This window comes from Gastrolobium bilobum, unplaced genomic scaffold (assembly GCF_033153095.1).
Source record: "Gastrolobium bilobum isolate Gb01-03AN ecotype WA unplaced genomic scaffold, APGP_CSIRO_Gbil_v1 utg5188, whole genome shotgun sequence".
In the NCBI taxonomy this organism is placed as follows: Eukaryota; Viridiplantae; Streptophyta; class Magnoliopsida; order Fabales; family Fabaceae; genus Gastrolobium; species Gastrolobium bilobum.
This window is the reverse complement of record NW_026899969.1, coordinates 287,365-416,044: the sequence shown is the minus strand read 5'-3', so window position 1 is coordinate 416,044 and position 128,680 is coordinate 287,365. Positions and strand designations below refer to the sequence as shown.

The 128,680-nt window shown below is 33.8% G+C and overlaps 15 protein-coding genes across 21 annotated transcripts; 6 read left to right on the top strand and 9 right to left on the bottom strand.

The window, feature by feature from the left end:
- Positions 1–8,431: 8,431 nt before the first annotated feature.
- LOC133294464 (uncharacterized) lies at positions 8,432–14,323 on the bottom strand. Its single transcript, XM_061493136.1, has 13 exons — positions 14,062–14,323; positions 13,196–13,379; positions 12,958–13,026; positions 12,760–12,858; positions 12,564–12,643; positions 11,644–12,472; positions 10,628–11,322; positions 9,763–9,847; positions 9,625–9,676; positions 9,473–9,522; positions 9,142–9,189; positions 8,854–9,039; positions 8,432–8,742 (listed from the first exon to the last, which is right to left on the bottom strand). Exons 1-12 carry the CDS (start codon positions 14,316–14,318, stop codon positions 8,863–8,865), a joined length of 2,625 nt encoding a protein of 874 aa, XP_061349120.1. The 5' UTR covers positions 14,319–14,323; the 3' UTR covers positions 8,432–8,742; positions 8,854–8,862.
- A 1,675-nt stretch (positions 14,324–15,998) lies between these two features.
- On the bottom strand, positions 15,999–19,245 carry LOC133294525 (uncharacterized). The gene is made up of 4 exons (XM_061493210.1): positions 17,956–19,245; positions 17,343–17,599; positions 16,784–16,993; positions 15,999–16,586 (listed from the first exon to the last, which is right to left on the bottom strand). The coding sequence occupies exons 1-4, from the start codon at positions 19,187–19,189 to the stop codon at positions 16,443–16,445; spliced, it is 1,845 nt and encodes a 614-aa protein (XP_061349194.1). The 5' UTR covers positions 19,190–19,245; the 3' UTR covers positions 15,999–16,442.
- A 680-nt stretch (positions 19,246–19,925) lies between these two features.
- Positions 19,926–22,792, top strand: LOC133294476 (translocase of chloroplast 159, chloroplastic-like). The gene has a single exon (XM_061493156.1). The coding sequence runs from the start codon at positions 19,926–19,928 to the stop codon at positions 22,728–22,730; it is 2,805 nt and encodes a 934-aa protein (XP_061349140.1). The 3' UTR covers positions 22,731–22,792.
- A 1,900-nt stretch (positions 22,793–24,692) lies between these two features.
- On the top strand, positions 24,693–35,220 carry LOC133294500 (isoleucine--tRNA ligase, chloroplastic/mitochondrial-like). Of its 2 annotated transcripts, none has more exons than XM_061493181.1 (22): positions 24,693–24,859; positions 25,580–25,775; positions 25,905–26,059; positions 26,141–26,242; positions 26,399–26,468; positions 27,578–27,690; positions 27,850–27,918; positions 28,249–28,356; positions 28,582–28,729; positions 29,339–29,570; positions 29,738–30,024; positions 30,125–30,261; positions 30,382–30,529; positions 31,144–31,275; positions 31,795–31,923; positions 32,309–32,436; positions 32,554–32,718; positions 32,904–33,029; positions 33,262–33,335; positions 33,513–33,762; positions 34,391–34,570; positions 34,815–35,220. In XM_061493181.1, exons 1-22 carry the CDS (start codon positions 24,755–24,757, stop codon positions 35,055–35,057), a joined length of 3,297 nt encoding a protein of 1,098 aa, XP_061349165.1. In that variant the 5' UTR covers positions 24,693–24,754; the 3' UTR covers positions 35,058–35,220. The 2 variants fall into 2 exon arrangements, with proteins under 2 accessions (XP_061349165.1, XP_061349166.1); XM_061493182.1 differs by lacking the exon at positions 24,693–24,859 and adding an exon at positions 25,221–25,296.
- Positions 35,221–45,412: 10,192 nt separating this feature from the next.
- LOC133294505 (xyloglucan 6-xylosyltransferase 2-like) lies at positions 45,413–47,159 on the bottom strand. Its single transcript, XM_061493188.1, has one exon. It carries the CDS (start codon positions 46,996–46,998, stop codon positions 45,646–45,648), a length of 1,353 nt encoding a protein of 450 aa, XP_061349172.1. The 5' UTR covers positions 46,999–47,159; the 3' UTR covers positions 45,413–45,645.
- Positions 47,160–55,983: 8,824 nt separating this feature from the next.
- LOC133294528 (protein RALF-like 33) lies at positions 55,984–56,659 on the bottom strand. Its single transcript, XM_061493213.1, has one exon. It carries the CDS (start codon positions 56,602–56,604, stop codon positions 56,206–56,208), a length of 399 nt encoding a protein of 132 aa, XP_061349197.1. The 5' UTR covers positions 56,605–56,659; the 3' UTR covers positions 55,984–56,205.
- A 3,768-nt stretch (positions 56,660–60,427) lies between these two features.
- LOC133294519 (small ribosomal subunit protein eS21) lies at positions 60,428–62,651 on the top strand. Its single transcript, XM_061493204.1, has 4 exons — positions 60,428–60,476; positions 60,808–60,900; positions 60,991–61,123; positions 62,133–62,651. The coding sequence occupies exons 2-4, from the start codon at positions 60,851–60,853 to the stop codon at positions 62,196–62,198; spliced, it is 249 nt and encodes an 82-aa protein (XP_061349188.1). The 5' UTR covers positions 60,428–60,476; positions 60,808–60,850; the 3' UTR covers positions 62,199–62,651.
- A 1,431-nt stretch (positions 62,652–64,082) lies between these two features.
- LOC133294453 (putative F-box protein At1g67623) lies at positions 64,083–64,799 on the bottom strand. The gene has a single exon (XM_061493110.1). The coding sequence runs from the start codon at positions 64,797–64,799 to the stop codon at positions 64,083–64,085; it is 717 nt and encodes a 238-aa protein (XP_061349094.1).
- Positions 64,800–68,257: 3,458 nt separating this feature from the next.
- Positions 68,258–77,884, top strand: LOC133294531 (uncharacterized). The gene is made up of 8 exons (XM_061493216.1): positions 68,258–68,602; positions 68,797–68,943; positions 69,042–69,154; positions 75,434–75,526; positions 76,060–76,162; positions 76,230–76,304; positions 76,974–77,069; positions 77,603–77,884. Exons 1-8 carry the CDS (start codon positions 68,507–68,509, stop codon positions 77,663–77,665), a joined length of 786 nt encoding a protein of 261 aa, XP_061349200.1. The 5' UTR covers positions 68,258–68,506; the 3' UTR covers positions 77,666–77,884.
- A 2,435-nt stretch (positions 77,885–80,319) lies between these two features.
- Positions 80,320–85,662, top strand: LOC133294466 (probable protein phosphatase 2C 40). 4 transcript variants are annotated; one of them, XM_061493141.1, is made up of 4 exons: positions 80,320–80,605; positions 83,605–84,795; positions 84,987–85,251; positions 85,354–85,662. In XM_061493141.1, exons 2-4 carry the CDS (start codon positions 83,614–83,616, stop codon positions 85,479–85,481), a joined length of 1,575 nt encoding a protein of 524 aa, XP_061349125.1. In that variant the 5' UTR covers positions 80,320–80,605; positions 83,605–83,613; the 3' UTR covers positions 85,482–85,662. The 4 variants fall into 4 exon arrangements, with proteins under 4 accessions (XP_061349125.1, XP_061349126.1, XP_061349127.1 ...); XM_061493142.1 differs by lacking the exon at positions 80,320–80,605 and adding an exon at positions 80,668–80,868; XM_061493143.1 differs by lacking the exon at positions 80,320–80,605 and having other exon boundaries at positions 83,200–84,286; positions 84,389–84,795.
- A 4,690-nt stretch (positions 85,663–90,352) lies between these two features.
- LOC133294475 (heavy metal-associated isoprenylated plant protein 35-like) lies at positions 90,353–91,643 on the bottom strand. Its single transcript, XM_061493155.1, has 3 exons — positions 91,605–91,643; positions 91,382–91,457; positions 90,353–91,140 (listed from the first exon to the last, which is right to left on the bottom strand). Exons 1-3 carry the CDS (start codon positions 91,641–91,643, stop codon positions 90,353–90,355), a joined length of 903 nt encoding a protein of 300 aa, XP_061349139.1.
- Positions 91,644–98,721: 7,078 nt separating this feature from the next.
- Positions 98,722–99,468, bottom strand: LOC133294474 (putative F-box protein At1g67623). Its single transcript, XM_061493154.1, has one exon. The coding sequence runs from the start codon at positions 99,466–99,468 to the stop codon at positions 98,722–98,724; it is 747 nt and encodes a 248-aa protein (XP_061349138.1).
- Positions 99,469–101,400: 1,932 nt separating this feature from the next.
- On the bottom strand, positions 101,401–103,910 carry LOC133294515 (probable xyloglucan galactosyltransferase GT19). Its single transcript, XM_061493199.1, has 2 exons — positions 102,410–103,910; positions 101,401–101,839 (listed from the first exon to the last, which is right to left on the bottom strand). The coding sequence occupies exons 1-2, from the start codon at positions 103,747–103,749 to the stop codon at positions 101,752–101,754; spliced, it is 1,428 nt and encodes a 475-aa protein (XP_061349183.1). The 5' UTR covers positions 103,750–103,910; the 3' UTR covers positions 101,401–101,751.
- A 4,778-nt stretch (positions 103,911–108,688) lies between these two features.
- LOC133294454 (vesicle-associated membrane protein 724) lies at positions 108,689–112,345 on the top strand. Of its 2 annotated transcripts, none has more exons than XM_061493111.1 (5): positions 108,689–108,961; positions 109,688–109,829; positions 109,944–110,064; positions 111,757–111,819; positions 111,897–112,342. In XM_061493111.1, the coding sequence occupies exons 1-5, from the start codon at positions 108,772–108,774 to the stop codon at positions 112,044–112,046; spliced, it is 666 nt and encodes a 221-aa protein (XP_061349095.1). In that variant the 5' UTR covers positions 108,689–108,771; the 3' UTR covers positions 112,047–112,342. The 2 variants fall into 2 exon arrangements, with proteins under 2 accessions (XP_061349095.1, XP_061349096.1); XM_061493112.1 differs by having other exon boundaries at positions 108,740–108,841; positions 109,682–109,829; positions 111,897–112,345.
- Positions 112,346–123,357: 11,012 nt separating this feature from the next.
- LOC133294509 (flowering-promoting factor 1-like protein 3) lies at positions 123,358–127,890 on the bottom strand. Of its 2 annotated transcripts, XM_061493192.1 has the most exons (3): positions 126,234–126,770; positions 124,752–125,664; positions 123,358–123,607 (listed from the first exon to the last, which is right to left on the bottom strand). In XM_061493192.1, the coding sequence occupies exon 1, from the start codon at positions 126,683–126,685 to the stop codon at positions 126,350–126,352; it is 336 nt and encodes a 111-aa protein (XP_061349176.1). In that variant the 5' UTR covers positions 126,686–126,770; the 3' UTR covers positions 123,358–123,607; positions 124,752–125,664; positions 126,234–126,349. The 2 variants fall into 2 exon arrangements, with proteins under 2 accessions (XP_061349176.1, XP_061349177.1); XM_061493193.1 differs by lacking the exons at positions 123,358–123,607; positions 124,752–125,664 and adding an exon at positions 127,877–127,890 and having other exon boundaries at positions 125,685–126,686.
- Between the last annotated feature and the right edge of the window lie 790 nt (positions 127,891–128,680).

The following is a 128,680-nucleotide window of genomic DNA, read 5'->3' as shown; positions in this document are numbered from 1 at the left end:
ACTTTCATTACTTTTAAATGATTTTGTCTTACTAATTTTTTTTTTTTCCTTTTTCTTCATTTAATTTGAATAAAATAATATATGCTAATCAGATTATATCACGTGACAAAGAATTGAATTCAATTCACCAACTGATGAATCAAAAAATATTGTAACAGTAATAGGTAAAAGTTAGGATAATTGTGATGATATTCTATAACGTGATTGTATTCCATAAAATATCAATGCTGTTTTTCTTTTATTTTTTTCTTATGAAAAATTTAGGGCTATGAGAATAAATTGTATACCTGATAATAGAATTGAAATTTCATTTATAAATAAAAAGTATTGAAAATGCTCACCAAAAAAAAAAGCATTGAAAAAAAGTGTTAAAATCATGTTACTTACATCAAATGGCGATATTCTGATTGATGCATGAGAACTAAGCAGATTAATAAAGTAAGAGCATGTTCGATCCTCCTTATTATTATTTTTTGGAAGAGTTTAAAATTTTAATTTTGGATTCACTCAAATCGGATTAGTACTAAACGATAAACCTTTTTTTTAAAAAAAAACGTGTTACTTACAGAGATGACGAGGGTAAAGTTGGGTTGTGATTATACTCGCCTTTAGGAAGAAAACTTTATGTGCCCAAACATATTCTTGCATCGAAAATAATTTGATTTCCATACTCATATCCAATGTTACTAAACTGTTTGATAGTCAGATATAATGAGTTTCATATTGGTTGTTAACAGATTAAGTAAAGTGGATATAAGTGAATGAATCCATGACGCTAATACATTAAGGTTTTGGGTTGAGATATAGGGTCAGATTCACTTTTTACGATTAGTGTAGCTTAGTCTATAGGTGGCATTACTCACTATGCTTCCTCCAAACCCGCCTAACAATAATATCAGAGTCGGATTGAGCTCGAGTTAGCAAGATGTTTGATTAGGAGGCGAGTTGAGTACTTGGCCCCTGCGGTACTCGATTGAGGGGGGGTGCACACTATCTATATTAAAAACAAAACGACGTCATTTTAGGACAGAAATCAAGATATTTTTATAATTATAAATTATTTTGGGTTATAATAGTCTTTCTCATTATAATTTTTTAATCCAAAACAATGTTGTTTTGGAAGTGAATGTATATAACTTATCTACATTCACTGTGAAAATATTAAAACCTTTTAAAAATCAAGTGGGACCTGCATTGTTTGTGTCAGCTGCAATTTGTGTTGTTCTCTCGCCGCAAAAGAAATATAAATCCCTTTATTCATTTGTCTAAAAACAGTAAAATAGTGGTTTAAATTTGCAAGTGTGACTTCTCGTAAAATTCTTATGCTACTCTTCATTTTAAAATAGGGTTGCTTTTTTCTAAAGTTATTTTAGATAATCTTTTTTAATATTCATCGAATATTATTTTAAGACAGAAATTGTGGTGTATTTGTAATTTTAATTTATTTTAAGTTTATAATAATTTTTATCATTCTAATTTTTCAATCTCAAAATAACATTGTTTCAGTGAACATAGAACAAAATTATATAAACCAACATTAGATATTTTTTCCCATTATACTTAAATTACTCATAATTCATTTTAAAAGGTTCCCCTTTTTTCTTATAAAAAAAATAATTATACTAGAGACGTTAATTTATCACTTGAGATAAAAAAAGATGTTATAAACAATCTTCTTTGACTTTCAATTTTGTAAATTAGTCTTGAACATTTAGATATCACACTTTTAAAGAGATTTTGTTGGTTATAACTCTACATAGTTACAAAACAGCGATATTAAGGCCTATTTGGTGTGATGTATAAGCTTATACTATACGTTATGACATTTTCAGTTATTTGGTGTGACCATCGTATAGTATAAGCTTATACAGCAGGACTCCTTTATACATCAAAATAATATATAACTTAATCCGGCCTAGAAGTGGTGGATTATGTCCCGTGCCCCACTAGCGCGTACCTATGCTTTGCAGTTTTTTTTATTATAATTGTCATTATTATATTATTAATTTGATGTCAATTTTTTTTTATTTCAATTTCATAATGACACTTTATAATTACAAAAACAATATAACCATGCATATAGAGATTTTGTCAAAAGCAGCAAACATTTTTATTAGTTTAAAATAAAAGGTTACATTATAGCCGTTTGTTTGGGGTAAGAAAATAAAAACACAACGGTAAAGATATGTCATAGAAAGATTTTTTTTTTTATATTAATTAATTGTTGCCTCATGATAAAGGATGAATAATATTAATTACTTAAATATTATAAAAGTTAACAACATTGGCTGAAAGTGAACCAAAACAAAACAGAAAATTAAATCAAAGGGATGACTTATTTTGATCCTTGCAGTCAATCTTCTTTTGCAGTATATGTTGCCATATGTTTTGCAGCACTTCAAGTGGAAGATGTTTAATTAAATAGTCACATGCACCATGCATCACACCTTTCATCACTTGCTTCTTATCTCTGTTTCCTTCCTGACAACACTAAGAGCCCGTTTAGATGAGCTTTTTTTTCTTCAAAAGCTGCTTTTTTTAAGAAAAAAAAGCACTTCTCGAAAAAAGTCTGTTTGGATGTCTGCTTTTAAAAAAAGCAGAAGTCATAAAAAAAGCCAAAAACTTACTTTTTTCAGAAGCTAAAAATTTTAGCTTCTCAAAAAAGCAGAAGTCAAAAGTCAAATATTTTTTTCAAAAATCAAATATTTTTTTAAAAATCTAAATAGCTGTAACTTTTATAAAAAGTACTTTTAAAATAAGGAAGTGATAAAAAAGACTTTTAAAAAAAGTGAATACAAACGGGCCCTAAATCTCGACAGAAAAAGCAATAACTTAAGTTGACATAAAATTCATTGCATAATTGTTAGGGAACACATTTCTATCAAGCTCGATTTATCTCTAGCATTGGGATAGAAAAATTAAAACAAATTGAATTTGAAATTTGAAAAAAATTATCAATTAAAATATTAATAATCTCATAATAAAGAGAAGTAAATCTCAAGTTGAATAAATGCTAAGAAAGAGTGTTTCAGCTTAGCTTACTAATGACAGGCAGGTCCATTTTGAGTCCTGCAATCTCAAGAAGCTTAAATCCATCCATGTGTATCATATTTACATCACTAATAACAAGATCAAACTTGTTTTTGCTTTCCCTCAACATTTCTAGTGTCTTAAGTGACTCAGTAGTTGGAGTAACTACAAAAATCATGAATCAGATGAGATTAAAGACCTCTTCAAATATCAAAGTAGATAAACTCACACAAATAACAAAAACTTAATCAGAATGGTGGAATTTATAGTTTTGACAGTACCATAACAATCTAGGAAAATAAATTTTAAAAAATGTTTCAGTTTTTGGAGAATTATGAAACACTTGTCTTGCGTAGAAAGCAAGTCAATGTTAAAAATAAAGAAAATTATAAACCGATGCATATATAAGTGACCAAACAAAGTATCCATGAACAAATCCTTGGATCAACTCACACAAATAACAAAAGCTTAATCAGAATGGTGGAATTTATAGTTTTTACAATAATGTAACAACCCACTAAAATAAATGTAAAAAAAAAAAATTAAATTATAAAAAAGTTTCAACTTTTGCAAAAAGTAAGAAACACCTGTTTTGTGTAGAAAGCAAATCAAGATTAAAAATAAAAATAAAAAGTTATAAACTTATATATATATATATATATATATATATATATATATATATATATATATATATATATAGTGACCAAACAAAGTATACATGAACAAAGCCTCTAAAACTAGAAAGAGGCTACAAAATATATATTTAGTCCATCACAATTGAAAACATGTTTTAATTCATGACCCCAAGACAATTAGCAATGCATATTCTGATTAAGCAAATAAAAGGTGACAAATCATGATAGTGGCATGTGCGAAGTATCTTCTCTTGAGAAATACTTCATTGTCATTAACTACCAGAATATGCATTCCCACTAAGAAATGGTCTTCTATCTGAACAATATTTTTGTGGTCCGGGTGAAAAAAAAAATTGATGAGACAGAGATAAGAGAAAGAGAGAAAAAGTTGAGGAGAGAGAAGGGAGGACATTTTTTTTGTTCAAGTATCAATTTTTAGTGAAAAGACCATGGTAGTCTTGGAATATATTAAAAAATTTCCTTCTGCCTCTTTTTTATCTACCAAATGATTCTCCATGGTCATCTAGAGTCAAAACCAAATAACTGTATGAGAAAACAATCAATGAAGTTAACATTTTTACAAATGCAACACAAGTTGAAATCAGAAATCATAGAGCAAAATGCATAATACAAATCTTTGGTACTGGAGAGAAAGTCTCTACCTCTTTCTTAACACTCCAACACAACAGTAATACCAATTACAATAGTAATTTTACCCTTTTTATATTGTGGTAGGGGATCAAGACCTTGGTTCTTGGTCCTCCTAGGAGATTGATCGACAAGGTATCAGTTATTTGCACAAATGAGATTTGACGAACTTTTATCTGGAAAGATTTTTGATGGACTTCAATTTTTCTTAAATTGCAGATAATTTAAATTTTTTTTTTCATAAATGGTTATAGTCAACTTCAAGAGAAATTCCATTTATTTGTTTAAATTAATGTACTTTCCATAATTAAATTCACGGATTTATGTCTAAAAACTTAGCCAACATAATTTTTTCAAAAAAAATTAGCCCATGATTCTTGTTAGCTAAATATAGATACTAACATTGTATTGTCTCCTCAAACCAATCAAAAAAATGAAAACTTCCAAAGCAACTAATCATATGTACATTCCTATTCCTATGCCCTATTATACTGTTTTGCAAATTTCAAATACCAATAATGATGTTGAATTTAATCGCCCCTGTTAATTAACGGTAAGTAAGTGACTACCAATTTGAATTTTTTTAATTACCTATTAATTAGTACATTATCTGTGCGTTGTACGGAGAAAAAAAAATAGTTATGGAGCGGGTTACATTGCCACATAACTTGTTGGAATTATTATGGTCCTTTGTTTCAAAAATATTTTCATCAATATCATCTTACTCCATATAAATTGTATTTAAGTGATAATAATATTTTATCATTAAATTCAAAATTCATATTAAATTTAAATGACCCAAATAATAATTAACAAAAAATAATTCTTCTTTGTATGGTAATTTTTCAAAATCTCTGTAAATTAAAAGTCATTAAATTTATTTTCAATAATGATAATTCGATGATTATTTTTCTTTTTGTTTCCTATTTTAATGAAAAAGTATCAACATGTAAATAATTATTTTCAAAAATTGACATTAAATTAGCATTATCATTTTGACTTAAATTAAAAATTAAACATATATTAAATTTATTGAGTCAAATAATAATTAATAATATAAGTAATTTTCATTTATTTGATGATTTTTCAAAATCTCGCTAATTCAAAAACTTCAAATATATGGTCAATAACATTAATTTAATAATTGATTTTAGTTGTAATTGTCAAAAATTAAACACAAGATATATCCTTTTAGTTATAAAGCATTGCATATGAAAACAATCTCTAAATCATTGATTTTATTTTAGGATAGGCATCATGTTACTAAATTTTAGTGATAGGCAATTGTTTTCACATATAAACCTAAAAAGTGAGTGCATGTCTTATAATGGGTTGATTGTTTTGATAAAAAAAATCTCTCATTAGGTTCGAAGGCTTGGGGAAAGAAGAATTTGTTGGCCCAGACTAATTGTTGTTAGTTAGCTTTTTTGTTTCCGTTGTTCTTTATTTTATAAAAAAAACATTTATTATTATTTTTTGTAAGCAAAAAAACATTTATTATATTAAAAAAACATTTATTATTTTAAAGTATACAACCGTGTTTAATGCATATTTGTTAATTTTTTATGTTCTTTATCTTTCATAAAATTTCCTTAATCTCATTTCTCTTAATATCTTGGACTATGTAGCACGGATACTGACACGTGACACGACACTCCGACACGTTAATTTTAAAAAAATTTAGATTTCGACACGTTAGGACACGTTTTGATATTAAATAATATTTTTAATTTATGTAGTTTATATTATATTTAATATTCAATAATTTAAAAAAAATAAAACTAAACTTATAATATTCATCAATTTTAAAAAGAAACATAAGATATCCCAAATATTTATATTAAACTCAATAAAATGGTAATCGTAATCCAATGAATCTAATAGTTGGAACTAAAAACTCAACACAACGAAACCTTTGAATCTTTTTTTGAATTTCTATAACACATGTTGAAGTGTCGGGGAGTGTCGGAGTGTCGGAGAGTGTCGGACACGGCACGTTAGAATTTTTGAAGTGTCGTGCTTCGTAGGTTGAGAGTATGAAAATATATAAAAAATTAATAAATATATACCAAAATACGATTGTTTTATTTAAAATAATGTAAATGTCCCATGTTTTTGCATATAAACTATGGGTTTTATAATTCTCATTCAACATGAGAATTCAAATTTTCCTACACACCCTTCGATTTCCGTGCTGACATGGGTCCTACATATAATTTTTTCTAACACATGGGTCCCACATGCTTTTTATCTCTACAACATGAGAATTGAATTCTCATTCAACATGAGAAAATCAAACCCCATAAACTATTGTTTAGATAACTTGACAAAATTAGCATTAATTTTTCATTATTATTTTAACATTAAATTCAAATTTAGTATTAAATTAAAAATTGATATTAGATTTATTATTCAAATAATATTTAACACCACAAATAATTCTAATTATTCTAATGCAATTTCTTACTATCCTTACAAATAAAAATATATATCAAATATATTACTCTAATAGAAAAAAGACAATTGATTTTTTTTTTTTTCATTTTTCGTCCAAAATATCTATTGCTTTAGAGCATTTTCTTATAAAAAAATAGGAAACAAACAAAAATTTGTGACTCCCTCAGATTATTTAATAATAATAATAATAATAATAATAATAATAATAATAATGATAATTTTTTATTTTATTTATTAAAAAAATCCCAAAATGTGTGGTTATAATTTATTTCATATACAATATATAATTTTGTGTTTGTTTAATAGTCATACCTATTATTGATAAACCATTAACAAACAAACTCCAAAAAAAAAAATCACTTGAAAATTATTACAAACTACGCTACATAAAACATAATATAATTGTAAATTGGGTTCGCTTTTTCTGCAGTTACTTCAGATAAGTTATCTGCAGTAAGCCCAATACGACGTCGTTTTGGGGCGAAAATCATGGTGTTTTTATAATTTTAATTTATTTCAGGGTTATAATAGTCTTTATATTTGTAAATTTTTAAGATTTCAATACCAAAACGACGTCGTTTTGGAAATAAATGCAGATAAGTTGTCTGCATTAACTGCAGAAAGTAAATTATTGTAAACAATACTTCAGTAAATATAATACAAATTATAAATTATTACAAACTATACTCCAAAAAACATAATATGATGATAAATTATTATAAACAACACTCCAAGAAATATAATTTTATAATTATTATAAATTATAATTTTATAATACAAATTATAAATTATTAACAATGTAACACCTAGTTTTAACATTCCTTAATAATATTATTATTCTTACTTTATTGGAGTAAATTGATCGTTTATTGACCTTAGCAATTGCTTTCAATATTTCTTTTATAAATTTGTTTTTTCTGTAACTGAATATTAGTTTGGAAACATATTTGCGTCAAAGTTTCTAAAGAACTATTGATTAATTGTTTAAATAAGAGACATTAAACATAATCAAATAAACCTTCACATATATTGATCTTGATCCAAAACTAAACCCCATTACATATATATGGATTCTAATAACCAAATGTCAAATCTATTGAGTTTTTTCTTATAAGATATTGTTTTGTTTTTTCAAGATCCGCCAGAAATAGGATAGAAAATTAGAAAGCATTGCATAAGAAAACAATCAACCCATTATAGTAACAGAATGGTAGTCCATATCACTAAAATTTAAAATAGAAAAAATAAATTTAGAGAGAGATTATGTACCACGTTGCAAATATTTAAATCATGAGAACAAATAATTTAATATTACTTACTCTCAAGTTTTGATCTTGAACATGCACTCACATATTTAAATCAAGCATGTAGCACTTGAACCAATACCGGTTATTTTAATCTACTTTATCATACATTTAGTTAGGAAAGCTTGCAAATTTAAAGCTGAGGGGCCGAGGGAAGTGATTTTCGAAGATCACAAATTCCACCATTCACATGATTCAGATCAATTAATATCAATATGACGAATACGGTTCTTGTTCAAAATAAAAATAAAAAAACATTCCCAATCATCCATTTCGGTTCAGACTACCCATATTTGGAAGAGTTTCAAAGGTTACGTTGACAAAGAGAGTCCTCAATATTCGAGTCAACACTACACAATTATGATTAAACGTAATTATAGAAGCTAATGATACACAATCGCCATGGTTTAGGGTTATTTTTATCTCATACATCATCCCCCAGGTCATAGTCTACAAGTAAAACCATTTCAAAAAGGGAAAAAAAAAAAAAAAAAATTAAAAATGGGACATCTAAAGCGTACATGATGCCTTGCTCATATAATGGAGGAGATGGCAAAGAAAAATGGTTTATAGTAAACTGATCACATGTTTTTTCATAAATTAACATGCAACTTCATGGTTCTCAATTTTTATCATGTACAATGAAGGCTTTAACCATCGTTCATCTCCTGTAAGATTAGACAAGATAGAGGAATTGTATCATTTAGAAAAGGAAAAACTTTTCTTTCTCAAACCATTAGCATTATCAGCTATGGCATGCAATGAACTTGGAATTTTACCTGTATAATTCAAACAAGCTGCACAACAGCAATGACCCTTAGGGCCCCATTTTGGAGAAGATCACCAAGTTCATCAAATAGCAAAGCAGTTCGCCAACCCCATCCTTTAGGAGCTTTAGGTAGAAGAGTGCCTGTTTGTTTAAAGCTTCCAAACACCATCATTTCCCTCTTGGATGGGCAAGTCAACTGAATGTGAAAGGCAAAGCAAACCCAGAATTATTAACCAAAATGAAAGAATATCATGAAACGCAACAAATAATTAACGCAGTAATTCACTACTGATATTACCTGGTAGCGTGCAGTCACCTTTTCACGCGAGTCAACATACATATGTACCTGATAACACATTTCAAAGATATACCATGAGTTCTGGTCTAACATCTAATTGAAGATTTATAGCTACAGTTATTTATTGGCAATCAGCTAGCAAGTATATATGCCATTGCCAGGCCATATAATCATATTTTATAATAACAAATGAAAAAAGGTGCCATACTTACCACTAAAAGCATTACTCTCGGTTATTAATAAAATAAAGCATTTCACATTTAAAAACGTAATCTAGTTCCAAACTATCTTTAGGCCCAGATGATTTAAATACAAAAAAAGTCCTGCTAACCTTTCTATGTATATCAGTTATCTCTGCCTTCCGACGGTGAAGAAACAACCCTGCATCAACATTAAAATAAGATCCCCAAAAGATTTTCTGTATTTAATATTAACATTTATTCACGTCCCAACAGTAAGAATTTTGATGTATTAAAACATTACCAAGGGTACGCCGTCCCTGGGGGTCTTCATCATTAAAAGCCTGTACACTGACCTGAAGATTTAAACAAATAAACTCTTCATACCAGGACATGCAAAATCATCTTAGATGAATATAATGATTAATTGACTTCCATGTACCTTCCATAAAGAACCAGCATAGAAAAATTCTGGAGAATGCTTGACCTGGCCATCACCAAGCCTATGCACATCCTCAAAATGCACACTGCAAAACCAGCAGGAATTTACAGAACATTTAAATAAATTGATGAAGCTTAGTACCCAAGAACTGGGAACCTCAAAGATAAAGAAATACCAACAGAAGCAGCAGGAGTATGACTAAATGTATAGAAGTTATGGGATAAAACAACTGATACAGAAATAACGAAAAAATAAAACAAAATAAAATTGCGAGAAGCCCCGTAAAATCCCAACCAGATTGCAAGACACCTTCCATGCATTCAAGAAATAGCATAGGTCATAAAATATTAGACATGTTAAATCCAATTTAAAAGAAGTATTGATCTAAAAAAGTCAAGAACACCATTCGTACATGGACGGTAGTTGGAGTCGGTGGCTCTCCTAGGGTTTCCTCATCTGGGATATGTATGTCTTCTCCTCATCAAAGCAGGGAGAATGGGAGAGAAGAGGAAGATGATCCACAAACTATATGAGGATATCGATATTTGATGCATATGAGGTTTAAGGAAATCTAAGAAGCCCTCCTAAATAGCATCAAATCAACAACCAAGTTCTGGTAATGAAAATGTCAGCAGATAGCCGTCCCAATGAAAAACAAAAAAGAGAAAGAGAAGAGATGCGAATATGAAAGATACTTATATTGTGAATAATAACTGAGGAGGATTACTAGATCTAATTGACCCAACACAAACTTGTGGCATTGTGAATATGTGAGCCGGGGCACAAAACCAGTCCATATGACAATGATCAACATATACCCTACTAACTTTAACAATTGTCAATAATTGCAAAGAGGTTAACTTACCCAAAGCGAAAAGGAGGAAAATGGTTTAAAGGTGTTTTCAAATCTAGTGATATAGAAGAACTGTTGGCATTCTCCCATTCTATACCAACAGTATGCTCTGGTGTCTCTAACATCTGCATGGGAATGCCACCAGTACTTGCACCGCCAGCAGTAGATCCAGACATGCTGCTTTGCAAGCCCATTTCATATCCTCTTTGTGTTAGCTCTGTATGTATGTTTGTTCCGTTACTCCCTCCTTGACTTAGCCCAACCAAAGCTGTCAACCCATCCCCAGGAAGTTCTCCATTGTGGTCAGCCCGTGTGTCTGAATCATCATTGACTGCAGATTGAGGGTAGTTTCTGTTGCTTACGCCAAATGGTACACGAGAAAAGACAAAACGTGTAGGAGGCAAAGCAGCTGCTGGAACAAACGTAGTTCCACGGCCAATTCCTGCAAGCCCATCAATAGCACCTCTAACATGTACCCGCACAGGTCTGACAGGGCCATTTCTTTCACCAGGAGAAGATTCAGCAACATATATATTTCCCACATTCCCAGCCATATTGTTCTGATTATGTTCTTGCATGTAAGAACCAGTGGTAGAAGCTCCATGTGAAAATGCAAATTGCTTCTGGCAAGTGCAAGCCATACTCATAAGGGAACAAACTTTGCACGTATCAGCAGCAATTTCTTGCACCCTCTGACTAAGAAGCATCTAAAAAAGCCATAAAGTTTAAAACACCAAAACAATAATGTCAATAGCATTTCACAACCAATAATTTCTGTACCAAGAATAGTAATTTCTACACCAAGTTTAATGTCCTATATATTGAATGATTGATCTGTGCAGAGATTGAGGTTGTAATGTATCTAAATACCATCAGGAATATATGCTTTTTGATCAGTATACTGAAAGTTTATATAAACTTAGTCTGTTTTAGAGGCACAATGAAAATGTAACTTGAAATTATGTAAGCATTCTTTGAGATGCCAAATGCAAAAGTAATTTCAATAGACAAATTAATCTCAGTCCAACCTGCAACCAAAGACCATCATTTACAGCTTTGCAAGGGAAACCCAACTCTTCAAGTTGCTTTCTAACAATTACAAGTGCGTCAAAAGACATATTGCAATATAAAAGAGAATCCCCTTCAAATATATTAAGAAATGCATTGTATTCATCTCCATGACCTCCAAAATTTCCTCTGGGATGAGCTTTAAGCTGTCTTCTACCAGCAACCTGGCCTCCCCATGAAAACAAAGGCGTTCCATATCTTCCCCAATCACTGGATGTGAGCCCATTACAAGAATTCGATGAAAAGCAATGACTTGATTGATCCCTAACTAAGCAACTATTGTTATCCAAATTGTAGCAAGATCCTTCAGCAGAAGGCCCTTCAATACCCACTCCAGTGGCTCCCAGACCAGTTGCTCCAGCATCAAGAGGCATCTCAACATAACTTGATGTTCGCATCCCATCTGTATCAGACAATGCATTACCCAATGAAGGCCCTTCCATGTCACAAGGATGGCTTGCATTCAGGTTTGATGAACTGGCAAATGAAGCTTGTTGAACCCGTTGATTGGAAACAGAGACTCCATGGTTGCAGTCTGCCACAGAGTCTGCAAGCTCAACTAAAAGATTAGGAATGCTAGGGTCCTTTAGATCACTTTTAAGACTCATTTTCCGTATATCAGTTTCCAACCCCGTTTTAGGGCAGCTATCAGTTACACTTTTTCCCTTAGTGTTATCAGAATCAGAATGAATACCAGTTGCAGACTCAGAACCAGAAATTCCAAGCACAGGACGTTCGACCTTACAGTGGGCACCTTTTGCCAAGAATGTGTGCAAAGCCAGTTCAAACCTTTTTATGAAGTATTAGAGAAGTGTTAAGCAGTTTACGAAACTTAAGCTGTTAACCACAAAACCAAAATAAAGGCTCAGGAACCACTTACCGTTTCTCTTCACTGGGTATCCAAAGATCGTTAGAAGTCAGTAATACATGCAATGTTTGAGATGAAAGTTTAGGAAGCACCTGCAACAAGAAAATGCTGTTTAATCCAACTTAATCTTTGTATATAAATATATAATCAAGAACCAGAACTACCAAAACCACCAGATGCAAGCATGGGCTTTTATTTTCCTCATTACCTCTTTCAATTCCATGCCACCACTTTGACAGAGGTAGCCCCAACAGGCAGTTCTAACACGCTCCCCATGAATGCCATAGTCTTGGTTCTCCGCAAACACCTAGCTTACAAACATACACCACCAATAACTAACCAAAGAAATTGTACAGTATTATTTAAATTTCACAATGAGGCTATATGAGCATCTAGATTGCTGAACCTGATAAGCCAAGAAGTTTGAAGTCCACAGCTCAGATATAATGAAATCTGTACATATTGCACATAAATCCTGCAGAAATGTACAGATACAACAAATGAAAAATATTGCAAAAACTTAAAAAGCAATTTACCAGGAACTAATAGAATAAATATATAAATGGTTAAGAGAGGTCCAACACAACTTTAATATTTAATGTTATCGTAACTATGGGCTTCAAGTCATTATGTAAATATCATACCTGAAGATCAAGAAAGGAAGCAGCAGCAAGAACACGAAATGCATTATTATCATTAAGCTTAGGATAGTGCCCATATAGATATGCCAAAGCCATTGCAATTGCCTCATCATTAACATTCTTATCATCAACATGCAGAGTCACAATAGGAGCACTGGCTTCTTTCCAAGGCCCATGAAGCATGTTCCTAACAGACACACAACAGAAAATAAATAGTAATGTTGTCAGACAAACAAAATAAATACTTTACTATAAGCCATTATACAGTGTGCGTGCATTCAGTAATGGCTACAAGCCTACAACATAAAGCTACAAGCAAAAGCAAAGAGTTTAGGCATACAAATTACATATTCATAAGCCAGAGCATGAAAAAAGATTGAAAATTTCTTGTATATTTGTTTAAAGTCATACAAGGTAAAATATTTCACTCGTGTCACTAATTCAATAGGGCAACAACTAAGGACGAGAGAATCAATGAAATTATATTTTTTAGGGTGGGAAAAAAAGGACGGGCAACAAAACTAAGTATTAGGAATCAATATTGTCCTCATGGATCTTGAGCTTAAAAGTTTTACATCTGACCTTCATTAATGCTGAACCTATCAGCCATACTCTTTTACCAACCATCATTACCCTTGTCCTAATTCCTCTCCATGAAGATACAGATAACAATTAAATTATTGAAGGGGCAGGTAAAAATGTTTAAGTTGATGGATTTAACCAAATTTCAATAATTTATTTTTTATAAAAAAAATGCAATTTTTAGACCAGAATAGTAACAGAATAGAAGAACCCATTAAAACTTGCTATTCAGAGGAAAAGAAAACAATGATTGGAAGCGGAAATTATAGGTAATTGTAAATGGGTACCTGAAATATGAACTGCGGGAGAGGATAAGACGATGGAGATGATAAGTGGAACCCATTGCATTGATAACGATATCGGAGAAAGAGCCGGAGTTGAAGCCTTCGATTTGGACATGCTCGCAGAGGGAAGCAAGGTTGCAATCGAGAGCACGCAACTCCGTGGTGCTTTGCGATGGTGGAATGGGGATTTTGATGTTGGGAATGGGTGCATCTTCGTGTTCATAGGATGGAGGGTTGTTTGGGTACTGAGCGTCGTCCATGCGCATGTCGTATAGTGGGGGTTAGCCTTTGTCGTTTGATAATGCAGCGCAGCAGGGTAGAGCATATCAAAGACACGGGTCATTATTGTCTTTTTATTTATTTATTTTTGGGTACAAAATTCATTATTGTCTTTGTGTCCATAACAATGACGACGAGATCACTGATGATTCTCCTTTTCATGCATTATAGGTGTGTGATGCACTGAGTAAAAGGATAAAAAAAATTATTGATGGTTAATTTCTAAAAAAAAGCATGTCATGATATATATATATATATATATATATATATATATATATATATATATATATATATATATATATATATATATATATATAGGGGCAGGATATTCTTACACTGGTGTAAGAGTTAGAAGTCTTACACTCAATCTTGACCATTGATCCACTTGTATCCAATGGCTCACATTACTAAAAAATTTGAGCTCTTAGATATAAATGGAATCAGTGGACAAGATTAAGAGTGTAACTTACACTGGTGTAAAATGATCATGACCCATATATATATATATATATATATATATATATATATATATATATATATATATATATTGACGATGCACGAGGGAAAAGAAAATCAGTTTGTCTGTCTCCTAAAAGTTAACGCAAATCGTAAAAGTATATGGCTGCATTTTATACAATTAAGATAATAAATGGTCTTTTCAATTACCATATCTAACTTTAACTATGAAGTGTTTGTTAGATTATTAAATGTATTAACTCAAATATTTGTCAACTCTACATGTATAAAAAGTTGGAGTTAGGTACCATCAAAGTGTTAGTTAGACATTAACAACCCTCCAAATCGAGCCCATTTGTCATCTCTAATTGTTAACATTTTATATCAACATGATTCATTAGACAATAAATATAAAAGGAAAGAAAACGTGTTGGCGGCCTAACACGCCCATTTGACATATATATTAGATGAAGAGTTAAAAAATATTTAAGTTATAACGTTTAATATTCTAACAAACACTTCATGGTTGACGGCCCAAATAGTATTAAAATAATAATATATTGCAAAATATTGAATGGTCATTCCTTTTAATTGAGTAATTAATAAAAATAAATTATTATTTTTTTGCTAGAATTTGTGGCCTTAGTATTTGAAACTTTACAAATTAGTATTTACAAAATTGAAATCAGATTTAAGAATTTAATTTTAAAAGATGAAGAGTAAAATTTTAATTTAATTATAAAAACGTGTTGGCGGGCTAACTCGCCCGTTTGATGGGCTGGCCCTTTAAGTGTATTTGAATTTTCTCTTTTTATATTAATTTTTAATTTATTTTCTTTTATAGCATGAATATGTCATTTCTTATTTTTTATAGCATGTATATTTTTATATTTTTAAATATTTTTTTATTTAATCTATAATTTTATATTAAATTTAAATTTATTATATATATTTTTTCCACGTTCCATTTATATTGGTACCATTGTACTGCTGTGTAGTCATAAGCACAGTTAAGAAAATTAGATTTATGTGTAACCGCAAAAACGCTCATAATTCAGCATGAGATGCAATGTTGGAATACAAATTTCATCCAATTTGTAGCAGTATATTCCATTTATATTGTTGTCAAAAAATTGAGAAATTTAAGACACATTGGTAAAACTTTGTTTTACATACAGGTGTTGGATACAGAAATTTATGCTAAACTAGAGATATTTCGTTTTACATTATTTTTATGAAGTTTGAACTGGACTGTAGATGAACACTAAAATTCTTGCAATTTGAACTGATTTTCAAAATTTCAAAATTTACATTACACCAACAGTATGAATTTCCCGACATATCCCACCACCTCGCCTACTCCCACTATCCCCAAGGACTTCTATAAGATCACCTACCTAGTGGCACCAGCATGGGCACCTTATATCACATACCACCAAGGTTCAGTCAGTAACAAGCATCCTTCACCTCTGCTCAGCTGTCGGCTCCATCATCAACTCCAACTTTTGACTTTGATGGAAAAGACACACTGAATTTCAACAATTGTCCAGAGAGAGCATGACCATTGACTACGGTGAGAATTACTGTTTCTTCACTATGGACATTCTTTGTGGCACTTGTTAAAATAACAGTCATCTCGATGTGATAAATTATATCTCATTTCGATCTTGTTCTATTATAGAGCACAAGGCCATCTCAACATCAGTAAGTGGTTGCCCGGCATAGAGTTGAAGCTGCCTCTTTTTCACAACTACTACTTTCTCGGCATGTGATATTATTTCTTCATTCAGTTCCTGCAAAACATTGGAAATATCCCTTAGGACATGCATATATCAAACATTATTCAACAGCCAACTAGAGGTTTATACAATTGGCCACTAAATGATAGTTTTCAATCTCCATATGCCTGGTTAAGGTGTAACAATGAGGCATGTCAGTTATATGTTAGTGCATATAAGGTTTTATTTGCTGAGTAAGATGAGATTATTACCTGTATTGACATAGGAACTGCATCAGCACTAAAATCACCCAAATCTTTAAAAAAAGATTCCAGTAGAAAACAGAAGTTGTAGGCATCAGCATGATCCTCAAAAGCAACAGTATAGGAATCATCACTTTGGTCCTGTTCCTTAGAAGTGAACTTTAAGCTATAGAGACCTTTTGGTCCTTCTCCGTTGGAACCTCTTTGCATGAAAATGACCTTCACCAATATAGATTGTGACTTCAGGGTCAGATGCAAATGGATACACATAGGGACAAGCATAATATCTAATGATGCTTTAACCAAACTCATGTCTATCTCAAGCACAACCAAAAGAATTCTAAAGTGTATTACATGAAAAGGTCCTACAATGCAGGATATGGACTCGGTCAAAGTTTTTAAGGATTAACCTCAGACAAAATTTTAAAGGGTTCCACAGCTTTAAGAATAACGAGGTTGTGAAGATTAAATAACGGTGTAGTATTAGGTAGATATGGTAGGTCCCTCTACGGTTAAGTACTTAAGCTACTGAAAAACAAGTAAACAAAAAGAATTTTCTTGCACATACTAGAACATAACGGAGGTTCAGCCACCACACATCAGTATTAGCGTTTGCTTGCTTAACTTTGACTCTCTTAGCCGCAGAACTTTTTTTAGCTAATCCATGTCTAGAACTGCCATTTAGACTGTGCACACCATCCTTTTCAAAAATTGGGCCAGTGTCCTGGTTTTCTTCCACAAAACCCTGAGAATTTTGTGTCCTCAATTCTTTTGACTGTATTACTTCAAGTGAAGATATCCCAAAACCAGTCTCCTGGACACCACCTAAACATATAAAAAATAACTCAAATTGTGCTAAATTTATTATAAACCAACCTATGTTTAACTGGTTACTTCTTGTAACAAGTAAACAGTTAAAACCACCAAAAACAAAAAATTGTCTGCATATTTCTTGTTCTGTTTATTCAAATTGAAATTGCAAGTCATACTAAAGTTTTTTACTGCCTTAATAATGAAAGTCGAACAATGATAGCACAAACAAAACTCTGGGGAAAACAAATGGCATTTCAAAATGTTTTACTCATATGAACAATGTAAGAATAACTATAGTCAAGGATTAGGAATTCAAATAAATGATAGATATGAAAAGACATTTAGAAGTTATAGATTGAAAACATTACCATTTTTACTGCTTTTAGTTTTAACTCCAACTTCTGTTTTCGTGTTTGGTGTCTCCATCTTTCCTTCCAAATTCTTCCCATGATTTATAATTGCCACGGATTCGTCATCAACAAATTTTCCTCTCTCCTCCGATGGAACACTAGAACTACTTTCCGGAGTAACAACATTTTGTTGAGTCAGTCGCTTGTCTTCATATAAATTTTGCGCATGATCAGTAGCATCACTTGCATAATTTTGAGCTGTACTTTTACCCCTACCTGCCGAGTCCCTCTTTCTTGCATCAGATGATCTACCATTTCGTGTCCCCGGAAAGCCCTTGGGAGTTTTTTCTACCTTAGCTGAAGGGCTTCTAAATTTAAATTTTTTCTTAAATATTAATGCCTCATTTCCCTGATTCACATTCTTATTGTCATCCCTAGCAACTCCAGCTGCAGAATTTCCAAGAGTATTGATCTTTAACGCTGCTGAACTATCCATATTACTATTTACACTATTCTGCAGCTTCAATAAGCGTGCACCAATCTCTCTCTCAATATCAAGTCTATGACTAGAAACAGTGCTTTCATCATCAATTTCAGGATCCTCATCCTCTTCCTCTTTCTTTTCTAACTCAATTCTCCGAGCTTCCCTTGCCATTAACTTAATTTCCTCGATTTTCTTTTGCATTACAAGTTGGTCCTCCACATCAAAAACATTGCTAGCACCAGTAACTGGCTTAGTTTTCCCATTCCCATTGAACAAAGTGTTCCTCTTTTCCCTTCCATTTATCTCCAAATCCCCATCTTTCTGGTCGGAATTATAATTTCCCAGAATCCAAACGGAATAAATCGACTGAAACACAAAAGCCCCAACCAAATACATACCACCGTATTTGACGATAGTCGTGGCAGAAACGTCGCCAAAAACATCATTGTGTTCGGCAGCGACCTCAGAGACTTGTAATTCTTCCAATTTATCAGGTTCTGCATCAGCAGCGGCTACAGCAATATCTTCGCCGTGCGTCTCGTCAGCGGGAATCTGGACACAGAGGTCGCATTCTTCTTGGGGGAAGAGGATTGGCTGTGGTGGTACAAAAGGAACGATGGGTTTAGTTAGGGTTTTAAGAATTTTGGGTCGCAAATAGTTTTTCCTGTGCCTGAGTTTTGATGAAACTAGTATCACAGAAGGTGTTCGTCTGCTACTCGAAGGTGCAAACAGGGAGAAGACACCGCAATGCGCACTCGCCATTGCCATTGGTGCGTTTTAAATTTTCAATTTTGGATCAATGTCTATGGATAGGTTAGTCTCCAGTCTCCATGGCTGCAATTGTAAGAAGAAGAAGGAGCTTGCGTTCAGTTCAGTTCACGTTAGCTTCTTCCCGGGCCTGGGCCTGGGGGCGTGTCATTTCGGCCCAATTTACTTACCGAGTTTTCTAGACAGGGACAAAATGGGAAAGAGCTGAATTGCATTTTTCTTACCTTTGTTTTGTTTTATTTTATTTTCAAAGGGTTTGTTTTTTCTAAAATTACTTTAGATAACTTTATCTAATGTTCATCGAAAAGACGTCATTTTGTGGCTGAAATCATAGTACTTTTATAATTTTAATTTATTTTAGGGTTATAATAATCTTTATTATTTTTATTTTTTTTATTTTTCAATCTCAAAATAACGTTGTTTCAATGAATATTAGATAAAATTATCTAAAACAACATTAGATACTTTTTCTTATTTTTAAATTAGGTTTACATAAATAGTTATTTATTATCTGGTTTTTTCATATTACATGAGAATTAAATTATCATGTTGATAAATTAGAAGGTCATGAAAATTGAATTAGAAATTCAACATAAGAAAATGTTTTTCCCCGCAATTCTCACGCTTATTGTAAATTTCTATAAAATGAAAAAATAAAAAAGATAATAGTGAATAGTCACAGTGTTGGTCTCGGAGCGCACAACACAGAACAGTGTTTCAGTGTGACAAGCACCGCATGGCGTCAAATCCGAAGACGTTGGTGTCTGTCTCTGTCACTGGTACCGCCGGAGAGTGCCCTCAAAAGCTGTCTCTTTCAGGTTCTGTTCCTATCCGAGCTCCTCCTACACTTGATGATGATGATTCTGAATTTGATGTTTCGAGTAATGTTGCTCTTTCTGATGCTGGCTTTGACTCTGACGATTTCCAAACGGCAAGCCCTTTGGTTACTGACCCAGAATCAGATTATGTTTCTCAAGAAGAAGTTGATTTTGAAGTTGGTGAGCGTGCCCCTCTTGTGCACGTACAACTATCTCCTATGCATGCTGCACCTTCGAGGGTTATGCCCTTTGCCCATTTGTCTTCCTATGATGATGACGACGACGACCACGATGAAATGTTGAGTGTTGTGAGAGTGCAAGACAACGTTGTTGGTGCACCCAGAGAAGAAAATGCTGAGGGTTTGATGTTTATGGACTCGTTACATGTTAGCCAATCGTTGCTTGCAAACGAGTTGACATTTTTCAATGGTATTATTTCGGATAATTTTGTTGAAGCTGAGAATGACATTGCGATTATTAGTACTGACAAGGATTTGGTTGTGGAAGAGCATGGTCTGGACCAAGTTCTGGGAAATAAGGTAGCTTATGATGAATACTCTTTTGTAACCGATATAGATGTTATGTCGCTGAATTCACAAGACAAATTGAATGATGAGCAATTTAGCAAGGTAAGAATGGTATTAAATGAATTGGAGGTGGAGAAGGATGACGTGAAACTATGTGGTGTAGATAGAAATGAGGGAATTATGGTTAAGTTGACTGAGGCTGACACCGTAGTGCAAAGGAAGTTGGAGGTTGCCACCCGCAAGAACACTGACATGGTGGAAGGAACTTCTATTATGGTTGGTGACACCAGCTTATTGAAGTCCAATGCTGAGGATTATAAAGACAGCTTAATGCCCGAACATAATACAAGTGTTAACTATCCACAAGAACAAAATTCCCAAATGCATAGTATGACAAGTGAACCTTTATCAGATGCATTTGCTGAAAATATTGAATATAGTACAACAACTCAATGGACTTCAGCTAATGGAAAGGAAGGTTTTGCTTCTGATCAAGAAAGTGGGTGTGAGAATCTGGTAAGCATAACTAAATCTGTGATGAATTCAAAAACTAAATTGCATGATACTTCTGCAGGTTTTGAATCCAATGATGATGCTTGTGAAGGTAACAAAATTCAGAGAGTTGAGTCTTCTGAACTTTTTAACCCTACACTCCTTCAAGAGTGTACATATTTGGAAAACGGTTTGTCTAAAACCATTTTAGGTGTTAGTCAAGAAGATGAGCTGTTTTGTGACAACCATTCACATGAAAATGTGGAAAGGCTTAACTACGGAGACACTGCAAAAAAAGAAGCTACCGTTGATTTAAACACAGTAAGTCAAGAATCGAACAGAGATAGTTCTACTTCGGATGGAGATGTGGAAGGGTTGATGTCAGTTGGTCTGGAGCAGTTCAGGGAACAAATTTCAGCTCTCTCTATTCTTTTGGGTTCAAAAGGTTCTCGAAAGAACTCTCAAGAAGAACAGATTGTCAGGAGTTCACATGGAAAAATGAACTTACCAAAGGATGATGCGAAAAGTCAATCAATTTATGTTGATACTGCTGGTGAATTAGATGCCAACACAGTTACATTCACCTCTGCTGATGAATCCAGTGTTATCTTTAACAAAGATCCTGCCAGTTTTAGTTCCATACCAGATTGTGATGCTCAAGCTGGATTCAAACACAATATAAGTGAAAAAGAAAAGGAAAAAATACAGAAAGTACAGACCGTAAGTGTGAAATTCTTGAGGCTTGTCCAGCGAATGAATCTATCTCTTGAAGATTCTTTGGTTTCAAAGGTTTTATGCAGGTTGGTTGCTGATATTAGAAGGCGCTCGAATCAGGAATTTGTCATTAAGTCAGCCAACATATTAGCGAAGAGGCTTGAAGAAGATTGTCAAGATGATTTAGACTTCTCTTTGAACATTCTAGTTCTTGGGAGAAGTGGGGTGGGAAAGAGTGCAACCATAAATTCTATTTTTGGTGATATGAAGGTTGTGACAAATGCATTTGAACCAGCCACAACCTCTGTAAAAGAGGTTTTTGGAACTATAGATGGAGTCAAGATCAGAATCCTTGACACACCTGGTCTCAGGTCCCCTTTGAAGGAACAAGCTTTCAACAGAAAGATATTCTCATCTATAAAAAGGTATATGAATAAGTTTCCTCTAGATGTCATTCTCTATGTTGATAGAGTAGATGCCCAAACCAGAGATCTTAATGATTTGCCAATATTAAGGTCCATCACAAATTCTCTCAGTCCATCAATATGGCAACATACAATTCTTACTCTGACCCATGCTGCTTCTGCTCCTTTTGATGGACCATCAGGATCCCCTCTGAGCTATGAAGTATTTGTTGCACAAAAATCCTATCTAGTTCAACAATCAATCACCCAAGCAGTAGGTGATATGTGTCAATTGAGTTCAAGTTTCATGTGTCCAGTGTCCCTTGTCGAGAACCATCCATTATGTGGAAAGAATATATGTGGGGACTGTGTGCTTCCCAATGGACTTAGATGGAGAAGCCAATTATTAGCTTTGTGTTTCTCTTTGAAGATCCTATCTGAAGTGTCTTCTGTTTCAGGACCTCAAACTCTCTTTGATCATTGGAAGCATTTTTTCTTCCAGGACCATTCCCGCCCTATGTGCCATCTGTTTTCTTCTTTGTTACAGTCTCCTCCTCATCTAAAATTCTCTTCCAATTGGAATTGACTTAGATGTTAACTTGGCAAATGAATATGGGAATGAATGTAACCATGATCTTCATCGTCAGACTGTCTGCATTGTAAGAAATCTTACTAGTTATAGAGTAGCTTTGTTGCTCATTTTTCTGTCGAAACCATATATAATGAAGAGAGTTAAATTTTCCTCTTGACATAAACCATAAATTGCAATTAGCATTTTCTACATGTGTAACTACTGAAAAATAATGCCCTTTTTAGTAGTTAATTGAATTTTTGTCATAATTACATAATCAATATTTCATGAAAATATCATCGAGTCATTTATAAGTTGTCTATTTTTAGTTTATTTTGTATTCTTGGAAAACTTTAAAAAATACTTAAAAGGGGAAAATAAATTCACTTTCCTTATTGGTAGAAAAGAGAAATAAAAGATACAGAAATGTGGTTATAATTTATGGTAGAAATTTTTTACGTTATTCGAGTGTAGATGATAATTGTTGGAAATTATTTATGAATTCTTGTTGAGGATAACTTTAATGATTTAACATTCTTCTAATGGAACAAGACCATACAAATCATTATTATTTTAGGTCTTGATTTCTCGATATTTTGTAAACACATTATTTGTCATTAGATATTCATGAGATAAATTGTTTAAAAATTATAAATTAGATATAATTATCATTAAAATTAATATTTATGCATTTTAAATTTTAGTCAATTCATATTTAGTTATTTAAGTTTAATTTTCTTTTAGTTGTTCTAAATTTTATTATTTACGTCCCATATTAATGAAGTTTTTCAATATCTAAGTCGTGTCTGGATTGATGAAAAAAGATGGAATAAAGTCGTATGAAACATATTGACATCGGTTGTCTTTATTTGGATTATTTTTTATTTTTTTTGGTACTAATCTTTATTTGGATTATTAAAAATAAGATGAAATGTAATTGAATATATTTTGCTCATTTCTTTAATCACTACTGTTTTTTTCTTTCCTAATTTGGGAATATTAGATGAAATGAAATCAAATTAACTTGTTGACCACTAATCTCAGTATCATTTTAACCATTTTCGAAACAGTGAAATAAAATTTTTAGTATTTTTCGTCATAAAATATCGTAAACGATTGGTATAATAATATTATTTTATTTCATTCAATCCTATTTCACTTAATCTCGAGTCCTTATTGTAGTGAAAAAATGTTTCTCTTCCCTTAGAGATAAGATTATGGGATTTGTATTTATCATGTAATATGATCACAAAAAATTTCTTACATACACAATATTTTGTGGGGCTCATACTTTTTGAGGCAAAAAAAAAAATTACGGCACGGAAAACGAATCTCTATAACATAACACAATCACTTTTTCTACAACATAACTTTTATAAAACCTTAAAATTATATTCAGCAACTCTAAAATTAAATTATTTTGGGAATTGAGAGAATTAATAAAAAATATTTTAAAAATTTTATTTATTTCTTTGTTATATAAATTTTATCAAAATATTCTTTATTAATTCTCTCATCTCCCAAAACAATATAATTTTCAATTTTGTGGTTGTTAGAGATGATTATGCTAACGATAAACCCCAATTATATATGTAAAATAGCCTAAAACTTAACTACACGATATTATCTTAACTTGTAACTTTTATTTAAAATATTTATTATCTAAAGATATTAATATTTTTAATAGCTTAGTCAATGTGTATTTTTAACATACATGCTTAAAAATAAGAAAACTAACATTTATCATTAATCTTAATTACTTTGAAAACATTAAATATTTTTAATATATGAAATGCTTGTCCAAGTGCCACCCACATAAACAAAAAAAAAAAAAAAAAAAAAAATCATTTTCTAAAATTATCAACACAGAACATTAAATCACTAATAATGATTTTTGAGCGAAATTTACAACATGCAACTAGAAAACTACAAATACTTGTTGCGAAAAATGCAAAGGCAAGAAAAGAAATGGTGAGGCTTAGGTTGGAGTTATCCGAATGATGTTTTTGTTTTTCCCTCCTCGCTGAGCTGAGAAGCTTATGCATATTCCCACCATGTCTGTTCTCAAATCCCTCACTTCAAATTCCTCTGCTTTCAATTTCAAACCAACGCCAACCACCATGGCGCAAAACTCACCTTACAGGGTATGCTATCGTTTCTCAAGTATTGGTTTTCCTTCAGTCTCTAACGGAGCATTGTATTTTTTTATTTTATTTTTTTATCCACTTTGACCCACTAAATCAAGAAGAACACAATCAAATTTGAGCTTGCCTATGCCTTCGATTAACACGTTTGTCATAATGGGTTGCCTTACTTTATATAAAAGTTTTGTACTTGTGCGTTTTGTCACTGAAATCAAATTGCTTTCCTTTGTTTGATCATGCATTGAATGTGTAGGGTGGTCTTTTGCTTTTTTGCTCGCGACAGATGACGTGCTCGATAAATTGTCGAAGACAAATTTGAAATGGTTCTTTGCTTTTACGAAAGTAAAGTGTTCGCGAATCTTTTATGTTCACCGTAAAAATATGGAATATGCTTGTGCTGCTGTTCTAGTTTCACAATTGCAATAAAACTTAAAAAGGTGTCCAGATATATTTGTTGCTCTCGAGACTGTTTTGTAAGTTTTTCAAATTAGTATGGCGGAAGAAAAATTTAAGTATGTGGATTGGTCAATGGATTCTTTGTTCATTGACAGTTGACAGTTAAAGTCAAGTACCAAGTAAGCTTGCGTTTGACTGTAAAAGTCAACTAATTCCTTATTTCTGATGGTTTGGTGGATTAATCTCTCTCTCTCTCGTCTATATTAACCTGAAATACAATAGTATTGTCCAGCTTGCTGTTGATATGCTTTTTAACTTACTCAGGTGCTCTTACGAACAGCTTGTTCCTCCTCCAGAAGAACTAATTCTCCTGGCTTGTTTTATTCCCGGGGAATCTCATCAGTTAGAGTCAAATCACTCTCAAACATATCAAATTACTCTACTCATCCAAGTGACAATGTCTGTTCTTCGAAGCGAAGATCACGAGGGCCTGTGATGGCAGGAAAGAAAGCTGCTGAAGGTAGTATTTGCTATCTCACATTGCTTTTTACTCTCTCTCTCTTTTTTAATATACTACTGCATGTCATGTTAATTATAGAGGGTAGGCATGCATCTCTGAGCTTTGTTACTTCACTTTCTTTAACTTTAGGAATCCAGCAAGAAGATGGCAAATACAAGCACACCATTGATCTTCCCAAGACAACATTTGGTATGAGAGCTAATTCTACGGTAAGGGAGCCAGAAATTCAGAAAATATGGGAGGATAATCAAGTATTCAAAAGAGTTGTTGAGAAAAATAGTGGGGTAAGTTATGGACTTTCCTCTCAGCATTTTTTTCCTCCTAGTTATATGAACTTGTTAACCTACTTTAAATAACTTTATCAGGATAATTTTATTCTTCATGATGGTCCTCCATATGCCAATGGTGATCTTCACATTGGCCATGCGTTAAATAAAATTTTGAAGGATATTATAAATCGTTATAAGGTATGTATATTGTTATCACATGTGAAGCATTTTTTTTTCCAAGTCTATAACACATGCAACCTCTAACAATATATGTTGTATGCTAAAGTGCTGATGCACTTTCAAGTAAGCACTGATCTTTTGCTAATATTTTTATTTGCTTATGCTTGTGTGCAGGTCCTTCAAAACTATAAAGTTAATTTTGTACCTGGATGGGATTGTCATGGCCTACCGATTGAATTAAAAGGCAAGTGTTATTGTTAGTATTGCCAGATGGTGGCTGGTTCTGATTCTGGGTTGAGTTCAAGAAAAGTCTTGCATTAATACTTACTTCACATGTTTGTTGCATATCAAACTTGAAGAATCTACATAGTTCTTATTTTCCAATGATTTCTTGCTTATATATGTTATTGATAATTGACCCCTTTTTCTTAGAATGTCCATTTTCATGCTGAATTGATTTTTTTGCATTACATATAAACCACTCCTTATTAAACCCGACTAGTGAGGGTAGGGGTGAAGCCAATCTGTATATGCAGCCTTATCCTTGCATATTTGCAAAGAGACTGTTTCCCATATTCGAACCCATGACCTTGCAGTCACAAAGAAATAACTTCACAATGCTACATGCTTGCCCTATTTTCCATAAGTATATATTTTTTAAATAGCTCAAGTTTAACAATTCAAAATTTTTGGTTTTAATTTTTTCCATATGCTTTTTTGTCCCTATTTTTTGTTTTTGAAATAAGAGGCAATTTTGTTCTGGCTTATAGTAATGCAAAAAACATCGATCTTCTTTATATTAGACATGTATTGGAGAGGTCTTATGCCATATGATATAAGGGAGGGAATGATATTGTTGGTATGTTACTCAGGCATCACAGTTTATTCAGTGTGCTTGGCTGGTGTTGAAGACAATGGGTTGTATTAAAGTACTCATGTCATCTAATATGCAGCATTTGGGAGTGCTAGAGTTCCATGTGTTTCTCTGAGTTTTGTGATATTGATATCACTTGCCCTATTAACAGTTATAGATTTTAAAAAAATTAGTTTAACTAGACTTTTTCATTAGAAATCCATATTATTTACTCCCCTTACTGTTTTCACTGTGTTTGAAATATAATAGGAAGTGGTATGTTAATTAATGCTTACATAAGAATAGAATGACTTATTCTGTACTGAATAGACATTTTTCACATAAATATGGGACATAATGTGAAAATTGAAAATTCCCGAACATTCCTTTTGCTTTATTTCCTTTATTACTATTGATTTGCATAAACTATAATTTTCACACATATTTTAGTTTAGCTTATATTTCATTACATGCTTTATGATTGTTTTGAATTATTTCAGTTTTGCAGTCACTGGATCAAAAGGCTAGAAATGACCTCACGCCATTGAAGTTAAGAGCAAAGGCTGCTAAATTTGCCAAAGAAACTGTTAAAAATCAGATGTCATCTTTTAAGGTTGCTTCTTTGTTTTGTAGTTTTCTCTGTGATTTTCATGTCTTTATATTGCAGTGGTTTTTGTTCTATTATATACAACTAAGAAAATCACGTTAACTTTTCATTCTCTATTTATTGGGGAAAATTTTGTACCTTAAGCATGTTACTAAATGTTTGCAGCGCTATGGAGTATGGGCAGACTGGAATAATCCCTATCTTACTATGGACCCAGAATATGAAGCTGCCCAGGTAGCTGGTATAGCCTTTCTCATTTACCCTTTAAGATGTGTTAAATCAAACATAGAATTCAGCACGTTAGATGTCCTATTCATTATGCAATATAGTTGTGGAAGTTTATGTTTTGACTTTTGGAGTGAGGAGTGTTGTGCTATCAACACCTAATAGAATGGTCCTCAATGACCAAGCAAGCCAACCAAATAATTTCTGTAGCTAGCCAGATTGCTGTTTCTGCTTTAGTTGTGTAGCTTTCTCGGGTGCTTAACTTCAATTAATTTCATAACCATACTTTTTATTGTTATGGATATAAAGTCCTCATGAGTTGTATTTAAAATTTGCTAGATTGAAGTATTTGGTCAGATGGCCTTGAAAGGCTATATCTATAGAGGCAGAAAACCTGTTCACTGGAGTCCTTCATCACGGACAGCACTTGCTGAGGCCGAGTTGGAGGTAAAATAATATATTATTATGTTGTTCCTCTTGCCTAGAACTATAAATCCTAAAGTCAAATATTGCCAATATGGTGTATAGCATGGGTGAACTTGCATAGTTTTTTTCACAATACAAAGATTTTTTGTGTAGAACTGTGCATGTGTATGATATGTATGCAGTTTTCTCTCTAAAACCTGATTTGGTGGAGCTTAGAATGTTGCTACTTATTTGATTTCTATGTAGTATCCTGAAGGGCATATTTCCAGAAGCATATATGCCATTTTCAGAGTTGTGAGTGCTCCTCTAACACTAAGTTCCCTATTACAAGAATTTCCAAATTTGTGCTTGGCTGTATGGACTACAACTCCCTGGACTGTTCCTGCCAATGCAGGTAGGTTTCATATTTTGTTGCATTTGCCATGTTAACTTATGATTTCTGGATTTTTTTTTTTTACATTGCTTATACTAGTCATTTGGTTTTGATTTTCCCATCCTCTACTTTTCCTTTCACAAATATCTCAGTGGCAAAAAGATATGTCTTGAATTCTGTATCTATTTTTCTTTAATCATGTTTAAACAGAACCATCTGATGTGATAGTTCAGTTTACTACGTAACATACTATAGTTAGCACAGATTTTTGTTGTTTTTTCCAATATATTATATATGTTTAATTCTTGTTAACTATTTGGTACATGAAGATATAGTTCATTATTCTTTACAATTGAGATTTAGCTGACGTAGACTTTAGGCAAGGTGGTATAGCTCCTTTTTCTTCTGAAGTATTATTACTTGTTGTAAACTACCTATGCAAAACACAGAAAAAAGAGAACGAAGTTTTGATTGTATATGGGATGATAATGTAGCAAAATTTATTTTTCAATTGTTGGGCATAATGGCTAAGTGCTCAAAGTTTTGATGTTTTTGGTTACTTAAATTTGTTAAATTCAATCCTCATATGTCATTCTCTTCTTTGTCGGCTTCCTACTGTTCTTTGCTCAGCTGTTGCAGTAAATCCCAAGCTTGAATATGCTGTCGTTGAAATAAAGTCATTACATGAACAAGTCCCTTCATCTGGTGGAACTAAAAAGAAAGGGCTTGGACTTGTTTTGAAGGATGAGAAGAAGCCGTTCCTTATTGTGGCTTCAGAGCTTGTGCCAAAGTTAGAGGCAAAATGGGGTGTGAAGCTTGTTGTCAAGACAAAACAGTTAGGTTCAGACTTGGAAAATTGCAGGTTGTTGGAACTTGGAAGTATGAAATGAAGAATTACTTTCTTATTCTTCTTGATTTTTCTGCTGCTACTTGTTTCCATATTTTTGTGTGTTAATAATATTATTACCTTTTATGATATTGGGAAAAAAAAACTTCGCACTGAAGGTATAATCTAGTATTTTGTCTCAGGTATATCCATCCTATAAATGATAGGGAATGTCCTGTCGTAATCGGGGGAGATTATATTACCACAGAAACAGGAACAGGACTGGTCCATACGGCTCCTGGACACGGTCAGGAGGACTATGTAGTTGGCCAGAAGTATGGGCTATCCATACTTTCTCCAGTAGATGATGATGGAAAGTTCACTGAAGAAGCTGGGCAGTTTAGTGGGCTTGATGTTCTTGGAGAAGGTAACACTTCTGTTGTGAAATATTTGGATGAACATCTGTCACTCATCATGGAAGAATCCTATGGTAAGTTCTTTCTGTCACCCATCATAAGAGTTCTTACATTTCTACCAATAATTACGGACTATATCATCATCATAGGTCATGTCCATCTTTTCTGATACAGAACACAAGTATCCATATGATTGGAGAACAAAAAAACCAACAATATTTAGAGCAACAGAGCAATGGTTTGCATCTGTAGAGGGATTTCGCCTCGCTGCCATGGATGCTATTGGCCATGTAAAATGGGTTCCACCTCAGGTACTATTTTTAAGTTTTGGTTGCTATATAATTACATTTAATTGTAAAATGTATTCTCTTAGATATGTGCCACTTATCATATTTGATGCTGTCTTTTGTGGATACATATGAATTGCTTAGGCAGAAAACAGAATCTCGGCAATGACTTCTAGCCGCTCTGATTGGTGTATATCACGACAAAGGACATGGGGTGTCCCCATTCCAGTTTTTTATCATCTTCAGTCTAGAGAACCTCTTATGAATGAAGAGACAATGGATCATATCAAATGTAAGAGCCCAGTTTTCTTAATTGTTGTTGAGATATATAGTCTCACATTAGTTGTATTGAGTAACTAATGTGAAGTTTATAAGGTCTTGGGCACTCCCACTCTTTGAGCTAGCTTTTGGGGTGGTGTATCCCAAGGTTCTTTACATGGTATCAGAGCCTCGTGTCCCGGGTTCGATCCTAGCCGCCCCCCACTTTCTTTCAAGTGGAATTTCTTTGTTAGCACAGGTAGGCTGGGCCTGTTACATTGTCCACTCTTCAAGCCCAATGGGCTCTTGTGTGAGGGGGCTGTTGAGATATATAGTCCCACATTAGTTGTATTGAGCAACTAATGTGAAGTTTATAAGGCCTTGGGATCTCCCACCCTTTGAGCTAGCTTTTAGGGTGGTGTATCCCAAGGTTCTTTACAATTGTCAAATTAAGTGTATACCTTCTCTCCCTCTCTTTGATAGAAGTGCCATCTCAAATGTTACTGGGAAAAACAATTATTTATTCTCCATATTTGAATTCATGTAGTGGTAAATGTTGTGCTTTTTCAAAAATCAAAACATGTTTATCCTGCAAAATTTATAGATACTGAAATTCATCTATTGTTTTTACCTCTGAGACTTTGTCAGCTATTATTGCCCAAAAGGGTAGTGATGCATGGTGGTACATGACAGTAGAGGATCTTCTCCCAAATAAATATCGTGATAAGGCAGCAGAATATGAAAAGGGAACTGACACAATGGACGTATGGTTTGATTCAGGTACAATATTCTGGTTCCAAATAATTTTTTCACAAATATATGGTTTCTTGAGTTCAAATCTAGGAAACAATCTCTTTGCAATTATGTAAGGTTAAGGTTGGGTACAAGGATTGCCCACACCTCACCCTCGGCAGTCAGGGTTTAATGGGGAGTGATTTTTGATTTGATATGGTTTCATGAGTTCCTCAACCATTCCCTTTTCCATTTTCCTGCTCAGGGGCGGTCAATGATTGCTACTGTTAAATGCATTTGTCGATGATTGCTATTGCACATCATGAATACCAACATCACATTTATCCCAAATTAATTGGGGTCAGAATTATTGCTATTGCACATGTTTAATATAATTGAGATCTTATTAGATCCATGTGCATAATTGGATTATCCATTTGTTTTGTGATATTCCTTTCTTTTGTTACTCTTTGGACTTCAACCTAGGACCTTAATCCCTTACTCCCAACCCCCAGCTGCCTGAGCTAATGCTGCTGGTTCTTCTTGTCTGTTTACTTTTAACTTCAGGTTCCTCCTGGGCTGCAGTCTTGGGAAAAAGAAATTCCCTTAGTTTTCCTGCAGACTTGTATCTTGAAGGAACGGATCAGCATCGAGGGTGGTTTCAGAGTTCATTGTTAACTAGTGTAGCTACAAGAGGTAATAGGCATCTTGACATTTTTATTACCATGATTATCTGTAACTTATTTTATCCCCTTGTGTAATTCTAACAGAAGAAATGTTCTTTATCTCACAAATTAGTGAAGCAAATATTTTTGCCTGATTGATTCACTGGTTCAGTTTTCAAATCAATCCCACTTTCCTTGCTATGTCAGGCAACAGTGAGGATCCAATGCACAAGACAAGACCAGTAGCATATGTGTTTTTTTGAAGTTGTACATTTCCCTTCATATTATATAATTCAACAATGTAAAAGATGTGGATATAGATGCATGCTTGTGTTCAAGGCTGTGTGGATGAGAATGTCCTTGTATGTTTATACCAGTCAGATACTGTAAAATTCAGTCATTCTTGTCTGATACAGGGAAGGCCCCATATTTAAGTGTTTTAACGCATGGATTTGCGTTGGATGAGAAAGGCTTAAAGATGAGCAAATCTTTGGGTAATGTTGTGGATCCACGTATTGTGATTGAAGGAGGTAAAAATCAAAAGGTTAGTAACGTTGATGTATCATCAGATAAATATTAGTTTTGGTATTGTATCAAATTCTATCATTTCCCTTTTATCAAAGCCATGGCTCAAAGGGTTCTTTTCCCACCTTATTGTCAGGAAGCACCTGCATATGGAGCTGATGTCCTCCGACTCTGGGTTTCTAGTGTAGATTATACAGGTGACGTGATGATTGGCCCTCAAATTCTTCGTCAAATGTCTGAGGTTTACAGGAAGTTGCGAGGAACTTTGAGATACCTCTTGGCAAATCTTCATGATTGGAAAGTAAGCTTGAATTCTATGGTTGAAATTAAATCGTTTTTGCTTGATTGATAGCTTCTTTTTCCTTGTCTGCAATTACTGCTTATTGTCACCGGGTTATGTTAAATATTGTCACATTTATCTTTGCCTATCTCTGCATATGTATATTTTCCCGCTACATCATACCTCTATTTATGTCTAATTGACAGGCGGATTGTACTGTTCCATACCATGAACTTCCCAGGATCGATCAGCATGCGCTTTTTCAGCTTGAAAGTGTTGTACAAAGCATTCAAGGGAATTATGAAAATTACCAATTTTTTAAAATATTTCAGGTAATTATTTTAGATCTTAATGAAACATTCTCTATATATGTATTATGTAATGTGTATTTGGGCATATGCTTAAAGTGGGAAAAAGGAATTGTACGGCTCCACTGCTCATAGTCATAGCTATATGCTTGAAAAGTTTGATAGTGTGACATAGGGAGTCTGCATATTAAACTTTTGTTTGCTCAAGCATGATCATTCATTCAAAAGTAACAATTTTTTTCCTCCATTCTCTCAGATTTTGCAGAGGTTTGTCATTGTTGACCTGTCAAATTTCTATTTTGATGTTGCCAAAGATCGACTTTATGTTGGGTAAGTTTCTCTGCTTTACGTTTTCTTACTTCTTGATCCCTTTACCATTCACTGTGCATATGCAATTATGGATTTGAATTTAACATGCGCAATCTTGAATGAAACTTACCAGTTTTGCATTTTCTTAATTGTTTCTGTTTAGTTCCATGAAACATCTGTTTATGCTGATATCTGCAGTGGATCAACAAGTTATACAAGGAAAAGTTGTCAAACAGTTCTTGCAGCTCATCTCCTTTCCATTGTGCGAATAATAGCGCCCATATTGCCACATTTGGCTGAGGATGTGTGGCAGAATCTTCCTTTTCAGTATACAACTCAATATGGTTCTGTTGCTGAATATGTCTTTGAATCAAGATGGCCCACCTTGAATGAAAGATGGCTTGCCCTCCCTGTTGAAGAAATTGAGTTCTGGGAGAATATTCTTGAGGTAGTCTCTATTTCTCAGATTTTAAGATAAGCTGATGTCTATCTGTATCAATGTTTCAATTCGTTCATGACTGAACTATAAAGAGGATAATTCTTCTAGCCATGAAAAAGATGATAGATAAGAGCACTATTAAATGATAAATAAGAGCATCACTACATAACCACTTCAAATCAAAATATGAAGTGTAATGATAAATCATTATCTTTGTTTTACATCATAATATAGAATTAAGCAAGATATGCAGACCACTATATAATCTCTGGTAATATGCTCTGGATTTATAAATAAATAAATTGCATTAGCAATTTCCTTGGTCCAAATCTAGAAGTAATTAATATGAAGTCTGAAAATTATAGTAGTCTTTCACTCTTTCTTAAGTTGGTTTTTTAAGATTTCAACTTCATATGTATAGAAGTGCCGTTTCCTTTCTCACTTTTCTGTTTTCTTTTCCCCCATAATTTTGTTAATGCTGCTTTTACAGATTGGCATGCCGTTACTACTAAAATGGATAGAGAAAAACTATAGAAAATAATTAATTCTCTCTGAAGTTATAATGATGAAATTAATCACATATCAATTATTTGTTTTACGTTACTGCATGTTACTAAATGAGAACAATTTTTGTCAGCTGAGAACAGAAGTGAATAAAGTCTTGGAAGTTGCTCGAACTGGCAAATTGATTGGGGCCAGTTTAGATGCAAAAGTTCATATCTATGCATGTGATGCCAGGCTAGCATCCCAATTATCTGAATTATGTCCAGCCAAAAATGATGCCGATACATTGCACGGTCTATTCATAACTTCTCAGGTATGTTTATAGTCATGTCACTTTCTGTAACTAGTTAACCTAAGGATATAAAAATTGAAAATGCAGTCTTTATGAGAGTGCTGAACTGCTAGTGCCAGCCAAAGCAATTCTCCCTAGCTTAGGATGTTGGGAGTTTCAAAAGCTTTTTTAGGACGTATCAGATTAGGATTCATGTTTTGATGCTTGCATATTAAGGCTTTAGAATAAATATCATGATCTTGTATGTTTGATTGACAATGTGCAGGCTGAGATTCTTCCTTCATTGGAGGACAAACACATTGCAAATATACCATATAGTGGTGAATGCCTAATTCAAGGGAAGAGTAAAGTCTGGATTGGCATATCTCGTGCTGTGGGTTCCAAGTGTGAAAGATGCTGGAATTATTCACAGCAGGTTGGTTCATTTTTGAACCACCCTACCCTCTGCAGCCGCTGCTATGATGTTGTTGCTCTTCAGATGCCCTCTGAAGTAGTAGCTATCAGTTAAGATTTCAGAACAAGCAAATTTTCGGAATTCCAGAATTTATTACTTTTGTGCACAACTCAACCGGTATATGTAACATGATGAACTGGTGGCATTGCAAGTATTTATACTCCTAAGCGCGACTACACAAGTAATTCCATCTAAATTTTAATCCCATTATTTTTTCAAGGTGTTAAGCGCTGCGTGATTAGGTCAATGAAGTGGGAATAGCCCAAAAACTAAACTAAAGAACTTCTAGGGAAAGAGGAATGAGCCATAGCTACCATAAAAAAAAGCCATGACAGCCAATGCTAATAACCGTGTATGACTCCTTTCCATCCAACTGTTTATATATATATATATATATATATATATATATATATATTTTATTATGAATTTTAAAATATATATACACCCCTTTACAAAAATATCTTAATTTACCACTGCCTTTTGTCAGGTGGCATTGTTCCAAATTGCACGTTAGCAAAGGCCTTTTATGTGTTTTACCAAAAAAAAAAAAAAAAGGCCTTTTATGTGTCTTCATGCATTTTCTTTGGTGGTCAGAATGACATTTATACACCAACTGAACGTTAGCTATTAGACTTACAAAACAGGGAATATGGAGGTGGAGCATTTTTCTTTTTCTTTTTATAATATAACTCAGGGTATCTCCCAGCCAATAGCCAAAGGTTACTCCCTTTGAGGTGTAGCATTTTTCTTTTAATACATTATTATTACTTAAAACCTTCATCTTCCAGCATATTTGTAATTTGTCTGCTGCTGGTCACGCAGCTAATATTTAAGCTAGCCAAATCACCAGGCATGACATTTCATTAACCAAGATCAAATAATATAGTCAAGATCATTAAGTATGACATTGCATTATATTGACTAAGATCACCCAACAACTATAATATGGGAAAAATATTTACGAGAAAAATATTTATCATTTTAAACAACATAACATTATATTCTTTTAGGGCATTGTATTTCTTATGTCGCCGGTGATTAACACATTTTCCAGCAGATAGAAACAATTGGATCCCATTAGATTTTTCAAAAAAAAGAAAAGAAAAAATGTTGGGCACATTTTACGAGCTGAGAGTGACAGAAGATGAGCATATTTATACTGAAGGAAATCTTAGATTTATGCGGAAGCGGTTTAGGACCTAGTACATTGGTATGCTGACCGAATCACCCTTGTTTCACAATTACCTCTCGGTGCGCAGGTCTCGTGTAGAATCTTCCCTTGTAGGATTCCTCTTCACGAACAGCTCACCTCAGCGCCGCAGCACGAACAACCTCCTTGAAGCTGGACTGTGGCAGATCTTCCAAACTATCTCTCGAGGAGGATGAGATGGTTGTGTGGGCAACCGTTCAGATGATGAACGTCTGCCTCTTGGGGTTTATTTCTGATGATCTGTTCACCTTGGAGGCACAAGAGGAGAAAACTATGAATATATACGTTTAGGTTTTAGACATAACTCAACCCTAAGCCTCATGGGCTCAAGTTTCACTGAAGCCCAATAGGACTTTAGTGACCAAAAGAGCATATATCCAACAATCTCCCACTTGCTCTTTAAGATACAAACTTGAGTTCGTAAACCCAAGACCATGTAGCCCATAAGCTATCATCATCTGATAATATACCTCATCCCTTGTCTCGAGCTAGCCTGGGGACCTACCATTTGTCATTGATCAAGGCTCCTGATAATCTTTACAAGATTATCTAATTCAGCGCTACTCCACTAAAAGCCTGAACGTGAACTCCAAGATTAATGACCTTTATAACATTAATATGCATTGCCCCTTTATAGAATGTCTATAATTCATTTATTAGTTTTCTGTAACCCAATCAATTATTTATTCCCTTGACTTTGATAATTTCTCTAATGGATTAGATGCACTGGCCAGTGTCTTTAATATCCAAGTACCGAAATATATCAAGGGGACATTTCCTATAAATTCCTTGTTGTTTATCTCATAAATACTGATAATCAAATAATCTCACTCCCAAAATACCGAGTTATTGGCCGTCAAAAGATCGGACCTCGCCCGTTGGTAAATCAAAGAATGAAGACTATTTAATTATTTATTTAAAATAAACACAGGATTAAGGGCAACTACATAACTATAGTTATCTGGAAATTTGATTCCTCATGACAGAAAGAACAACCTTAATCAAATCTCTCCTTGATCCTTTCAATGTGAATGTTAATTCACACCAATATTTTACAATGATTCGGACAAAATCATTTCATAAAATATTGCAGCCTGAATAAAGTGCCCAACTTTATTTAACGGCTGTGACTCCATTCATCAATTGTGAGAACCTATGATCATGTCCTCCATGAACGTATCCATATGATCATATACTCCACAATTTGATCCGGACCTTTATGTTTGTAAATAGTGCGCAAAATAAATAAATAAAACCTTATTTATGAAATTCAGAAAATTATTTTATTGTTTCATCATCTTACTCCAAGAGCGCAATGAAACCAATAACTCCCACTTGCTTAATGCAAGTCTGGGATCCTCCTAAGACCCAAAGAAGTAACATGCCTCTCGAACACAAATTCAGGCAAACTCTTAGTAACTGGGTCTGCAAGATCCACCTCTAATGCTATCTGAGTTTAGTGAAAAACTCATAGCTCGAGGTTGATTTTCTTGAGTTAATATCCACTTGAAATAACTGAATTTTTGAAAACTCAACTTTTCAAAACTCCCACTAGAATATACCAGGATATAATCTCTCGTTCTCCAAAGATACTTGAGTACATGCTTAACAATAATCTAGTATTCCTCTAGGTTCAAAATGGTACTATCTCACTACTCCCACTAGGTGACAGATGTCTGGTTTAACGCCCAACATGATATGCGTGAGTCTACCTTTGCCAAAGCATAAGATATCTTACTCATGCATTCTTCCTTCTTAGAAGTCTTTGGTCACTCCTTAGGAAGATGAATTCCACATCTGAGAATTATAATTCTTCTCTTAGAATTCTCATGTTGAATTTTGGGTTTTGTCAATGTAAGTAGCCTGAGGTGATGCCAACAACTTATTCTTCTGGCCTCATAAGAGTTTTATACCAAGAATATAATTGGTTTCCCCAGTACTTCCATACCAAAACACTAACTTAGCCAACTCTTTATGCTTGATATTACCTCCACATTGTTTCTAATAAGGAGCATATCATCTACATAAAGTACCAGAAAAGCTATTGTCTTCCGTTGTATCCTTTACATACAAATACACATCATTCATCAAGGTTCTCTCAAAATCAAAATTTTCTTAACCTGATCAAAACTGATGTTTCAAGACCTGGATGCTTGCTTAAGTCTATGAAATAGACTTTCACAACTTGCATACCGTGTGTTCCTACTCATTTGCTATAAACCCTTTTGGTTGTTGTATGTAGATATCCTGACATCCAACTCCCAAAATGAAATCTCATAATTGAGACTTATAGCAACTAAGAGAATCTGGATAGACTCAAGCATGGCGTCTGGCAAAAAATGCCTCCAAGCTAGCTTTGAAGGTTTTCACTTTTCTGTCCATGCTCTCTTTGCCTTTTATGTCCACATGTACCTTGTGGGTTTTACCCCTCTTGGTGTCTTTATTAGGACCGAACGGAGTTGAAATACAAGTATTTCATCTCATTGTTCATAGCCTGAGCAACACTTGATCAACAACATCTTCTAGTGCATTATCGTAACTAGTAGGATCAATGTCACTCAACAAGAAACAACTTGAGAGTTAACAAGGTTTTCTCCCACTACGAATGTACTGCACTAGACCTTGTGTATTTATAGGTAAAACAAAGAGTGGGTCAAATTTGGATCTTCAATTTCTTGAGGATTCGCTTATCCTTGATATTGTTCCTTTACATGTGATACTAATATTTCTACTAGTTTCACTTATATATTATCATGTTGAATTTCCAATCATGGTTCTCTTGTTTGTTCACTTAGAGATATATCTATCCCCTCTTGAACAATCAAGGGAACAGAGGATGAAGCTTCTAGAGATTCTGGAAATTCTTGATCTGAGATAAATCTCATCAAGAATAACCTAACTTAAGAGCTTATAATTTCTTATCTAGTACTCCTTTAAGAAAATCATGTGAGTGCTCACTTAGATTATCTTGTCCTTAAGACTAAATAAGAAATCATCCCTAGTTCTCTTAGGGTAGCCAAAAGATATGCACTCTTCCATACAAGATTCCATCTTATTTGACTGATGTTGTAGGACGTGTGCCGTAGCACCCTAAATCCGAATATAGATTGATCTGGGCTTGCACCCCTTCCATAATTCTTTAGGTGTCTTTACAACAAACTTTGACGGAACCAAGTTAAGAAGGTAGATTTCCTTCTCTTAGGCATCTCCCTTGAACAACATTGGCAAAGATGAATAATTGAACATGATCTTCACCAAGTCTAGAAATCAAAATAATTTCCATAACGATTATTTGTCTTGATGTTAATTATCCAAAATTAATTAATTCAATTATTAATCTAGATTTTTAATAAAAATCATAATAATTATTAATTAATTTCTTAGGATGATTTAAAATCAAAATAATCCCATAATAACTATCATACTAGTCGCTGAAGACATAATAGCTATTATGCTCATGCAATCATACAAGTTATGCAACAATATGGCACCACTTATTCTATACGGCATGTTATCGCAATAAAGCATGTTATCAATCATATAATTTATACCAATCAATAAAAGCATTAAATAATAAATCATAATTACTTTAATCCATGGCCTTCCTATTTTAAAGAAAATAAAATAAAATTAAATTAAATAATACAACTTTGGAATTCGACTTTCGCCTAGCCCATAGTATCTGTCTCAAGCCCCTTTAGGGTTTCATGGGCTCAAAAGCCCAAAGACCCAATCCTTCGGCGAGAAAACCTAGGACGCGAAAGAGGAACCCTAGCCGTCAGGTCTGCCGCGTCGTCACCCGAAGTCAAAACAAGCCGAAACTCCAGGGGAAGGACCACCACATAGAGACGAGTGCACCGCCGCCGGAACCACCCAAAAAGGTGGCAGGACGCTCCCTCACTCTCTCTTTCTTTGCCGGAGAGTGGCGGCCACTCTCAGACGCTTGTGGAGGCGCGTGGAGGAGCGTGAAGGCTCAGATGGCGGCGATCCACCCACCGTTGCGTTCGTCTTTCCGTCCTCTTTCCAACCATATATAGATATTCCCATTCTGAGATCGGTAAGTCCTCGAAAAGTCTCCGACAGTGCTGACTGCGCATCTTCCTCGCGATTTCTCGATCTTGAACTTTTACAAAATATTGAAAAATACACAGAAATTCCAAAAATAAACAAAAACAGCAAGGAGGAAACCTAATCATATGGGATTAGCCTCCTTGTTACAAATCGAGAAATACACGAGAGACCCTAACCATGGATTAAAGCATTTTTACCGATTAAAATTTAAACTTTTATGAAATTGAATTATAAAATACACATGCTAGATTCATACCATAATCCTAGAACCCTAGGTGCCACATTTCAAGAAGCAAAACTAATTACATGAATAGTGAAACTAGATTCACATACCAATGTACAGCCAAGGCTCTGATACCAATTGTAGGAAATCTTAGATTTATGCGGAAGCGGTTTAGGACCTAGTACATTGGTATGCTGACCGAATCACCCTTGTTTCACAATTACCTCTCGGTGCGCAGGTCTCGTGTAGAATCTTCCCTTGTAGGATTCCTCTTCACGAACAGCTCACCTCAGCGCCGCAGCACGAACAACCTCCTTGAAGCTGGACTGTGGCAGATCTTCCAAACTATCTCTCGAGGAGGATGAGATGGTTGTGTGGGCAACCGTTCAGATGATGAACGTCTGCCTCTTGGGGTTTGTTTCTGATGATCTGTTCACCTTGGAGGCACAAGAGGAGAAAACTATGAATATATACGTTTAGGTTTTAGACATAACTCAACCCTAAGCCTCATGGGCTCAAGTTTCACTGAAGCCCAATAGGACTTTAGTGACCAAAAGAGCATATATCCAACATATACAACATAAGAATTCATTTTGCCATTCTTTTAAATGAAACTATAGTGTTTCAGTATAATATCTTTTTTTTTATCAAGCAAGCTTACATACTTTGGAAATGAACAGAGCTTTAGGTACATGAATAATAAGCACACTTCATAGGAAGTAAGTCGTAAGAAAAGCCACTTTCAAAACGTGGTTGTTAAACTTAATCATCGATGCTGAAGACTGCAACTTTCAAGTAAAATGTCACAAATAGGTATTTCTTCCTTGACCATCTAATTACAATATTTAGCATTTGAAAAACTTCCATAAAAAATAAAAATAAAAAATCCACAAATTAGGAAAATTTCCTCTGAATGTAAATCAAGATTTTGACTGCTAGCTTGGTAGGAAAAAAATCGTTTAAAGTTCACAATTTAATTTAAAAGGATCATTAAGAAACAAGAACATGAAATATAAAACTTTCAAACCAAAAACACCCTTAAAAATTATTCATATTAATTTTGTAATGCAAAGTTGAAAATATATATATATAAGATTGAAACGTATGGTTTAATCGGGCGTCACCTGAACTCTCCCGTCTGCGACTAGAACGACAAAAGAAAATCCAGTGCTAACAAATTTATCCATAGATTTTCATGACAACACTTTTCTAACAGGGGACAACATAATAAAGTCAAAGAATAATTGTTAATTCAATATTAAATAATTAAGAAAAGTCCTTGAATGCAATTGACTCTACGGTATGTTTGATATAAGAGAAATCTTTTACTATTCGGAATCACAATTACTGAAAATACAATAAAAAACTGAGTTTACTCGAAATGTTACGAAAAAACTATTTGGTTCGCTAAAATATTATGAGAAATATTGGATAAAGAATACTGATTTTATGTTTGGTTTATAATAAAAATATTACTGAAAATATGACATTATATTACAAAAATAATCTCTGAATGTTTTTACTTTCAAGATTACAAAAAGTTGTGTTGGGTATTTTTGTCTCAAATTTTGGTGTGGTGCTTTCCCTTCACGTTGGATTCTGAATTATCATATTTTTTTTGATAATCTGAACGGTAACTTTTCTTTGTAAATCACGTTACTGATAATACAAGAATGTCCGGTAAATTGACTTTGTTTACTTGTACAGTTGTACCAAACATGTTACTGGAGTAAACAAATTTCTAAGCGAAAAATAAAGACACATTAATTCACGTACTGTTAAGATAAATTTATTTTAAATAAACTTTGTCCGAATAATTATACATTTATATCGCATTTTTAGCAAGTTATTAGTGAATGATTTAGATGATAACATTTAAAACATAATATATATATATATATATATATATATTTTAAGAAAATAAAAAATACCTACTGTCCTTACTCTTATTTTAGCAAAACAATCAAAATTTCCATCAGAAGCCACTATTTTATTTTTTTATTTTTTTCCACTGAATTTTCAGCCAATATTATGTTGAAGATAATTAATTCATCACGAACGGGGTTAAAGATGAAACACTATTAAGAGGTTCTTTTCTTGGTTATCTCTCAAGCCGATACTATATGAATAATTAAAGGCATGACATAATCTGGTGTAGGTTATATATGATTGAATACTCGGTCGGACCTTTCTATTGCTCTGGACTTGGAGCGATGATAAGCGATTTGTGTTGCATTGCATCTATTAGTTTGCCACTTTACATGCTGTGGGCAACAGGAAATCCTCCTAATAGAAGAGAAGCGAGTCTCTTTTTGGCCATGATTCAAGAAAAAGTGAGACAAAACAGATTCGGAGGATTCAATGCCTCCTTCAGAAGTTTTCTCTAAACTCGTCAATCTATGCATAATTCCGCAGGTTATATATGTACATTAGTATTAGTATTAGTATTAGTAGTAATGACTGCGAATTGCATTACGGGCAGGATTAAATAAAGAACTATATTTGTAGTGAAATCTCATCCACAAGATGGCCCAAGATACCGAACAGACTAGTCTGAAGGTCAGTACCCAAAATCAGAAAGAAATCCATTGGAGATTGGAGATTTCTACCATATTTTGACAAATACGAAAAAGATAAGTTTAACAAAATAGCAAATCACGAAGAAGGGAATCATTCTCGTCAATTTATCCACCACACCAGTGTAGAAGAAGAGAAAAACAAAAGAATAAAGGGAATTGCTAGGAAGAGCTTAGCATCTTTAAAAAGTAAAGAGCTTAGAATAAAATAGTTTTAGTGCTTTTCTCATTAGCTTCTAAAAAAAGACTATACCATAAAAGCGTTTTTTTTTTTTTTTTCTTTTGCAAATCTTATCTAAAACGCACCCAAAATCCAAATCATTTGAAATTAAACAATATAGCATATAGATCAAGTAAGCTTCTAGACCTTGAAAAATCATATTTAGCTCTAGAAAACAAACAAAATATAGCTGTACGACATAAATAACACATTTTCAAAACATGATGTAGTTGGTTATTATTGTGAACTGTGATTGAAATAACAATAGATGTTACCATTCATTTGTTAAACTGTCAATGGGATAAAAAATAAATTTAAATGGAATTATGTCACTTTGAAAAGGCAGATAATTATATGCCAATAATTTAGCTCAGTAGAATTGTATTGTCATAATCACATTTAGTATTACCAATACCATATGCAAGAAGCTCCAAGAAAGCAGAAAGGGTGCTAATTTACCTTCCCACTGCAGGAAACATTTTCCCAGTGGGGCTGAGAAACCTATCTCTGGCAATGACATAAGATTCCAGCATTCTTTCATTAACTAACAAGGTACCTGCACAATAAAACAGAAAATTTTCCAACTTATAAAACACTGGCATTTCACAATTATATGCCACAACTTAGCTCTACATTACACAACAGTAAAAACAAAACATATCGACAATATAGATACATATATAAATTATACATTGAATATCAGCATTATTCTCAAGACTGATAAAAGAAAATAGAATATGAGTCTACCCATAGGCTCAGAGATCAGAATATCGGCTCTCTCTGGTAATTCAACATCCTCAACTTTGCCCTTTAATAACCTATATATAATTATTAAATAAACAAGCTCCCTGAATAGTGGGATAGCTAATGAATAATGATTATAGCAAAAAGCCAGGGAACAGATCTCACTGTAATTCGTCGAGCCAGTGTTGGATTCCCAGCTATTAGTTTTCGTGCATATTCTGCCATTTCAGATGCTTCCACAGCATAAACATGTTTTGCACCAGCCTGAAAGGGAAAGACAGAATTAAAAAAAAAAACTAGCTTGTAGAGCGCAAGGAGACGCCAACAATTTTCATTGAATTAGAAGCAATGACACTTGTCATTTGCTACAAACAATTAAGGTGTTGAGCTACTGAGCAGCAAATAATGACAAAATACCACTACCAGCACCCACATCAACTACTACACGACCAACAAAATCAGCACGGTTTTCAATAACAGCAGCATAATAGGTTCCTAAAATAATATCATCAACGAATTAATCACATATCGGTAAAATATATAGGTAGAATAAAAAAATAAAAAAAATAAAGAGAGAGAATAAATAAAATATATGTGGTATTTTTGTTCATAAATCGGATAAATTTTTTTTGGAGAAGAAAATTGTGACAAGTTGGAACATTTCTATCTAAATTTTATTTTAAACCAAACACACAATAGGATTTTTAACTCAATATTTTCAGTAATATTTTGCAGTACCAAACAATTTTTTTTAACTTTCCTACCAAAATTACTTTCGTACACTTTTTCTTGTAATTACATTTTCCTAGTAAATAAAAATATCTCCTGAACCAAACACTACCTTAATTTTATCTATCAAACTAGGTTGCCTAGCTAAATTGGATTGCATGTAAAAAATGAGATAATACACTCTTGATGAATCCATCTAAGAATGTGGTATTTTTGTTCATAAACTGGCTAAATTTTTTTGGGGAAGAAAATGGTGACAAGTTGAAACATCCCCATCTAAATCTTATTTTAAACCAAACACACAATAGGATTTTTAACCCAATATTCCCAGTAATATTTTGCGGTACCAAACAATTTTTTTTAAACTTTTCTACCAAAATTACTTTCCTACACTTTTTCTTGTAATTACATTTTCTTAGTAAACAAAAATATCTCCTGAACCAAACACTACCTAAAAGAAATTGCTAGGAAGAACTTAGCATCTTTAAAAAGTAGAGAGATTTATTTATGTTTCTTTTCTTTTTCTTTTTCTTTTTCTTTTTTAAATAAATGTAAGGACCCTTATAAATTAAAGTGATAACCAATAACAGCTGTACCTAGTGCAGCATTACCCAAAACTCAATCAAAGAATAGGCACAGATGAGAGGGTATTTGTTATTCTAAAGGTTCAATATAACCCAATACTAATACAATGATCCGTAAAAGCAAAATAAAAAAAGATTACAATTTTGAACACTAGATAAAGAGATGAATAACAACAGCAGCTACAGAATTGACGTGTACTATAATACTATACGTAACTGCAGTAGTGGCCGCAGATGAATAGTGGTTCAAATTTTGTGGAAGCAAATCATAAACTGTGGAAACCATCAAGAAGAAGTAGGCAACTTGATAGCTTTGAAAGCAGGATGAAGCAATCCAAGCTCATCCTTGACCTCAAGGGGATTGCTGGTCTCATTCCTCACTCTCTTGACCCTGCGACTAGCAAGTGACTTGTGGGTAAACCCATACATCTGCAAAATCTGATTGTCCCCAAAATTGTAGGCTCTATCCATCTGTTTCAAGCACCTCTCAACTGGGTAATCCCCAAACTTGCCACATGGCTTGCACCCCACAAAGTGAGTCACGAGTGGCCATCTATGGTCACCAAAACCAGGATGATGATTCTCAATCATCTCTTCATACCTATCAACCAAAATCCCCCAATAACCATGCAAATAATAAGCATTCTCAAGGTAAACCTTATCCCCCCATTGCTCCCTCCCAGTGCCCAACAAATAAACCATAGCAGATTGATCATCAGCTTCAAAAACCGGTCGATTCTTGAGCTCCCTAGTGAGGATTTTCCCAGCATCGTCTCTGATTTTCCCTTTGGGACCCATGGGAGCCCAAGCATCAAGAATGTCCAACGACCACTGACAATTCCTAAGAAGGAAACTCCCAGTGTTCAAACCAATCCAATTCTTCTCATCATACACCATCTCGTTCCAACCGTGCATCACAAAGTTCTTATCTTTATATCTCTCCCAGGGAACCTCAAACGCCATATCAGTGAACATGGCATCACTGTCCATCCACCACAGAAACTCAACCTCGGGATGAGACAGCAACAGCTTCCGAATCAAAGGTAACTTAGCCCAAAACCCTGCCATTTCAGCGTCCAAAAGTGCCATGTTGTAGAATATCTCAATCCCGTGAAGCCTGCAATAATCAATCTTGTTCTTAATAGACTTCAACAGGTAATGATCCCCAACCGGGTTCTCGCACGGTTTGGGCGAAGACCCGGTTACCAGAAGAACCCGGGGCTTATTGGGTCCGATAAAATTCGGGTAATCCGGGTTTTTTTTCAGCCACCGACCACGTTGTTGGTCCCAGTCAGAGATCTTGGGACCCAAACTGTAAGGTGTGTTTGGATCACGCTTCTCATCATCGCCGCCGACATCCTCGTCCACTAGGATCTTCGACATGTCGAAGGTGGCGTAGCTGTTGGATTCCGTTTGAACTTCTTCGAGGACGCGGCGAGGCTCCACCCGGCGGCCACCATAGTAGAGGTGGTCGCGGATCTCCTTCAAGTCTTGCTCGGGGGTTCCGAACTTGCCGGCGCCGATTGTGCCGCGGAGGACGACCACCGTGAGGAAGAGGCAGAAGAAGGTGACGGTGCCGTGACGGCACGCACGTTGGATCTGACGGAGTCGGCGAGTTCCCAGGCACCGCTCCAGCATTGTATCCGCCACCGACACTGCTTCCAAGCTCTGTGAAGTGATAAAATAATTTGGATAGCGAAAAGTGCAAAAGGGTGATGATGGTAAGATCGTAAATAAATGATGAATTTGGGGTCTTTTATTTCGACAGTCGGTGATGAAGAAAAAGCCACAAATGTATGAAGGAGAACGAACTGAGATTTTTCCCCCTTCTATTTCCGCTGTTTCCTTTATTATTGTTATTATTATTCCATTTCTTCCAATAATGTTTTCGTTCTTTTTCTTACATGATTGAATTATTGCAGTATACAGCTGGACTAAACACGTATATGGATATCAATGATATATCTCCTAAATGATACGTAAATGGGCTCGAATCTTCCTAATTAATTATTTGTGGAAAGAAAAAAAAAAAAAAAGTTAGCTTTCACAACAATACAAAAACTTGAATTTTTTCAAGCGTGAGACACGCGAGAAGAACATGAGTTAAAAAGTGATTAATTTAACCTAACCAAAGGTATAATTATGGTTAAGCTTAATGTTTTAAATTTTTGTTATTTAATTAGTATCAAATAATATAAGTTAATGAATTCTCTTATTTATGTGCGATTATTTCAATTGTCAATTATTTTTTGTTACTCTATATTTATTTTCAGCTCTCTCAATATATGGCAGAAATTGCTTTACATAATTTGATCTTTGTAATGCCCGGCCGCTTCAAGAATCAATGATTATCCCCACATATTAACACGAGACTTTTAACTATGGAGTTCTTCCGTTCTGCGCTACCGAAAAGTAGATGCATCTTGTTAGTATAGGTAGTACCAATTATTCTTATAAGTTATCCCAAACTGCACAGTCTCATATCTGCACAATCTTTGAATTCCTCAGATGTCGATTCTATTCATTCATGCGTGTAACCCCTTGCTGGAAGCTAAGCTTGTCATGAGTCGTTCCTTGTTCGTGCCTCTTTGCACCGGTGATCACTCTCCGCCCTCGTCAGCGCCCGGGATTTTACAATCTTACATAAGATATGATAAGATTAAATCCATAAATATAATAGGTATGTTTTATTTTTTAGGGTTTTATAAAAGTTATGTTGTAGGAAAATTAATTGTGTAATGTTCTAGAGATTCGTTTTGCGTGTCTTAGTTAATTTTTTTCAAAAAGTGTAGGCCCCACAAAATATTGTGTGTATAAAAAATTTTGTTGTGTCATGTTAAATGATGAATGCAAATTCCTATTTTTTAACCAAAATATAGATTAACCTATGATTAGACTCAAAATCGTGATTGAATAAAACTCTCTAAAATGACGATTACGAGATTCATTGTAACCAACTATTGTTAGGTTGATATAAAGTAATATTGGTGTTACAAAATATTTCTACTTGATATTTATGGTGATTTAATTTTAAACCACACAAAATGGGGAAAAATAACAATGAAGTGTAAAAAAATAAAAAATAATATTCAAACAGAAAATAATAATAATAATAATAATAATTAAAGTCAACTTGGCAACATTTTAATTTGACCTGAACTGATTTGACATTTGCTTGATAAGAAAGAATGCCACCTTGAATTGAAGCTTCTATAAATAATCATGGGATAATTTTCCTACTTTTTAAATTTTTCCTCTATTAGCACATATAAATAGGGGAAATAGAAGTGTTATGTAATAGAAAAAATCTCTACTTTCTTACACACTCAATATAGTGTGGGATCCATTTCAACTTTTTTTATTTTTTTCTGTATAATGGGGCCCGTGTTTTTGTGTGTGTAACATGACACAAATGGTGTCATGTTACATGACAAACAATTATCCCATAAATATTTAGACAATTTTTTTATAAAATGCATAATTTACTTAAAAACTATTTAGATTCTCATAAAATATAGTGTATCAGTAACAAATCATAGATCCGTTGAAGTATACCGTTTCATGATCAACTTGCATTAGTAACTCTCACTGTTTCTTCAATTGTAAATTTTCTGGCCATCTTTAAATTTTTCTAAAAAAATAATGTAATAATGCCGTGAAGATTACAATACAACTATTTGTATGGATAATATGAAGAAGCAAATACTTTCGTGCAGACTCAATTAAAAGTGAGACCCATCAAGATAGAAAAAGCAAAAGCAAAAGCGCAGTTTTTCGAAGGGTCAGTAGAAAAAAAATGAGTTTTCCTATTAAATGAGATGATGATTTTCCTATTTCTATATACATTAATATGAAGACATAGAACAGGAAAGTTTTATTTATTTTTTAATGTTTAAGGTTATGATTGGATATTTTTGACGAATGGAATGTCATTTTATATGATAAATGAAATGACAAAAAGTAAGGTCGAATTACATAAATTTTCCGTAATATTATTTAGATGTTTAATGATAAAAATAGAGAAAAGTTTTAATTTATTTATTTAAAAAATCTAGTAAAACTGAATTGAACGTTAAGAATTATGAAGTGAGCGATGGGATGAGGTTTCTCTTATTTCATTCCGCACCCTGCACTCTAATTTAAAAATAAATAAAAGTTAGAAATAAGAAATGCAACAAAATTTGTCCATTTCTTCCCATTTCATTGTATTTTTAATATTCAAAATAATAACATATATTACCATTACATTCAGTTCTCCTCCCTACAGTCAAAAATCCCAAAAAGCTTAAATATACTTCCATTCGTAAAATTGAACTTGTGGGGACTAAAGTCCTAATAAAACATGACAAGAATGTGCAACTCATAAATGGTCCGTCTTTCTAAACCCAAGAAACACATGAATGGGGGTTCCACAACTGTTCAAAACACCAAAAAAATCGAATCCGCTATCGTAAGCTGTAACGAGTACATGACTACGAGGTATGTGCTACATGCCCAAAGAGGCCTCTTTGATCCATTTGAGATTTTTACCCATTTAATTTATCAATTTGGTATTTGATTCACATTATTTAGGAATGGTCAGCGCCGCAAAGGGATCCAGCGACACCGAGTGTCGCGAACAACCCCTCACGTCACTCACACATTCAGTTTTTTTTTATCATTTGAGTGTCGTCCCCCTCTCCCGGAGAACTCATGGAATTGTGCCACGTGGCACAATATCTTTAGTCCCATTTTTGTAAAATTTTAGAAGGCAATAACTTTTAACTCGGGTATTCAAATCAAATTATTATTTTTTATTTCACATAACTTTTTGATATTTACGTAATGACACATCATTTGATATATTTTATCTCTCACAAACATAGTTCAAATCCTTAAAAAAGTTGAACTAGTGTTGCAAATTTGAACTATGTTAATGGAAGATAAAACATGTCAAATCAAAAAAAAAATCATCTTATTTAAATACTCGAGTCAAAAGTTATGACTTTCCGAATGTGAGTGCCTCAAGAGAAGGGGGCGTCACTCAATTGAAAATAAAATAAAATAAATAAAAGAATGTGAGTGACGCTCTGGGTCCCTTTTGTGTCACTAAATGACCTCTATTAATAAATATCGTGAATCAAATATCAAATTGATAAATTAAAGGGATAAAAACTCCAAATGAGTTAATTTGATACAAAACAAAAAATAGATGTGAAAAGAATTTTGGAAACCCCAGTAACAAAAAAACAACAAAAGGGATCCGTCAAAACAAAACATTTTAAGAAAAAAAAAAAGAGGCTCCATTTCTTAGCTAGTTTTATATAACCCATTTGATATCTACATATTCGAGAATCAGCAAAATTCAACTCCGCATTGTTCACAAATAAATTGACTTTCTTCATTACCTACAATAAAAGTAAACATGTTAGGAACAGAACCTTCCTCAAAAAGGTCTAAAGGATAAGCTACATAAGTAATAAATTGACTTTCTTCTCCGGATCGTATTGATTCTTATCAAAGAAAAACAGGATTAGTTGTTTAATGTGGGCACGATAACTAACACACCACACCAGAGGTGCATCCCGTTCTCAACCTATGACCAATATAAACTTGAAAGAGCCGCTAAAGAGACTTGAACGACGCAAAGGCAGGAAACCTATTTCAGCCCACACTAGCCAAGACGCTATACCCATAAAGAAAGACGATTGCAAAGTGACCAAGTGCATGAAGCAAAGTGGTGTACAAAAGGCGTAAGACCAAGAAACTGACTGCACTTTGGGCCGAACCAAAGAGGGTGATTATGGCCAGGGGTTTAAAAAACCCAAAGGAACCAAAGTGGATTGAGAATCACACCAATTTGTATAACAAGAATTGGTTTTTTAAAATATTCCTTCAAGCTGAATGTTTTTTTTTTTTTTTTTTTTAAGTTTAGTTCAAAGTCAGTTTGAAATCATTTAAAACCGAATCGTTCAATAATATCACTATATTGCTGGTGTGATAGAAATGAGTCTATTTCCCTTGATAAAAATTGTAATCAGTGGAGTAATTGATGAAATAAAAACATTCCTTGTCTGTTTAGACATGATGTAATATAATATTTTTCAGATATAATAATGAACTCAAATTTCAACTAATGTATAATTAAATTTTAAGTACATTTCATTTAATATATTATTTAAGAAGTAATTTAATTTTATTATTATCCTGTGCTTAATATTATGCGATGTTAACGAGTTGGTACGTAACGAAGTTTTACATATTTAAAGTTCAAATAACTTTTAGAAAATGAAAATGAAAATCTTAACTCGAGTGACTCAAAAGATGTGCATGCCAACCATTCTATTTCCTAGCATTGTTTTTGAAAAGAAACAATTTTTTTTTTATTTTTGTGCCTTGGAACAGTTTATGGAAAAAAAATTATGTTTGATAACATGTTCTATTTTTATTCCGAGAATGAGAATTGTGTTTGATAACACAACAAATAATATAATAAAAATAATTCTTATTAAATGTAAAAAAAATTTGGATCATCGCTTTCTTTTTCATATGGTGTGGTTGTGGTGGTGGTGGTGGCGGCGATACGATAGTGGTGGTGGCTATGACGTGGTGAAGATAGTGGTGGTGGTTGTGACAGCAGTGGCTCTGAGAATTATTTGATGTCTCCTCTCCTGCCGTAGATCTTTTAATTCCTTTATAACCATTTTCTTTATAAAAAAAAATCTTAAAAAAGTTCATCATAAATAAAAATAAAATAAATTGTCTTAAACTAAAATCGTTGTTCATTTTCCATCAACCCTTGACAATATAGTTATGAGATTAGGGTTGATTGACAATTTTACTCTTGTTTTAATTTTTTTGTCCACTTTTTCTTTTTTTCATAAATTATATATCAATCTAAAGTTGTTTTAAAATATATATCAATTTATCCCTACTTGATGAAACCCTAGTACTTGATAATTTATTTATTCTAGTAAATGATTCATTTATTTGAGTAACTACTGTCACATGAGCAAATTGATATATAATTTGATAAGATGGATATATTGATATATATTTTTAGAAGAGGGGAAAAGTGATAAAAAAATTAAAATAAAGACAAAATGATCAATGGACCATGAAATAGGATAAATAAATAAAAGAAGAATCTAAACAACTAACAAAAAATTATATTTTCTTCTCTTTTATTTTTATAAAAAATAATTTTTTTTTGTTTTTTTATTGTTTCACAATACTCTTTTTAGTGAATAAGTTGATAGTAATAAAAATTATTGAAAAATTGTTTAACATTTATGTAATAATGATTTATGTAATTTGATTATTACAAAATAGAATAAATTTATTTATGTTGTTTGGTATTTTTTTAAATTAAATTGTTGGACAAGGTTGTACCGAGGGGGCGGTTGACGAAATTTTTTTTGAATACTAGAGAAATGTAATTATTATGGAAATGGTTGGAAAGTGAGTTTGGTAGGAAAATGTAAAAAAAGTTGTTTGGTTGATCAAAACATTACTAGAAAAATTTATTTAAATTTGCAAAATCTATGTTCGGGAGAAACTTTGCACCTGTTTTTTCACTTCCCCAGTTATCTCAAAATACCACATCTCAAGTGGTATTCTGTAACAGTGAATTTCAACACAAAAGTTATTTCCCCATCTATCATATTTGCCTAGTATATTTTTCAAAAACCTGAAGCAAACGTGGTATTTTTCAATATCCACTTACACTTTTCTATCAATCCCAAAATAAATCTTCTACCAAACACTACCTAAGTGCTTTTTATTTTATTTGTTTTTTTTTTTAATTCTTAAATAACACGAATACTCATGGATACTCGTCCTGTTGCCGTTCCTAAGCCCATCTACATCACTTTTAACTTCTAAGAAAGCGGGTATTTGTTAGAAAAGATATTATTTTTTAGTGGGAAGAAAAGATTCCCCAGAATATGGTGAATTTTTTTTTGTTCAGATAAGTTATGAAGAAGTGTTCAATAAGTCTAAATTTTTTTCAAAAATATTGAGTTAATTTTACTGATGTTATGGAAAAATAAAAATACCATATATCATATGATATTTTTATTTGGGAATATGATATGTAAAATAAAAGGATGGAAAAAAACGTTTCCTGAGATAATTATCGGTTTCCTCATACCAAACTTTGAAAAAAAAAATTACCCCACCCCTCTCTCCCAAGATTTATAAGAAAATTCCCATATCAAACAGCCCCTTAGCGGTATTGACAGAAATAATCTCAATTAAAAAATTTGTGAGAATACCTCATAAGAAACTAAAAATGGATTAAACTTTAACTTTTTCTTTCCCCCTAAGGATTGGTCCAAATATTTGCGAAGAATCCATTTGCTTTATTCGCTGAATGAAAAGTTATTTACGCGTAACTTTTTGGACATAGACAACACGAATATGGAACCAAGAGCCAGCAGTCCATAATATAGAAGGAAAGAGATAGAAAAATGAATGATGGAAATTACATTTATAGAAGATATGTAACTAAATATATTTATGCGTGTAAAATGTTGAATTTTGCTTTTTCACTAAAGTCTAATAGAGTCTAGAGTGTAAGAAGAGCCTAAGAAACCTAAAGTCCATTATGCTTAGAGTTAGGATTTCTTGGAACCCATACATATTCTATATATATTCTATGTTTACCGTCATCAGCCTCTCTTGTCTTTACTTGATGGTTGCAGAAGCTGAGGTAAGGTCATCTTCATGAAAGTGAGAGAGTGCCCACACACTTCCCGTTTCCCCCTTGAGACATAGTCTGAAAGATCAGCCACAATCTAGCTTCAAGGAGGTTGTTCATGTTGTGGTACTGAGGTGAGCTGTTCGTGAAGAGGAATCATACAAATAAAGATTCTACACGAGACCTGCGCACCAAGAAGTAATTGTGAAACGAGGATGATTCAGTAAGCATACCCAATGTACTAGGTCTTTAATCGCTTCCGCATAAATCCAAAAACAAATATATTTATGCGTGTAAAATTGATAAGGAAAAGTTTTTTTGGTGAATGCTCATCGAATTATGAATCATTTACGGGTTTTTCCAGATCGTCGAAAACTCAAACGATTCATATATATTCTATGGAATTGCTGGATTTTCTCTCGTTATATCGTATTATTTTTTAAATTGTGGATACATCAAGTGTAATAATGATATTCGACAGCTTAGGAGAGAGTTCCTGTTCCTCGATGCATTTGCGTTGCGTTGATGTATGCACAATCACATTAAGATATCATATGGGCAGCATTGCAAGCTAGTGATAGCCATTAAATATAGTAAGTGTGAATGTAGATATAGAAGGGTCTATACCCTTGGATTTGGGGGTCTCTATTCATTCAAGTTGGTGGTCCGGGACAAAATTATAGTTGGACAGAAGATAATGGGACAAAGGTTTATGAGGTGTATTTTGGTTGTCACACAAAAAAGTAAAGATGCCATCATAATAATCATAGAAGCGCGTTCGCTGATTTTGATTGATGTGGATAATAATGCATGTGAGGCTGGCTTTAATTGAAGAATAGCATTCCCCCTCGGAAAGGAAAGCAAAAGAAAGCGATGATTTTAAAGACACTTTTAAAGGATGCTTATGAAAACGTCTACTGTATATTATTTAAGTTTGATGATGGCCGTGATAGATTTGATAACCAACTCAACTGAAACTCATTGCTACTATATCATTTGAAAGAATCATAAATATATAAGAGTTAATCAACGGTAATAAAAGATAAAACAGAAAAAGAAATTAAAATAAAAAGTTAATCAACGATAATAAAGGATGAAAAAAATAAAAAATTACAAAATTATCACTGTTAATTTGTATATTTAATGGTTAATATACTTTTATGTAACATTGTTATATTATTTAACACACGAAATGATGTATTTTCTTATTTTTTTTATTATTATTGAATTTGATTATGAAAATTCAAAAGACCAATAAAAAAGCGGTCGAAAAGAGATAGCTGCGCTATCAGCGGCATGGAGGTTGGAATTTAAAATTGTAATTGCGTAACTATTCTTGAAACTTTGTTTGATGTTGCCTATTTGTGTGTTATTTTACTCGTAAACAAAAACAGCGGAATAAGTAATAATATTGAGTCCTTTTAACAAAGAAAGAAAGATGACCATGGACTGCGATTGCCCTTTTTTTATACTCGTTTTGAATCATAATAAGAGGAGAAAGTGACTCATGACCTTTTATTTGCTATTTTTATGAGAAAAATCTGGATAAATATTCCTAAAAAATTGACATTATAGCGAGCATAATCAACGGGCAAGATCCAGCGGGGCATTCCTCAATTTCAACAAAATAAGGCACCGAACAAATACCCGCCTCCTTCTCTCACAAGCCACATATCCAAAAGGCAAAATCCAAAAAGAGACACATTTTTAGTTTTCATATTGTCCATCGCCCTTATCTTCAAAACCCCATAATTTCAGTTCACATTACCTTCCAAACCAACCACACACTGCCATCAAATATATCCCCAAATTTCCAACTAAAAAAAATTAAAAAAAGAAAAAACATATATGTTAATGAAAAAGCAGAGAGTACAAACAGAAACAACCGATGATTAACACCAATAATAAAAATAATGACAGATAGTAATTTTGACGCAACCAAATAATAATCAATAATAAGATGTTTACCTAAAATTAAATTACAATACAAATACAAATACAAACGGCAATTAAATTTTATTGAACTTACACTGCTCTTTCTCTAATTGTATGTATATATGTAGTAGTAGCATAACGATACCGATTCTCATCAATTACAAAAGTATATATATATAAAAAAAATCAAAAAAAAAAAAAAAGGTAAAGATAAAATGAGTAGAAGAACTTCAACGCCTGCATCGGGTGATAGCACTGCATCCGCGACGGTAGGGGTTGGCCTGAGCGCCGGGCCGACAATTGTAATAGGAAGCGCCGCGTCGTGAGCAAGGGACGGTGTTCCTCCTCAGCGCACCATAGCTAATGTATCTCCCTCTGCCGGCTAAAATGCGCCGGTTGCTCTCAGAATCCATCAGAAACTCGGTGTCGTCTTCATCTCCGACGAGCAGGCTGCACTCGGCGATGGATCCGCGGCAGTCGGACTTCAGCGGGAGGAAGAAGGCGCCGAGCTGGTTGTCAATGTCGCCGGTGAAAGCAAGGGTGGATGATGAGGAGATAGACACGTGGACGGCCAAGATCGCACACACCAGAAAGAAACCATAGAAGCTGCTTCTTGTTGAACTCCCCATGTTTGAAATTACTTGTGTTCTGTTCTGTTCTGTTCTGTTTAGTTGGTGAGGAGGAGCCTCTGCTCTCAGCTTTTAAACGACGGCTTCCTAACAAATGCCATCAGATGTGCCCTTTATTTACGAGTGCTGCCACTTGACTTTAACGTGACTGGTAGTGGTAATTGCTTCACTCGCACACATTAATCAATCATATATTTGACTTTATTCAACCTTTTAAATCTTGTGTCCCTAAAATAAATAAATAAATAAATAATAAAAATGAAATAAATAAATTCCTATAAAGAGAGAACATGAATTCGCGATTGCAAGCCAGTTGGGGCCAGCCTATGACTATGAATCACATTGATTTATTGTTCTTATTTATTTATTTAGGCTTATTTGGGCGGTTCCAGGTGATTTTTGTTTCTTTATATGTATAAATACTCACTAGAGAAACTGTTATATATGTAAATAAATGATATGATGTGTGCAAACATCCAAGTGCCACCGCAGTTGATGAATGAAATTTTTCAAATACAACTAAACAATATTACTGTACATAGAACCTAAACCGTTGATAGAGTATGGTTTTTTTTATCGTTGTAGCTCTTATTTAATAATTAATTATTAAATTGATCTTGATTATAAGTTATTTTAAAAAATTAACTTTTTCAGAAAACATAACATCAATCTATTCTTGTTTGACCGTTGACCCTCAAACCTACCTAGGTACCTCCCTCCCTACCAGGAGGTTTCTTGAATTTTTTTTCCTATCCGGGTAGTCAAGAGAATACCCTGGTATATTTCAAAATTCTGAAAAAATGTGTTAATTATTTATCCTGGTAAAGAGGGGCTACTCAGGTAAATAATCATAACTTTGAAGAACATGAATAGTAACTTAAAGTTTTGGATGCACACCAAATAAAGTACGTACAAAATTTGCAAAATTGGTCCTCGAAGGCACCAAATTGAAATCATTAATACCAAACAAATTTTGAAATCAGAAGAACATGACGAGACTCAAAGGGACATCAACAGCCACCGATAATATCTCGCTTGCATATCCATCACCCTAAGAAGTTTCACCCGCTAACTATGCATATCAATGAACATATGATATATGAATCTAAAATACGCGGATTGCACTTCCCATAGTGCTCTTCAGGTATAAGCATCTCACCTGTTCACATGTAATCAAAATCAAAATTGGAAATAGTAATTTGATAGCTAAAAAAGATCATGCAACAAAAACAACTGTTAAATAACAAGAGAAGAGAGAAATATTGAAATAAAACTGTATGTATTGAAGTGATATATGATGTACAATATATAGACACACTAATGGGCTTAGCCAAGACCTAATACAAATCCTAAAGAAATAAGGAAATAAATATTATAGATATACAAAAGATATATTCTTTCTAACACTCCCCTTCAAGCTGGAGCGTATTGATCATATGCACCAAACTTGTTACATATAAATTTTATTCGAGGACCCCTCAAAGACTTTGTAAATATATCTGCTAATTGATCATTAGAGGGTACAAAACTAGTTGTAATTTTATCAGCAATAACATTTTCTCGAACAAAGTGACAACCTATTTCTATACACCGGTATGTGGGTCGTCGGAAAAATCCACCGGATGGTGGTGGTTGACGGAATCAGAGGCTTGAATGCAGAATAAACGTCCGAAAACTGACAACGAGACAGTTCTGAAATTTTTTTTAAAAAAATAATGAACAGTGGGTTCACCGGAAAAAAAATTCAAAGTTCCTTAGGCTCTTGATACCATGTTAAATAACAAGAGAAAAGAGGAACATTGAAATAAAACTGTATGTATTGAACTGATATATGATGTACAATATAGACACACTAATGAGCTTAGCCCAAACCTAATACAATCCTAAAGAAATAAGAAAATAAATATTACAGATATACAAAAAAAAACATTCTTTCTAATAACAACCAAAAAGTTTCCCGAACGTAGGTTAGTTATAAGAAGATTCTCTTTACAGCTACAAACATTATATTGGTCAATCCAATAGATAGAGCTCACAGGCTTTATCATATTGTCACTTCATTATGTGCTTTTAATTTATTATGGCAAACTGATAGACACACATATGCTAGGATATGCAAGCTATGATTATTTATTCGGGCAAATAAATCAAATATTTTCCTAAAGTTTTGAAATATACCAGAGTATCTCTTTGATTATTCGAGTAGAGAAAAAATTTCAAAAAATACCCGGGTAAGAAGGGGGTTACTCGGGTAGATTTGATACAGATATGGACAAATTGGTGTTATGTTTTATGGAGAAGTTAAATTTTTGAAATAATTTATAATCAAGATCAATTTGATAATTAATTATTGAATAAAGACTAGACTGGTTAAAAAACCTACTGAGTATAGATATTTTAAATACCATAAGTTTCATTTCATTTAAAGAAATACTTAAAAGGCATAAAATAATTGTGTATTATGATATGTTCATGTACCAAACACAGGCATAGAAAGTGTAAGACAGACCTACAATCGACGTTTTTAATATTATATAAAGCATCAGGCTATAGTTAGTGTCATCTTTCCTTACACCACATGCAACCGCGTTAGTCATGAAGCTGTCTTTGCAGTTTGACGTTTCAACTTCAAGTAACGTTTATCGGCCACTGATTGAGGTCTTATTTTACGCCCTTTGGTTCTTTACGACTCAATAAAGTAGATGATTATGCAATGTGCCCGTCATCGTCACATACTCACATCCATACTTAATATGTTTGAATAATATTTTTCTTTTGTAACTGCAAAACTGACTATATACTAAAAGTAATTCATCAAGGAAACAGACTTGTTGCGCTAATTTATAATTTTTTTTAAATAATTTAAATGTATTGTCAATATAAATAATTTTATACTGCTAATTAATGATGCTACATTATTTAGTGATTAAGTTAATAGAAAAATATTTCTACAGTTACTGTCGGTAAGTTATCTGTATTTATTCTCAAAACGACATCGTTTTGGAATTGAAAGATTAAAAAATTATAATTATGAAGACTATAATAACCCTGAAATAAATTAAAATTACAAAAATACCATGATTTTCGTCCCAAAACAACGTCGTATTGAGCTTACTGCAGAAAAAACAAACTCTTAAATTAACACATGAATTATCAAACTTATTAAATAATGCGACGAAATATTATTAAATAACAATGTAATATTTTGTAAAAAAATTTCACTAACCTTCCATCAAAATTAAAAGTTATTTCTCATTGATGTGTATTGTATAAGCAAAGTATATGTATTTATATAAACAAAGTCATATATTTCACAAAGCATATGACTCTATTATCTCATCATTCGGTTTTTTCCAACGAGCAAAGATTGTCTAAAAAAAAAAAGTGATACACAGATTCACATACCTATGATCATAGCAAGAATAGTTAATAACAAATATGTTAAGCTTATATCAGCAAATTGAGGCTGATCTAGATGATAGAAACAAAGTCCAGTATCTACCGTTGGCCACAATGAATAAACCATATTTATATTATAAAATCGAGAGGATGTAATAAATATACTAAATTTGAGTATTTGTAATCTACCATCCCTTCATAGAAAATAAATAAATCTAGTATTTATGTTATTTCGTTCTCTATGTACCAATCCATTTTTTTTAGTGTTCTGCATTTGTTTTGGTCACGGAAACAAACATTTTTGGGTGGGCCTGGTTTGAAAAAAGGACTGGATTTGACTAAATTACATGGGGATTAGAAGGCCTAAAATCGGGCTTAGCATAAATCCAACCCGGCCCAAACCCGAATGAAACTAGGTTTTTCTGCTTCATATGCTATCGTCTTCTTGAGCCCTAAAACTTTCGCCTCTCGTGGTACGCTCTCTCTTTGGTTCCTTGTTCATGTATTTTGTGATTTTGTAATTTTGTAATGTAATATGGATTCTGGACTCCGCTAATCTATCCTATTACGTTCTTAATATTCTCACCAATTTTGATGCGTTAATCCCCCCCTTTGTCTCTCATTATCAGTGTGATAATCTATGTTCAATTTCCCCCTTTTTTCTGATATTTTTGTATTTTTTTTAATTAAAAATAGCTTTCTTTGTATTAATCATTTATGGTTAAACGCAACTGCTTCCTGAGATGGAAAATTTTAATTTTATATCGGTTTAATCACTTGTAGTCTTATTCTGTTCTGATTTAGGTTTCTAGATATTTGACGAAGAGGTTTATACAACGAGCATAAGATGCAGAACGAGGAGGGTAAGCTCACTGAGCTATACGTTCCAAGGAAATGGTATATTTACATTTGAAGTTGTAATTGCTTCTTAAATTGTGGGTTTGTTTGTTCCTTTGTAGTTTGAACTAATGCCCAATTACGATGCAGCTCTGCCACTAACAGGCTGATAACTTCAAAGGACCATGCCTCGATTCAGATTAACATTGGCCACTTGGATGAGACTGGTATCTATAATGGTCATTTCACCACATTCGCCCTCTGTGGTTACATCAGAGCACAGGTCTTTATATTTTATTTGACCCTTTTCCTAATGTATTCCTGAATTGCATTATGGTTTATTTTTGCTGGATTTGTGTGATTGTGTCTTACAATATTTTGAGTCTTGGCAACTTAACACTATGGATTGGCTTCCAATGGCAAATGGCTTTCCATACTTCTTTTTTCGTATATTGGTTGATTTTGACTAATTGTGTTTTTGCCTCTTATAAACCAATTTGATCGTGCGGTTGTAGTTAATGAATTGTGTTCTAATTTACCCACCTGGCAATATCTCTAAAACACCGCAAAAATTTAGTAAGCCCTGTTATTAATTTGTACGTAATAATCAACCTTGCTTATGTTGCATAAACATTGTTGATTATTGCTGCATATCCTCTCAAAAAAAGTTGAATTAGCCTGAATATCAATTTGTTGAGGATGAGTTTCTGCTGTCTTCTTACTCCCTTTTTTGTTTTTTAACTTTTCTTTTTGGCCGAGGAGGAATGTGCAGCGTGTTTGTGGGGATTTATAAGAACTTTTGATTTTCTTCTTTGGTTGTGTATTCATATCTCATTCTATATGCCTTGTGCTATGTTTTCTTTTTTCTTTTTGGATGAAGCTATGATACAGTAATATGATCAACGACTGAGTAGATTGTCCAGTTTCTTGTACTTTGTTTACATTTTTATGTATGTTGGAAATTGTCTTAATCATTGTATTCTGATTCCTGTCGGGCTTATGGAACATGCCTGGGCCTGTATGTTTCAATGGAATAAATCTTTAGTGCTACCGTAGCATTGAAGATTCAGTGCTACTCCCATTCATTTTGTGACACGTGGATATCATGTCATCTGGAAAGAGAAAAAATTAAATGACAACTAATCATATGATATGGTTTTTGTCACAAAATGAATGAAAGTAGCACTGAGTGTTATGGTAGCACTAAAGATTTATTTGTTTCAATGGTGCACCTGTATAATTTACTCACGAATTGCATTTCTTACCTAATGATTTTATGTTTTTCTTGTCAGGGAGATGCTGACAGTGCACTAGATCGCTTGTGGCAGAAGAAGAAAGCTGAAGTTAAACAACAGTAGTAGTGATGATAGTTTTGTCTGAAGTTCTACTATTGCGGGAGATGTTCGAGTCTTACGATTGTAGAACTTGGCTAATTTAACCACAAATTTTGCAGTATTTGCTTTTCATTGATTAAAGTTGCTTTTTGACTGATTGAAACTGCATTCAAAAGATATTTGGTTGTTTCCTCCTATTCCATTCATTGTGTTGATTTATGAATATATTTGAGGAATTTTATAGGTTGGTTTGATAGAATGTGTATTTAGTCAAGTTTGTTTCTGTGATTGTCCTTAATATGATGATTGGTGCAGTGGCCTTCTCTGCAGCAACTTGGAGAATTGTCCAGAGACGAGTGGTACTAAATTACTAAGAGTAGGTGTTTGAAGAAAAACTTGTCAAACTGCGTTTGTCTATATACTCCGTTGCTCCTAAAGCCAATTTTGACGCCTACGTTGAAACTTGTTTTAAAGGCCTAATGTCAAATCTTTTAAATTTTTTAATTGAAAAAAAATTAGGTTTCTCTTTTAGTGTACTGACTTATATGGGTGACATGATACCATTATTGAGTAAAGCATCATGTTATTTTATTTTGTAAAGCACGACTTTATTTAATTCACCATTTTTTTTTTATATTTAAACATGTTAATTTGTATTTAGTTTATTTATATTGGAGAGTTTATATAAAAATGAATTTACTAAGTGTATGTTATTCAGATATAAATTTAGTAGTGTTATATATATAAATTACTGGCCCATTGCAGGGATATGACTTTTTTAATTAAAAAAAAAATTAGAAATTTGACTGTTATAAAATTTATTAGGAATTAAAATTGCGCATTCTTTGTGTTAAGGGATCAAATGAGCAAGTATATTTAAACGATGCTTAAAATCTGATGTCGTTCGGATCAATTTTTTTATTTTTATTTTTTGGAAACGTTCGGATCAATTTTTAAAGCGAGCAAAAGCGAGGATTGTCCTCTCCTTCCAAGTTCGTTTCATTCCTCACCGAAAACAACATAGTGTTCGTTCATCAAGTTTTAAGGTGCTATGCGTTGTTCGCATCAAGTAGGCTTGCATGCTTAGAAAACGTACAAAGATTTATGAACATTGAGTTATTAGCTACACTTCATAAGAAGGAAGTAAATCAGAAGAGAAGCCACATAATAAAAGAGTGGTTGTTAAACATAGTCATTGAAACTGAAGACTCCAACTTTCATGTAAAAGATCAGTAGCAATAAAAAACCTAAGAGGATTAGTAAATCAAAGAAAGAGTCCCACATGATTAATCAACGTGACTGTCATAAATCAATTAAAGTACACAATAAGTTAATTAATAGATAATAATTCTAGAGATTCTAAATCCCAAAAAAGTAGTCGTTAATTAAGATTCAAATCAAAGAAGGAGTTCCGCATGATTAATCAATATGATTGTCATAAATCATTCAAAGTAGATAATAAACACAAAACAAGTTAATAAATGACAATAATTTAAGAGATTTGAAATCCCCAAAAAATAGTCTTAAGATTTAAATCAAAGAAAGAACCCCACGTGATTGTCATAAATCAATTAAAGTACACAATATCGAGAATAAGCGATTTTTATTTTTATTTTAATAATGAAGAGTTTAATGTGCAGAAATAGAAAATTTAGGCATCTTCTTCGTTGGGTTCCTCACTTATCAGCAGGAGCAACTATATTGATAAATTCGAAAAAGAAAAAGAGAAAAAATCCAGAGCACAACGATTTTTCTGGAAAAGTTGATAGACTCCCATGTTCTTCTTTCTATTTTTTGAGTTTCTATAGCCACGTTTCCAAGGACATTCAATCCGAATATGAAGAAAAAAAAGAAAAAAAAACAAACCTTCAAACAACAGAAGGTGTATTTCTTTTTACAACAATGAAATTAGACCCTAAACATATTACAAAATATATTCAGTTCATAATCCCCGTTGCAATATTCACATGTGATACCATCATCTTCATCCTCAACCCATGACGACAATCTTTTTGAAAGTTTTTGCAGTTTACATGTGCTAGAATGACATAAAGATAAGTGATGATTTCGAGCCACTGGATTATTCATCCACATGCTCTTGATAAAAGATTTCACCCTCTCTCTGCATCTTCTAACATAGGTGGATGTTTTCAAAGAACGAAAAAGATCAAATCCCAAGTTTCTTTGTTCTTGATCTTCACCGCACATCAAAAGCATACAATAAACATATTTGGCTTCACCATGACCCTTCAACGCTGCCTTTTTTAAATTTTCAAGACCCAACTTTACTCTCAAAGAACTGAAGTATTGTACCATTCCTTCCCGGTACAAAATCTCTAAGTTACCACTCTCCTTGCAACGATTCAAGAATGATGATTCTTTTTCTTGGGTGAACCATTGCAGTGGCACCAATGCAAACTTATCCATGGATGCATGTTGATACACGTAATTATCCTCTGCAGCGTGAAGAAATTCTTTACAACATAGTTTGACCTTGCAGATGTCAGCAATCGAATGAGATGCCACCTTTGAAAAAATCTCCACTACTAAATCCTTTGGAAGAATTTTGAGGGACTCATGTTTCTTCTTCTTAATCCTTCCCTGCTTTACTCTTAAAACAGCCATTGTTTTAAGGTTGAAAACTTGACAATAATAACTTTAGAATCCTTCCTATTCCTATGACAGAAGGTTTAGACTTATGTAAAGTGAAGGTTTCATAAAAGACAATAGGAATAGGAGACTTCCTCGTGTATATAAATTGACATAAGTCGGTTGAAGTATAGAAAATATTATATAATATCTTAATTATATCTTAGTATATCTTACATGATTTTTTAAAATTAATTTTTAGATTTTATTATTTGTTTTCAATTCACAATTTTTTATCATATTTATATACAATTTTTTCTTTTTCTATTCCTGAATCCCTAATCAATTACTTATTACTACAGTAACTGCTGTGTGGTGTTGTCTGTTCCATCCTTGTGTTAAATGGGGTTTTGCCTTTCACCCTGAATTTTTTCTTTCCTTTTAATTCGGAGAAAATACAGTAAAAGTTGAATGATCAGAAAAATAAGAAAATTATTAAATAGAGTCAACTATAGTTGAGAATTTATCTCAAGTGATATGCAAGATGGAATTTAATAGAGATAATCTATATAGTTATTAATAAAGTTAAATTTAATAAAGGGATATGCCAACATAAAATTAAATAAATGTGTAAAAAAAATTTATAATGACATTTCATTAAAATTAAATTCATTTATAATCTTATCATGCAATTTTTGTTATTAACCTTACTTCCCCAATTTTATTTTCAAATGCATCTTTTCCTTGGAAGGAACAAAAACCAATATATATATTATATATATATATATATATATATATATATATATATATATAAGGAAAGATCTGTTTATAATTTTTTTTTACAATTACACTAAGTATGACCGATCATACACTAATAGTCTCCGATTTTTGTCTCTGTTACAAGATATTTGTTTTTTTTTTCAGTTGCCCTAAAAGAAATATATATATATATAATTTTTTTTCCAAACACATGACACATTTTAATAAATTATTAAGAAAAAATATTTAAAAAAAATTAATAAATAGATGCTACCTTAAGATCGAAATCTAAGAAAGAATCCCACATGATTAATCAATGATACGGCGAATAAATCAACTTAAAATAAGCAGTGTTATTAAATCTGGTTCGGGCATTGATCCGGTAAGGGTACTGGGTTACTGGTCGGACCGGATGACCCAGATATATATATATATATAGATATATAAAAATATATATAAATATGAAAATATAAATTCAATTATATTCTTCATATCTAAAATGAATTAAATAAGGTTATTAAATAAGCTCAAAAACATGAAGCATAAATAAATAAAAATGCATACTATTACTATGTCAATTTAAATTGCAACTCATAATCCGCATAAACATATCTCTTAATGACATTGACTCATATTTTTCAAATTCAACTACATTAAAAATGACATATGTCACAATCTCTTAATTTATTATTTCGCAAATTGTTTCAGTATTGAAAGCTGAAATTTGAAGTCATTGTAAAAGGGTATACTAGCAAATAAAATTACAAAAAAAAAAATTAAAATGAGTTCTACATTTTATTGACAAGATGAAACAATTTTGATTTTTTGGTTTTTTTTTAAATACATAACTTGATCGGGTCACTGCGTCACCGGGTCACCGGTTTTGACTGGGTTTGGCCGGATTTTGACCGGGTCGATGCATGACCGGTCCAATGCTTGACCCGAACCGGTCTGGTCACCGGGTCACCGAGTTCCGAGTCGACCCGATCGGGTCGGGCCGGGTTTACAACAATGAAAATAAGCCATATCAACAACATGGGAATTTACTAATGAAGGAAAATTTTATCTCATCAACTAGATTAATAATGGGTTTTATTAATCTCATGTTAAAGGAGATAGTTATCACATGTCATAGAGATAAACTAGTGGGCTCCACCACCTGAAAAATAAAAGAAAAGAAAAGAAAAAAGATGGCACAGTTATCGAAGGGTGTGTAGGAGAGAAAACTTATATCATGTGACATAAGAATAGTTTTTCCCATTAATAATTTAGGAAAAAGAAAGAGTAAATATCCTTTTTGATCCCTAATAAAAATATGGTCTCCACTTTAGTCCCTTACAAAAATAAATTAGTCAGTTAGTCCCTAACAAATTCAAGGTGAACCCATTTTAGTCCTTTTGAGGGACTAATATGAGTCTTTTTTGAATTTGTGAGGGACCACAATCTCAACTAAATGCGTTCACTTTGAATTTATTAGGGACTATCTGACTAATTTATTTTTATCATGGACTAAAGTGGAAATTATATTTTTTATTAGAGACTAAAAAGAGTATTTAGTCGGAAAAAACTCCCTTGGTCAAACGGTTGGAGAAGTAGATACTTTATTATGACATACACACACTGGTAGACAAAGCCCCACTTAGCTCTACCTTCAAAGCACTATTCTTCATGGTACAAAATCTCCAAATTTTCACTCTCGTACAATGTTTCAAGAATGATGATTTTCTCTTACCAGTAAACAATGACAGTAGCACCAACGCAAGCTTGTCCATGAATACATGCTGATATACATAATCAATCCCCCTCCTCAACATGAAGAATTTCCTTATAACTTAGTGCTTGTTTGAATAAAAAAAATTTTAAGTAAGAAACTATTTATAAACGTAAGTTAGCCCAAATAGATTTTCGAAAAAACTCTTATAATGAAAAGTTATTTTTTTATAATGAAGAAAAAACTGAAAAATTAAAAGCTTCTAAGAAGAGTTATAAAAATATAAAAATATAAAGAGAGAGATAATTTTATTGAAATATGTGCTTTTAAGAATACCAAAAGAAAAAGAAAAATGTGTTTTTAAATAATTTTCAACCTAAAATTTTTATGTGATTACCAAATAATTTTCAATTTTTTTAAGCTTTTTTTTTAATGTTAACTTATAAGTAGCTTCCAACTTAAAAAAAGAAAAAAATCCAAACATACTCTAGGTTTCTACTATGTATTGAGAGGGACGTTTGCAAAATTCTCCCATAGCTAGTCTTTGGAATAGCTTTGGTTGAGAAGAAATTTTTTGAATACAAAGGAAATATAATTGATAGGAAAATGGTTGGAGAGTGAGTTTGGTAGGAAAATATAAAAAAGTTGTTTGGTTAGAAAAAATTTTATCAGGTAAATTAGGTAAAATTTATAAAGTCTATGTTTGGTTTGAAGTAAAATATAGATGGGGAAATAACTTCAAATTACAAAATAACCCTCGTAGCAAACACTATTGTCTAATGGAAGAGGGTATTTTTGGCATCCACACATTTCTCTTTCTTCCATTAGCCTAGGCAACTTGAAAATACCACCTTGGAAGAGGTATTTTCAACAGTATTTTTTCTCCAAATTTTTTACACAAAAGTAGATAGATAGGAAAAATAGATGCATAGTTAAATTTTTTAAAAACTTCAACCAAACAAGAAAGTCCAAAAATGACACGTTGAGATGCATGGCATCCACATCCCCCAATTTCTCCCATTTAGGGTTCTTCTTGCCCGAGAGGGTTTCAAAAAAACGCAATAGGAAAAAGGGACTTCCTTTTGTATATTGTATAATATGAATGACTCAACAAACTTTGACATAAGTCAATTACGTATTAGAAAAGTAACCGCTTCGTTATGTGTCTGCTCCATTCATGTATTAAATGAGGTATTCCCTTTTCTTTTGCTATATATGCTGACGCCGCCAGGTACTGCTGCTATCCAAAACCAAGTTGAAGCGATTCTGGGACATGGGGGAGACCATGCTTAAGATTCCCACAAAGCTGGAGTACTATGATGACATGTGGAAGCTCCAATCCACTGCCACGCTCCTTTCTCACTTCAAGGTTTGCTTTAGTTCTTATGTGTTATTCACCTTTAATTTTTTTTTTTTTGTATTCCATCTTTTAATTCTGAGAATATGTGGGATAAGTTGAAGGATCAGAAAAATAAGGAAATTGTTAAATAGAGTCAACTATAGTTGAGAATTTATCTTAAGTAATTTGCTTTCTTTCTTTCTTTCTTGGGTAAATGTGCATAGGGAGATGATGACAGACATGCTTTGATACTGGATCGTACAATCTTCTATCCACAAGGAGGTGGTCAGCCGGCGGACACTGGTTTGGTACACATTGATGGCTCAGACATCAAGTTTGTGGTTCATGATGTTCGATCCAAAGATGGAATTGTATGTTTTGTAAAATCAATATTGAGCTTCTTCTTCTTTTTTTGTTAATTTTGTCTCTGAGGTTCATTTAGGTATATTGCTTCCTTGTTTTTGTGTAGGTTTTTCACTATGGTTTCTTTGAGAATCTGGGAGGGGAATTTGAGCCCACACTCGATAAAGGGAAGGAGGTTTCACTGTTTGTTGATGAGCCCAGGCGAAAACAGAATTCCGGGTAGAATTAGTAATTATTTCTATATTTTTTTCCCCTTCTTTTTATATTGAGTTGAGATATCCAGCTCGGGAATGTTTTCTTTTTTAAGGTAGCCTTGTTAGAATTAGTGATGTAATATAAGACTGATATGTATTTTTCATATATTGATTGACACCCAAAGGGATCTTTATATACAGATTACAAGGTAGTTAAGGAGTTGAAGTAATAAATAAAATACACAGTAACCGAAGAGGCATCACACTACTCAAAGGGACAAGTAGCTAGAAACAAGTAAAAAACTCTAGAATAATCTACACTCCCCCTCAAGTTGGGAGATATATATTGATCATCCCCAACTTGCTAATTAAATCCTCAAAGATGGGTTTGTGTAATCCTTTGGTGAGAATGTCGGCTGTTTGCTCCTTGGTAGGTACATATGACAAACATACACTACCCTCCTCCAATTTTTCTTTGATAAAATGACGATCAACCTCCACATGTTTGGTTCTGTCATGATGTACAGGATTTTGAGCAATACTGACTGCAGCCTTATTATCACAATAGAGTCTCACAGGTAGAGAATAAGATATCTTTATTCTCCAAGGAGTCTTCTTAACCAGATTCCTTCACAAATGCCATGGGCTAGCGCCCGAAATTCTGCTTCTGCACTGCTTCTGGCAACAACAGTTTGTTTCTTACTTCTCCAGGTCACAAGATTTCCCCAGACATAGGTACAATATCCTGAAGTGGATCTTCGGTCCATAGCAGAGCCAGCCCAATCAGCATCTGTATAGATTTCTATCATCCTCTTGTGTCCCCTTTTAAAGAGCATTCCTCGACCAGGGGTGTTTTTGAGGTACTTGAGGATTCTATAAACCGCACTAAGGTGTTTTTCCTTAGGAGAATGCATGAATTGGCTAACCATGCTAACCGCAAATGCAATATCAGGCCGAGTGTGAGATAAGTAGATCAGCTTCCCCACCAACCTTTGGTATTGCTCCCTGTCAACATCTTTTCCATCTTCAATTCCCAATTTAATATTGGGTTCATTTGGAGTTTCTGCAGGCTTGCACCCAAGCATACCTGTTTCTTGTAGCAGGTCTAGAATATATTTCTTCTGAGATAAGGAAATTCCCGCCTTGCTACGAGCAACTTCCATTCCAAGGAAATATTTGAGTGATCCAAGATCCTTTAGTTCAAACTGACTAGCTAAACCCCCTTTTAAAGATTTTATTTCCTCCCAGTCATCACCTGTGACAATTATGTCGTCAGCATAAACAATGAGGATAGCAATTTTGCCACTATCGGAGTGTTTAAAAAATAAAGTGTGATCAGTCTGAGCTTGGATAAATCCTCTTTCTTTAACAACACGAGTAAACTTTTCAAACTACTCTCTAGGGGATTGTTTAAGTCCATAAAGAGATTTCTTCAACATGCATACTGAACCATCTCCCTGTTCAAAACCAGGTGGTGGATCCATGTAAACTTCCTCATGTAAGTCCCCATTTAAGAAAGCGTTCTTTACGTCCAATTGATGCAAGGGACAATCAAGGTTGGCAACAAGTGATAGTAAGACTCGGATAGAGTTAAGTTTGGCAACGGGAGCGAACGTCTCCTGATAGTTTATCCCATAAGTTTGAGTAAATCCTTTGGCAACCAATCTGGCCTTATATTTGTTGATGCTGTTATCTGCATTAAATTTTATTGTGAACACCCATTTGCAACCTACAGTTTTCTTTCCTCTGGGAAGTGCCACGGACTCCCAAGTTCCATTTTTTTTAAGAGCATCCATTTCTTCAAAGACTGCATCCCTCCATTTAGGGTCATTAAGTGCCTCTTGGATATTTTTTGGTATTTTTGTACCGTCTAATACAGTGTTGAAAGCACGAAAACCTGGAGATAACTTTTCATATGAAATGTGATGAGAAATAGGATGAGCAGTGCAAGATCTAGTATCTTTTTGAAGGGCAATGGGCACATCTAGGTCAGTTGTACCAGTGTTCTCAAGTGGATTGCTAGAACTAGGACTCGGGTCAGAATCCTGGCAGTCTAGAGGATCTTGAGGAGATTTACGCCTGCTGTAGAATTTTCCCCATTTATCGGGAGGATCTCCAGTCTCTGGTACAGTTGCTGTCCTTGTCTCCTGTACATTAACTCCCCCTGACTCCAAAGGTAAAGAAACAACAGATGTTTCCAAGGGTAAAGGTAAGACAGTAGAATTATTTGGAATCCAAGACTTGTCTTCATTTATACCAATAGACTCCCCCTGAAGAGAAGTCGAGGGAAAAAATGATTGTGTTTCACAAAAAGTAACATCCATAGAAACAAAGACCTTTCGAAGAGAAGGTGAGTAGCACTTGTAACCTTTTTGATTAGGAGGATATCCTATGAAGACACATTTAACAGACTTATGATCAAGTTTGGACCTTTGATGTGGAGGAATATGAACAAAAACCACGCAGCCAAACAACTTTGGAGGAAGGGAAGAGAGAGCCCGAAAGGAGGGAAAAGAGCGGGTAAGGCAAGATATGGGAGAATGAAAATTCAGGACGCGAGAGGGCATCCGATTGATGAGATATGAGGCAGTCAAGACAGCCTCCCCCCACAGGTATTTAGGGACATGCATTGTAAACAAGAGGGCTCTAGCAACTTCAATGAGATGTCTATTTTTTCTTTCAGCCACCCCATTTTGTTGAGGGGTGTTAGGACAAGAACTTTGATGGATAATACCTTGCTTGGTTAGGTAATCACCAAGAACAGAATTAAAATATTCAGTACCGTTGTCAGTTCGCAGGATTTGGATAGAGGTCTGGAATTGAGTTTGTACCATAGCATGAAAAATTTTAAAAGTGGCTGCAACTTCATACTTATCTTTTAGAAGATATACCCAGCATACTCTAGAATGATCATCAATGAAGGTAATAAACCAACGAGTTCCAGATATATTTTTTTCACGAGCTGGGCCCCAAATATCACTATGAATCAATGTAAATGGAGACGAAACATGATAATCTCTAGGGAAATAAGAAACACGAGAGTGTTTTGCAAACTGACAATCATCACAAAAAAAGGAACTTGGTTTTTTATTGAAAAATAAGTTTGGAAACAGCTTTTGAAGATAAAAGAAATTTGGGTGTCCTAAACGACGATGCCACAACAAAACATCATTACAATCGTTTGATAAACATAAAGAGTGATTTGCAAAAAATCTCTTTTCATGAGAATCTTCTTCAAAATAGTAAAACCCTTCTTCCTCTCTAGCACTGCCAATCATCAGCCCCGAATCCTGTTCCTGAAAAACACAGGTTTTGGCAGAGAATTTAGCAACACAATGCAATTCAGAGGAAAGTTTACTAATAGAGATAAGGTTACAAGTAAGAGAAGGGACATGAAGGACAAAATTCAGAGTAATATGTTCAGAGAGCTTAATGGATCCCTTTCCCGCAATATTAGAGAAACTACCATCAGCAGTCCTTATTCGTGACTGGTGATAATAAGGGGTATAAGAACAAAACAGGGATGCATTACCTGTCATATGATCAGAAGCTCCCGAATCAAGAATCCAACGACTACTATGATCAACATGGAATGCCATACCTTGTTGAGCAACATGACTAGTTGCTTCAGCAGATTGAGACATCACCTTCTGAAATTGCTCATACTGAGCTTTAGGGATGAATACACCATCGGAATTTGGAGAGGCACAAGACCCCTCACCCTTCACATCAGAAGAGATTTGATAAGCACGACTCTTGTTCATCCCCTTTGTTTTCCAGTTTGGTGGTTTTCCATGAATTTCCCAACATTTTTCGCGAGTGTGACCACTCTTATTGCAATAAGAACACCATCGGTCAGAATGTTTTGCATCACTAGGGGGACGAGGAGTATGTTTTGCTACTAAGGCAGATACATCGGAGGATTTAGAGTTCTTGTCTCCCAACATTACCTTTCGGCGAAGTTTCTCTCGTCGTACCATAGAAAACGCAGCTGCAATAGAAGGTAACGGGTTCTGACCCAATATCCTTCCACGAACATCATCAAGATCACGATTAAGGCCAGCAAGAAAATCATAGAGACGTTTTTTCTCTAAGTAACTTTTAAACCTTGCATTAGCTTCTAAACCTTGAAGATCTGCTGCATCATAAAGATCCAACTCCTGCCACAGAGTTTTTAAAGCAAGAAAGTATTCAGTCACAGACATCCCCTCTTGATGTAACTCTCTTACCTTGGTGTTGAGTTCATAGAGACGTTTTTTCTCTAAGTAACTCTTAAACCTTGCATTAGCTTCTAAACCTTGAAGATCTGCTGCATCATAAAGATCCAACTCCTGCCACAGAGTTTTTAAAGCAAGAAAGTATTCAGTCAAAGACATCCCCTCTTGATGTAACTCTCTTACCTTGGTGTTGAGTTCAAAAGCCTGAGAAGCATTGCCCAGGTCAGAATAATATTCTTTAACGGCATCCCAAATTTCCTGAGCCGTATCAAGAAACAAATAAGTTTGACTGATATCAGGATCCATGGAGTTAGTCAACCAGGTCATGACCAAGGCATTTTCAGTCATCCATTTATCATAATCAGGTTCATCAGCTTCGGGTTTTTCCTTTTTTCCATCAAGATACCCCATTTTCCCTTTTGCTTGGATAAACAACTTGACAGATTGATGCCATTGCACATAATTCTTACCGTTTAAACGGTGGTTAGTAATCTGTATAGCTGGGTTGTCTCCGGAAGACGAAGAACAGGGAAGAGGAAAGACACCAGAAACATTACCGGATGATTTTTCAGAATGCTTATTCGCAGCCTCAATATTTTCAACTTCCATTGTTCAAAAAAATAAAAAAACAGCAAAAAAAAAGGAACTCCAATCGTTCAGAAACACTATTCCGGAAAGTCACGAAGAGGAACCAACTGGACCCAGCAAGAAGAGTGCTCCAATCGTGATTTAAACCCCCAGAACAGGAAGAGGAAGGCCAGGTGAGCCGTTCTGTGAAAGCCGCGTGACAAACGGAGGCCGGCAGGGCGGCGCGTGGCTCACACGCGCCGGAGGGGCAGTTCTGCAGTGGCGGCGCGTAGCTGACTTTCCGGCGACGGGGCTGACGTGGGTCGACTCGGAAATGGCTTCTGAGTCCAATGGTGGCCTTGGTTTCGTGATTGGAGGGGTCCAGATATGGTTTCTGAGTTATTTTAATAAACAGTGAAAAATGAAAAACGGAAAGAAACGTGGAGGTTTACAAGATGACCACAGGATAACCTGCTCTTGATACCATGATGTAATATAAGACTGAAATGTATTTTTCATATATTGATTGACACCCAAAGGGATCTTTATATACAGATTACAAGGTAGTTAAGGAGTTGAAGTAATAAATAAAATACACAGTAACCGAAGAGGCATCACACTACTCAAAGGGACAAGTAGCTAGAAACAAGTAAAAAACTCTAGAATAATCTACAATTAGTAATTATTAAAATTATTTCCTGCAAATCTCATTGCTATTAAACAATTGTTGGTGATGTTGGTCAAAGAAAAATGATTAAAGAGGCATCATTTCAGTAGATTTAGATCTTCCCTTTTTTGTTTTAAGCTTTTCTGCTATTATATGACCAACAAATCTGACTTCTGTATAGAATTTATTCAGAGCCAAACTTTATTTTGCTTGCACAGGAACAGAAAAGGTTTACCTTCTGTGCTTCGTATATGCCCTTATTTTCCCTTAATCATATGATATTATCAACTTTTAAAATTAACTTTTTTTAAGACTGGCACCCTAGCCTTGATTTTATTTCAACAAGGGAGTTTTAATACTCTTTTTTAAAAGTATGATTACTACACTGCTTATAAGAAAATTTGTAATTCTATGATACGACACCAGTTGTAAAAGAGTATTGTAGGAAGTGTTATAGGAGATTCCCACCTCTCAATGCTGACTCAACAAAATGGTTAGTTAGTAGAGAATATTCTAGAAGTGGGTATGGATAATAAATAGAGAGGAAAGAAATGGAGAAGGCAGGCAATTACTTGGGATTGGGCTAGGAACTTGGGAGAGAAAGGGTGCCTCTCGAATTGCATCAATTATTCATAATTTCTTTCTGTCATCTACCTTGTCATTTACCTTTTTGATTTGTTGTTGTTTCTTGTCATCCAATACTGTTTGTAATTTTCCTTTATACCTTCAATATACAAAATCTGGTTTATGTAGGAAATTCCTTTGTATCCCTTTTATTTTCAGTTTTTGAGTTGAAGATCCTATCATTCTGCTTGTATAATTCTCAATCTTTTCTTGCTCTTTATTTGTGTAGGTTGCATTCAGCCGGGCATTTGCTTGATATTTGTCTCCCAAGAATAGGATTGGGTCATTTAGAGCCTGGCAAAGCTTACCATTTTCCTGATGGGTATATCATTTTTCTTGCTTTTAATGACTTCAAAGTGTATTGTCTGTATGGCTAACTATGAACACCTTACCTGAAATGGGATGAAAGTGATTTCCTACTTTATTATCCAAGCTCAGAGGCAATGTTTTATCTGTCAAATCATTGCTAATCTAGGATAATATTAATCATTATTGACTCTAGTTATTAGAAATAGAGTAAACCCTTACATTAATCTTCCAAAGATTAGCATGTCATCAATCAGTCCTCTAAAGATATAAAACAGTTACTAAATCCATTCTTCAGTGTCACTTCTTTAGTCCTGCATAAAGATTAATGTGGTGACATTTTATATCTTTGAGGGAATTTTTTGGTGAAAAAAAATCCGTGGAGGCTTAATGTGGTGATGCCATAATATTTGGAGGACCAATTTAATGGTTTATTCCAAGAAAGATATGACCTTGAATAATTTCTTGCGGTTGTATCATATGAGTGTTCTATTGAAATGTGTTCACAAGTTACAATTTGCTTTGCACTTACTATTTTCTTGTTTCCAGGCCCTGGGTTGAATATAAAGGCACAATTCCACAAGATGAAATGAGGAATAAGCAAAAGGATTTAGAGCTAGAGGTTAATGCTTTAATTTCAGTGGGAGGAAAAGTAAGTTACAGAGTTGATAAATTGCTTTTTATATGTGGCATCAGGTTCTGAAAACCTTGTCATTTAGGTTTCTGCTGATATATTACCTTATGATGCTGCCGCTAAGCTTTGTGGTGGTTGTCTTCCTGATTATGTTCCCAAGGTCAGTCTATAAAAGATATATGGTTACTGCAAATAATTTTCTGTGTGTTCTTTATCCTGAATTAGTTGCTAGCTTTGCTATAACCCTAATGCCCGTCATTTTGTTATCTTACAAGGTGCCTTTCAGTTTCTGCATGCCAAATTCTTCTGTTTGTTTTCTTTTTGGATAAATTAGTAAACTTGTGTTAGATTTTCTGTTGAAGGTCAGCTGACAACATTACAGTACTATATATAGCCTCCCTTGACCTTAGTATAGTGTCAGGAATATTCCAGCTCATACAGTTTCTTCCATTGGCCCTCTGATGATAGAATTCTCTGTGGCAAAGAAGACTCGGACAAGTCGTCGTCATAACTTGGAAAATTGTTTTGATGAAGATAAAAACTCTCATTCCAATCACTGTAATCAAATCAATTTATTCTAATATCAGTGTTGATGAAGGAATACAATTGTTTGCCCTTTGCTGCTTTCTGGGTGTATACGTGTGTTTGTGCCTGTCAAAGAAAATGGTTCTTTTACCATAACCATAATATCACCGTTAAGTACATTACATGCTTATACATACATCAAAGGATACTGAAATTTTAATTTCATCTCAAGGATCAGTCTGGTTTTGTTGTTTCATTTCTGCACCACAGTATGCTTTGATATTAATTGCATAAACCTTAACAGGAAAGCACACCTCGCATTGTGAGGATAGGAGATAATCCTGGCTGCCCCTGTGGTGGAACCCATGTTGCTGATATTTCAGACATCATACGAATTAAGGTATGAATTCCATTTACTTACACTAGAAAACTGGGTGTGAATTGATATTTTTTTGAGTAAATACCCTTTTGGGTCCCTAACAAAAAACACGATCCCCACTTTAGTCCCTTACAAAAATAAATTAGTCAGTTAGTCCCTAACAAATTCAAAGTGGACCCATTTTAGTCCTTTTGAGGGACTAATATGGGTCTTTTTTGAATTTGTGAGGGACCACGATTTCAACTAAATGGGTCCACTTTGAATTTGTTAGGGACTAATTGACTAATTTATTTTTGTAAGGGACTAAAGTGGGGACCGTGTTTTTTGTTAGGGACCAAAAAAGGTATTTACTCTATTTTTTTTTGTATAAGTTTGCTTTCTTTAATTAGCCAGGCTTCCTTTCATCCTTCAATATTTATCATGTTTTATATCTTGTATGCAGTGAAGTCATTTTCTTGAAGCTGTTTGAATGAAAACTTTGTAGTATGATTTGGTTTATAAAAAATAGAGACTTCTTTGTTGAGTTATATTTGATTGATTTTGTATTTGGTCAGGTTTCTCAAATTCGGTCGAAGAAGGGATCAACAAAAGTCTTTTACAATGTAGATCCAAAGTGATGACTACTCTTGGATAGGTTTTGTTGGCGATTATCTGATTTATATCATATTTAGGCACTTACAGATATTGATTATGGTTTCCATATCACTAGTACTACGGTGATTTTATATCTAGTCATGAGCAAATTTTGTATGGATAATGAGTTTGAAAATAACAGTTATGTAATAGCTTAGGTTGCGGTCATAGTGATACACATGAACCTTCTTCCACCCTTTCTTACCATCAAAAATATATATATATATATATATATATATATATATATATATATATATATATATATATATATATATATAATTCAAAATCCTTATTCCTCCTCCTCTGGATGTGGAATCAAAATCAACTATCACCTTTTGATTTGCTTCATACTAACGCGAAGTGATTGGTTGACTAGCTGATGAGCGTCAGCATCTTAATCCAGGTATTCGTTTTTATCGTTTTCTCCTAAAAGAGTACACGCAGGTCATGATCATGATGATGTTGATCCGTGTCTGTACCTGATCTTCTCATTTTAATCAGAATGTTGAATTGTCTCTCCTCAAAATTGAATTGAATGGGTGGTGGTGATGAGTTTGGCACCTTGTCCACACCTTTTTCTTTGTTTTGCCTACCCTAAATATGGGGCACCTTATAACATGGTCCGTCTAAATCTCTGCATGGAAGGTATCATGTGGGGCTACTTTATTTTCCTATCAGCCGTCATTCCCTTTTGATTTACAAGCATCCCTTCACCAATGTGGACCAAAAATAATTCGTAACAGTATAAGCAGGGCTTTTTGACCTGACAAATGCAATTTTGCAAATATTTCACCGTTTTACCATATTAATGAGGAAGACGCGTTTGTGAACACGTCTGGTCGTGCACCTGACACAAGTATGTATAGTGCCGACTAACTTTGCCGTGCCGATAACATGAGTGAAATGTGCATCTGGTATTAATGTGTCTTAAATGTGCACCTAGTAATAATGTCATTAGACAGAACTGACGTGATCAAACTGGACGGAATGAAATCCACACTCTGCAGTGACGTGTTTCACTTTTGTCATCACATGAAACACACATATGTCACAGGTGCATGACTAGATGTGTAGACACCTAAAGTGCATTTTCCTACATTAGTCTTATAAAATGTTAGATGGTAGAATATTTTCAATATTACATTTGTTAGGTCAAAAAGCCTATAAGTAGCCTTACTAGGTCGATACTATGAGCCTGTTTGGATGAGCTTTTTTTTCTTCAAAAGCTGCTTTTTATTAAGAAAAAAAGCACTTTTCATTTTTAGTTCATTTGGATGTCTGCTTTTAAAAAAAGGAGAAGTCACAAAAAAAGCCAAAAACCTACTTTTCTCAGAAGCTAAAATTTTTAACTTCTCAGAAAAGTAGAAGTCAAAAGCCAAATATTTTTTTAAAAACTAAATATTTTTATAAAAATATAAATAGCTTTAACTTTTGTAAAAAAGTACTTTAAAAATAAGGAAGTAGTAAAAGTTACTTTTTTTTAAAGGTGAACCAAACGACCTCTATACTAGCAACCAATCTCTCTAAAATTGTTGTCATTATTATTTTTTCAACTTCCTATTTGGTTGGTAGATTTCATTTTGGGCGAAAAACTCTATAACTAGACAATTGGTGTAGAATTGTAGAAAAGCAAACGCAATACAATAAACAACGGGAATCCAGCGTTGAGCCATTCAATTCATAGGCAACATCTATTCATATGTTAGCCACTAATACACAATATTGAGCATCCTATTCCATACAGTAAAGTGACATGATTATTCATCGAAGTTTATGTTATTATTATTAGTGAAATCACGAGATTTAGAAACTAACATCAATGGAAGCTTAAAGAGATGTTTTGTTTGTTTTTATTTAATCTATGAAAATATCATTTTGTTTTCATATTAATTTTATTTTCAAGATATTATTAAAAATTCTATAAAATTCAGATAATTTTATAATTGAAGAGGCATGTATACATAAATGTATGCATATAAAATAATAAATATATACAATCTAAACAATTAAATAGTCTTGTGTTTATTCTTAATCTTCATCTCTAATATATGTGGTGGAAGAAATAACGAAAACAAAATTTTGTTTTTCCACAACCTCAAAACAAGAGAGATAAAAGAACGCACGTCGAAGCCAACAAAAAAAAGCCATTTAGGATTGATGAAGTGGTAAGGATTTTGACAATTTATATTAAGTTATCTGTTTAATTTTCATCGATGTATTCGGAGGGACAGGATTCTTTGATATATGTGTCAAATTTAAAGTTGAACAACTTATCTGAGAGTCGTTAGATCAAAAAACGATCAATGACTCTGATGATTTATAAACATGTGAGATCTTTTTTGATCTAACGACTCTCGTATGAGTGTCAAACTTTAAATTGTTTTAAATTTGACATGTGTCAAAGAATCCTATCCCTAAATTATGTATTCAATTCCTACCCATTTACGAAAAGAAAAAAAAAAAAGAAAAAAAAAAAGGTCCAACAAAAAGGAAGTGGAAGAGGGGGCTGAGGATTTTGTGGGATGTTGATGACTAAGGTTACGTTACGTGTGTAAATGAAACTCAATCAAAGAAAAAAGAGGGGCTGCGGTAAATAGTAGAGACTAGACTAGAGAGACACCAAAAACGGAAGAACCATACTGATAGTAATTTTTCTCATCTGCGATGCATTGTGTACCATCCAATTTCAATATGATGATGCAGATTCTCCACTCGCTTTGGCGCACGCATTCATTCTGCTAAGTCACACTCCCACTCTTTCTCTCTATAATATACTCTCCTCCTAGTCCTAGTCCTAGTCCTAGTCCTAGTCCTATCTATCTCTCAACCACCTTTGTATTGCCAGCCACATTCTTAATTCCTCCTCTCCTCTCTGTTGACTCTCTTTGCCTTCGCTTCTTCACTCTTCGCCATCTATTGCTAAGGTTACTTCATTTTCTTTTCTTTTCTTTTCTTGATATGTTCTGTTTGGTTTGGTTAGATATATGCGCTTTGAGTTCTTGTGTTCTGTCTTTTTCTCTTATGGGTTTCTGTTGTTTTGCGGGGTAAATGAAAAATTGTTGGCTTTTCGTATGGATTGCCTCGCCTGGAGTCCATTTAACAGGTCCAAGAATACATAAGAAAATGAAAATTTTCTTATTAGGTGAGGTTATTACTGAATGGGAACTGATACAAAAAAGCGCATTTGGTATGGTTTCGTTTCACCTCAAGGTTCCTGAGTTTTAGTTTCAGTTATTGGGCTGTTACATTGAGTGCCGATAGTTATGAGCACACTGCTTTCACTTAAGCTTAACTATTAAGGTGCTTTGCTCATCGGTGTTTGAAGGGAGTGTCCTTAATGGGCAAATTCAGGGGCATTGGAGAAGACCCTTACTGAATGGATTTTTTCATTTGGTTAACTAGGAGGCCTTGCCCTTGGATCAAACTTATGACATGCATCTCGATACCTTGTGTCTTTTGTATTTCTAGAGTTCTGTTATGATCATTTAGGAGGGAGAATATGTCATCGTCTTAGCTTGTATTACATTCTTTCTCTTTGTGAATGGAATTGATTTGATAAACCCCCTCCTTTTTAAAAAAAATAATTTTTGGGGTAAGATCTTATTGTTAAGCTGTTAGCTGTGTAGCTTGGTTGAACTGATCAAACAAAAGAATTATATACCAGTATGCACAATTACTATTATGCAAAATTGTATGTAGACGCCATCAAGGATATATATATGATGCATTACTAACATGTGTGAAGGCTTATTTTCCAATCAAAGTAGGTTTACACTAAGATTCTGCATGGAGTCTTCATCATTTTTCCCTAGTTATGGATAAGCTAACTAAAGATATCCAAAATAAGCTGCCATGGTATATGCTATTTGCAGATGATATTGTGTTTATTGATGAGACCAGGGCTGGTGTTAGCACTAAACTAAAAATATGGAGAAAGACCTGGGTCTAAAGAATTTATGTTAAGTTGGAGTAAGACTGAATAGATGGAGTGTCGGTTTGCCACGACTAGAGGAGGAGATCAAGAATTCGTGAATATGCTAGGACAAGATGTACCAAGAAAGATGCATTTAGATTCTTGGATCAATCTTACAAAATGGGGTAGAGATTGATGATGATGTAAACCATAGAATCAAAAGCAGGTTGGATGAAATAACATAGTAGATCAAGATTTTTGTGTGATTGTAAAATCCCTTTTAGGCTAAAAGAAATTTTGTATAAAACAAGAAGAAGGCTGCAATGCAATACGGAACTGAATGTTAGCCAATGAGGATGTTAAGGTGGATGTGTGGTCATATAGAGATGTATAAAATAAGAAATGTAGATATTCACTGAAAAGTTGGAGTAGTATCGATGGAAGAAAAGATGAGAAAACATAGATTGAGATGATTTAGGCATATTCTTTGAAGACCTATAGATGCTTTGGTAAGAAAAGAAGTTTGTTATTAAGTGCTTGAAATAAAGAACTGAAGAGGTCAACTTACTTGGGGGAATGTAATAAAACAAGACTTAATGCAGTGTGAAATAGATTAGTGTGCGGTTTATTTAATCACACACTGAAGGGAAACTATTAGCATTATGGAAGGGTAGAATTTTTTTTTGTTTTCATTTATTTATTTTGTTGTCATATATGCTTATATTATTTTTCTTTAACCTGTTCTTGCTTTTATATGGGTTCAACAACTTCCAACTCCAATTAGTTTGGGATAAATGTGATGTTGATGTATGCATAATTCCACTTAGATAAAAGCTGTGTGATTGGTTTTTTATTATCTCCGTGTAGATATATATTGCCAACAATGTTGGGTTTGAAGCTAACAGTACTGCTCAAATTCAATTTCATTTTAATGGCTTTCTTTTCCTTTTTCAGATATTATAAATCATTTATGCAATGACCATGCCATGATTTGGACTGTCATTTTTTCTTTTTCTTGTCATGAACCTTTTTATATTCCAAATGCATGATGGGCATCATAATAGAAGATCTAACATTCTAGTCCCAATATAAAAAACAAAAACAAATCTTTTAACGATCTCTTATTAGGATGTTATACAATCATTTGTGCAAAATTAATAATTTCCCAAAGAGTCTATGAGATCCATCATAAAATAATAAACTGGCCAGACATGGAAGACAACGCTGATACTATAAAGCTTTAAGTCGTAAGTCTATGAATTTTTGCTCTATCATGTTTGATTCCAGCCATCTATTCTAGCGTTTGGTGATCTCACGTCTAATTGTCTTTCTCTTGTTTGCTTGGTATTTTGTGTATTTTATTTTTCTTCTGACAGTTAAGTGAGTAAGCAAGGGGGGATGGTATTGCTGCTAGTTTTAGATATTAAACTATTTTTCCCCGTCCTGCGCCTCCTCTCTCCCATTCTCTGTTTATATCTTTGAATTGTCTGCTTTACTGGCTCACTAACATGTACAAACCTTTGGATGCACATATTTTATCATATACGATCACATATATTAACTTACAAAATTGGTTCCAGTATCATTATGGTTATATATTTTTTATAATTGCCATTTTTTACTTGTTGTGATGATAGTTGCTGGCTTTGAATGACACTTTGTTGTTTGGGCATTATTAAGTGAATGATTGGAGGCCCTTATACAATCTGGGAAATCTTTCATTCAAGTTTTCTATATGATAAAATGGCTAGTTGTTCCTTTGTGACTGAAAGGTTACGAATCCAAATTTGGGAAACAATCTTTTTTTATATATGTATGAATAAGATTATGTACAAGGATTACCCTTACCCTTATCCTTGCTGGTCAAGGTTTAATAGGGAGTTTTTTTTTTTTTAGATTGAAATTATTTTGATAGGGTCCAATTACATTTTATAGGTTACTGTATGGTTTTTCCTTATAGTATACATACCAGTTATATTGATAGTGTATAGAATGGATTTCTTATTACAGGAGATAAACATGCTTAGTCCTGAAGGAGAACTTAAAATAAGTTTTGGCTATAAATGCAATAGTGATAGAGGTATTCCCTGTGAGGTCGCTAGTGGCTACAAAATCCTTCCTGATGTCCGTAGAACAAGTAGTTTCTCTTGCTTGTCAGGCGCAGCCTTAAGTGCTAATGCTACACTAGCCAACACAAATATCTGCAATGGTAAGATAGGAGGGGAAATCCTTCCAAGTTGGGACTCTCCTAATTCATTTCGTAAGGTACCCTCTTCGCCAAGTCTTTCAAAGTTGGACATGCTATCATCTTCCCTCCCAAGTAGTTTGTCTTACCTAAGCTGCAGTCCTTCCACTCCAAGTGACATACTTGAATATGACTCTTGCACATTAAAATCCATGAGTGATCCTTCCAGAAGTGAAGGTTTTCTTAATGCTGAGGAAGTACAAGTTGCAGGAGGAGCTGCTGGTGAAGATAGAGTTCAAGCAGTTTGTTCTGAAGAAAATGGGTGGCTCTTTTGTGCAATTTATGATGGCTTTAATGGGAGAGATGCGGCTGACTTTCTGGCTGGTACCCTGTATGACACCATCATATCTTTCTTAAACAAGTTAATTTGGGAATTGGAACCAGGTTCCATCAAAGATACTAACGATGTGGTTTTGGGTGGATCCCTTCAATATAAATTGGATGATAGTCTTATTTGCGCTGAGGATCAATCTCTATCAAGATTTAAGGGGAAAAATGATTCTAATCATGGCTCTTTTTCAAAGAGCAGTCCATCTGCTAAGTCAGAAGCATCATGTAAATCATTTTCACATGGGGTACTTGATAGCCTCCAACTTGCTCTTAGTCAGGCTGAGAATGATTTCTTGTACATGGTTGAGCAGGAAATGGAGGAACGTCCAGATTTAGTTTCTATTGGATCTTGTGTTTTACTTGTGCTTCTTCATGGTAATGATTTGTATACATTTAATCTCGGTGACAGCAGAGCGGTATTGGCAACATGCAGTACAGGTGACAGAATGAATAAGAGTGAGAGACTCAATGCCATACAGCTTACAGATAGCCATACTGTTGATAATGAAACAGAAAGAGTTAGACTTCTGGCTGACCATCCTGATGATCCCAAGGTCATTATAGCAGGAAAAGTGAAAGGGAAACTCAAGGTTACTCGTGCTTTTGGAGTCGGCTACTTGAAAAAGGTTGGTATTCTCTTTTACATTTTAGCCAATAAGTATCGAAAAGATTTTTGTGGGTACCGACGTTTTAGAAAGTAAAGATGATAATTATAAACCTATAAATTCAAGCTACTAACTGTGAGTGGACGGATGCGAAGAACAAATCTTTGTCCTACCAAACTTAGATTTGATTTTCTTATTTTATTCCCATGCAGAAAAATCTGAATGATGCTTTGATGGGAATCCTTCGAGTTCGTGATCTTACAAGCCCACCATATATTGCCACTCAACCATCCTTGAGTGTCCATAAAATCTCAAATTATGATCAATTTGTTATAGTAGGGAGTGATGGTTTATTTGACTTCTTCAGCAATGATGAGGCAGTAAAGCTAGTAGAATCTTATATCTTGAGCAATCCTCTGGGTGATCCAGCAAAGTTTCTCATAGAGCAGCTTGTAGCTAGAGCAGCTGATTCTGCAGGTTGGTTCAAGATTTTGTGCTAAATTTAGTTTTATTTGCATGAATGTAGATTTTTATATGTTGTTGTATGATTATTGGTTAGCTAAGTTAACTCTCATGCAGGTTTCAGCATGGAAGAGTTGATGAGTATTCCGGCTGGAAGGAGAAGGAAGTACCATGATGACGTGACCGTAATTGTGATCATGCTTGGGATGAATCAGCGGACTTCAAAGGCATCAACTTGCATCTAAGACTGGGCAAAGAAAACTTGTATCTAAGTACATGTTCAATGGACGGTCTCGGTCAAGTAGTATTTCCTTGGGTTAAAAAGTGTGATATTCTAAGTGTATATATGCCATTTTACAACCTAGAATCGTTAGGTCTTTCATATGTACATTTTTTATAATAATAATAACCTTTCTGTTTGAACATTCAGGTGTTATTTTATCATCATCATCATCATCATTATTATTATTATTATTATGGTGGGGTGGAGATTGCATTTTGTTGTAGTGTTGCACTTTTAATGCAAATATAACACAATGAAAAGAAAACTAATCTAACACATAAAAAATGGGGGCATAGCGGGTAATTGAATTATTTGTGTATTATATAAACTTTTGTAAATCATATTACAATAATGATAGTAATAATAATAACGAAAAGTAATAATTTTAGACAAAAGTTAGTCTATCTTTCCATACATAACCAAAGAATGAAAAAGATTCTTCAAGAGTCTCAGGTCCCAAAGTGCATGATAAATACCGCCAAAGTCCAATACTGCAGAAGAAATTAAGTGAAGTACTTCAGACATAAAGTATGGAAATGTGTCCATAACTTCTTCCCCCCCCCTTCCCAACCTACCCACGGAATTTCGGTCTATACTAGCACCATAATATCCGAATGGGGAAGGAGATTAGAATTAGAGATTGATAGAAAAGTAAGAATATGGGCACATTTGAGTAGGAAACAAAATATATATATTCTAGTTCTATCATCAGCTATGGGTTCGAATTTGCCTCGAGCCAATGTTTGAGTACCAGGTGCTACGGCGCTGAAGAAACCCATGCCATACTCCCAGGAAAAGCTCGAACGACCTTCAACAAAAGGGTACCTGTACCCAAAACTGACACAGGTGGGTAGGTAGAGAATACCTAGAGGCGCCCCGACTAACTCTACCATAGAGGCCGATGATAGACAATAACTCCCCCTCGAACACAGCTTACAACTTTCATCGTACTGTGCTCTCCAAAGAGCATCTTCTCAAAATCTCAAAAGGTACTGAGTTGGAATCCCATTCTAACTCAGGATTCTTGTGGTTTCGAAGGATCCAGCTACAGGAGAACCAGGAATGGGGAGCTTCCCCCCTCCCTTTCTGTCCGATTCTTTGGTCTTAAGAATGAGTAAGGGGTATAATGACAGATCGAGAGGCTCGATTAGAAAGAATTGGCGGAGAAATTTTATGTTATATATGGTAATTTTTTTGATATACTAATTATACGAGAACCTTCTATTCCTTTTTTTAAGGAAGGGAGGGTACAATTCGAAATTCAAAATGGAAAAATGTAATAAATAAACTTTATTTTCTTTCAATAAATAGATTTGCGATTAAGTAAAGGAATGATAAATATGAAAATAAGTAGTCATGCGTTACAATAGGAATGCCCAATTCTCTCGCAAATACAGCTCTTTTGATCATCTCTTCACATGTACCTGCAATAGCATTCAAGTAATGCCCTTTGATTTCTCCTGTTTCGGCCTATGCTTTATATCTCTTACTTAATAAATTATAATTTTATATAGAAAACTATACTTAATTTTTATGTTAAAATAAATTTTTACTTTCTTTCTCTTTTTATTTTATTTATTTTAGTATAAAAATATTTTCTGAATAAATTAATAAAATTTAAAATATTTAAGGAAGTATTAAAGAAAAAAATAATTAAATTATAAACCAGCTAAACAAGTCAAGTTTAAGTTTCGTATTTTATCTTACAAAATAAAAAGCTTCATATTTTTAAAATGTCAAACTTAAACTTTAAATTTAGTTCATTTAAATAAATGATTTTAAATAAAAATTTTTTTTCAAGTTAAACTAGATCTTATAATTGCTTAACTTAATTCCCCTTATTTACATCCTCACAAAAAGGTAATAAACTTTTAGGGGCATTTGATAGATAAGAAAAAAAAATTTATCCGGTAATCATGATTTTCAAGAATATGGAGAGAAATTAAATTTTCTGAAAAATGTTATCAAAAAGTTATTTAATAGGTCAAGCTGGAGCTGTCTTTCTTGCGTTGATTTTTATGCGCGGTAGAACTTAGCTTGTTGCAAAGCCTTTCCTTGGCATTTAAGTTATGTAAGGCTGCTTAATATTATAACATGTGCAATGCTTGACTCATGCATATCGCGCTATGAGATCATTGCGCCTCTTGGGCCCTTTCTGGGCCTTGAATCTCATGCGCCTTTATAGTTATTTGGATCAAATATAATTATTGGTAAAGAGAATAAAGAGTTTTTTTATGAAGTAAAGAAAGAGAGTTCTATCTTTATCTTTTTTACCACAAACCTTTTGGAGACATTCATTTGATTTGAATGTTAACTATAACTTAATATTAAAAGGCTATTAAAATTAATAAGATGAATTAAAAAAATTTAAGCAACTACGTTGTGTTCTCTGTCTCTCTCAAAATTTTCTTCATTATCATTTCAACGGCAATGTCCTAACGAGATCTTCTTTTCTTTTTTCTTTTTTTTCTTTTTTCTTCTAGTTCACCTCACTTCAATGCAAGATTGTTTGTTCACATAGCATCACCTTTTTATCTTCTCGGGCTTAAGCTTCTGATAATGGACTACACTTGACACATGCTCCTTCCTTTAATGCTTTTTGCACTTTATTTCATTGATGTTCACAATGGTTTAGGTCCACAAGCTGAATGACTCACATGGGTGGCTCAACAACATGAAAAATGCAGGGGACATTAACTGTGCCCTCACGCCTCATCATACAACGATGAACTTGTACGTCAATTTGCGTTAAATTTGTTAATTTAATATTGCAAGGAAAAAAAATGTGCAGTTACAAAATAACTCTAACATCGTAATTGTCTTTAGTATACAAGACAGCCCACAAAAAATAAGGTAGTATTATTGTTCGAACTAAATAAATTGACTTTGAGGTATATATGATCCTGTTTTAACCCTAGTGCGGAATGTCAACAAAGGGTATTGTCTTTTCACTCTTTTGGTATGAGATACTAACCCATGGCATCAAATTACTAATACTGAGTGTACCTAAGTTTAACCAAAAAGGAAGAAAGAAAAATTCAAATAGAATAACTGTAATTTTGAAGAAAAAAAAATTCTGTTTTATCGTGTAAATACTTAGTAGTCTTATTATTTTATTTCTATGTAAGATTATTCAAAGGAAAAAAAAGTGTGTCATTTTAAATGACACTCCTTACATCCTTTCACTCTCATAGAGACGTGAGATCCACACGTTTAAAAATTTTCTCACTCATTTTTTTGTTCTCATGATTTATTTTATTTTCTTAATTAAAATGACATAATTTTATTTTATTTTTTCTTATTAAAAAAAAGAAAGGATAATTTTATCCATCATAAAGAGAAAGTTCGAAACTTCCATAAATATGTGTCCCAGAAACCTGCAATCAAAAGCGGCACAAATCACGGCTCAGTCAATGGCCACTTTAGAAGTGTCCTCGTAGTTGGAGAAAATGCACGGAGCCCTCTCAATTTAGTGTTTAAAATTAGGCAAAAGCATCATAGTAAAAACTCGTTTGGTAATTTATACAGTAAAAATATATTTAATATGTTTTGCTATAGTAATACAGTCAAATTTATATCCCACATGCATGTGATTCCCGCGTGTACCGTCTGTGCCACCTACGACGAGTCTCTCCCGCATCAAATAAAATTGCATAGATTGATATTTTGGCATTCTAGCTAGTAGCTAGGAATCAAATAGCATAGGTTGCAGGTTGAATAAATGACTTCAATTTATTATTTTTTTGATGAAGTTAAATATATTATTTATCAATGAGATTCCAATTAGATAAAGAAATATTTTTAAATATATATTGTTGATATTTCTTTTAAAAACTTTCCTTTTGCCAGCTTATCAGTCCACGTGGCATCCATTTCCTTTCAATCATTAACAGGAGTTTTATTTGTTAACAAATAATTTCTAATGAATGTTTTTATGAACGAGGAGATAAATTGGATACTAAATAAACGAAGAGCTAGTTATCAGCCTAATTATTTTAACCTTTTAAATTAAATATTTTTTTAATGATTCTTATTATTAATTTTTTCAAATAATAAATAATTAATAATTAAATTAAACTAATTTAGAATACAAGGTAAAATTATTTTTTAAGCAATAAATATTAACTCAGTCAGTATTACTTGCATGTAATTATTATCTAAATTATTAAGATAATAATAACTCAACTAAATATATAATTTATTTTAATTATTATCTATCTAAATAATTTAAATAGTTTTATACTCTTTCTTTTAAGTTACACAACTAGAAATCAATTTTCAAATTCAACTTATCTAATACATTTTCTTTTTCTTCAATTTAGCTACTAAATGGATAACCAGACTCACACAGGATTGCGTCTGGTTTATCCAAAACAATAATTGAGAGTCAACCTTTATTTATCAAATTTATAATTTGAATGTTGCTTCATTCCTTTGCTTATACTTCCCTGGAATTGGCTCAGTCTCTTCAGTCCTCACAACGTGCCCTTTGGATCGATATGGCATCTTCGATTATATAATGTATGATTGATTATCTTGAGCTTAACCCATTTCCAATTTCCAAATGACAAAGATTATGGTGATTATATATGCTCTTAAAACCGAATACATTCCATGTTAGAACATCAATTTACAGTTTGGTCCAAAATCAAAGTAAACTAAAGCTGAGCATTTGAGTGTTGACAATGAGGTGTTCAAAATGCAAAATCAGCCCCTACAATATTACAAAATTACCATAACAAAACTATCTGGGACACATCAAAGAAACAAAACCAGTTAAAACTTAAAAAAAGTGCCACTGCCACCACATACATCCCCTTCCGTTTCAATACCTCACATAATAGAACACCCATTAGCATTGTCATCACTGAAGATCTCGAAGGAAACCAACGGTGTAGATTGCATTTGACAAGGATATTGATCCATGCCTGCATACATGTAGGGTGACGGTGGAACATAGTAAGAAGGACCACCCATTGTTCCCATGGGACATAATCTGTTGTAAGTTGCAAAATAGACCAAAGGAGGATAATATGTTACTGGATACGGGTATGATTGCTGACGTGTGGGGCTTAGATTCACCTGGCCCACAACTTCGTCAGGACACTGGAATTGGAATCCAGTGTGTGCAGGTGCACTGGTGGATGCTGAACTCAACCCATTGCTTCCACTCCCACCACTCTGACCTTTCTTTTTCTTCCTTTTACCAGAACCCTCTCCACCACTTTTTCCGGTTCCTCCTTCACTTTTACCACCCTTGCGGTCAGGTTCCGGAGCCAGACCACCTGGCGGAGAATTTTCCGGCGAGCTGCCGCCAGTTTTTGAGTTGCTGATATTGCTTTCATTATTATATTTGTCAGCACTTTCAATCCCCCTGCTTTTGCCAGAGATGAGGTTTTTTTTGGCATTAGTAGCAGAATGTTTTTCCTTGCTTTCTGGGTCTCTTTGTTCGTTATTCTTCTTCGCTTTGCATGAGGTCTTTCCCTTCCCGGCGAGATTCTCCGGCCAAATCTCAGCATGTTTTCCAGCTTTGACCAGTTTCCTTATCAGGATCTCAACACCAACACTTCCAGTGACTGTTACTTTATGCTGTTGTGCATCGACTGTTGTAGTAAAAACACCTGCAAAATGTTATATGAAATACCCGAAATTCTCTGTCACCACAAGAACACAAAAATAGTGCAGAGCAGAGCAGAATGCCAACACAGTGCTACTGTTTCTTGCTGGCTCAGAATATGGTTAAAAAAAAAAGAAGGAAAATGAGAGTTATTTTGGTTTTGCTCAGTGAAATTTGAGCTTCGTAATCTATTCATGCAAGAGAGAGAGAAAAAAAAGTAAGATTTTTCTGTTTATGCTTAGTACCATCAATGCTCTGTAGAACTTTCTTTACTTTCCTCCTGCAACCGTCACAGTGGATAGAAACTTTCAAGAGCCACGTCTGAGAAACAAAGGAGAAATGAACTTTAGTAGATGAAAGAAAAATTTCAAGGGAGATTTTCTTCTTTTTTTTGTCTGTTATTTTACAATAGGGTCTGATTCTTGTGTTGAACTTGAGAGAAGCAATTAAGGCAGATTAGATAGTAACCTGATACTTCAATGGTTGTGAAGCAACTTCAGCAGACATTGCATCCATTAGAGAGAGGGAAGTGGAGTTTGTGGGACTTCTCTGAGAAGGTAGTAGGTGAAGGAATTGGAAACTTGAAATCAGAGGAGAAACAAAAAAAGAAAGAAAGAATGGGGCTTAAAAATAAAATAAAAAAGAAGGGAAAATGCCAAGAATGTAGCAGTGGTATGGTATGTACTGGATGGTTATCAACGTATAATGTGACAATGACTGAAGAGAACAGTGCTGCTGCTCCTGCCTTCAACTTTTGCCGCCGGACATAATTCTACTCTTCTTTTTTTACATTCTTATTTATTTACTCATCAATTGTGTTTAACAGGTAATGCCTGATGCTACGGAAAATAGGACCCTTAATTTATATAATAATTATATTATGCTTTTCTTTGTGTATCCTATCTTAGTTTTTTTGTCCCTTGTTGATGTACTAAGCTTTTGTTTCATGTGAAAGGTTTATAGGAAGCAAATTATTATTCTTCTTGGTAGCTTTCTTTATTTTTACTTTGTTAAATTCATTGGCACGTATATAAGGTTTATCATGGATAGCAGTAACTTTGGTTCTTCATTTTAAAGTTTATGAACAAACGCATGGAAACAAAATTTATGGGCTTTTACAGATTCAGTTTGACCACTAAATAATCCTCCTTTTTTTCTATCCCATTATCCTCTCTTTTTTCCCCCGAAAAGTCGAATATAACAGCTTTTTTGGTAAAATGTGTTTTGAGTTTGACATTTCAAATTAGTACGCATGTTTTTTGTTTGATAAGAAATTGTGAAAATATCTTCTTTTTTTCTTTTCTCTAGGAGGAGCTTAAGACTAAATAGAACCTATAAATAATATAGGACAAGGTAAAAGCGCCAAAGGCGTGGGGAAAGACGAAGTGAAGAATATATGCCCTAAGCTACATCACCATTCAGAAGAACAAAAAGGGTCTCTTAAATACTTCCAGTTTGGACAAAAATCACTTCATTTTACCCGCTTCAGTCAATTTACTTTCGAGTAAAGAAAGGACTAGTCTGCTGTGGTCTATGGATTTACTTTCAAAGAGAAGTGTCCGCAGCAAAATCTAGGGGGCGGGGAATACTTTTTTATTTATTTTTATTTTTTTTAAAACAAAAACATTTATATAGGATTATTCATCGATATCTCAATTGGGTCAGAGAAGACTATCCAATCTCTTTAAGTATTTTTGAGAGAGATTATATATCACTCATCAACAAATTAAATACTCACATCAGCCAAAAGAGTTTAAACTCACACCTTTGAAGGATATGAGCCAAATCCTTAACCAATTATGTCCACCTTTATTCACACGTGGAAATATTCAATATGAAAACTTCTTCCCACAAGTAGACGACAAGTTCTTCAACATAGCCCCTTGAATGTTGTTTAAGGTGTTATTTGTAATTGTTGGGATACTCAAGAGTTATTGAGGTTTTGGATTATGATATGATTTCGAACCTACTTGTTATGATTATGTAGCTTAATCCATTGATACTGGTCCTCGTCATGGGCTCTATCTGGACCCATCTGACAATTATAGTAGAGTCGAGTTGAGCTTGAGCTAATCATGTGTTTGGTTAGAAGGCAAATAAAGTACTTTAGATCTGGATATTTAATTAAGGGCGAGTATACTAATGTTGAGTTTCACACTTGAGGAGGAGATTGTTTGAGTATTCAAGTGTGATGAGTCTCACATTGGTTGATAATGGACTAAATCAAATGTATATAAGTGAGGGAACCCACGAACCCAATGTCTTAAGATTTTGAATTAAAATATAACATTGAATCCACTTGATTTGATAATGTATCCTTTACACCATTTGGTAGTAATCCCAAGCCACGGGCAAATGTTAATCTGTAACTTAGGAATGGAAACATATTCGAAAGGGTTGTATATTATGTTTTGGTCTCTGGACTTACGGGAATTTTATATTACGTTAGATTTGCATGCAATTAGGAATAGTATCTAGAATTATCCTGTTGGTATCTTAATTAAGGACATTTAGTTTAATCAATGGAAAGTTAGTAGACTTCATTAAGTTAAGAGTGAGATTTATATGTCATTAAGTTGGTGGGTGATCTGTAATTTTTCTCGGGAATTCTCAAAAAAGGTTAGGAGGTCTAAACTGATTCTAGTGGAATATCCATGTCTAATCCCACGTAAGTTTTTATTTAATGATAATTATTAAAATATTAAAAGAAAAGAAAAAAGATAAGAAGGGAAAAGTGCGAGAGATTTTTCGGTGAAGAAAATAGAGAAGAGAAAGAATGGAAGAGAGGGAAGGAATAAGAAGAAGGAGAGGAAGAGGCTTCAAGCTTTCTACTCCAAGTTCTACCAAGAATCCTTTTTTTTTTTAAGGTTATTTTGAACTTTTAAAATTCCTCTTTTGTTGGTTGAATTACTACTGAAATTTGAGGTTTGATTATGCTGAATATGGAATGAGAATCATGTGTTGGCGTAAGCTATGAAGTACAGCACTTCAAAAATCTTGACGTGTCGTGTCCGACACTCTCGGACACTCGGACACTCCAACACGCGTTATAGAAATTCAAAAAAAGGTTCAAAGGTTGCGTTGCGTTGAGTTTTTAGTTCCAACTATTAGATTTGTTGTATTACGATTATCATTTTATTGAGTTTAATATAAATAGTTGGCATATCTAATGTTTCTTTGCAAAATTTATGAATATTATAAGATTAGATTTTTTTTTTATTAAATTATTGAATATTAAATATAATATTCACTACATAAATTTAAAATATTATTTAATATCAAAATGTGTCCTAACGTGTCGAAATCTAATATTTTTTAGAATTAACGTGTCGAAGTGTCGTGTCGTATCGTGTCACGTGTCCCGTGTCGGTATCGGTGCTACATAGGGCGTAATAAGGTCATGATATGGATTTAATTCTTTTTGGAGTCCTATTATTTGATGATAAATGGATAGAACATGACAAGGAAGTTTTGGTGAGTTGAAACTCATGTTTATGATTGCTTTTTCAGGTAAGATTTTATTCCATAGAACTTATTAGGATTGTAAGGAAGAAGAAACGGTATAAATACCCCATGTATCGGTATGCGTTTTGGAGAGTTATCCATAGTTTATTCACTTGTGGTGATGGATTAAATGTACTATGCATATATTGAGTGATGATTTATAAATGCCTTCGAGGGTTGGAGTTGGAAAAATTAGGATTGAAATAAACCGTAAAAGCTTATAGAAGTTGCTTATTAAAAAAATAAAAAATAATGTAACCGTGTTGGAATCAAATTAATCGAATAATTAATGAAATAATAAATATATAAAAAATAAAAAATCTTATAGAAGTTGCACTGAGCGCCTGGACACCCAGAACCATAACCCAATGCCATTAATTGCTGGCCAAACCGAGAGGAGCGCTTCAAATATTTTCAAAGTTAATTTAAAAAATTATTTATAGAAAAATATTATATTTACAAACTTTTTATATATAAATTCTTACAAATTACATTAAATATGATCGTTCATACTTTAATTAAGAGTATATGATATGTCATACTTAGTGTAATTTGTAAAAAAAAATTGTAACCAGATCCTTTCTTTTATTTATAAATTAATTTTTAAAGTATTATTTCCAAACTTTATGTATAATAATTTTCTATTCTAAAATATTATCTTAAAGAAAAAAGTGCGTGTCATTTTAAAGGATGTAAAGTTGTGTCATTTTAAGTGAGAGAAAGAGATAAATAAAGAAGAAAGAGTGGACAAAAAAATATAAAAATATAGATCACACGAATAAAATAACATTAATTGTGTCATTTAAACGTGTTTGTTGTCCCTTAGGTTAATTAAATCATAAGTAAACGTGGCATGGATAAAATAGTTAGAAAGTCATGTTCTTCCATCTCCAGGCCTGGTCAGTAATCAAAAGCTTTCCATCAGCATGTCATGTAATTTGCACCGGCGAATTACATTGAAGCTCAACCTCTCTTAGTGACTCCAAATTTCTATGTAATACTTTAAGCACAATTCTGTCAAACTGATACTATGAACTATAATTTTTGCCAAATCAGAAACATTGCACTTTCGTGATTAAATTAATTAATACAAATCACTCAAGTGATTATATTTCTGTTTTTGTAAATATTTATAGTGAATCATCCGTTTATAAAAAAAAATTACAAATTTTTACAAATTACACTATATATTTTCAATAATATACGGTGTAACTTAGTATACTTTTGCGAGTACATATTGTAATTTATAAAAATTTATAAATAAAAAATTTGTAAATATAATTTTTCCTATATTTTTAACTTTATTTTTTTCTAGAAATTTTTTTCTATTATTGAGGTAATGATTGCAGGATTTTATGGGTCCACAAAATCCTACATATATTAGCAATCAACCATTATTCGAAAATAGGTCAGCTACGAGTAGGACTAAGATTGCATAGTTTTTACGATGGTGAAAATTACAAATTTCAAACGCACTAAGTTTGGTATAATAATAAACGGCTTCTGAATTTTATATTAAATTATGTGTTTAATTTCGTTCGTCTATGTATAAAAAAAAATTACAAAGCAACATTCCACTTTAATTAACAGCACCATATTTACTTTGGAAATAGGATAAACGTGAGCGAGTAGTCTAGTATTGATTACAAATAAATTAAGCAAAACACATATAATTAAAAAAATGAGTTTTATACTTCTCCAGTTATAAGAGAAGTATTTTCTTATACCATATAAAGAGAAAAATACGTGAAGTCCACATGTTAAAAAAAAGGTTAGTAGAAATTTTTTTTCTTCTTATTCTACATGAGAAGTTCATCAACCATAAAAAAATATTTATAATTTTATTATTTTAAAATTTTAGAATAAGATGTTGGATTTTTCATAGCATGTTATACGGGAAGCTTTAAGAATCTTAGGATGGAAATGTGTTGAGTAAACTGAATAAACTTGTCATCAAAACATTTGCTGCACAAAAGTTAAGATGCACACGCAAACGTGACAAAGCAAACCCATATCAAAACATTTTTGTATTATCGTGAGTGTTGGGTATAATTTCCGTTCAAAATTATAAATTATATATTTTGTGAAATACATAATTATAATATGGGTTTTATAAGAGTTATATTATAGAAAAAGTAATTGTGTTATGTTATAGAAATTCGTTTTGCGTGCTAAAGTTTTTTATTTTTGCTGCGGGCCCCACAAAATGTTATGTGTGTGTAAGAAACTTTTTGTAATCATGTTAAATGATAGATGATAAATCCTTATAATATTGATTTTTTTTTTCTCTAGCAAATATGTCAATTGATGTATTATATTTTTATTGGTGAAGTATTGATACGATGATAATATATTAAATTTTTTCGTATCAGTTCTTGAAAAATGAAATTTACTCAACCCACTGACATGGCAAACTCTAATATGAAAATCATTAAATGATGAAAGACTTCAAGTCATGACTCTTAGCAAAATGATAAATTAGCAGTAGCTCCCCAACCCCAAGGTATATTAATGACTTGGGAACTAACCCTGCACAAACGTCACTCACAAGCCAACGAGCCATGAGTCCATGACTGGTTGAACATTAATTCCATATTAAATGTTAAACTTTTAATTTAAAATATTTTGGTAACAATTTTGACGTGGCAACATATTTGCGCTGACAGTGACAGCCTTGTCAACATTGCCAAACAACAATATCCAATTCCTTTTTAAGCTCAAAGGAAAAAAAAAATCCATCTATCATCAGTATCTATTATTTTATAATCACACAAACTCTTTACTCTCCAGCTATTATGAAATAAAAGAGAAAAATATAAAGAAAGAGATGATGATGATTGAAATATAGATTTTAAACTTTAATTTTTCATGAATTTACTTATTATTTTTTAATAAAAAAATAAGTACTTATATAAAACTTTAAATATAAATGAAAAAAAGGAGTTACACTTCATAATATAATGTACCATAATATAATTTCTTAACCTATTCTTTTTTAGAAAAGTTTATTCTTGACTTTTTTTTCCTTTTAAATTTTAAATTTTAAATTTAATTTTTTTTAACTAATTGTGCATATTTTTTATAATTTTAAATATTTCTTCAAGTTATTTTTAGTTATTTATATTTCTCTTATAATTAGTTTTAAAGATTCTATCAAAATTAATTATTAACTATGTATATTTCTCTAATTATAAGATTAAGAAGGAGATTATATTTATAAACTCTTATAATTATTTTTGTTGTCGTTGAATTAAAATCAAATAAACGGATCTCATTTGGTATTATTTTGTAATTGTTAATTTAGTTTTGATCCAATGGTAACAAAAACAGTTGTAAAAGATTGTAAGATAAAAAAATATTGTAAATATAATCTCTCCTTAATTTTAAATATTTCTTCTAGTTGTTTCTAATTTATATATTTAAAATTTTTACTTAAATTAAATTATATTTAATAAAAAATTGAATTAATTTTTTAGTCTATTTTTTTTAAGAATGACATTTATCATTCTTAACTCATTTTTTTTTATTAATTTATACTTTTAGATTTTATTAGAATTTTAGATTACTCACAATACACTAGATTTTACTAATAATTGATTAATCAAATATGCGGATCAAAGGCAGAGGTTATCACAACTTGATTTACTCTAGCTTAATTATTTGTATAACATCATGCAAGAAGATTAGAATTTAAAATGCACAACCTTGCTTGATCAGAATAAAAAGGACATACTAGAGAACGATAAGTAATATGGAAATGCTTTTAATTAGTTAAATTAAACTCACTAGGCAGATAACTAACACGACATCCACTAATAATACAGAATGTAAAATGGTGTCTTTGGACTTTGTCATTTTTCGGTGCCTCCTTTGTAGCATTCGAAATTTTGATGTGAATTTGTGATATGAGAAATTATGGGGCTACCCAACTTCCATGCGTTTGCAGCCTAGCTTCGGAACTTCGGGATGTTAAATCTATCTATCTATATGTCAGAATATATAATCAACAATTAAAAATTTGTGCTCCAATTTTCATGCTGGGCTGGGCTGTGTTCTTCTCTCTACATGCATGGAAATGCAACTATACTTTAAACATCTTACAGAATAAACTCAGTTCATAATTCCCATCGCAATATTGACATGAAATACCATTATCACCATCTCCATCTTCATCTTCAACCAACCATGACCATCTCCTTGAAAGTTTCTGCAGCCTCACGCTGTTACAACATGTGTTGGAATGACATAAAGATAATTTGTGATTTCGAACTATAAGATTATTGATCCCCCACATGCTTTTGATAAAAGATTTCACCCTCTCTCTGCATCTACTAACACAATTGAATGTTTTCAAGGAATAAAAAAGATCAAATCCATGTTTTCTTTCTTGCTGATCTTCACAGCACATCATCAAAAGCATACAATAAACATATTTGGCTTCGTCTTGACCCCCCAATGCAGCCTTTTTCAAATTTTCCAGACCTGACTTTACCCTCATAGATTTAAAGTATTGTACCATTCCATCACGGTACAAAATCTCTAAGTTTTTACTCTCTCTGCAGCGTTTAAAGAATGATAATATTTTCTCATTGGTAAACCATGCCAATGGCACCAACGGAAACTTATCCATTGATACATGCTGATACACATAATCATCCTCCGCAGCATGAAGAAATTGTTTACATGTTAGTTTCACCCTGCAGAGGTCAACAATGGAACTAGAGGCCACCTTTGCAATAATCTCCACCAATAACTCGTTTGGAAGAACTTCCAGGAACATACATCTATGCTTCTTATTACTTAGCCCCTTTACGCTTAAATCAGCCATTGATTTAAGATTGAAATCACAACAATATCAAAGAAGGTTTAGACTTAATGTTTAAAGCGAAGGTCTTAGAAAATGCAAGAGAAATAAGAGGCTTCCACGTACATATATTTCAGAAAATTAATATGGCAGGATAAGTTGAAGGATCTGAAAAATAAGGAGATTGAATATTGGAAAAGTATATATCATGTGTAAATTATGTGTCCATCTCCCTCTTCATACATATTCACATATATTGATTGAACCCACTAATGCAAGGATTATAAGGATGGATGAACACATACTTTTGACATGACAATGTCATGTAAAATTTATTCGTAAGAGGATTGATTCCCTTTCCTACTTACCTATATCCTAATAACATATTATAACAATATTGTAATAAACTATAGTCGAGAATATATCTCAAGTAATATGCTTTCTTTCTTTGGGAAAAATTAAGTCACGATTGGAAACAATTCCAGGATAAATCTTAACAATCTTATTCCAATTTTTCAAAATTAAAAATTCGTTAAACCTAATGTTTTTAATTGTTCAAGAAAATATCAGTAAGACATCCTTAAACCAGGATTCTAATTGCCCTTTCAGACCTGACAATAGTAAATTGATATCAACCAAATGTTTTTGTGGTCCGCACCTGGAGGCGTGCAGAGGGAGAAAAGGTCAAATCATGAAAAGACAATTTTAGAGCTATTATAATCAATTAAAATGTTGGGAGTGGATCCTCTCATGTGAAAAAGTGGTCATGTGGCCATGTTATTTGATCACAACCACTCATTTAAAAATTATACATTTTTCTCTCTCTTATCTCATCGTAATAAGTGGTTGTGATCAAATAACATGATCATTTTTTCAATCCACTCCCTAAAATGTTTATGCCGATACTCTAGCATAAATATTAAAATCTCTCCCCTCATAAGAAAAAAATAAAAATAAATAAACAAGTAAACAAAAGAAAAGAAAACATTCAAATAATCATGCATTGTGATTTCTTTATTTCGTTCTGGGCCAAAATCTTCAAACAGAACCAGAAGGTCTGTTGAGTGAAAATACCCCAGAACACGAGCACAAAATCAAGTTTACGAATTGTGGCCCAAAAGAAAAGGACAAAAGATGATAGCTAATTTACGTAATTTTATTGTTCCAATGCAACCTTGCCACAAACAAAGTCTGTAACAACAGTTGGTAAATATTGGACAATGCTAACAAAGATTCGATTCCTATATGAAAAATGCTTTGTTGAGAGAGACAAAATCCACTTAAGTGATCTCAGCGCCTTGAGGGGGATTAATCTTTAGGGATATCTTAATTTAAGGGTGTAAATGGGCTGGGTTAATTGAGGCTTTGACTTAAATAGGTCAAGTCTGTATAAAAAACTTTAGGTCTGGTCTGGTCTGTTAGCCTGTGTAGACTCAAATTATAAATCTGATTTGACTTATATTTATAAAACAAAAATCTTGACCTAGATTTGTTAGCCTGTTTATGACTTATTAAGTATTCAATAATTAAAATAATATTACTTTATTATTCAAAATTATTAAAATAAATTTTATTTATTTTATTTAAAATAAATAATATAATATAGACCAGCCTATAGGCCCGGCATGTAAAAAAAGTCTATGACCTGTTTCTGTATATATTTTTAAAAATATAAGCTTGTTTTATTGAACTATATGTAATAAGCTGAGTCTGATATGTTGTTGAATGGGTCGTAGGGGGTCGTAGGCCCCTGTTAAGCCACCTGGCCCATTTACATCCCGTCATATTGAAAAATAAAAAATGCAACCCTGCCACATTGCATATAAAAACTGAGAGACTTAAGAGTTGAACAGAGGAAAAGTTATGCATAAGCAATCAGCACTTAAGATCCTTGAGATTATATTTCATCACAGAAGAAACAATGCAGCAGGTCAATATTCAGAAGACTAGAGCAAATGTTTCAGTTGTAAAAAGTTTTTGTTGAGGGAAAATAATACAATTAATTCTATACAAGTGCCTGGCTCAGAGATAATAACTCAGAAAGTATGTTCCCATCACCATCAGAAGAATGTGTTGTGCCTTAGTCCCAACTCCCAACGCTGAATTTGAGTTCACTAATTCTGAAGGCTAACGTTCAACTTCCAAAACACAATAGTGATAGATAACATGGAACACCAAGAGCACGCCTTAATCCTCCTTTCAACTTTCTTCTAGGTTAAATTTCTGTTCAGAATTTAAAGAATACGATGAACTGGACTAATAATTCCATTCCTGAGAATCACCACACGATATACCAAGTGCAAATAATCAAAATGAAAGCCTTGTGGGTTCATCCAGATAAGCTAAGTTAGTTGACAAGGGGGAAGAAACGCCTATTCCGTGCAATATCATAGATCTAGACAAGGATCAAGGTATATCATTAGTCTAACGTTACCCTGTTTTGAACTTGATAGACAGAAAATTGCAGAGACAGCCAGATGCTTTATGCGTATCTTGGCATTCTTCCAAGAAGAAACACGTGGTGTTGGAGTGACAAATTGAACCAAGAATATCAATTGGTCAATCAACAGATAAAGCACAGATATTTTTCCCAAATAAAATAAATGCACAGAGACCATAGATATAATTCACAGAAGGGAACTGCAAGTTAAACTCCTACAAAGTACCTAATATGCGAAATATGATGAGAATCATCATAAGTTGTCATAACCAGTAAAGGAGTAGGCATTAATTTTGGTTGCCATTATACTAAAAACACAGAGAAAAGTCATGTTGCCACCTTTGGACTGTTTACAGCGGCAAGCAGCCAACACATACAAAGGCAGAAAATCAGAAAGAAATAAAAGATAGTATTCTACAATAAAAAAAGTAAAATGCTCTAGCTTAATTTTTAAGCCACATAACATAAGGAGCATATAACTAAGTAAAGAGAGAAACTAATGTAACAAAAAATAATAATAATTACAGAACCAAATCAAGTTGCTGAAGCCTTGATAGAATCTTGTCCAGTGTACCATCAATTGATATATCAAATGCATCCTTCTTTGTTCTGAGACCCGGGGAACTATCATGCCTTCTATACATGACTCTCGGTATTAACTCCAAGATTTTTTCCCTCATTCTCCTAACCCTGGATCTAGGTATTCGTCGCAACACATCCAAAATCCTCAACCCTCTGAACACCACGTCCTCCTTGGGTATAATGACAGAGAAAGCCTCAAACTCTGTCTCCGGCAAATGCCACGCATACTGAGATTTTGCCGATAGTTCTTCAAAGAAAACAGGTATACAACCAGCAAGAATCCCATCAAATGTTGACCTACGAGTCGGAGTATCCCCCGGAGGCTGCAAGCAGAAACTCGATTGCAACATTGGCTTCATGAACCTAATAGGATCATGCTCACAAACCCCATTGGAGCAATCAACCACCTCACACAACTTATCATAACCGGTCGAACTCCCAGTGGCGTTCTCGCACTCACTCCTAATGCTCCGTCGGATATTGGGAGTGGCGGAGACACCTCCACCGCCGGCGAACAACGCCAGAGAAGACCTCTTGGAACGCCGCACGCGCTGGACCCAAGACTCCAAGAGTCCAAGATTTGGAGCGTGAAATGAAGTAGGATAAGGCACCGCGTGTTCCTGCCAAGGCCAGGCACGCGCCTCCAGTGTCAAAGCGGTGACGTTGAAGAAATGAGGTAACTCGAGAAACGAAGTGCCCCAAAGCGGTGGGTCGTTATGAAGAGGCTGAGAGAAATCCCAAGCGGGACGAGCCATGACCAAGAAATGGTCGTGACCCATGTGGCGGTTCCAGATTTCGGGTTCATCCTCTTGAAGGAAATCGAAGAGTTGAAGGCCGTGTTCGGCGCTGGAGTTATATTCGGGACCGTAGAGATAACGGAGGGCGTCGAGGCCAGCGTAGTACGGGAGGTAGACGGCGTCAGCGGAGGTTGGATCTTCCGTTAAGCACGGGTATTCCAACATTCTGCGGTGGAAAATGAGTTCGAGCATTGATGGGTCGGTTCTGTACCAACTGTGAGAACGGTTGTGGGTCTTCTGGCCAAGGCCATGGTTCGCTAAGAAGGGACACAAGTCATCCAAGAATGGGTATTCAGAGCAATTGCCGAGCAGATCCAGGTTGAACCTTGCAGGGAGCTTCCTTATGTGGATCCATCGCTTCTCGCAATCTTTTCCTCCTTCGAATTCTTTACTTCTTTCGGACACGCCCAAATTAAAGAACAATAACAAGAACATGAGAGTCATGAACGTGTATGAGCAGCACGATGATGCCATGGATTCATACATGTGACTATGTGAGTGGGTGGATGTTGTTTTAATGGCGTTTGAAGATTCTTTTTGGTGTCCTTTTTTAGAGAGGGAAAAAAAATAAAAATAAAACAAGGGGTCGGTTTTATAACAAGTGGGTTAGTTTCTTTCTTTGTTTGTTACCAGAAAATGAGTTTGTGTGATTTTTGTCAATGTTTTTGGTTGTGAATATGGAAAGAGATATAAAGAGAAAGATGAGTAATATTTTGACACAGGAGCAGTATGTTTGAGTTTGACTACCCAGGATTAACGGTGTAGGGAAAAACGGGGCTGACACCTAATACGGCGTCGTTTGAATGCGAATTCTCTCCACCGTTGTCTACTTGTTTTTACTTGGCACCATCAATTGTGCGGTTCTTTCTACCATTATTTTATTGCACCAGAAGCTATCATCCCCTGTGCCCGTTCGCTTTTGCTATCAAAACTTGATAGGCTGCTTTTTGGGGGAAATATATTTCATTGGCTTCTGCGGAAGTGCTCGCGTGCATACGGGGAGCAGTGGATCGTCAGCTCTCATCAATTCCTCACCAACTTTGTAGTCAACGAAGAGATTATCATTAATAAATAAGAAACGGAGGGATAACCGTAAGGAAAAGTGATACCTCAAATAAATAATAATAAAAAATCTTCCACATAATGGGATCTCATCCTTGGAAAGTTCCTGTATACTAGTTCCACAATAAAATATCATCCGAAATAAACATTAAAATAAAAAAGAGTGAGAAAATAAAGAAAAAAAAACTGATTTCGTAAATACCTAAAAAAATTTATTTACTTTTTTTTATCATTATATAAAAGTAAATAATTTTATGTCCTTAGCCGGTAAAAAAACAAAAAATATTACTATTTTAATAAATAATTACAAATATATAACTGTTTTGAAATTATTTCCAGATTTATAGCATTTATTCACGTTCAAATTGGACGTGATCATTCAAGTCTAAGTTAAGCATGACCCACGAGTAGGGGTGTTAACGGGCCGAGTCGAGCTTAGTTTTAGTCTTAAAAGATTAAGCTTGTGTTTAGATGTGTCCGTCTCTGACCAAACCTGTTACCTGTTATAAATATAATTATCGGCTTGGCCTGTCTTATTTACAAAAAATAAAAGTCTGGTTTAGCTTGTTTAAAAAAAGTAAGAAAACAAAAATTTATCCAAACAGAATATACAATCAACAACACTAGTAATTCCATAAATATTCATAAATTCAATGTATATCCAAACAGTATAATATAGAACAAAATCATTCAAAAAATCTGTTTAACCAATAAAATGGGGTGAAACGGATTGAGGAGAAAGAGAGGGGTTATTACAAGTAGTATAAAAATATAAAAAATAATAATAATAATATACTAGGCCAGCCTGACAAGCTCTAAGGCCAAACTTTTGAATTAGAGCCTGAGTCATTTATATTAAACAAGTTTTTATACAAGTTCAAGCTTGGTGCCAACAACCAATTTTAGACATGTAAGCTCAGGCCTTCACGAGTCGAGTCAGAGGCTCCTGCTTCGTTTAACACCCCTACCCATGAGGCATTAACGTCTAATTTAGACGTGACTCGTCTGGTATAGACATGTGGCACAAAAAGTTAACAGTTTAATCGTAAAACTTTAAGAAATCATAACTTTTGACTCGGAAATTCAAATCAGGTAAGTTTTTTTTGATTCCACATAACTTTTTGAAATTTACGCAATGACACATCATTTGACATATTTTATCGCTCACAAACACAGTTTGAATTTGCAACAATAGTAACATAAGAGCATTTAAACCCAAAAGCCTATGAGTTCTTTTCGAATCAACACCAAAAACAATATTCTGCCTGCTAGAAACTCCTTGTCCTTATCATATATGTTGTATTCTTATCACTGTGAATTAAGACTTCATCTTTTAAGTCTTGGTCTAAAATTAAAGATGGCACCAAAGTGGATTAGTCCATCTATAAATAAGGATACTTAATTTCATATTAAAATATATACTTTATACCCAGTGTTTGAAAAAAAATGCATTTGTGAGAAAAGAAAGTTCCACAACATAAAAGTGTGAGAGAGATTGGTGAGAATACAACGTTCTTTAAGTTGCATTACAAAATACAAAACTTTTGATGTATTGAATTAAAAATATGTTCTTATGCTGTGAAACATACTTTGATAAGAGGATTTGAGGTGACTTATACTATTTTATAGAATCTGAAGAATGCATTATTGCAAACATATATAGCACCTGAAACCTTCTTATCAAAGCATGTTTTATAGCATAAAGTCACCAGAATAATCTAAGAGCCCGATAAAAAGCTTGTAATTGGATGTCCTTTTTGGCATATTTTATCTTTGTGAATGATTTTATTTAATTTTTTACTTCCCAACATTAACAAATAATTATCCGAAAATTTTTCAGTGCATAGATATCGAAAAATTATGTGGAATAAAAAAAAAATCACCTATTATTTTTTGTTTTAAAAAGGGACATCAGAACGAGACCACATTATATTATATTATCATTTTTAAAAAAAATTACATCCTCCTCTCGCTCTCTTCCACTTCAATTGTTGTTCTCAATAATGACAAAGAACACACTCTCTCTCACACTAAGTCTATGAGATCCTATCTCTCTTCAATGGATATGGTGGAGCTTGCAAGATTAGAACCAGGTCATTCGTCATGCACTACCTATGAAACAAAGTTAGATGTTTGCTTTTTGTACTATTTTTTATAATCTTAAGATTTTTAAAATGAAGACTGTGTTTGGTGTTGGTTCGGAAAAGACTCAAAGGGTTCTGAGTTTAAATGCTCTTGTAATACTATTGTTGCAAATTCGAATTGTGTTTGTGAGAGGTAAAATATGTTAAATGAGATATCATTCCGTAAATCTTGAAAAGTTATATGGAATAAAAAAGGAATTACCTGAGGAGGAGCTTTGTGGGATCTCAAAACCTGTTGGCATTATATAATTTTGGGAATTTTAGAGTGAAACTTCGGAAAGTTATAAATTTTGACTCGGGTGTCCAAATCAGGTATTTTTTTTATTCCACTTAACTTTTTGAGAGTTACACATTCGAAAAACTCCTGTAATTTTTTTTTTCCGATTTCCACCAAATATATCTTTGGCAAAGGGTAAAAAGTTTAATGTGACTAAGCTTCGATTCGAGATTAGTCTTACAGTCGATTCAAAAAATTAAAACTTGTTAAAATATTTGGGGCCGACTCAATTCAAAAAAATAATTAAGGTTGGTATAGCAAAAATAAATAAAAATATAACTGCACTCTTGATTAGTAATTTAAACATTAAAACAAACTCTTTTTCAATTTAGTCATTCGATTCCTTTGTCTGTTTTATAATTTTTAGATCTTTGAAGTGAGAATTGAAAACATTTGGCTACGAATTGCATTTAATAAAGCAAAATTGTGTATGCTAAAACCAGTTCTCACGACAGGAAAGAATTTTAACTTCTGCTTCCAACGAAACCATTTTTACGTAGTACATTATGCAATTTTATAATACTATTCCAGAAAAGTTAACATAAGTGAGTACGAGAAAGAATACGTGACTTTTTTTTCTAATAATTTTATATTTCAAAATAATCTTAATTTACATCATTCAAATAAAAAAATTTAATTTAACTTTTCACGTATTATTTTCAAATCCAATTCGATAGATTTTTTTTTCAAGAAGTAATTCTTTTTAAATAAAAGTGTTTTTTTTATTTTATCTGAGCATTTGAATGCAGTTTTTTAAAAAATAAAATTTAAAAAAGTTGAAATCATATTCTTTTTAAGTTAATATACCTGACTTTTGAATAAAGCAAGCCCGAAGGAAATTCACTGCCTCCAAAATTCTTATTTTGCCCCGAATTCAAAATCCAAAAACATATATTTTTACTTATACATATAATTTTCAGTGATTTTATACATAAAAGGTATTTTTTATTTTAACCTGTAAATCGCTTTTTTACTTAAAAGCATTTTTTCAGATTTTACATCCAAGTATAAAAAAATAATTTGGTTTTTGAAAAAAAAAATATTAAAAATATTTTTCAAAAGTCCATTTATTAAGTAAAATGTATTAAATTTTTATAACTAACTTTAATTTTTTTTAAATCAAAATTTTCAAGATCATTTTTTCAAAATCAACTCAAGTAAAGTTTAAACCAATGGATCAATAAGAAATAATACTCAAGAAAGAAAGATGTATAATATCATTAAAGCATGTATACAAGTGATAGTATAAGGTGGATTGCATAAGAAAGGAACAAATCCAATCAAGGAAAGCAGGGAAAAGGTAATAAAGCAGACACAAAACCCTCCCACGGTTCCCGCTACTTTTACTTTAATCATTCATTTTTATAAAGCTTTAATCATCACAAATCCATGCGTACCCAAGTTATTAATATTATAATCAGATTATAATTAGATCTGTTTACTTAACAAATAAAAATCTTGTCGTGTAATATAATTCATAATTAATTAAAACACCGCCGAAAGAAAATCAAAATCCCTGTACTCGCGTTGAACGTTGATTCTGGATAGATTTCTTTTCAAACACTGTCAAACCCCGTCAATCATTTCAGCTCAAAAATAATAAAGAAAACGGACATAACACAATTTATCAATATATTATTATTACATTATATCTTCAGATGGAAAAACGCCGTTTTGTTTGGTTTCTCATTAACGAAAGGATTATACTTTCTTATATTATAAGAGATAACTTTATCTCTTATATGTATATAAAAGTATATAGAGTATATATTTTTTTCTTCTTCTCTTCGTATAATTTCATATGGGCCCCATAAATGTCTATATATATAGAAGATAAAATTATCTAACATAAGAAATATTAGACCTATTAATAAATTAATAAACTATAAAAAAGGGATGTTATTTGTTTCCTCGTAACAAAGAAAAATAAAGAAGAAAAAACCAAACGGGTCCTTGAAATTTCTCAAGTAGTAGAACAACTAGGCATAGCTCTCTCTCTCTCTCTGAGTTCGGAGTTGCAGAGCAATGAGTCAGGAATCGTTTATATATAGCTTCGTGGCTCGGGGGACGATGGTGTTAGCTGAGTACACCGAGTTCACTGGGAACTTCCCTGCGATTGCAGCTCAGTGTCTCCAGAAACTACCTTCTTCCAACAACAAGTTCACCTACAATTGTGACCATCACACCTTCAATTTTCTAGTCGAAGATGGTTACGGTATTGTCATTCTCCTCTGATCTTGTCTTTTCTGCATTCTCATGACAACTTAAGCCTTCTCCTGAAACCTGAACCAGATTGAAGTTCAATTCATTGTTTAAGTGCCGGATCTAGTCTTGAAATGGACGTGACATCAAATTGGCACAAAGATTTCATTTTTTTGGGTTTTATTTCCCTTTTGAATTCGTTTTCCATGTTATATTTTGTTTGCTTTTATGGGTTCCTTGCAAAAAAAAAAAAAAAATTAATTTTTCATTTCAATGATAATGAGTGGAGAGAAACGGAATTTGGGTTCTTCAGGTCCAAATAAGGTTTATTGATGAAAAAACAAGTCTTTTGTTTCTGGTACATGTCTGTAGACTATGTACCATTCGAAGGGGTCATACGGGTAGACAAGTATCTGCTTTTGGTGACATTCAATTTTTGTGTTCTTGTTAGTTATTACCCCCTCATTTCAATGTAAGCATGTGCCCTCGAACATAGTAATCAGGGATCTTCGTGAGACACCCGAACATTTTGTCCATAATTTAGAAGATAGTCATGCAACAAGCAGTATTCAAGCAAGGGCTTATGCCTTATCTTGTAGCTGTGAAGCTGCAATAGAAACGCATGGCCAATGGGCTCGCTGCATGTCTTGGGCACCAGCATTTACTGAAACATTGAGTCAATTATAATGAGGATTTTATCATCTTAATGCTTTACATCTGGGCTTTCTGTAAATTGCAGCTTACTGTGTTGTTGCCAAGGAATCTGTTAGCAAGCAGATCTCTATTGCTTTCTTAGAACGTGTTAAAGCAGACTTTAAGAAAAGATATGGTGGTGGAAAAGCAGATACAGCCGTTGCTAAAAGTCTCAACAAGGAGTTCGGGTATACTTACTTCTTTCCATAATTCCAGGCCCTTAATGATGTTTACTGACAATTCAATGTTTGGATAGAGAAACTTGTATAAAAAAGGTAAATAATAAGGCTGCACATTTGCAGATCAGTTATGAAAGAGCACATGAAGTATATCATCGACCATGCTGAAGAGATTGAAAAGCTAATAAAAGTTAAGGCTCAAGTTTCCGAAGTTAAAAGTATCATGTTAGAGAACATTGACAAGGTATGTTAATGTTTTGGAGTAAGACATGGAATTTTTTAATATTCAGCCATTTCCCTGCTCAATTGTCTCTATGCTCTTGTTTAAAAGGCATTGTGTGAAATATAAAGTCACCGAGAGATTTGAATTTGTGTATGATACCAGATATATTAATTAATCCTACAAGCACAGCACAATAAAGAAGTATGATAAAACTCACAGGTTGATGAACAACTTTGTTGTCTCCTTAAGACAATTTGTTCCTTCTATTGATGCCCAACTTTGTTGTCTCCTTAAGACAATTTGTTTCCTCTATTGATGCCGAAAGTTGATGAACAATTGTCTCTTAAGATAGAATGCATTTGCATCTCAAGAATGATGGCATTATCAATCAGGAGCCCTATGAACACAACCAAATGTCAGATAGAATCGCATTTTCTAAGTCTAAGGCAGTATGTACTATGAGTAAAAGTTCTGGTTGGTTTTTTTTTTTTTTTCTGACGGGCTATATGTATATATAGACACCGATTGGACACATTTTCTAAGTCTAAGGCAGTATGTACTATGAGTATGGATGCATGCAAGTGACTTAGAAAAGTCCGGATTAGTTTTTTTTTTTGACGGGCTATATGAATCGCCGCCGGTGAATCGTTACTCCCAACGGCAGCAAACCAATTAAAATAACTGAACGCACCGTCTCGGTTCGAAACGGCAGGAAGGAACCAAAATTGGCGGGGAGCAACGGATAGGACAGGGGAATTTTGGACAAAAAATAATTTACACACGCGCGATTGATCTGAAACGGCCTGACGACGGCAGCGCGTGTGGTGGACCAAGGCCCATCTGCGTCCTCTCTCCTCGACAAAAGTGGTGTGCCCCAAGGGGCAAACTAGAGAGGTGAGGTGGAGGTTTATAAACCCTTCCACTTCTTACGTCTTGTCCAATGTGGGACTTTTACCCACACACCCTTTTTACCTTCCCTTTTTCTCTTCTTCCTCAACCCACTTCTTATTCACAAAATCCAACATATGCATCCTGGTCTAACTCTCTAAACTACAATCCATTATGAATTACTTGCCCTTCATATTGAAATAAAGGATCAGCGGAGGGGGAAAATATGGTTTGGGGAGGGTTGCTATGTTAGTCATCTGTCTGCATTTTGGGGGAATGATTCGGGAAAAATCACCATGATTCTGGCTGCCTGGTTATACTTCTATTAGGAAATTTCTACTTGGACAATTTCTACTTTTATAACATAATGTAAATACTTGGACAAGCAATATGCCTTTATACTTTAAAGAGATAGGATATTCATACTACCAATTATTTCTACTATCAATCCACTACCACTCTAATATAATTATGTATTCCGGGGAGTACATTAAAAACTGTTTTTCTTCTCTCTTTTTAGAAACTTTTCAGAGATTGTCGGCTGAAAAGTGAGATCCAACGATGATTAGAGTTGTAGTGGATTGGTAGTGGAAATAATGGGTAGTATGAATATCCTACCTCTACTTAAATTGACATTTTACCTCAAAATTTTCAGTGACTAAATTATAGCATGTTGAGCTCTGTATTACTGTAAACATTTTCCCTTGCATTATCCTGTTTGTATTACTATCACTCTGCTAGGTTGCCTGAGGATGCATTGATTGCGATGTTAGACTAGATAGTGTAATACCTTGTCATCTTTGTTTTTGCTATACGTGCTTTCAGGCTATTGATCGAGGAGAAAATATAACTATTCTTGCGGATAAGACAGAGACATTGCACTCACAGGTAAGTTGACCAAATGTTTAACAACTATCATTTGGAATCTTATGCTTTCTGGGGCTGAAGGATCTCCAAATTTTCAGGCTCAGGAGTTCAGAAATAAAGGAACACAAATTCGTCGGAAAATGTGGTATCAGAACATGAAAATTAAATTGGTTGTTCTTGGAATTTTGTTGTTTTTGGTCCTGGTTATCTGGCTTTCTGTTTGCCATGGATTCAACTGCACGAACTAGCAACGATTGAAAGTTTCGGATAGGTATTTAAATGATGTTTGAAGAACATTTTAGCAAGAATCTGCTTAGAAGGGGGAGTTTGGCAACTGAAAAAAAGTTTCCTACCTTCTTTGTTGGTTGATAATTATATACGATATTCATGGAAATTCTTCAAGAGAGAAAGGAGGGAAGGGAAGGGAGAAAAAAGAAGGGTGGGGGGGATGTTCTGTATCATGTGCTGGACTGTTTGGTCTTGTCAAACAATACAGTAGTAATTTGCTTCTCTTTTCTTCTTTATTTTTTAATATAGAAAAATGTTATTAACTTAGTCTCTGTCGTTTAAACAATTGACTTGATTTTGTATTTCCCTCCCAGAAAGGAGGAATTTTTTTTTAGAGCATTTAAAGAAAAATTCTGGTTAATATGTGTACTAAGAGAGAGGAGGCATGAAGAGTAGTTAATAAAGTCAATATGTTTAACCATGGAATGAAGAAAATGATTTTTTGGGAGAGTCGTGCACACCCTTATTTCCTATAATGCATCCGACAAAACTCAACCGATTAACGATGAACGTGGAGTTTATTGAAACAATAAACTTTAATACTCTGCACAAATATTTATAAAGATGCACTCCCATACAGCATTTTGCGGGCACGAAAGAAATGAACTCACTTTGGCTACTAGAATTATGTCCTAAATAGATTAGGAAACCATAATTGTTGCTAACTATTTTTTATCATTTTGATTTATTCAAAATTTATTTTTAAAAGTTTTATAAAAAATTTCTTCATTTTTTTCGTTGTTATTGTATTCTCGCTTAAAGGTATTTGGCATAGGATCTCAAGCACAGGAAAGATTCAAGAGAGAGAGAAAATATCTGTGAGATCTCTCAATGTGAGAGAAATTGATAGAATGAATATATTGAATTATAAAGACTATACAAAAGTCTATTTATAGCATATCAGAAAGGAAACTAAACTAGGCTAACTAATTCAGTTACAGACTCAAAACAAACTGAACAGAATTGAAAACTAACTTAACAATTACTATATGTTATCATCCCCCCGCAAGCTCAAGGCTGGAAGAGGTGGAAAGCTTGAGCTTGGAACAAAAATTGAGAAAATTAGGCCTGGAGACAGCCTTGGTGAAGCCATCTGCTATCTGATCCACTGAAGGTATATGATGAACAGTGAGGTGTTTTGCCATAACCTTTTCGCGAACAAAATAGAGATCCAGTTCAAAATGCTTTGTTCTGGAATGAAAAAGGGGATTTGCTGCCAGTTGCACTGCACTAAGGTTATCACAATAAACTGTAGGTGTGCCTGGAGTGGAGATAAGCAACTCAGACAATAAAGATTTGAGCCAAGCAAGTTCAGCAATGGTGGCTGCAAGACATCTATACTCAGCCTCAGTACTTGAGCGACTTACCACAGCTTGCTTTTTGCAGGACCAATTAATTAAATTGTTACCAAGAAAGATACAGTAACCAGATGTGGACCTACGGTCATCAATATCAGATCCCCAGTCACTGTCACAATAGGCTGAGATGTGAAAGTGAGGAGAAGGAGAAATGGTAAGTCCTAGAGAACTTGTGCCATGTAGATACCGTAAAATTCGTTTAACTGCCTTCCAATGAGTGTCAAGAGGAGCATGCATGAACTGACATACCTTGTTGACAGAGAAGGATATGTCAGGTCTAGTTACTGTAGCATATTGTAAGGCTCCAACTATGGACCGATAGAGAGAGGGATCATGAAAGGCAGTGCCATCTCTAGAAGATAGTTTTATACTTGAAGACATAGGAGTTGGCATTGGTTTGCAATCATTCATGTTTGCCTTTTTGAGTAAGTCAGCAATATACTTTGCTTGACTGAGATGCAGTGTACCTGAGGAGTCTTTTTGTGCTTCAATACCAAGAAAATAGTGAAGCTGGCCTAAATCCTTGAGAGCAAAGGCTGAGTTGAGATTAGTAATGAGTGATGTAATGGCAGTAGGTGAGGAGCCAGTGATGAGGATGTCATCTACATAGACCAAAACATAGATGGTTGCTGTGGATGTGATTTTGATGAAGAGTGATGAGTCACACTTTGTAGAGGCAAATCCTAGGTGACCCAAAGTGAAACTGAGTTTCTCAAACCAAGCACGAGGGGCTTGTTTGAGACCATAAAGTGCCTTGGTGAGGCGGCAAATAGTTGTTTTATCACCTGTAGTAAAGCCTGGAGGCTGCTGCATATAAACAGTCTCATGAAGGTCTCCATTTAAGAAAGCATTATTCACATCCAATTGGTGAATTGGCCACTGCCGAGAGAGAGCTATTGTGAGGATAATTCTGACAGTAGCAGGTTTAACCACAGGGCTGAAGGTTTCTGCATAGTCTAGACCTTCTCTTTGATGAAAACCTTTAGCTACTAGGCGAGCTTTATGCTTGGAGATAGACCCATCTGGATTGTATTTGGTCCTGAACACCCATTTACATCCAATGGGGGTGCAGTCTGATGGCAGAGGTACAAGCTGCCAGGTATTATTTCTTTGAAGTGCTTCATATTCATCTTTCATGGCCTGCAGCCATTGAGGTTGAGTCATAGCCTTTGCAACTGAGGTAGGTTCAACAGAAGCAGTGAAGGCCTTGGGTTTAAAGACACCAGTCTTGGCTCTAGTGAGCATATGATGATTATTGTAGGTTGAGAGGTAGGTGTTGTAGCAGGTAAAAGAGACTCTGATGTCTCACCAATAGATAACCTGCAAGAACTGTTAGAAATAGGAAAAACAGAATCTGTAGTGACCTCAGCACATGTAGTGGGTATGGATGTGAGTTGAGAGGAAGGTGAGATAGTTACTTTAGGAATTATAGGTACATGTGATGGTTCAGAAGAAGAAGACACAGTATTTTTGGTGACTGTTTGGGTAAAGGGAAACATAAATTCATCAAAAACAACATTTCTTGCAACAAATATTTTACCTTCAGGTGAGAGGCATTTGTAACCCTTATGGTTGGGACTGTAGCCAAGGAATGTGCATTGGATTGAGCGAAAATCAAGTTTGTGTTTATTGTAGGGCCTTAGGTGAGGGTAACAAGCACAACCAAAGGTTCTCAGAAGTGTGTAATCAGGTTCCTTTTGAAGCAGTATGGCATAAGGAGAGGTATTGTGCAATGTAGGTGTAGGAAGCCTATTGATGATATAGGTTGTTGTGAGAAATGCATCTTCCCAATATTGTTGAGGGAGAGAGGAAGCAGCAAGGAGAGATAGGCCAGTTTCAACTATGTGCCTGTGTTTTCTCTCAGGGGTACCATTTTGTTGATGAGTGTATGGACACGTGAGTCTATGAACTATGCCATTTTGTTGGAGGTAGTTATCAAAGGCTAGATATTCTTTTGCATTATCGGTTTGGATAGATTTGACTTTAGTGTTGAATTGCAATTCAGCTATAGTTTTGAATGCAACAAAAACAGGAAGAGCTTGACTCTTTGTAGATATAGGATATAACCAAGTAAATTTACTGAAAGCATCAACAAAGACAATGTAATATCTAGAGCCAGTGGTGCTAGTAATGGGAGCAGGACCCCATATATCAGAAAATATTAATTCCAGAGGTTTTGTATAAACATGAGTTGAAGCTGGAAAGGGCAATTGATGCATTTTACCCATACAACAAGCACAGCAGGTAAAAGGAGTTTTATTATTTTGGAATGAAATATTACAATGATTCAATACACTTTTTACAGTGCTGAATGAAGCATGACCTAAACGTGCATGCCATAAGGACAACTTGCTATCTATTTTGCAAGTGACAGAATCAACCACTGTGGAGTGGGATACATTTTTATTTTGAACAGAAACAGCAGTAAAGGCAGTATGAGTTGGGATTTTGACACCCTCAAATGCATAGAGACCATTCTTAAGTGTTCCTTGAAGAAGGATCTCCTTGCTTGCCTGAGATTTAACAACACAATGATTAGGATGAAATTCAAAAAATACATTGTGATCTTTAGCAAACTGCGAGACACTTAGAAGAATTTTTGAAAGATCAGGAACATGTAGAAGATTAGGTAAAGTAAAGGATAATGAGTTGGATGGTGAGTGTAAAATAGTGTGACCACTGTGCTTTATTTTCATACAAGATCCATTGCCTATTTGAACAGATTCTTGACCTTTATAATTTGTTTTGGATAAGAGATTACCAGCACTAGGAGTGAGATGATTGGTTGCGCCTGAGTCAGGGTACCAAGCTTGGTCAAATACAGAGAAGTAGTCAGTTGTATTTTCAGTTGGAGTATCTTGCTCAGCAGATCCAGTCATAGCAACATTAGCTTGAATCTGTGAGTTCTGAGGAGTAAACTTGTCATTCTTGACTTGCTCAGTGGGATTTGGATAGTCCTGGTTATACCTGTGATAGCAATTCCAGGCAATGTGACCTGGCTTGCCACATACTTGACAGTACAGTCTGCCATTGAAATTGTTTGAGCGAGCTCCTCGGTTCTGTCTTCCTCTTTGGGAAAAACCACCACCACGATTGAAGTAGGAAGAACCTCCACGGTTAAAACCTTGAGCATTAGGTTTTCTAAATTGCATTTGTGCAACATGAGCTTGCAAGACAGTTAGCTCAGTCTTGGATCGCTTTTCAATTCTTTCTTCTTGAGCCATTAACAGAGCCTCCATTTCTGTTACTGTGTATGGATCGGTTCTTGATGTGACTGAGACTACGAAAGGATCATAGTCCTCATTCAAGCCATCAAGAATGGCATCAATATGATCTTCAGAGCTCACAGAAGATCCAGTGGCAGCAAGAGAGTCCACGATTTTCTTGATCTTGAGTAGGTAACCAGAAATTGGTCCATCTTTCTTTGTTGATTTCAGCTGTTGTTTGAGCTGTTTGATTTTTGCACGCGTTTGTGACGCAAAAAATTCCTCTAGTTTCTCCCAGATCTGAGAGGAGGAGGTGCATCCTACCATTCTGGTGTAGAGAGCTTCAGACATGGAGGAAAGTAACCAGGACATGAGTAGTTGATCTTGTTGCTGCCATAGCGACTCAGATTCATCAAGATCTGAGCTTGGAGGTGCATCAAGAAGTTGTTGAAGTTTGAATCCTCGAATAGTTGCAAGAGCCTGTTGTTTCCATGGTAGGAAATTCGTTTCATCAAGTTTGAACGAAACAGGGTTGGAGAAGGTGTGTAGAGTGGGAGCGGAAGCAGAGGTTGCCATGGATCGATGGCGATGATACCATAAAGGTATTTGGCACAAGATCTCAAGCACAGGGAAGATTCAAGAGAGAGAGAGAAAATATCTGTGAGATCTCTCAATATGAGAGAAATTGATAGAATGAATATATTGAATTATAAAGACTATACAAAAGTCTATTTATAGCATATCAGAAAGGAAACTAAACTAAGCTAACTAATTCAGTTACAGACTCAAAACAAACTGAACAGAATTGAAAACTAACTAACAATTACTATATGTTATCATCGCTATTGCCTGCATTTTCTTCCCAATCTATGATGTTAAGTTGGGGATTGTATTTTACTAAATTAACTGCTGGCCTGACAATCGCATGCTTTGTTTACCATGGCCAGGCAACAATAGAATAATAACGTTGTCAGGCCTACACGATTCGTGTGTCTATCATTTCAAAAGATTCCCTTTGAAACGGGTTTAGACTTTAGACTACAATATTCAACAGTCATGGTCAACGGATTAAACCCTAAACCTCCCATCAGCCTTACACAAGATACTATAAAGGGTCAATAAGATTGAATTTATTCATACCTTAAATTATCAAAATAATCTTGTACAAACAAAAAAATCAAAATAATAACTATAGTCTCCTTATAACCCAAAATTCTCAAGTGTCAAATCATGCTTACACGAGGAAATAACGAATAAATTTATAACCTACTAATTAAGCCATAAGTTATAAGGTCCAGAAATATTGATTTGGATTATTCCATTTCATGAAGGGAAAAATATTTATCTTTTTAAAAGACACAACTTATATCATTTTACTCTCATAAAGAGGTGAGATTTATACTCTCTTTTTTTTTGTCAACTCTCTCCTCATTTATCTATCTTTCTCTCTCTCTTAATATGACATAATTTTACCTCTTTAAAATGACACACATTTTTCCCTTAATCACAAAAGTATCGAAAATTGGGTTGAAAATGTAAATGTGTGAGGCGCAAAATAGGAACCACCGCAATGGCATGTGTAACGTTAGCTATGTTGTACCGTCTTGCCTTATACAGGGTTTCCATATCATATTCGAGTTTCAATCAAGTTATTTGTTTGTTTTATATCTAATAAAAGGGAATTATATATCTACTATCGCTGGAAATCTTTCTCCTCATGCAACAGACACACACATGTGGGCCATCATATTTTTCTTACAAATATATTAAAAAAGGTTTTTATAAGAGTTATGTTGTAGAAAAAATGATTGTGTAATGTTATAGAAATTCGTTTTGCGTGCCGTAATTTTTTTTTCTTCAAAAAATGTGGACCCCACAAAATGTTGTGTGTGTAAGAAAATTTGTTGTGTCATATTAAATGACAAATATAAATCCCATTAAAAAAATAAAAGGACGTGACTTTTTATGTCTCACAACCGGAGAATAGACTAATAAAATACCTTAATTTATCTTAAATCGAGAAAATACTAATATAGAAACATATTTAAAAATAGTTCAATATGAATAATTTGCTAAGCAAATGTGCAGAGTTATTAAATTATATTTGAATTTATACAAAAATCTTTGACGTGATCGATAATGCATAAGTCCAAAAACAAATTAAATGGTAAAACTTTCGTATTATAAACTGATGTTTATATGTGCGCGACCTCGTGTTCGGTTAAAATGAATGCCCGTGTGTTTGGTCATTAGTCTTGTTATGGTGTAGTGGATTTCATCTTTCTTTCTTTTTTTTCGATACCTGTGGAAATTGATCTCGCTTTTTTTTTTGGGGGTAAAATTGATCTCGCTTTTTAATACAAGTATCTACGAGACTATGACACTAGCTTTGAACTTTTTTTGTAATTTTTATTTCAAACTCTTCAAACAAGCAAGCAAGTGACGGAAGAAAAGTTACCGAAACTTAGAATTCAACGTTTAAAGGTAATATGTGAAATAGGTCCCCAAAAGCCAAACACATGTGCCCCATTCTTTGCGAATAGGTTTAGTATAAAAGTAAACGTCACATAGATCTTCATCCTAAACCATGAATTTGACTGTCTCTAGCGGAGGACATGTTTCGACTCTATTGGTTTTTGGCCATCGATGCACCACGTAACCACTCCTCGGTACAAAAATTATGACCGTCCATCAACTTCGATCCCAAAGGAAAGTAATTACAATTAACACAGCAAAAATATAAGGGTTCAGATATAAATAAATGAGAACATACGTTAACATTTTATTAGAAGTCATTTGCAAGGTGCACGCATGCTCCCAACTTATTTTACCTTTGTGTGCATTGTAGACGCTCCTCATTATATAAATGAGAGTTGTTTATGTAAAATAATAAAAAAATTGAATTCAACCATGAATCGAATCGAACCGTCCCGTCCTTTAAAATAATCGATTTTTAAAAATCAGTTCATGAACCGAATCGGTTTTTAAAGAACTGGTTCATGAACCGAACCGATTTTTAGAACCAGTTTAAGAACCAAACCATTTTGAATCGAACCGTTTTTGAACCGAACCGAACCGTTTTTGAACCGAACCAAATTGATTTTTATAACTTTATTTTTAAATTTTAATTTTTTTCTTTTCAAAAGAGGTCGACCCGAACCGTTTCCAAACCGGTTCCAAACCGAACCGTTTCTTACCGAACTGAACTACTTTCGAACCGAACCAGTTTTGAACCGAACCGAACCTTTTCCAAACCAAATCATTTAAACCAATTCGGTTCAGTTTTTCAAAAAAATCAGTTTAGTTCGACCCATACACATTCCGATTGCTTTAGTTCTGGAATTTCTCTGCTTATGGCTTTCCCACTTTTATTATTTTTATAATTGTACTATATATTCAGATACGTGGTGATAAGGGTCTTATCCTCGAGAGTTAATTTGGTTGATCTAGAAGGACTGTGGGATGGAGCACAAGCATTGGAGATCCTTGTTATCCAATTCCAACTTTAGTGTTTGGTTTGGGAGAAATTTTTTGAATACTAGAGAAATGTAATTGATAGGAAAATGGTTGAAAAGTGAGTTTGGTAGGAAAATGTAAAAAAAGCTGTTTGGTTCGGCAAAAGTTTACCGGGAAAATTGGGTTAAATTTTCTGAGTGTATATTTGGTTGAAGATAGAATTTGATGGAAAAATTGTTTGAAATTACAAAACTATCCTTATTTAAAAAAACCTGTTGTTTTATTACAAAATACGAACCACAATAAAATGGAGGAGGAATATATTTGTCACCCCATTATCCACCTTTTTCAGATATCAGATTTCCTCACACAATTCCACCCGTTGAAAGGTAATCTCCAACAATGCTAAAATCTGATTTTTACACTTCCTCTTGCATTGCAGGGCAAGTGGGATTGATGGCAAACTTTAACAAAAATTCCCAACCAAACGTTGATAACTCACATTCCCACCATCACTTAGCCAGTAAAGTTTTTCCTTCTCCCCAACCAAAGACACTTGTTGCTCGGAATCATTCATGTCTCTGCCTAAGAAGTTCTTGGGTTCAATGCATGGTACTCACTTTTAGGGAAATATTTTTGGGTATGGAAGATTTCCAAAGTAATACAAGGTTCTTTAGTTGCAGGATAGGATGTAGCGCGAAATTTCTAATATACTACCATAATACTTACATGCACCCAATAAAAACATATAATATCTTAATTGACATTTTTTCTGAAAATAAAATAAAAATTATATCTATATATTCTTGAAAATACATAGTCTGTAATTTTATTTTGAATCAGAATTCACTACTCAGTAGAACGGTAATATCAAAGATATTCTCAATGTAACGGGGTTGTATGATGTCAAATCATTTTAGATGGAGGTATTCGATACCTTATCCACGAAAAATTCTTCTTTAATTACATTGATATCTCTCCCTTATTTGCAAGTAATTTTATGCGCCAAATTTAAAATTTACAAATGCCTTTAATTACGAAACACAGATAATAACGAAAAATTATAAAAAAAATGCAACGGTTAAAATGTAAAACATAGCATAAATAATAATAAGATATTAGTATATTAAATAAAAAATTATTCTCTTAAGATTACTTAAATTTTTAATCTATTTTCTTAAAAAGTGACATTATTTTTTTAATTTACTTTTTTTTTGGTAAACTAATTTACTTTTTTAAAATGTTAAATTTAAATTTCTAAATTACTTTCTTACAATTACTTTTTTTCTTCAATATTTATTTTTAATTTAATTTTTTTTATATTTATTTGAACTTAAATATACCCTTCTATTGCACAAATTAAATAATAGTTAGTGATATAAAAAATTATTAAAAAAGAGAAAAAAAAATCTAAGAGGTCAGTTTTATTGTGAATGACTATTTGATGCATAGATAAATACATGTTGATAAACTCAAATTTAGTTATATCAATTACTTAGATTTGGACTAATTATAATAGAGTTGTATGAGAAGCTAGGGTTGAGTTGGACAGCACTTACCACGATTAAAATAGAAGAGAGAATAAATGAATTGCAAAATACTCCCCTCCCCCGAGTCTGATTTATAGAAAAAGTTGATCTTTACTCTTTATGAAAAAGAAGAGTCAAATTGTCAATAATCGAATCTTCTCTCACGTGATCTCTTAATTTCCCACACATCTATGTCTTGTCGTCCATGCACAATGATTGCTCCCCCCTTTTCATCTTTTATTTATTTTATAATATTTTTCTGTATAAATAACTAATTTCTGCATATAACTTATGAATTAGATCAATCTTTACAATACAAAAATAAAATTTCACTGTTTAATGGACATATTCATGCATTGCTTATTCCATAAAATGTAAAATATAAACCCTCAAACTGAATCGTGTGTAATTATCCCCTGAATATATAAAAGTGACAAATTGTTCCAATTTTTTTTTGGTCTCATTTTACAATAAAGTTTAAAATGGATTAATTAATATAAGGAGAGTCTAAAAAAGAATTAGGTTTATTTGTCTCCTCTGCAAGCTGTGTTTAGTCATCAGAGGTGTAATGACAAGAGAACGCACACTGCTTCTATCTGTTGAGAATAGTCGACAAGATTTGCATATTCCAAAAGAGTGTTTTAATAGAAAAATCCATATCTTGTAAGAGCCTCTTGCATATTTGCACATTGTATAAGGTATGTTTTATATGGTTTATTATCCACAATGAGGATCCGGTTGTGTAGTTAATTTACATGTTCCTTATATTTTATTTGTATCTCTTTTATGAAAAAATATGTTATGAAAGAATCATGTAAAGCTTTATAAATCATTGCTCTTAATTTCTTGTCTAGATTTGAGTGTGGGATGGGATCAAATCTACCCCTATCTTATTTTGAGTATACGATGGGATGGGGTTTAACCACGGGTGTTTCACTGGTATGGAGTTTATATTATTAAAAATAACGAAATTGGTATTCGGTGGAACGAAATTACGGTTTGGGGTCTTTTAGTGCCGTCGGGGGTTCCCATCGACTCTAAATGACACCCCACCCTCCCCGCGGCACGTTTGTATGATGTTATTTTTTTTTTCCCCTGATGTTGTGCCGCTACCACCCCCATCGGCACTCAATTTATAATATTTTATGAGTGCCGCACATCCCCCCAACGGAACTTGTATTATTTTTGTATTTTTATATTTTAAATGCCGCCTAACCCCCCATCGAAACTGCTATATTTTTTTTTATATTTCTATTTTTAGAGTGCCGCTCAACCCCTTTGTGGAACTCTCACAGCAGGCCAAGTGGCACATCCCCTTCTGTCTGAGCCCCACCTTATCTTATTTCACCTCTTGTCTCGCTTTCATTTAGTAAACATCCAGATCTAAACTATCTCTATTTTTTGCCATTTGCAGCTCCTCCTTGGAAACGTTTTGCAGAGCACAAAGTGTTGAAAGCTCTTCTTACAAAGGAAAACCACCGTAAAGCAAGTAAGAATGAACGTCAGTTTTATTAATTAAAATTATTTAACTATTTTTACTTATTTGAGTTAGATATTTGACACAATATTTAGAATATAGTGGTGTTTTAATTTTTTTTAATATAATACAGTGGTGTTTTGTATTTTTTTTAATATAATACATTAGTAGTTTTTTTTTTAATATATTACATTAGTAGTTTTTTTAATTTAATACATGTAGCATGTAAATACCTACATACGACCCATCCGAGCAGCGCCAAGAAAGCCAGCACGACATAAATAAGGAACAATGGGCTCTGGAATAACATCCAACCCTGCCAATCGTCCACTTCTGACATTTAGAGATTTATAATCCTCTTCCTCCGTCCAGACAACCTCTGACCGGTGTATAGATTGCATGCATAATATCGAATTGAAGCGAGGACCGGGATGAAGATGTCTCTCATATGAATCATCAAATGCCATCACTGTGGGTGAGGTCTGTTATTTAAAACTGAATGCAAATTGTGAATGTTAAAAGTCACTAAATTATTTAAAACAGAATGCAAATTGGAAATATCTTTGAAGTTAAGTAAAAATACTAATTTACAAAAACACAATGTTGAAGCCTACTTGTTTCTTCCACACCAGATGCTTCAAAATCCATCAAAAAAGGATTCTATTTGTGAATATTTTCATCTACTAAATTCATTAAAAGTTTTAGTTTATGAAAACTTCAGTGACCAATCAATTATTTTTGTTATAGATAAATAGCATCAATTTAGCATTTAAATTAGGAAAAGATGAATTAATGTTACAAAAATGTATAGCACTAAGTCAGATGAATCAGTCATGACTCATAGCAAGATGACTTTAATTTATAATAGAAAATGACATTAATTTAGCCATTTGTTCCTATGATTTGAGCACAGAAAAACGACTTTGATGCCACCTTTCATTACTGAGACTAAATTAATGTCACATATCTTTTATGACCAAAATTATGTTGGCTCAATATTAAAAAAACTAAATATAAAAATACTCTAAAATATATTAATCAATATCTGGCTCGAGTTTATATTTAGATTATCAACATGAACAAATAATTAGAATAATAATTAAAAATAAATACCAGTATGTTTGATGGCTAGAATGCTATTCAGAGATCAATCATATGTTTCATTAGATAAAAACAATTACCCCCCACATTAATCCCAGCAAGCTTAATATCCCAACCAACCAAGCTTATTAAATAAAAAATACAGCACATATTAAGAGGAAAATTAGATACAACAAAAAAATATAAACATGTTCCACAATCTTTGCAACTGTCACGGGAAATGGGATGCTCTCAAACAAACTGAGACCTTTTTATGGTATTCCTCCAGTCCACAGCAATGCAATTGTCCCCATTTTTATACCAATTTTCACATAATCTGCATTTCATTTAAGGAATCATTTCCTTCACTACAGGTGTATTTTTATTTTATTTCCCCCTTTTCAATCAGCATTAATACAGTAGTTACAATCATTTTATTTAAAATCTGCTCTATTACCATACCAGATGCGCTAATTGGGCAAAACAAGCAAGGATTTTTTTTTGTTGGAAAATACAATCAACCATTTCAAACGCATAACAGCAGCAAGAAAACGCGTACCTGTGAATCTGTGATAGAGACCACTACTCTGCTTTTGAAGTCAAAAACGCTTTTCTTGTAAACCCAAATCCGAGGTGATAGAGGATCTGGTGGTTGACGGCGAATGTGGCTCCGATGAACAATGGTTCCGACCAACGATGGCGGAGCGGTGGTGGAATGAACGAAGTTGTACAGAGGCACCAACAGATCGGAGGAGAACCTTGTCAATGGTGTCTCTGTGATGATGAAATCAACCTGTAAGTGTTCTTCTTGTTCTACACACAGCTCGCCGACAAGGACAAATTGGGGGACAACGTTCTTCTCGATCTCCTCCTGCTCGCCGACCACAACACACAGCTCGCCGACAATGACAAATTGGGGGACAACGTTCTTCTCGATCTCCTCCTGCTCGCCGACCACAAATTGGGGAAAACGTTCTTCTCGTTCTACAAGTGTTTCGTTTATTTCGCAATTGTTCACAGAACGGATACAAATTTTAGGTTTGCAAAAATTAAAATAAGTGCCGTAACGGGGGATGGGCGGCACTTACATAGTAAAAATATAAATATTATATTAGTGCCGTATGGGGGGGTGGGCGGCACTTATTTAATTAAAATAACGTATTTGAGTGCCGTGGGGGAGGATGGGCGGCACTGTCTAACGAGAAATAAAAAAAAAAAATTCACATTACTGCCGCGGGGCTCTCTGGGCGTAATTTAGATACGATGGCAGTCCCCCGCGGCATTTACTGACCCCAAAACGTAATTACTCCCACCCACGTACCAATTTCGTACATTTAAATGGGAAGAGTCCCAAACTGGTGAAAGAGCCGTTTAACCACCCTTGTGTTGTGTTAAGTCAGGATCTACCGATTCTACTCGGCTAGGATGGTAGACCGCCCAAAAACCGAAGTCATCATATATGGTTGATTTCCCTATAGGAAAATATTAGACAAAACGATAAAATCAAATTAATATGACAAAAGAAATCCAAATAAATGGGATGTATTCTGGAGATGAACATTAATAAGTTGTAAAGGTGCTGAATCCCTGTGGTTCTTTGCTATAGAGAGTTATTTATAGATGAAATGCACTAACTAGCACTTAGAGAAGTTATGCACATAATGAGTGGTCATACGTAGTGAAAGAAAGTTAAGGAAAAATGATGGAATGATATGCTTCATGTAGTGGGGATGAGAAGTTGGAACCACCTAAGTAGTCCATAACAGGATGAATTTCATACAAGTGAAATGTCTTACATAGCACACAATAATAGAAAAACACAAATTTGATTGTAAATTGAGTTAAAATTCACCAATCAGACCCTACCTATATATAGATATAAATATTAAGCAAAAAACACAATCTCACCTGAACAATACACACAAGTTAATATCACAATCACTTGGACATATATAAACATCATCCACCCCCCATGACCACTAATCTAAAATCAAAACAACACATGCAGCTAAATGAAAAGAGAAAAAAAAAAAAAAATTACTCTGTAAGAGTTGAATCAGTAATACACAAACAGTGACACTCAAGACTCAACACAGCAGCAGGGTGCCCTGCCCGAAGGAAGGGCATGCAGGGGTTTGTTTTGTTGGCGGTAGATTCCTACATGTCCTTAACTTCGAAAACGTTCTTGTTCTTGACCACTATGTCGTACATGTGCATGGGCTTTAACTTGTTGAAATCCATTGGGAGTGAGATGAGGTGCACGGTGGAGCGTTTGTGGAACTGAAGCAGTTCAGGGTCATCATAATAGCGTTCCCACCCAAGTGAGTTCAGCTTGCGCTCTAGTACCGCATAAGAGGTTATGACCTCATTGCTTGCTGTGTGAACCAGCACCTTGCGCCTTGAACTCGACCCTTGCCTGCTGCTTCCATCCTCAGCTCCAGGGTTCTCCACCCTCCTCACCACACCGTCCCTGAAAAGCCACACCCCTGACATTCTTGACAACAGAACAACAACAACAACAACAACAACAAGTGTGTGTTTAGGACTTTGGCGGGTTTGTGACCTTGCTTAGAAATGTGTGATGCGAGCTTGGGAAGGAAGAATAGCGTATGTAATGTATATATATAGGTGAAATGAGGATGAGATAGTTTCACAATTGAATTATATTATATCAATGTTACGAGTATCTATACAGGATATATTATTCTACGCATCTTTATTGTATGCATATTTTGTCTATCAATTTCCAACATCATTATATCAGAATCTCAACTAACCTTACCATTTCTCTTTCCTTTTAAGATTATGCTTTAACGATATTGGAGATTAGTAGACAAGTAGGCATAAAAAAAAGATAGATAAAATAATCTATCCCTCTTATATATACGGGGAAGAATGGGAGATATATACTCTAGAGGGATGTTTGGATGTGAATACAGCTAAGGTGGTACCCAGCCAGGAAGAGTCCAAATAAGCTAAAGATGCATTTTTTGAAACAGGGTGTTCGGGGAAGGAGTGGGGACCTGGACTGCGCATCATTTCTTCATGATCGATTTGGGAGAATCTTCATTTGCGTAGTCAAGCATTGTAACCCCACAACTAGAGAATCTTTATTTTGTTTGGTGGAAAAAGTGTTCTTCTAGAAAACAGTAGAAAAAATTACGAGTTTGTAGATATATACATATATACAGTGTGCATGACAGTCACTAGTTGCTTACTAATTACCAACTATATAATGGGCTGATTAAAAAATAATCTTACGTAAAGGAGTAAATGGAAATGTGTTATACACAGCAAATCAAGCTCCTTAATTAGCCAGTTGCATGGAAAAGGAGGGATATATTTAACTTCAATAAAATTGTTTCATGAAGGGGTGACGAAAAATATGAGAGGAAAAGGGGTGTGTGTGTGAGTATTATAATTTCGACTTGAATGGTCGTGGATTAAATTTCTTTATTTAGCAGAAAGGAGGATGCTCGTTGCTCAGTAGGCTTGGATGAATAATATGGCCTTTTGCAAAGTTTTCATATGGTTTGTGGGGGAGGATTAAGAAGTGCATAGTGGGGGTGGGGACCAAAGATGAAAGAATTGCTTTCATATAATTCTGGTCGTCGACGTTGGTAGGAAATAACATTGTTAATTTGCATTGGGACACACAAGTGTATGGGAGGAGGCTTTCCAAACATTTGTTTTTGTTTTTGTTTTTGTTGCCTAACTATCTATGCTAATTTATACTTTCGGTCAAAAAGGGTTTTTGCTTGCCTAATTAATTTTGACAATTCAACTCGCCAGCCTTCAATTTATATTACTTTAATTCGTGTGGAGGGTTTTGGATGATAATTTTTCAAAACTTCATCCCAAATTCAACATACCAAATCCCTATGTTGACTTTGTATTGAAAAATGCCTATTATTAGTTCACGGCGAAAATAAAAATACTATATGAACAATTAATATAACCTTTTGCAATATTATTTCCCAATATATAGGGAATATGTTTGGTAGAGATCGAGGTCATATTTGCATTTCCCGATCGAGTAAATTGATCAGTGTAAACTAAAGCTCCTATCCCAGCAGATTTAGAGAAATTGATAGACTCTTATCTTATCTACTGAATTTGAACCTACAATATCTCCATGCACAGAGCTCAAAACTCAGTCAACAAACTCATGCATAGTGTAGTGCATTTAGGTTCTTCTAAGAAGAGGGAGACATTTGGAGCATCAATTAATTATTACCCAATTACTGTTTTCTCCCATTGAAATTGTCTTCTCCTATGCTTAGATTTGATTTCTCTAGGCTTTTTCCCATTAAATTAAGGGATATATTTTTCTTATGTTGTAGGAAAAAAGCTATCTCATGTTGTAGAAATAAAAGTATAAGTGAGATCCACAGTTAAGAGGAGAGAGAAAAAAGAGTGATAGGACCCAACCTCTTTTTGTGTGTGTAGAAAAGTTGTTTACCTCATGTAAAATGAGATAAACATAAC

Bases quoted from the DNA above. Each gene is read 5' to 3' on its own strand.
- LOC133294528 (XM_061493213.1), bottom strand. From the start codon at position 56,604: ATGGGGAGTTCAACAAGAAGCAGCTTCTATGGTTTCTTTCTGGTGTGT.
- LOC133294466 (XM_061493140.1), top strand. From the start codon at position 83,587: ATGGATTTCTTATTACAGGAGATAAACATGCTTAGTCCTGAAGGAGAA. The intron at 84,796-84,986 runs GTTGGTATTCTC...ATTCCCATGCAG, and splicing joins GAGTCGGCTACTTGAAAAAG to AAAAATCTGAATGATGCTTT. The intron at 85,252-85,353 runs GTTGGTTCAAGA...ACTCTCATGCAG, and splicing joins TAGAGCAGCTGATTCTGCAG to GTTTCAGCATGGAAGAGTTG.
- LOC133294453 (XM_061493110.1), bottom strand. From the start codon at position 64,799: ATGGCTGTTTTAAGAGTAAAGCAGGGAAGGATTAAGAAGAAGAAACAT.
- LOC133294474 (XM_061493154.1), bottom strand. From the start codon at position 99,468: ATGGCTGATTTAAGCGTAAAGGGGCTAAGTAATAAGAAGCATAGATGT.
- LOC133294476 (XM_061493156.1), top strand. From the start codon at position 19,926: ATGGCGTCAAATCCGAAGACGTTGGTGTCTGTCTCTGTCACTGGTACC.
- LOC133294464 (XM_061493136.1), bottom strand. From the start codon at position 14,318: ATGGACGACGCTCAGTACCCAAACAACCCTCCATCCTATGAACACGAA. The intron at 11,323-11,643 runs GTTGGACTGAGA...TGGCTTTTTTAG, and splicing joins ATGATGGTCTTTGGTTGCAG to ATGCTTCTTAGTCAGAGGGT. The intron at 9,523-9,624 runs GTAATGTTTTAA...ATGTTGATGCAG, and splicing joins CCAGGGACGGCGTACCCTTG to GGTTGTTTCTTCACCGTCGG.
- LOC133294519 (XM_061493204.1), top strand. From the start codon at position 60,851: ATGCAGAACGAGGAGGGTAAGCTCACTGAGCTATACGTTCCAAGGAAA. The intron at 60,901-60,990 runs GTATATTTACAT...ATTACGATGCAG, and splicing joins CTATACGTTCCAAGGAAATG to CTCTGCCACTAACAGGCTGA. The intron at 61,124-62,132 runs GTCTTTATATTT...TTTTCTTGTCAG, and splicing joins GTGGTTACATCAGAGCACAG to GGAGATGCTGACAGTGCACT.
- LOC133294475 (XM_061493155.1), bottom strand. From the start codon at position 91,643: ATGTCTGCTGAAGTTGCTTCACAACCATTGAAGTATCAG. The intron at 91,458-91,604 runs GTTACTATCTAA...TTTGTTTCTCAG, and splicing joins CACAACCATTGAAGTATCAG to ACGTGGCTCTTGAAAGTTTC. The intron at 91,141-91,381 runs GTACTAAGCATA...AACATTTTGCAG, and splicing joins AGTTCTACAGAGCATTGATG to GTGTTTTTACTACAACAGTC.
- LOC133294454 (XM_061493111.1), top strand. From the start codon at position 108,772: ATGAGTCAGGAATCGTTTATATATAGCTTCGTGGCTCGGGGGACGATG. The intron at 109,830-109,943 runs GTATACTTACTT...GCACATTTGCAG, and splicing joins AGTCTCAACAAGGAGTTCGG to ATCAGTTATGAAAGAGCACA. The intron at 111,820-111,896 runs GTAAGTTGACCA...CCAAATTTTCAG, and splicing joins CAGAGACATTGCACTCACAG to GCTCAGGAGTTCAGAAATAA.
- LOC133294505 (XM_061493188.1), bottom strand. From the start codon at position 46,998: ATGCTGGAGCGGTGCCTGGGAACTCGCCGACTCCGTCAGATCCAACGT.
- LOC133294509 (XM_061493193.1), bottom strand. From the start codon at position 126,685: ATGTCAGGGGTGTGGCTTTTCAGGGACGGTGTGGTGAGGAGGGTGGAG.
- LOC133294525 (XM_061493210.1), bottom strand. From the start codon at position 19,189: ATGGCAATGGCGAGTGCGCATTGCGGTGTCTTCTCCCTGTTTGCACCT. The intron at 17,600-17,955 runs GTAATGTTTTCA...TTATATGTTTAG, and splicing joins AACTAAAAGCAGTAAAAATG to GTGGTGTCCAGGAGACTGGT. The intron at 16,587-16,783 runs GTAATAATCTCA...AATGTTTTGCAG, and splicing joins CAGTTCCTATGTCAATACAG to GAACTGAATGAAGAAATAAT.
- LOC133294531 (XM_061493216.1), top strand. From the start codon at position 68,507: ATGGGGGAGACCATGCTTAAGATTCCCACAAAGCTGGAGTACTATGAT. The intron at 75,527-76,059 runs GTATATCATTTT...TCTTGTTTCCAG, and splicing joins GCTTACCATTTTCCTGATGG to GCCCTGGGTTGAATATAAAG. The intron at 77,070-77,602 runs GTATGAATTCCA...GTATTTGGTCAG, and splicing joins CAGACATCATACGAATTAAG to GTTTCTCAAATTCGGTCGAA.
- LOC133294500 (XM_061493181.1), top strand. From the start codon at position 24,755: ATGCATATTCCCACCATGTCTGTTCTCAAATCCCTCACTTCAAATTCC. The intron at 25,776-25,904 runs GTAGTATTTGCT...CTTTAACTTTAG, and splicing joins AGGAAAGAAAGCTGCTGAAG to GAATCCAGCAAGAAGATGGC. The intron at 30,530-31,143 runs GTAAGAGCCCAG...AGACTTTGTCAG, and splicing joins GACAATGGATCATATCAAAT to CTATTATTGCCCAAAAGGGT.
- LOC133294515 (XM_061493199.1), bottom strand. From the start codon at position 103,749: ATGTATGAATCCATGGCATCATCGTGCTGCTCATACACGTTCATGACT. The intron at 101,840-102,409 runs GTAATTATTATT...ATCCTTGTCTAG, and splicing joins CAGCAACTTGATTTGGTTCT to ATCTATGATATTGCACGGAA.